This window comes from Salmo trutta, chromosome 1 (assembly GCF_901001165.1).
Source record: "Salmo trutta chromosome 1, fSalTru1.1, whole genome shotgun sequence".
NCBI lineage: Eukaryota > Metazoa > Chordata > Actinopteri > Salmoniformes > Salmonidae > Salmo > Salmo trutta.
This window is the reverse complement of record NC_042957.1, coordinates 22,974,529-23,118,707: the sequence shown is the minus strand read 5'-3', so window position 1 is coordinate 23,118,707 and position 144,179 is coordinate 22,974,529. Positions and strand designations below refer to the sequence as shown.

The following is a 144,179-nucleotide window of genomic DNA, read 5'->3' as shown; positions in this document are numbered from 1 at the left end:
AAAGGAAAGTAATATCGAAATGCGTGTGGGCATTCCTTGTCAAGTTACTACACCTTTTTGGCGACGAGGATAAAACTTTATCAACTTGTACAGGGCGAGTTAGCTAGCTAGCTTAATGAGCGACGGAGAGCAGGTGCCACTGGACGGAAACGCCGACGGGGACAATCAGCAGCAAGTGCAAATCGCTAACGAGGATCAAGGACAGGTTGGCGTTATAATGGCAATGTTTGGGACTATCACTGAGTTTGTGGAAGAGAACGAAGACTGGACGGAATATGTGGAAAGGTTGGGACACTTTTTCTTGGCAAATGGAATCATAGATGAGGCTAAACAGCGCTCTATTCTCTTGAGTGTGTGTGGGGCTAAAACCTACAAGCTAATGAGGAATTTGGCTACACCACGGAGACCGGGAGAAATTCCTTTTGGGGATCTAGTTGCTCTCGTTCAGACTCACCACAATCCAAAGCCTTCAGTGATTGTCCAGAGGTTCAAGTTTAACTGCCATTTTCGGAAAACAGGTCAGTCTGTTGCTAACTTTGTTGCTGAATTACGGGAACTCTCTGAACATTGTGAGTTTGGGGCTATGTTAGAGGACATGCTCCGTGACAGATTAGTCTGTGGCATTAATGAGGACAGCATACAGCGCCGGTTGCTTGGGGAAGCCACACTGACTTTCAAGAGGGCATTGGAACTATCTCAAGGGATGGAGATGGCCGCTAGTAATGTGAAAAATATTCAAAAGGCCAATAGTGAAAGTTGTGCAGTGCATCAGGTGACAAAAGAGGCAGCAGGAAAAAGGGGAAAAGCAGTGGAATGTTTCAGATGTGGAGGGACACATTATGGTAACAACTGTAAGTTCATGGAGACTGTCTGTCACAATTGCAACAAAAAGGGACATTTAGCAAAAAAATGCAGGGGTCCTAGGAGCAAGCCAGAGGGTGGGCGGACTGGGCTGGGCAAGTTCACAGCACCAAAGCCTCAGTCAGCAGCGCACCACCTAGAGAGCACAGAGGAGGAGGACGAGCATTGTTCCTACAACATGTTTAATGTGAGGGAGCCGCGCGCAGAGCCTATTTATGCTACAGTGGAGGTAGATGGAAAGCAGATGAGGATGGAGGTTGACACGGGGGCCTCTGCCTCTGTCATAAGTGAGGAGACCTACAAACAAAAATGGGGCTCAAGACAGGTTTCTGCCCTCACACCGGCAGGGATCAGACTGCGTACGTACACCGGGGAGACCATACCATTGCTTGGGGCTCTAGAAGTGAACATTGCATACAACAGCCAGGAAGCGAGAGCACGGCTCCTGGTGGTGAAAGGGAATGGGCCTAGTTTACTAGGGCGTGACTGGCTAAACAAAATACAACTGAGCTGGGGTGAGATAAAACACACCCGAGTGACTGAGGATGTCATTCAAAAATACCCAGAGATTTTCAAAGAGGAACTGGGCACACTGCAGGGCACTACAGTTAAGCTGTTCGTGGATCCTCAGGCCGAGCCTCGCTTTTTCAAGCCCAGGACAGTGCCTTACGCCATGAAAAAGAAAGTGGAAGATGAGTTGGAGCGGCTGCAGGAAGCAAACGTCATTACTCCCGTTCAGTTCTCCCGCTGGGCAGCTCCTATCGTTCCCGTTCTGAAAAGTGACGGCACGGTGCGTATATGTGGGGACTACAAACTCACCATCAACAGGGCCTCTAAGCTAGACGCTTACCCGCTGCCACGGGTGGAGGACTTGTTCGCGACACTGGCAGGAGGCAAGACGTTCTCAAAGCTTGACATGAGTCACGCCTACCAACAGCTCCTCCTGGACGAGGACTCAAAAGAGTATGTCACAGTCAACACGCACAAAGGCTTGTTCAGGTACAACCGCTTGGTTTTCGGAGTGGCGTCCAGCCCAGCCATTTTCCAGAGGACAATGGACAATCTGCTGCAGGGGATCCCTCATGTAGCAGTGTACCTGGATGACATCCTGGTTACAGGGGAGACGGAGGAGGAGCACCTCCACCATTTGGACCAGGTGTTAAAGAGATTCTCTGAGGCAGGGCTGCGCCTGAAGCGTAGCAAGTGCACATTCCAAGCACAGAGTGTGACATACCTAGGTCACAAGATCACAGCGCAGGGTCTGTGTCCTGTGGAGGACAAAGTCAGGGCAATCAAGGATGCTCCAAACCCCAAGAATGGGTCAGAGCTCAGGTCGTTCCTGGGCATTGTGAACTACTATGGGAAGTTCCTCCCTGAGCTGTCAACAGTGTTGGCTCCACTTTATCAGTTGCTCCACAAAGACTGTAAATGGAAGTGGGGGCCAGCACAAGAGAAAGCTTTCAAGGAAGTGAAAGCACTACTACAATCAGCACAACTTCTGGTTCATTTTGACCAAGACAAAGAGATCATCCTGTCATGTGACGCCTCACCCTATGGCGTCGGGGCAGTACTCTCTCATCAGATGGAGGACGGGTCAGAGAGACCCATTGGATTTGCATCACGTACGCTGACGAGTGCTGAGAAGGGTTATTCACAGTTAGACAAGGAAGGTCTGGCCATAGTCTTTGCTGTGAAACGCTTCCATCAGTACCTCTACGGTAGTCATTTCACCATATGCACTGACCACAAACCACTGATGAGCCTTTTTAGTGAATCAAGATGCATTCCGCCCATGGCTTCAGCAAGGTTACAGCGTTGGGCCCTGACACTGTCGGCTTACCAGTATACGATAGTGTATAGAGCGGGGAAGGACAATGCAAATGCAGACGCGCTCAGCCGTCTCCCGCTACCAGAGATGCCTGCCACAACTGTGGTGCCTCCCGAGACAATTTTCCTAATGGAGAGATTGTCAAACTCACCTGTGAATGCCAATCAGATCAAACAGTGGACAGACCGGGATCCTATCCTGTCCCAAGTGAAAAGATTCCTGATGCAGGGTTGGCCTCCTGTCATAGAGGATGATGGACTAGGACCTTACGCAAAGCGCAAAACGGAGCTGAGTGTGCAGGATGGCTGCATACTCTGGGGGTCCAGAGTGGTTGTTCCACCCCCTGGCCGTGCACAAGTCATGGATGAGGTCCATGAGGCTCACCCGGGTGCCTCCCGGATGAAAAGTTTAGCCAGATCTTACATCTGGTGGCCTAACATGGATCAGGAGGTAGAAGACAAAGTTAAATCATGTTCTGAGTGCCAGATCAACCAGAAGATGGCGCCGCCCGCGCCACTACATCTGTGGGAGTGGCCTGACCACCCATGGTCTAGGCTGCATATAGATTTTGCAGGCCCTTTCATGGGTCACATGTTCCTTGTCATGGTGGACGCACACTCCAAGTGGCTGGAGGCGCACATCATGAGCAACATCACAGCGACCACAACCATCGAAAAGCTTCGGCAGGTGTTTTCAACCCATGGTCTGCCGGACTCTCTGGTGTCCGACAACGCAACAACGTTTACCTGTGATTTGTTCCAAGAATTCATGCGGAGAAACGGGATCCGCCATGTCCGCAGCGCCCCGTTTCACCCGGCCTCAAACGGCTTAGCGGAGCGGGCGGTGCAGACACTGAAAGAGGGGCTCAAAAGGATGACTGGGGGAACCATCACTACTAAGCTCTCTCGGTTCTTGTTCCAGTACCGCATCACGCCACAAACAACAACAGGACAGGCTCCAGCGGTGATGTTAATGGGCAGAAGGCCAAAAGCTCACCTGGATCTACTGCGTCCGAACATCAGAGCACGAGTGGAACGGAAGCAGGAGAAACAAAAAGAGAGACATGACCACCACGCAAGGGAGAGACAGTTAAAACCCAATGACACTGTCTACATCCGCAACTTCACAAGCAGCCAACGCTGGTTGCCAGGTATCATTCTGAGTCAGAGTGGTCCCGTCTCCTTTGTGGTCAAACTGACTGATGGTCGAGTCATGCGCAGACACCAGGACCATCTCCGCCTGCGCTATGACAAAGACAAGACCATGTTTTCAGACGGAACAGCTGTGGGTGGTAGTATACAAGTTGAAATCCCACAGGAAACAGCATCTGAGGAACAGGGGCATTCAGTGGTTCCAGCAGAGGGTGATGGACATTCTCTCACAAACACCCAACCCGCTCCTGTGCCCTCAGACCCAGCTCCACTGGGACATGCCTTACCTGTGTCTCGTAGCACACCAGGAGTACTGCGCAGATCACAGCGTAGTCACAAGCCTCCTGAAAAACTAACTTTGTAGTTGAGACTGAGAGACTCGTGGTGTTAGTGTTTGTTTGGAGCAGCAGACCTAGTTGAAAAGAAATAAGGACTGTCATTTTATTGTTGTTGTTTTGGTTACATTTACCGTAACACCAGCAGAAGTTCTACAGTGTGGTGTAGTAAAGAGAAGAAAACACTAATGTGGTTTACTTGTTAACCTTATGTTTTCCTTACAGGGGGGGGATTTAAATTGAGGGGGGAGAAGTGTTATAGTGTGGACACTATATAAATAATTACATGGTTATTATTGGCATTAACCTTGACCTTTCCCCTTTGATGATGTCATCACCAAGAGTGAGTTCTGTTGCAATGTGATTCTACCACCGGCTGAGTGGGCTATATAGTTCTGTTATATTTGTACCGTTTGTACCTGGCAATACACCTTTAGGTTTGGGTTGAAAGTAAAGGAAAGTAATATCGAAATGCGTGTGGGCATTCCTTGTCAAGTTACTACACTAATGATGGTCATTATGGCCAAACAGTTCTAATTTTGTTTCATCAGACCAGAGGACAATTCTCCAAAAAGTACTATCTTTGTCCCCATGTGCAGTTGCAAACCGTAAGTCTGGCTTTTTTATGGCAGAGACAGAACACGTCTCCTTCCTGAGCGGTATGACAGCTGCATGGTCCCATGGTGTTTTTACTTGTGTACTATTGTTTGTACAGATGAACGTGGTACCTTCAGGTGTTTGGAAATTGCTCCCAAGGATGAAACAGACTTGTGGAGGTCTACAATTTTTTTTGTGAGGTCTTGGCTGATTTCTTTTGATTTTCCCATGATGTCAATCAAAGAGGCATTGAGTTTGAAGGTAGGCCCTGAAATACATCCACAGGTACACCTCCAATTGACTCAAATGTATGTCAATTAGCCTATCAGAAGATTCTAAAGCCATGACATCATTTTCTGGAAGTTTCCAAGCTGTTTAAAGGCACAGTCAACTTAGTGAATGTAAACTTCTGACACACTGGAATTGTTATACAGTGAAATATAAGTGAAATATTCTGTCTGTAAACAATTGTTGTACAAATTACTTGTGTCATGCACGAAGTAGATATCCTAACCTACTTGCCAAAACTATAGTTTGTTAACAAGAAATTTGTGGAGTGGTTGAAAAATGAGTTTTAATGACTCCAATCTAAGTGTATGTAAACTTACGACTTCAACTGTACCCCTCAAAATACCCATCAAGAGAGGCATAGTAAGTAAAGTCAAACTGTGTAGAATTGCAGGATAACGTTCAACAAGTTTTTCGGGGGAGGATCACCTGGAACCTCATCTACTGCTTGTCCCCCCCAAAATCTACATCCCAATTTCTCCCTTCCTACATACTATAGTATCCCTCGATCATGTGTAGTACTTACTGCAGAACATCAAATCAAATCAAATGTATTTATATAGCCCTTCTTAGATCAGCTGATATCTCAAAGTGCTGTAGAGAAACCCAGCCTAAAACCCCAAACAGCAAGCAATGCAGGTGTAGAATAACAGTGGCTAGGAAAAACTCCCTAGAAAGGCCAAAACCTAGGAAAAAACCTAGAGAGGAACCAGGCATTGAGGGGTGGCCAGTCCTCTTCTGGCTGTGCCGGGTGGAGATTATAACAGAACATGGCCAAGATGTTCAAATGTTCATAAATTACCAGCATGGTCAAATAAAAGTAATCACAGTAGTTGTCGAGGGTGCAACAGGTCAGCACCTCAGGAGTAAATGTCAGTTGGCTTTTCATAGCCGATCATTGAGAGTATCTCTACCACTACTGCTGTCTCTAGAGAGTTGAAAACAGCAGGTCTGGGACAGGTAGCACGTCCGGTGAACAGGTCAGGGTCCTATAGCCGCAGGCAGAACAGCTGAAACTGGAGCAGCAGCACGGCCAGGTGGACTGGGGACAGCAAGGAGTCATCATGCCAGGTAGTCCTGAGGCATGGTCCTAGGGCTCAGGTCCTCCGAGAGAGAGAAAGAAAGAAAGAAAGAAAGAAAGAAAGAAAGAAAGAAAGAAAGAAAGAAAGAGAGAATTATAGAGAGCATACTTAAATTCACACAGGACACCGGATAAGACAGGATAAATACTCCAGATATAACAGACTGACCCTAGCCCCCCGACACATAAACTACTGCAGCATAAATACTGGAGGCTGAGACAGGAGGGGTCAGGAGACACTGTGGCCCCATCCGATGATACCCCCAGACAGGGCCAAACAGGCAGGATATAACCACACCCACTTTGCCAAAGCACAGCCCCCACACCACTAGAGGGATATCTTCAACCACCAACTTACCATCCTGAGACAAGGCCAAGTATAGCCCACAAAGATCTCCGCCACGGCACAACCTAAGGGGGGCGCCAACCCAGACAGGAAGACCATGTCAGTTACTCAACCCACTCAAGTGACGCACCCCTCCTAGGGACGGCATGGAAGAGCACCAGTAAGCCAGTGACTCAGCCCCTGTAATAGGGTTAGAGGCAGATCATCCCAGTGGAGAGAGGGGAACCGGCCAGGCAGAGACAGCAAGGGCGGTTCGTTGCTCCAGTGCCTTTCCGTTCACCTTCACACTCCTGGGCCAGACTACACTCAATCATAGAACCTACTGAAGAGATGAGTCTTCAGTAAAGACTTAAAGGTTGAGACCGAGTCTGCGTCTCTCACATGGGTAGGCAGACCATTCCATAAAAATGGAGCTCTATAGGAGAAAGCCCTGCCTCCAGCTGTTTGCTTAGAAATTCTAGGGACAATTAGGAGGCCTGCGTCTTGTGACCGTAGCGTACGTGTAGGTATGTACGGCAGGACCAAATCGGAAAGATAGGTAGGAGCAAGCCCATGTAATGCTTTGTAGGTTAGCAGTAAAACCTTGTTTTACTGAATATTGTAGTGTACTGTAGAATATTATAGTAAATACTACAGTAATGTTTGCAAAAACAGTATAGTCCGCAAAAACAACACACTTTTTTTGTGTGTGTACTTTTTACCCCTTTTCATGATAGCCAATTGGTAGTTACAGACTTGTCCCATGACTGTAACTCCTGTACGGACTGGGGAGAGGCGAAGGTTGAGAGCTATGCCTCCTTCGAAACACAACCCTGCAAGCCGCACTGCTTCTTGACACACTACTCGCTTAACTGGGCCAATTGTGTGCCGACTCATGAGTCTCCCGGTCATGGCCGACTGTGACACATCCTGGGATCAACCCCGTGGCTGTAGTGACACCTCAAGCCCTGCAATTCAGTGCCTTAGAATGCTGCTCCACTCGGGAGGCTAACACTACACTTTTTTAACTATAGTAAATACTGCAGCATTTCATTTGCATATACAGTACCCTGCCTATTCTCCTCCCCCATATCGCAATTGGTGCCACCCATAAGATAGAAACCTACATGCCAAATGTAGTCCATAGAAAAGAGCAGAAGCTCTGAACTAACCATTCAGACCCCAGTCCTACCTACAGTACCTACAAGGGAAAGCCCTCCACTTTTATGTCAAAGATAATAAAACAAAAACACTATAGTAAATACTACAGTAATGTTTTCAGAAACACTATTGTAAGTACTACAATATACTAGGACAGGGCTCCGGGCAGCCGAGCGGAAATGGAGGAAAACTCGCCTCCCTGCGGACCTGGCATCCTTTCACGCCCTCCTCTCTACATTTTCCTCTTCTGTCTCTGCTGCTAAAGCCACTTTCTACCACTCTAAATTCCAAGCATCTGCCTCTAACCCTAGGAAGCTCTTTGCTACCTTCTCCTCCCTCCTGAATCCCCCTCCCCCTCCCCCCCCCTCCTCTCTCTCTGCGGATGACTTCGTCAACCATTTTGAAAAGAAGGCTGATGACATCCGATCCTCGTTTGCTAAGCCAAACGACACCGCTGGTCCTGCTCACACTGCCCTACCCTGTGCTTTGACCTCTTTCTTCCCTCTCTCTCCAGATGAAATCTCGCGTCTCGTGACGGCCGGCCGCCCAACAACCTGCCCACTTGACCCTATCCCCTCCTCTCTTCTCCAGACCATTTCCGGAGACCTTCTCCCCTACCTCACCTCGCTCATCAACTCATCCTTGACCGCTGGCTACGTCCCTTCCGTCTTCAAGAGAGCGAGAGTTGCACCCCTTCTGAAAAAACCTACACTCGATCCCTCCGATATCAACAACTACAGACCAGTATCCCTTCTTTCTTTTCTCTCCAAAACTCTTGAACGTGCCGTCCTTGGCCAGCTCTCCTGCTATCTCTCTCAGAATGACCTTCTTTATCCTAATCAGTCAGGTTTCAAGACTGGGCATTCAACTGAGACTGCTCTTCTCTGTGTCACGGAGGCTCTCCGCACTGCTAAAGCTAACTCTCTCTCCTCTGCTCTCATCCTTCTAGACCTATCTGCTGCCTTTGATACCGTGAACCATCAGATCCTCCTCTCCACCCTCTCCGAGCTGGGCATCTCCGGCGCGGCCCACGCTTGGATTGCGTCCTACCTGACAGGTCGCTCCTACCAGGTGGCGTGGCGAGAATCCGTCTCCGCACCATGTGCTCTCACCACTGGTGTCCCCCAGGGCTCTGTTCTAGGCCCTCTCCTATTCTCACTATACACCAAGTCACTTGGCTCGGTCATATCCTCACATGGTCTCTCCTATCATTGCTACGCAGACGACACACAATTAATCTTCTCCTTTCCCCCTTCTGATAACCAGGTGGCGAATCGCATCTCTGCATGTCTGGCAGACATATCAGTGTGGATGACGGCTCACCACCTCAAGCTGAACCTCGGCAAGACGGAGCTGCTCCTCCTCCCAGGGAAGGACTGCCCGTTCCATGATCTCGCCATCACGGTTGACAACTCCCTTGTGTCCTCCTCCCAGAGTGCTAAGAACCTTGGCGTGACCCTGGACAACACCCTGTCGTTCTCCACTAACATCAAGGCGGTGACCCGATCCTGTAGGTTCATGCTCTACAACATTCGCAGAGTACGACCCTGCCTCACACAGGAAGCGGCGCAGGTCCTAGTCCAGGCACTTGTCATCTCCCGTCTGGATTACTGCAACTCGCTGTTGGCTGGGTTCCCTGCCTGTGCCATTAAACCCCTACAACTCATCCAGAACGCCGCAGCCCGTCTGGTGTTCAACCTTCCCAAGTTCTCTCATGTCACCCCGCTCCTCCGCTCTCTCCACTGGCTTCCAGTTGATGCTCGCATCCGCTACAAGTCCATGCTGCTTGCCTACGGAGCTGTGAGGGGAACGGCACCTCCGTACCTTCAGGCTCTGATCAGGCCCTACACCCAAACAAGGGCACTGCGTTCATCCACCTCTGGCCTGCTCGCCTCCCTACCTCTGAGGAAGCACAGCTCCCGCTCAGCCCAGTCAAAACTGTTCGCTGCTCTTGCACCCCAATGGTGGAACAAGCTCCCTCACGACGCCAGGACAGCGGAGTCAATCACCACCTTCCGGAGACACCTGAAACCCCACCTCTTTAAGGAATACCTGGGATAGGATAAAGTAATCCTTCTACCCCCCCCCCCGAAAGATTTAGATGCACTATTGTAAAGTGGTTGTTCCACTGGATATCTTAAGGTGAATGCACCAATTTGTAAGTCGCTCTGGATAAGAGCGTCTGCTAAATGACTTAAATGTAAATGTAAATGTAAATGTACTACAGTCTGCAAAAACACAGACAGTAAATGGTACAGTATACTACAATACGCGGAATACTGTTTACTGGTTGCCGTGGCGGAGAGGCGGCGCTCTTAGTGGCCGGGGACTTTAATGCAGGGAAACTTAAATCAGTTTTACATCATATCTATCAACATGTTAAATGCGCAACCAGAGGGAAACATTTTTTAGATCACCTGTACTCCACACGCAGAGACGCATACAAAGCTCTCCCTCGCCCTCCATTTGGTAAATCTGACCACAATTCTATCCTCCTGATTCCTGCTTACAAGCAAAAATTAAAGCAGGAAGCACCAGTGACTCGCTCTATAAAAAAGTTGTCAGATGAAGCAGATGATAAACTACAGGACAGTTTTGCTAGCACAGACTGGAACATGTTCTGGGATTCTTCCAATGGCATTGAGGAGTGCACCACATCAGTCAATGGCTTTATTAATAAGTGCATCGAGGACGTCGTCCCCAGAGTGACTGTACGTACATACCCCAACCAGAAGCCATGGATTACAGGCAACATTCGCACTGAGCTAAAGGGTAGAGCTGCCGCTTTCTAGGTGTGGGATTCTAACCCGGAAGCTTATAAGAAATCCTGCTATGCCCTCCGACAAACCATCAAACAGGCAAAGTGCCAAAACAGGGTTAAGTTTGAAACGTACGACATTGGCTCCGACGCTCGTCTTATGTGGCAGGGCTTGCAAACTATTACAGACTACAAAGGGAAGCACAGCTGCGAGCTGCCCAGTGACACGAGCCTACCAGACGAGCTAAACTACTTCTATGCTCGCTTCAAGGCAAGCAACACTGAGGTATGTATGAGAGCAGCAGCTGTTCCGGACGACTGTATGGTCACGCTCTCCCTAGCTGAGTAAGACCTTTAAAGAGTAAGACCTTTAAACAGGTCAACATTCACAAGGCCGACGGATATCATGACGTGTGCTCCGGGCATGTGCTGACTAACTGGCAGTTGTCTTCACTGACATTTTCAACATGTCCCTGATTGAGTCTATAATACCAACATGTTTCAAGCAGACCACCATAGTCCCTGTGCCCACGAACACTAGGCAATCTGCCTAAATGACCTCAGACGCGTAGCACTCACGTCCGTAGCCATGAAGTGCTTTGAAAGGCTGGTAATGGCTCACATTAACACCATTATCCCAGAAACCCTATACCCACTCTAATTTGCATACCGCCCAAACAGATCCACTGATGATGCAATCTCTATTGTACTCCACACTGTCCTTTCCCACCTGGACAAAAGGAACACCATTGTGAGAATGCTATTCATTGACTACAGCTCAGCGTTCAACACCATAGTACCCTCAAAGCTCATCACTAAGCTCAGGATCCTGGGACTAAACACCTCCCTCTGCAATTGGATACTAGACTTCCTGACGGGCAGTCCCCAGGTGGTGAGGGTAGGTAGCAACACATCCGCCACGCTGATCCTCAACACTGGAGCCCCTCAGGGGTGCGTGCTCAGTCCCCTCCTGTACTCCCTGTTCACCCACGACTGCGTGGCCAGGCACAACTCCAACACCATCGTTAAGTTTGCCGACGACACAACAGTGGTAGGCCTGATCACCGACAACGATGAGACAGCCTATAGGGAGGAGGTCAGAGACCTGGCCGGGGATGCCAGAATAATAACCTATGCCTCAACATAAACAAGACAAAGGAGATGATTGTGGACTACAAGAAAAGGAAGACCGAGCACGCCCCCATTTTCATCGACGGGGCTGTAGTGGAGCATGTTGAGAGCTTCAAGATCCTTGGTGTCCATATCACCAACAAACTATCATGGTCCAAACACACCAAGACAGTCGTGACGAGGGCACGACAAAGCCTATTCCCCCTCAGGAAACTAAAAAGAGTTGGCATGGGTCCTCAGATCCTCAAAAGGTTCTACAGCTGCAACATCAAGAGCATCCTGACTGGTTGCATCACTGCCTTGTATGGAACTGCTCGGCTTCCGACCGCAAGGCACTACAGAGGGTAATGCGTACGGCCCAGTACATCACTGGGGCTAAGCTGCTTGCCAACCTGGACCTCTACACCAGGCGGTGTCAGAGGAAGGCCCTAAAAAAAAGACCCAGACACCCCAGTCATAGAATGTTCTCTCTACTACCGCATGGCAAGCGGTACCAGAGCGCCAAGTCTAGGACCAAAAGGCTTCTCAACGGTTTTTACTCCCAAGCCATAAGACTCCTAAACAAGTAATCAAATGGCTACCCGGACTACCCCCCCCCCCCCCACTCCCCTCTTTTACGCTGCTGCTAGTCTCTGTTTACCATATATGCATAATCACGTTAACTATACATTCATAACATACTACTTCAATTAGCCCGACTAACCGGTGCCCCCACACATTGGCTACCCGGACTATCTGCATTGTGTTCCGCCAGCCACCAACCGCCAACCCCTCTTTTACGCTTTCACTACTTTCTGTTTATCATATACGCATAGTCACTTTAACCATACCTACATGTACATACTACCACAATTAGCCCGACTAACTGGTGCCTGTATATAGCCTCGCTACTGCATGTAGCCTCGCTACTGTTAGTTTTCACTGTCTTTTTACTGTTGTTTTTATTTCTTTACAAATCTATTGTTCACCTAATACCTATTTTTTACTTAAAAATCACATTGTTGGTTAGGGCCTGTAAGTAAGCATTTCACTCTAAGGTGTAAACCTGTTGTATTCGGAGCACGTGACAAATAAACTTTGATTTGATTTGATTATCGTATACGGTACTACAGTTTTCTTTAACTAAAGTATTTATACTATAGTTACCTGTAAATACTACAGTATACTACAGTAAAGTCCAAAAAAACACTACAGTAATTACTACAATATTTATACCATAGTATACTATAGTATTCCTTTCATGTGGGAACTGCTCTCCCTTCCCCTGTGTCAAGACCTGTGTATTCATGGGTGTTTTGAAGGAGTATGAGGAGTATCCCTTTCTCCTACCCCTCCTTCATCCCCCTGTTCCACACTCCTCTGCCCTCCCTAATTTCCCCCCTTCACCTCCATCTCTTCTTTTTCCCTGGCTCTCTTTACATCCACCTCCCTGAGTCTCTGCCCTCTCAAACACCCCCCTCCCCACCCATCCCTACTCCCCCCCACCTATCACTCCTCCTCTTCCTCCTCTTCCTCGGTTCTACCGTCTTCCTCTACCTGGTGTAATAGGAGGAGCCTCGGGGGTTTGGTTAATGATCCAACACTCTGGAGCTGTCGAGCAGACGGATAAGGAGAGAAAGGGAGAGGAAGAAAAGGAGAGAGAGCGGGAGAGAGAGAGGGAAAGAGAGAGGGAAAGAGAGAGAGAGGGAGAGAGAGAGAGAGAGAGAGAGAGAGAGAGAGCAGTAAGAGTAGAGGCATATAGCGGGACCTAGGTGAGGTCAGAAAGAGGGGAGTGAGGGAGAGGAAAAATACAGGATTAGGTAAATGTAGTGTGTTTGTCTGTACAAATGAGTGGACTCTGCATGGGGCCTAGGAGCATTTGGATCAAGTTACCCCTTCAGATGGAGACAACCTGATACAGGACCTACAATACTTTACCGTATCAGTGGATTTACGGAGTGCTGGAGGAAGGTCCTGAGCCTCATATGAAGATCCATGTAGGAACTGTAGCAGCTACACAGACTCACGCTCCTTCCTACCCCACCTCTCTACACAGCCTACAGGTGAGTCTGACCGAAGTCTTTTCCCTTGTAGAATCAATGTCTTTGACCCAAAATGAGACCTGAAGGAGCTACATCAGAGCTCAGTTGCAGTAACATGCATTTCATTTTAATGGGCCGAGTTGTGATTGTAGTGACTGGCTTGGGGGCCAGTAGATTTTTATGTGAGGTAATAATTTCTCAATGGTTAACCCAGGTATTGGAGGTCATTATCCCAATCTGTCCCATTTGAGTGTTTTTGTAGAATGGCTGTACTCCTAGAAAGCTATATTATTGACAATTGCCTTACCTTAATTGTCATGGGTAAGAAGAGCCTGAAGTGAAAATCAGCAAGTTGTTTGTTGCAACATGACTGACATGCACTTTACATTTAACCAATTCTATTTAGAAATGAAATAGTTTTGTCTTTAATTACAGAGTGGAAAATGTATTCTCTTTATCTCCTATATTATTGTTAGTTGTTTGCTGGGTGACTTTACAATCTGTAACACCACGCCTAATCTCTGCCCTGTCCAATGTTCAGGGTGAGGGAAAGGTAATTGGGGTCACGTGAAGTGAGGGCGCTAGGCTAACCCTGGCTCAGTTTGTATTGATGTGGATGTGTGTGCTAGGCTAATTGCTAAGCTAACCTTGTGCTTTGTTTGCATGGATGTTAATGTATACTCTGTCAACAGAGACCAAAACAGTTTTTAAATGACCACGAAATCAAAATGGTGAAGCCCCTCACAATCAGTGCTATTGTAAACTGGTCAATGGAAACATCAGTTGGGTAGTATTTCTTCTTCACAGGTGTGTGTGTGTGTGTGTGTGTGTGTGTCCATGCGTGTGTGCGTGCATGTGTGCGTGCGTGTGTGTGCATGTGTGCGTGCGTGTGTGTGCGCGCCTGTATGCTCATGCACATGCAAGCAAGGATCTGTGTCCCCAGGCCCAGTGAGATTATTGACATTGGAGGGGGTTGCTACATGTATATGCACAGACACACACATTCAAGAAAACACCATGAGAGAGTGGATGTGTTTTTAAGACATGCACCAGTTTAAATTCATGCCTGCGCACACACACTAAAGATAGCTTCGATTCCCAAAACAATTGTCTGACCTGTGAGTCTACCAGAGGTACATATATAATAGAGTCACAAAATACTGGCAGGTGGTAGTGACCATCAATAAATAACCAACACGGCTTGGGTTAGTGATAACAGGTTCTATATGAAATGTCTTCCCAGGGTGGTACAGTATTCACAGTGCCCCTAGCTGGCAGCCCATCATTAGTGTCCATTATTCATGATCACAGTGTAGACCTCTCGCTAAGAACTGACTGTGTGCCAATTTAATGACAGATACTGGGCATATTTGTGTGTGCATGCACGTTTTGTGTAGCTTTTATGAGTGTGAATGAATGTGCAAATGTGCTTATATTTCATGTGTATGCTTTCATGTTCATGTGTTTACCTTCCTGTGACTCCTCTCACATGCCTCCACCCCTCCCTTCAGCCATGGAGGGCCAGGTAGAGGAGCTGAGCCAGCAGCTGGAGAAACAGACCCTGATCAACCAGGAGCTGCAGAACCACAACAAGGACCTAGGTACGATCACGACCATGACTACCATGACCTCAAGCATACCTTAGATCAAGACCATATGAACATGATTGACCACAACAAAGACTGTAGCCATGAAATCAACCATGACTTAAAACACATTTTTCCCAACCAATACAATGCTCTCCTGTCACCTCCAGAGAGAAGACTGCAGGAGAAGGAGAAGTTGCTGCAGGACCTTCACAGTCATTACCATGACCTGGGTAAGGGGATTCACATGACTATGGCAACCCCCTGGGTGACGAATGGCAGCCATTTTGTGTCAGATCACTAACCATAGAACATAATGTATATTAACCCTAATTTCCTGTGTGTGGTGTCTATATATCCCAGAGTTCCCTGCTCAGAGGAGCAGTAATGAAGGGGAACCGGAGGTCAGGAAGAGCCGAGCGGCTGTCATGGCCCCTGAGCCAATCCCAGAGGAGCAGCTGGAGATCATGAAGACCAAAGTCAAGAAGACCGTCAGGTGATTGGCTAGGGCTATGCATGATTGGCTAGGGCTATGCATGAGTTATGTGACACCAGTACTGTATGGTGGTGTGATGCCTCCTTCCGCAGTGAGACAAGTCTGATCGTCATGGCCATCCAGAAGAACGACTTCCTGAGTCGCCTTGATGATGAGCAGATCACCATGATGGTGGAGCTCCTGGTGGCCATCGACTTCAAACCAGGAAATGATGTCATCAAGGAGGGTAGTGAAGGAGACAGAATGTACATCGTTGCAGGTATGTGTGAATTTCTCTAAAACATTGCTCGGTGTTGCTACTGTATGTCTGCTTATTATTCCCAATTAAACAATAACCCTCACCCCTCAAACCCCTCACCCCTCAATGTCCCCCTTCTCTCCTCCTTCTCCACATTCAGAGGGTGAGCTCTATGTCAGTCAAGCAGGTCGTAACCTTCGAACCCTGACCTGTGGGGATGTCTTTGGAGAGTTGGCTATTCTGTATAACTGCAAACGCACTGCCACAGTCAAAGGTGAGATGTTATAGAACTTGGCTATTGAGTGGTACACAATAACTAACTACGTGTACCTTCCTACTGTCTGCACTGTGTGTGTGCGCTGAAATTAATATTGCTCGTTGTTATGAATAAATTGTCCGCCTCACTCCCCATCGTAGCTAAGACAGTGGTGAGTCTGTGGTGTATGGAGAGACAGACGTACAGAACCATCATGACCAACAAGTCCAAGAAGAAACGTGAACAGATAATGGGCTTCTTGAAGACGTGAGTTTACACACTTAACCTCATGACTTACATACACTCTCTTGGTCACACACACATGCACACTGCTAATTCTGCTCTTATATGCTTACCTATCAGGTCTCGGACTCTGAACACCCTGAATGACGTTCAGCTCTCTAAGATCATTGACTCCATGGAGGAGGTTTGTGCTCAGCCATTTTACACACCTCTCCCATGCTAGATCGTTTTTCCATTAACATACAAATCCCATATAAAATGTGTTGTTTCTTTCAGGTGAAGTACCAGAACAATGACGTCATTGTGCGTGAGGGTGCAGAGGGCAACACATTCTACATCATCCTTAAAGGAGAGGTACAGTAGCGGGGACATGTTTGGTGGCTACTGTGATCCAAAACACTCTGTCTCTGTACATCCTTTGTTTGATGATCATAGGGAACAACAACTAACTACGCTAGTGGAGGACTGGCGTCTACAATACTCTTACCTGTGCTTACCAACCGATCTGTTTATTGCCAAACTCAACCTTTTGACCCGTCTGTGTCAGTTTAACTTTATTTGCACAGCTCTCTTTTCAATGTCATACTGGTGCTGAATTGCTTATCAAATGAATCTGGCCTTGAGGACAAAAACGAGTGGATGTGGATGTGTCTGCCCTCAGGTCCAGGTGACTAAAAAGGTGAACAGGCAGCAGAAACAGATTCGCAGGATGGGCAAAGGGGAGCATTTCGGGGAATTGGCCCTCATACGGTAACCATGGATACATTAGTACCTACAGTAAAGCTATAAAGAAACTTGCTGTTGTACAATAAAAGGGCCTTGGTGTGCAGTATTAGCTAGTGTGGCTGCTCATTATGTGTGGATCTGTATTTAACCTACAGTGAGATCCAGAGGACTGCAACATGCACTGCTCTGGGCCCTGTTACCTGCTTCTCCATCGATAAGGAGTGAGTCTGAGCAATTCAAATTTGATTTCTTGATCGGTTAGTTTATGGAATGATTGATGGTCTGTTATGTTCCCCCTCCAGGGTGTTTGAGGAGACGATCCCCATTGAACACCTGGAGCTCCATGATGAGTGAGTACAAAGACACTCTAGTCCTTTTAGTTCTATATTTACCACTCTAGTCAAGCAGTCTAACTGTAGTCTGTGGTCCATCATCAGCTCTGAGTTCCTGGAGGAGCCAGATGCTCCAGAGAAGTCCAGTCCTAGTTCCTCTCTGAGGCTGAAGGACCTGATCCCTGTGCTGTACCAGGAGGGGCGCTACCAGGGAGAACCTGTCACCCTCGGAGTGGGAGGATTTGGTCGCGTTGAACTGGTACATGTGTTTGGTGTTGTTGTAGTGTTTGGCTATTTATAGGGATAGTTAGTGGCTGAAACTAACTGATGAAAGTTTACTGTCCCCTTTAAGGTGCTTGAAAGCCAAATTCAAAGTGAAACGTCTCTTTTTAGATCCAAAGTTTATAACTGTTTTTGTTGTTTTTGTTGTTTTCCCCAGGTGACCACGCTGCACCATGGGAAGTACTTTGCCATGAAGCGGGTTAGTAAGAAGCACATTGTTGCTAAGCAACAGGAGGAGCACGTCCTGTTTGAGAAGAGGATCCTCAAAGCCATCCAGAGTGACTTCATCGTCAGGTGACTGTGGGGCTAGGTGGCAGGTACTGTAGCCTAGCGGTTAAGATTGCTCTTTCGAATCCCTGAGCCGGCAACGTGGACAAATCTGCCGTTCTGCCATTGAGCAAGGCAGTTAACCCCCAACAACAACTGCACCGATAATGTTGATTAAGGCAGCCCACTGCACCTCTTTAATTCAGAGGGGTTGGGTTAATGTGGAAGACACATTTCGGTTGAATGCATTCAGTTGTGCAACTGACTAGGTATCCCCTTAACCTTCAACCATCATCATCTACAATAACACTTTAACCCTCTTTGTCCCCTTGTCAATTGATGGTATTCATTAAGACTGTGGGGGTAGATGACCCCTGACCTCTAACCTTTAATGTCCAACCATCATCATCTAAGTTAACATGTTAACCCTCTTTGTCCCCTTATCAATCGATGGTATTCATTAATCACTAAAGTACCAAGGGAGAAGGGAAAACCATCAGACACTGCTGTGGCCCTCAAGGTCCAGGAGGACTGAGGATACTGTACCATATTTAACCCTGTGTTATCTCTCTCTCACTGTTCAGGCTCCATTATGCCTTCAAAGACACTCGCTACATCTACATGATTATGGAGTTCTGTGCAGGAGGGGAGATCTGGACCAAGCTCAAAGAAGTGTGAGGAAAAATTGCTGACTAAGTCTACTTTTAAGTGATCATGCCCGAAAAGCTGGAGTTTTGGAGGATTTATCGGCATGGGTGTTGTTAGGCCCGAGACAAAGTCGAGGGCCGGCCAATATATCCTCCAAACACTGGCTTCAAGGGCATCACTTTTATACAGCGGGTTACCAACATATTCAAATAATGATTGACATATTTTCATTAAAACTTTATTTTGTTTAATTTATTCATACTATTTCATCCTTCCACAAGATATAGTCCCGACACAAATCTATGGTTGCTACACAAACCGGCTCGTCGTTCGTTCTATCGGTTCGGTTGACAGAGACGCGACCCATTCGTTCAGCCTTTTTGATCTATATCTATGGATGCGACCCAGTCGTTCAGTCTGTTTGTTCTATATCTATGGATGCGACCTAGTCATTTGTCCTAAATGTTCCATTGCCATACTGGCTGGCAACGTTGTTATCCCTTGCTTGCTAGCTAGCCAACAACGTCAAACAGTGCATCCAAAATAACAACAGTAGCTGCATTTGTTTAAGCAGTTTTCTAGTGACATTTATTTGGATACATCCATAACAATGAGCTAATGAGGCGTGATTTCACCTGGCATAGAAAATGTGCTCTCTCATCAGGAAACTGTTGTTCAGAGGAGCTAGCCAACAACACCGCTAACAGAATCACTTCAAACTGAAGCTGGAAAGACTGCAAACTAGCTGCCCTTCATTTCGTTTGACCTTTTTTCAATTGACATTTCTTTGCATATATCCATAAATATGATGCCAGCTTATTCATGATTTCGACTGGCTGAGAAACGCTGCCTGCCTGTCTGTCTCGTTCCTTCTCCCGACTCATTACTATGGGACAGCTGGAGATTGAATTTTAATATGGAAACAATGTTGCAAATGTCAGAGAGACAAACAGCAAGGTTTATACAAATCTCCGCTGTTGAAAACGAAATGTTAGTCGAAAAGAAATGTGAGATAATGTCTAGACACTTTTTATAGTGGAAATCAAGTTTATAAATTGCCTGGCTGAGCTGATGAGACAGTGGATTGCGCAGTCAGATGGAAGAGTAAATAGGCATTTTAAAGTCATAGATTTAGCCGGTGGTAACTTGTGGAATAGACACCGTCTGGAATGCGGTTTTAACCAATCAGCATCCAGTATTAGAACCCCCGTGGTATAAATTCAGATATACAAAACTGAGGTTGAAGATTTATCTGCTTTGTCTCTGTGTTTGGCAGTGGTCGCTTCGATGAGCCAATTGCTGTGTTCTGCACTGCCTGTGTAGTAGAGGCCTATGCCTACCTCCATAAGAAGGACATCATGTACAGAGACCTCAAGCCTGAGAATCTGATGCTGGATGCCAAGGGCTACGTCAAACTGGTGGGTGATATGTTAATAATAATATCAGGCTTTCCCTCTTTCATTGCTTCAACTCTTCAATCGCCTGCGATGCTAAAGAGTTCATGCATTCAGATAACTCTCTGTGTGTGTATTCGTGCATGTTTGAATGTGTGTGTTTTTACTTGTAGGTGGACTTTGGTTTTGCTAAGGAGTTAGTTCACGGTGATAAGACCTACTCATTCTGTGGTACTCCTGAGTACATGGCCCCAGAGATCATCCAGAACCAGGGACACGACTTCGCTGCTGACTTCTGGTCCCTGGGCATCCTGGTCTATGAGCTGCTGGTGGGGAGGTACTGTACAGATCAGCACGGAAAGGGTTAAAGCAGCTTGATATTTCAGTAAACAAGAAAGGTGACTGACAGAATTATTTACTGTATAGTGTATAGTACAACATTTACAACAGTTCCAACACCAACAAACACACACCGGATTATCTAAAATACTGTTTTACCAATGGACTGTTTTGCCTTTCAGCCCCCCATTTTCCAGTTCCGAGCCTGCAAAGATCTACCCTAAAATTTTGGATGGGTTGCTCAAGTTCCCCCCTTACATGGGCGAGGGGGCCAAGTCCCTCATCAGTAAACTGTGCAGGTTAGAGATTATGTGTTAGGTGCAGGATATAGTGTGACGTTATAACTCTTTTTCATACTTGTTTTGATTGGTTATTGATGGTTTGTGTTGTGTTGTGGCCCGCAGACCTCGGCCGGGTCAGAGGCTGGGAAACACCAAGAATGGGATCAAAGATGTCCGCCATCACAGGTAACCATGAGGATCCAACCGTCTGGTGTGGGTTTGTTGGTGTTGGAACTGTTGTAAATGTTGTACTATACACTGTACAGTAACTTTTTATGTCAGTCACCTTTCTTTTATGAGGATTCATCCCCCTCTGCTGTATTCCCCTCTAGGTGGTTCAGTAGTATGAATTGGCACAAGCTTCGTGTGGGCCAGGTGGAGGCTCCTACAATCAGACTCATACACAAGGTCAGTCTAGCCTCAGCACACATCTTTAAAAAAAAATCTATGTGAAGCTCAATAGGTAACTCTTTACATTTAAGGTATACTTCTAAGGATTTATAAACGGGTTGATAAGTAGTTTACAAATGGTAAATTATTAGTTTACAGTTTATGTGGTCTATAACGAAGTTCCCCACCACTGCGAGAAAACCTGCTGCGAGAGTTTCTGATGCATCGACATAACACCACAGCACAAGGAGTCAAACCAAATTTCTCTGCAACAGCTGTTGCTTTTTTAGTGAACACAATTTCCGTGCAACAGCTTTTCACACTTTATAAAGATCAAATACAAGTGCAAGGTACGGATTGAGTGGTAAGTAGTTGCCATTTAGTCACTGTGTCATATCCAGTGTCAACATCATTCCCAGACTGCCACTGATCTGAGCTCTTCCCCTTTTCCTCCAGGGTCCATGCTACATCAACTTTGACCGCTTCCCCTTCGACCAGGCTAAGGCCGACGAGGAGTTCTCGGGCTGGGACAAAAACTTCTGACTCCAACCAGAACCAGAACCTGAACCAGAAACAGTCCAAGAGGGTCAGAGTTCAGAGGTCACACCGGGGCTCACTGATAGGTGGATCCAGACCAGATTACTTCTTGGTGACCTCGATGTTCCCGTTACCTTTTACCAGAGCCATAGATACACATGGATAGGTTCTGACTACTTTGTAATAAGGCTCTAATTTCACCATGCTGGCTTCACAGAACCCTCTGGTAAAAGATACTGTACAACACAGAGGTATGAAGTCAAATGTGTGAATAAGAACAGCCACTCATGCTGTCTTAACTTGACATCTTAACTTGACATGTGCTCACTGAAAGCTGTATGTGTGTGTTGTGCCCAAAAGAAAGATGAATAAATATAAATGGCTGGATGTAATGTCTCATGTTGGCCAAAATTCATGAATTTACCCTTGACACTCATTGTACTGTGTAACTCAGGATGGCATTGTCATTGCATTTACTGTGTTAGTGTCTATGCCTTGTAGCATATACTGTCTGTAAAGAATACTAAATGTATGTGTTTCACTTTCAAATAAATATAATGAGCCCTAAATATACATAGAGAACAGGTGTTGTAGTACAACACGTCAACACTAGGGGGCTGAATAGGAAGGAACACTATCTGCTCTCAGCACAGCACAGTGTGTCCTCAATGTCTGAGTCCTGTAATGTAATTTAGAACAGACAGCAGGTTTTGTATGGCGTGATGTACTATGTATTATTCAAACATCATTACAGTGTCTGTTAGATTGACTAAAGCTCTTTTAAAGTCATCAGTCCACTCACGACAAACAACTCTTATCAGGAAGGAAATACAAAACAACAAATCAATCTCCTGGGGCTATGCCTAATCTGTGATGGTGGCCTGAAGTACATCTGTTTTCTATTGGATTAAAAAGGCGCTGAATGATTGATATGATTGGTCCAAGGGCCGTACACATTGTCATTGACAATAATACTATTATGATAAATAATATTTTTGATAAGCTGCCAACGACAGCTTTCAGTGTTTGTTACTATTGTTTTTCCTTTGTGTGTATCTGCCAGGCTGTCATTGTAAATAAGAATTTGTTGTTAACTGACTCGCCTGGTTCAATAAAGGTTAAAGAAATAATAAGCTAGATAAAATAAATCTGTATGGATCCTGACGTTTTGTGAAGAGTATTTTAACGACCGTTTCACATCCTGATAAAGGTATCCCGTGTGGCTTAAATCAACTTAATACGCATATTTCTGTCCTTGTTATATGTCTTACTGACAGTCTGTTTCACCCCAGGGAAACCTGCTTTCCTCACTCACTTTGCTACGGATTTCAACGCACTTATGAATGTGATCCGATTTAGAGGTTTTCTACCACTACTGATTTTGAATTGAAGTCGCAGGGAGGTAGAGCTCTGTTATGGCAGGCTTTTGAGGAGGAGGAAGAAGAAAACAGCATTGTTCCCTTCTGTAAGGCATGGTTTGAAATGTACATCATTGGGACCTGGAGGAAAATTGGGGAGGGTCATGCTTTTTGCATTTCTGTCAGGGTGAGGGTTTACATTTTTTAAATCTAGTCCAGGTGAGGTTCATGTCATTTGTAATTGATGAAATGTCAATATTTCTTAGTGTTTTAGAATTAGTTGCTTATTAGGCTAAACACTGAGTGTAGAAAAAACATTAAGAACACCTGCTCTTTCCATGACATAGACTGACCAGGTGAATCCAGGAGAAAGCTATGATCCCTTATTGATGTCACTTGTTAAATCCACTTAAAATCAATGTAGATAAGGGAGGGGGGGGGGACAGGTTCAAGAATGATTCTTAAGCCTTGAAACAATTGAGACATGGATTGTGTATGTGTGCCATTCAAAGAGTGAATGGACAAGACAAAAGATTGAAGTGCCTTTGAACAGGGTGCACAGGTTTGTGTCAAGAACTGCAATGCTGCTGGGTTTTTCACGCTCAACAGTTTCCAAAGTGTATCAAGAATGGTCAATCACTCAAAGGACATCCAGCCAACTTGACACAACTGTGAGAAGCATTAGAGTCAACATGGGCCAGCATGCCTGTGGAACGCTTTCGACTCCTTGTGGAGTCCATGTCCTGACGAATTGAGGCTGTGCTGAGGGCAAAAGGGGAGGTGCAACTCAATATTAGGAAGGTGTTCTTAATGTTGTGTGTGTATCGATGTGTGCCTGATGCTGCCCCTCATCTCTGATTATCCGCTGAGCGCACAGTATGAAGTGCGCCTATAGTCTATTTAGTTTGGTCTCAATCAAATGATCCATAGCCTATATGGAGTGCATGCTCGAGAGCAAAGTTATATTTCTAAGAAAATGTACATCCTTCCTGAGTCTTTTGCGCTGCCGGGATGGTGTAAATAAATTCTTTCTGATTAGACCTAGTCTCAAAAATGCAATATTGCACTCGCGGACTAGCCTATATGTTCTGTTCAGTTTAAGAAGGAGAGCATGAATATGAGAAGAAGGACCGGAGGTCAACTTTGATAGCTGTTTCTTGCCCATGATGTATTCTTGCCCATGATGTATTCTTGCCCATGATGTATTCTTGCCCATGATGTATTCTTGCCCATGATGTATTCTTGCCCATGATGTATTCTTGCCCATGATGTATTCTTGCCCATGATGTATTCTTGCCCATGATGTATTCTTGCCCATGATGTATTCTTGCCCATGATGTATTCTTGCCCATGATGTATTCTTGCCCATGATGTATTCTTGCCCATGATGTATTCTTGCCCATGATGTATTTATCAGAGGTATTGGCGTCACAATAAGCCAGATTCAAGTAACTTGGTGCTGAAACTTGAAGTGGCACAATCAATCGGAGCAATCATGGTGTTGGCTCCTAACCAATTCTGCTATTTTGTGTGTTTTTTCGCAATGTTTGTAACTTATTTTGTACATAATGTTTCTGTTTCTGCTCTTATAACTAAAACTAGTTTCTGGATATCAGAACAGTGATTACTCACCTCGAACTGCATGAAGATTTTTTCTTTAATGAGTCTGACGCAAAGGATATACTGTTTCTCCCAGACCAGGCCCAAATCCCCGTCATTCACATGAAGAAAAGACGGAGATACAGGGGGCGCAGATCTGGGTGCCTTGTGAGAATTCATCTAGGCCTTCCTCTGACACCAGGCAGTGTCAGAGGAAGGCCCAAAAAATTGTCAAAGACTCTAGTCACCCAAGTCATAGACTGTTCTCTCTACTACCGTATGGCAAGCACTGCTGCTACTCACTGTTTATTATCTATGCATAATCACTTTACCCCTACATACATGTACAAATTACCTCAATTACCTCAACTAACCTGTATCCCCGCACATTGACTTGGTACCAGTACCCGTACCCCCTGTTTATAGCCTCGTTATTGTTATTTCATTGTGTTACTTTTTTTTTTTTTACTTTAGTTTATTTAGTAAATCTTTTCTTAACTATATTTTCTGAAAACTACATTGTTCGTTAAGGGCTTGTAAGTAAGAATTCCTCGGTAATACTGTTGTATTCTGCGCATGTGACAAATAACATTTGTTTTGATTTTAAATGTAGGCCTAACTTTTGAAAGTAACATGCTCAGATTCATAATGACGTCTCAGATTTAATGATTTGCAAACAGGGACAGTTTTGTTGTAAACAAGACTCACTGATTTGGCATTGGAGAAATATGATAAGATGAACGCATAGGCCTATCTCTCTGTCAATTCTTATCCTGTAATTTGTGTGGTATTAAAAAAGATTGTAAAATGAAGTAGAATTTCTTTTTTTTCCTGGATCTTCAAATATGATGATAGATTCATGCAATGCTTTTACTATTAAGGAGATCTCTCCACCCCTACTCTTGTCCACCGTGGTATGCGAACCCACAACCTTCTTGCTCGCAGGCCTGTGCACTATAAAAATATATGCGTTGCCATGTAATGGACAAAGAACAGTTTCTAAAACTGCATATCTAATTCTGGTAGCCATGTTTTCTGCTATCCTCTTTATGTTTTCATTTTGATATATTTAAAATATATTTTTTATTTCAGAGGTCAGACTTTCTCCAGGTAACCCTTATTATAAATAACGTACACTCCCTAAGGTGAAGTGATCCGTAACCTAGAGAGCTCTGGGTTCTGTTTGTCAGGACAGAGGTAGTTTCAGATATCCTCCTTCACTTCAGGGCAGACAAAACCTCTTAAAGTCATGCATTCAACAGACAGTCTGCCTCAGAAGGGCAAGGCTGACAGGGCTGAGGCCCTGACTTCCCAACTGTGGGCCCCTGGAGTAAAGCTTTCTGTGTATAATAATAATAATAATAATAATTTATTCAACTTTTATAGTGCTATTCATTACTCAAAGAATCTCAAAGCGCTTTTAAGCAACACAAAAAGTCAAGCAATTTAGAAAACAACACCAATATCATTCATGAGATGGAAGGTCATGTACCTCTAGCCTTCCCTGTAGCTCAGTTGGTAGAGCATGGTGTTTGCAAAGCCAGGGTTGTGGGTTTGATTCCCACGGGGGGCCAGCACAGAAAAAAAATCAAAAAATGTATGAAATGAAATGTATTCACTACTGTAAGTTGCTCTGGATAAGAGTGTCTGCTAAATGACTAAAATGTAAAAAAATGTAAAAAATGAGGGTCTGTAAAGTGTATGGCTCAAGTGGTCATCGGAGGAGGTGGTTAAAGGGGGAGAGCAAGCAAAGATGGTCAGCTGGAGCAAGTCCAGGGGCAGGCAGCACGGTGTCATCAATGTGTATCAGAGTCCTGATGAAGTTTAAGCTCAGCCATTGCAGTTCATGGACTCTGCAGTTGGTGTAGCTAGATACTGTAGCTACTGCTACCAAAATGAAGAACCCACTTGGGTGAAGCTATGGCAGTCATGTGGTGCCAGAAAGCATACCACATTCCAATAATAATTAAATAGTACACAGATCAAATTCAAATAAAATGTTATTGGTCACATGTGCTGAATACAACAGGTGTAGATTAACAGTGAAATGTTTATGTATGAGCCCAAAAATGCAAAGCTAAAAAAGTAAGACAAATATTTGCTAAGGAAATAGTAACACAATAAAAGCAATAAGGAGTGTACCAGTGCCGAGTCAATGTGCAGGGGTACGAGGTATTGAAGTAATACAGTACGTACATGTGGGCATTGGTAAAAGTGACTAGGCAATCAGGATATATAATAAAGAGAGTAGCAGCAGCAGCGTGTGTGAAAGTATGTCTGTGTGTATGTAGTGTATGTAGTGTATGTAGTGTATGTAGTGTATGTAGCACGTGCGCGTGTGTGTTGGAGTGTCAGTGTAGTATCTAGTGAGTGTGCGTAGAGCCAGTGCAAGGGAGTCTGTTCAAAACAATTAACATAAATAAATAAAGGAGGCCAATGTAAATAGTCTGAGTAGCCATTTGACTAACTGTCCAGCAGTCTTATGGCTTGGTAGAAGCTGTCCAAGTGTCTTTTGGTCCCCTACTCGGTCCCAGAGTAGCCTTGTAACTTAGTCCTCCCTACGATCTTCATCACTGCACACCTCAGCTGTCTTGCTTTCGAGCTTCTCTCCATCCTCAACCTCCAGATACTGGCTGGCATTCAAATCAAAACAATTGCCAGCCAGCTAACATTAGCTAGCTAGCCAAACAAACGACTTGCCAGCCTCAGTCTTGAAACTCTGTGGTAGATTTTGATTATATTAATTAGCTATATTAATTGTTCATTCTTAAAACAGAAAGTTTGTAGGGAAAAATGCCATAAAAATGTATTAATTTTTACAAATATTTACAAAATGTACAGGATAGGTATGCTGCTGTTGCCCCCTTTCCATAAAGGCTAAGTCTGATTTACTGTGAAGTGAATACTGATTCAGCTCTGTCATCCGGCAGCTGCTATGCAAATCAGAACCAGAGGAAGGTTCAGTCAAATAAGTAAAAAAGAAAAAGGTCTATTTGAGTGTAAATCAGCACATAGAGATGTCCCTAGCGAATCATTTGAGGTAGGATAATGGTGTGTGGAGACATAGTTTTGCTTGGAATTCTGGTTGGAACCCTTAGGGAAGCCGTATAAATGTTTTGTGAGCACCCACACTCTGTTTGTAAGGCAGTGCCATAAAATCACTCAAATAGGTCTACAACCCCCTAGATACATTTGTTTACAGATGAGTATGAAAGATATACCCAGTGGTACTCCCACACAACATCCGTACAACACCTCAGCAAATGCTTTTCCCAATTGGGGTTCTTTCACAGTTACCAAAACACTCACTATTCGCTAAAACAGTTTAACTCCTGAGACAGACACAATTCCATTCCATGGGCCCATAGCCACGGGAAATAGGGGTGCTGGGGATGCTGCATGAAATAATTTGGCCAAAATTAGGCTACAGTATATTATATTACTCCTGTCTGAATGTCAGAGAGCATAATGTATAGCATAAAATACTACACCAGAGAGCCTAATTTAGCTACAGAGGATCAATAGCTTCTAAAAAAATGGTTGTGGATTATGTTTATCACAAACACTTACACTGCACTTTGGGCAGCACGTGCACCAAATATAGAACAGCTTGTTGCGTTGTGGCCAGAGATATAATCCATTGAATTTTGGAACCTCTAACCCTGGCACTTTGTCTGTTAAACTAATGTGTACACTAGCAATGGCTGCCAATCCTGACTTGAATGGGAAATGCCATCTATGGATTGATTATATTTCTATGGTTGGTTGTGGCTGTCAGTTTGCCTTTCACAAATTTCAAAATACAATCTTGAGAAAAACGTAGGCCTACTGTTTGGCAAGCAAATGCCTACTGCAGAAAAGAGGAGACTAGTCTGTCTGTAGAAGCTAACAATTTTGAGTGATTCTGAGTGAACAGCACTGATTTTCAAAGTAGCTTATCTTGAGATATTGGCACGAGTGCACCGGCCATCACCGGTGAGCAGCCTATACTTCATCTTCAACACTGGGTGAGTCAGTGTCACTGGAAGGTTTATTTTGTAGCCTACTGTAGCCTAGACTAAATTCAGAAAAAAAACCGTCCCTTTTTCAGGACCCTGTCTTTCAAAGATAATTTGTAAAAATCCAAATAACTTCACAGATCTTAATTGTAAAGGGTTTAAACACTGTTTCCCATGCTTGTTCAATGAACCATAAACAAATAATGAACATGCACCTGTGGAACGGTCATTAAGACAGAGTCAGTAGGCAATTAAGGTCACAGTTATGAAAACGTAGGACACTAAAGAGGCCTTTCTACTGACTCTGAAAAACACCAAAAGAAAGATGCCCAGGGTCCCTGCTCATCTGCATGAACGTGCCTTAGGCATGCTGCAAGGAGGCATGAGGACTGCAGATGTGTCCAGGGCACTAAATTGCAATGTCCGTACTGTGAGACACCTAAGACAGCGCTACAGGGAGACAGGATGGACAGATGATCGTCCTCACAGTGGCAGACCACGTGTAACAACACCTGTACAGGATCGGTAAATCCAAACATTACACCTGTTGGACAGGTACAGAATGGCAACAACAACTGCCCGAGTTACACCAGGAACGCACAATCCCTCCATCAGTGCTCAGACTGTCCGCAAAAGGCTGAGAGAGGCTGGACTGTGGGCTTGTAGAACTGTTGTAAGGTAGGTTCTCAACAGACATCACCAGCAACAACGTCGCCTATGGGCACAAACCCACCATCGCTGGACCAGACAGGACTGGCAAAACGTGCTCTTCACTGGCGAGTCGCGGTTTTGTCTCGCCAGGGGTGATGGTCGGATTCGTGTTTATCGTCGAAGGAATGAGCGTTACACCGAGGCCTGTACTCTGGAGCGGGATCGATTTGGAGGTGGAGGGGCCGTCATGGTCTGGGGCGGTGTGTCACAGCATCATCAGATGAGCATGTTGTCATTGCAGGCAATCTCAACGCTGTGCGTTACAGGGAAGACATCCTCCTCCCTCATGTGGTACCCTTCCTGCAGGCTCATACTGACATGACCCTCCAGCATGACAATGCCACCAGCCATACTGCTTGTTCTGTGCCTGATTTCCTGAAAGACAGGAATGTCATTGTTCTGCCATGGTCAGCAAAGAGCCCGGATCTCAATCCCATTTAGCACGTCTGGGACCTGTTGGATCGGAGGGTGAGGGCTAGGGCCATTCCCCCCAGAAAACTTGCAGGTGCCTTAGTGGAGGAGTGGGGTAACATCTCACAGCAAGAACTGGCAAATCTGGTGCAGTCCATGAGGAGGAGATGCACTGTACTTAATGCAGCTGGTGGCCACACCATATACTGACTTTTACTTTTGATTTTGATTCTCCCTTTGTTCAGGGACACATTATTAAATTTATGTTAGTCACATGTCTGTGGAACTTGTTGAGGTTATGTCTCAGTTGTTGGATCTTGTTATTTTCATACAAATATTTACACATGTTAAGTTTTCTGAAAATAAACGCAGTTGACAGTGAGAGGACGTTTCTTTTTTTGCTGAGTTTATATATAATATATATCAGGGTTTCCGTTAGCAACATTTGGTGCCGAACAAGTGACAGGGAAGATTTACATTTATTGGGTGTTTGAGAAATGTACTGGTCATCCGTATGCATTGGATGCTTAACCCATTAGGGTGTACATCCACGCAGCCAGCGCCATCAAAAAGCAAGGGATATTGGCCAAATTAGGCATATTTACATGTCCTTATAAACAGCCTTTAACAAATGACAAAACACTATTCCTTGTTTTTTGATGTGTAGCATATGCAAAACTTTATAGCCTATTGTTTTATTGGTTTTACTTGCTAAACAATAATTGTCCACCTCACGGTTCAGCTGTCAGAGATTTGAACACTGAATGAATCAGGGCAGTGCAGGCACAGGTGGCAGGTAACCTAGCGTTTAAGAGCATTGGGCCAGTAACTGAAAGATCACTGGTTCAAGTCCCTGAGCCAGCAAGGTGGAACAATCTGCCGTTCTGCCCTTGAGTGAGGCAATTAACCCCCAACAACAACTGCTCACCAGGCAATGATGACGTGGATGTCGATTAAGGCAGCCTTCCCGCACCTCTCTGATTCAGAGGGTTTTGGTTAAATGTGAAAGACACATTTTGGTTGAAAGCATTCAGATGTGCAACTGGTTAGGCATCCCCTTTTCCGAATGTTTAGGCATCCATTTCATAAATTGTATTATTGGACATTACTTAAATAATGGCCAAAGAAAATGTCTCAACAGAATGAAACAAAACACTTGCGAACTGGTTTAGACCTTCACAAAAGTTTTGAACAGACTATATTGCAGCAATTACCAAGAAAGCCTAGTGCCTACCATACCCAACCAATGACAGTAATACGCTAACGATATTTATTTTACAACAGGCCTACTTATAACCAATGTTAAACTAAATATAGAGCAAACAATTAAAAAGACAGATTGAACTGAATATAGTCAACGGAAATGTTTCAAGAGAATGAAACAAAACAAGTTTTGCATATATATAATAATAATAATGATAAAACAAATTGTTATAAATACGAAGAAAAATAAAAAGCCCTCTGAACAGCCTCAATTCGTCAGGGCATGGACTCTGCAAGGTGTCTTAGGTGTTCAACAGGGATGCTGGCCCATGTTGAATCCAATGCTTCCCACAGTTGTGTCAAGTTGGCTGGATGTCCTTTGGCTGGTGGACCATTCTTGCTACACACGGGAAACTGTTGAGTATGAAAAACCTAGCAGCGTAGCAGTTCTTAACACAAACCGGTGCACCTGGGCCCTACTACCATACCCAGGTCAAAGGCACTTAAATATTTTGTCTTGCTCATTCACCCTCTGAATGGCACACATACACAATCAATGTCTCAATTGTCTCAAGGCTTAAAAATCCTTCTTTAACCTGTTTCCTCCCCTTCATCTACACTGATTGAAGTGGATTTAACAAGGGACATCAATAAGGGATCATAGGTTTCACCTGGATTCACCTGTTCAGTCACCTGCTCAATAGAAAGAGCAACTGTTCTTAATGTTTTTATACTCAGTGTAGATGCATTATTTATTATAAAGGACCCCTCCCCCCCTCCCCCCAGCACTCCCAACTCAAACATCATCCCGAGGCTATGCATAGGCCTAGTCTGTATGTCTGTCTGTCTGTCTGTCTGTCTGTCTGTCAGGGGAATATAGCTTCCCTCGCTCGCCTGGTGCTGCAGATACAAAACATTACCCAAGCTCTCAGCCCTAATGAACTGTTTCTATAGCAACCACCGTGCTGTTTCCTGCATCTCTCAGACACAGAGAATTGCTAAAAGGGTCGTTCCACCTCAAAAAATTCCACCACCCTCCCCCCGAGTATTATTTCTTCATCCTATATAATGTATACCCAGTGAATTGGTGATTCCCCCCGTTCAGATAAATTAGTCACTGAAGTTGTCCCATCCTATATCCTGGCTGCCAGTTCCTGATCTTTGATAACATCATGTGAAGAGTTGCTTGAAGCGTGACAAGAATGAGGGATGGAGGAATACAACAGTGCTGAGGCAGAGGGCTCATAGAGAGGTTGGCTGGTTACTATTTTTATCTTAGTGTGGTGAGCTTTCTGGCGCCCAGTTGCCGTGGCTCACCCAAGTGGGTGATTCACAGAGTGGAAGAGGAAAAGTCCAGTGGCTGTATAACTCAGGCTGATTCCCAGACTTGCCCTCTACAAGATCACCAGCAGACTCCATCGCCATCATTTACCATCCTCTGCCCAGCTCCATCCGCTCAAGTCATGAACTGACCCTCTCCATCTGCAGAGGATGTAGCTTTCAAAGACTTGGCCTCTATTGGTTGACCTTCTGTCATGATATTGTGCTTGTTTGTTGTTTTGTTGTTCCAAATTGGATGTTAAATACTATATTTGTTGAATATTATATAAATGCTATAAATTAAAATCGCCAATTTGGCTGTGATCAATTAGCTTAATTTCTCAGAGATCTAATTATATTTCAATAAAATGATCTTGCAGGAATGTTAATCGTAACTGTTTTTAACTACAGAAAGGATTTCAGAAACAATCTGAGTTGGTGGGTGTCATGGCTTGCTGAAATGACATGGAACGACCCAAAAATGAAAAGTCACTTGTGGAAATGTTGGAAGAACAGAGCAGTTAATAAAGATGACATCAAAACACAAACAAGATACTGAATGAACCACATGAATTAACCATGTGGATATGCCCGGAAGACAGAGTTAATTAAAACAATGGCTCCAGTATAGTGCTGTAATGTAGGGGCCACAATGCGGTATAACATCTCATAACATGTATCTGATTCCTAAAATAACACCCCGACACCAGCCCATGTTTTATCTAGCCACCCAGTAGGTGGGCTTGGGCAGAGAGAAGGTCAGAGGACTATTCATCCTCTCAGCATGGGAGGGGACCCCACAGCCCCATGGACAGCACCATGGACACCCTGTCACAGGCAACATAAAGGTCAAACAGTCAAACACACCACTCTTCCCCTGCAGCGGAAGAGTGGCCATGTTCAACGTTACAGTGCCTTCAGAAAGTATTCACACCCCTTGAATTTTTCCACATTTTGTTGTGTTACAGCTTGAATGTAAAATGTATTAAATGTAGATGTTTTGTCACTGGCCTGCACACAATGCCCCATAATATCAAAGTGAAATTATGTTTTAGTATTTTTTAAATATTTTTAATTAAAAATTCAAAGCTGAAATGTCTTGAGTGATAACTATTCAACCCCTTGGTTATGGCAAGCCTAAATAAGTTCAGAAGTAAACATTTTCTTAACAAGTCACATAATAAGTTGCATGGACTCACTCTGTTTCACCATGAAGCCAATGGTGACTTTAAAACAGTAACAGAGTTTAATGGCTGTGATAGGAGAAAACTGAGGATGGATCAACAACATTGTAGTTATTCCACAATACTAACCTAATTTAGAGAGTGAAAAGAAGGAAGGTTGTACAGAACAAAAATATTGCAAAACATGCATCTTGTTTGCAACAAGGCACTAAAGTAATACTGCAAAAAATGTAGCAAAGCAATAAATGTTTTGTCTTGAATATAAAGTCTTATGTTTGGGGCAAACCCAATAAAACACATTACTGAGTACCACTCTTTCAAGCATAGTGGGGGCTGCATTATGTTATGGGTATGCTTGTAATCGCTAAGGACTGGGGAGTTTTTTAGGATATGAAAGAAACGGAATGGAGCTAAGCACAGGCAAAATCCTGGACAAAAACCTGGTTCAGTCTGCTTTCCACCAGACACTACTTTCCAGAATTCACCTTTCAGCAGGACAATAACCTAAAACACAAGGCCACATCTATACTGGAGTTGTTTACCAAGAAGACAGTGAATGTTCCTGATTGGCCGAGTTACAGTTTTGACCTCAATCTACTTGAAAATCTATGGCAAGAACTGAAAATGGTTGTCTAGCAATGATTAACAACCAATTTGAAAGAACTTGAAGAATTTTGAAGAGAATAATGGACAAATGTTGCACAATCCAGGTGTGGAAGGCTCTTAGAGACTTACCCAGAAAGACTCACAGCTCTAATTGCTGCCAAAGGTGACTCTGCAAAGTATTGACAGAGGGGTGTGAATACTAAAGTAAATTAAATATTTCTGTATTTCATTTTCAATAAAATTGCAAAAACTTCTAAAAACCTGTTTTCACTTTGTCATTATGGGGTATTATAAGTAGATGGGTGAAAAAAAAGAAGATTTAATCCATTTTGAATTCAGGCTGTCACACAATAAAAACAGTATGTCAAGCAGTATGAATACTTTCTGAAGGTACTGAGTGTACAAACAATTATGAACACCTTTCTAATTTTGAGTTGCACCCCCCCTCTTTTGCCCTCAGAACAGCATCAATTCATTGGGGCATGAAGTCTACAAGGTGTGGAAAGCGATCCACAGGAATGCTGTCCCATGTTGACTCCAATGCTTCCCACAGTTGTGTCAAGTTGGCTGGATGTCCTTTGGGTGTGAAAAACCCAGCAGCGTTGCAGTTCTTGACACAAACCGGTGCACCTGGCACCTACTACCATACCCCGTTCAAAGGCACTTAAATCTTGTCTTGCCCTGTCGTCCTCTGAATGGCACACACACAATCTATGTCTCCGTTGTCTCAAGGCTTGAAAATCCTTCTTTAACCTGTCTCCTCCCCTTCATCTACACTGATTGAAGTGGATTTAACAAGTGACATCAATAAGGGATCATAGCTTTCACCTGGATTCACCTGGTCAGTCTATGTCATGAAAAGAGCAGGTGTCCTTAATGTTTTGTACACACAGTGTATATGTCTGAGAAAAATGTTGTTAACAAGTCCAAATGTGCCTTTTTGAAGAATTATGTGTTTTGTCCTGTTTCCAGAAAGCTGGTATCACAGTGGTTGTTTGAATAGGGCTCTTTAAGGACACAGTAAATAGGTGTTTAACTATACCACAAGTCTAGTAACACATTTCCAAACCACTAGTTTTTATTGATCTATAAAAAAGTGTGATGTACCTTGCTGCATCAGTTTTACTGTTCCTTTATTGTTGTGTTACTGTTCTTCTCAGCGGTTATTTATTAGATTAGCAGCTTTCAAACTCGGCCTGTGAGATAAAAAATGAATCAAGCCGTGTTTTTCCCCTCCATTTGAGCTGCTGTGACCATTAACTGAATCTTGAGGCTATTGTCTGTAGAGAATGAAAGCAGGGTGACAGTGACAGTCAGAGGTTTTCTCAGAATCAAAAATGTCTCTTCCTCTCGTTTCTTGGAACTTGGAATTTGGTGAAGAACCCTATTGTCTGAGCATCAATGAAGTCACTCTGAAACAGTTTGAGTGGCCTTAAGCTACCTCACAAAGACCATTGATGAGAACATAAAACCTATACTCTCCATTTCATGAGATGCTCTGCTGCTTGTGCTATACATGACTGCATGGTATTGCATTTTCCTAACGAGGCAGTTTGGCAATAGCAAGTGTCACAGTGCTAGCATTTCCCGTACATTGCCTCCTCTGGGTTTGGAAGCAGTGGCTGGGAAATGTTTTAAATCAATGGACAGCATCTCATGACTAAAGGAGGTAAAAGTTAAAGAACCAAATCTAAGTGTCCAATAATGAGCAGAATAATAATGTTTTAAAAGACTTTCAGTGATGTAGAAATCAAATCAAACCTTCCTCCTCTATGCCTCCCCCCCCCACACACACACACACGCACAACCACACACACAGCTCTAGCATCTCTCAATCTAACACCAGCTTGTCTTGACTCGTCCTCAGATGATCCCTGTCTGACTGAGCCTGACACATCCTTTTCAGTCTGATGTGACAGAGTACAAACACATTAAGAACTCAGTCAATCACTCACCCTTCAATCAGTCATTTCAATCAAGTCTAGACAGGAAATAAAGGCTTGGTTCGTGTGTGTGTGCGTGTGTGGATTGTCATGAAGTGAGGTATGTCAAGTATGTAGGTCATTGTAAAATACAGGTAACTGCCAAAAAGAATGGAAACACTTGAGTAATTAAGGGTTCTGGCGGCTCTGTTATGGTGTGGGTGTATTTTCCTGGTATGGTTTAGGTCTACTCAACCCCTTAGAGAGCAAGGTAAACGACAGTAAATACACAGCCATTCTGACTGATCACCTTTTCCTGATAGTGGATGACAATGCCCACTTCCACGGTGCACGAGTGGTCACTGAATGCTTTTTATGAGCATGAAAACGATGTAAACCAATTGCCATGGCCGTCTCAGTCACCGGATCTCAACCCAATTGATCACTTATGGGAGATTCTGGAGTGGCGCCTGAGACAGTGTTTTTCACCACCATCAACAAAATACCAGATGATAGAATTTCTCTTGGAAGAATGTGTTATCCCTCCAAAAGAGTTCCAGACACTTGTAGAATCTATGCATAGGCGCATTGAAGCTGTTGTGGAGGCTCGTGGCGGCCCAACTCCGCATTAAAACACTTTATGTTGGTGTTTCTATTATTCTGGCAGTTGCATATACACTACCATTCAAAAGATTGGGGTCACTTAGAAAGTTCCTTGTTTTTGAATAAAAAGTACATTTTTTGTCCATTAAAATAACATAAAATTGATTACAAATACAGTGTAGACATTGTTAATGTTGTAAATGACTATTGTTGCTGGAAACGGCTGACTTTTTATGGAATATCTAGCCTTCATTTCTCATAACAAGAATAGACTGACGAGTTTCAGAAGAAAGTTCTTTTTTTCTGGCCATTTGTAGCCTGTAATCGAACCCACAAAAGCTGATGCTCCAGATACACAACTAGTCTCATGAAGGCCAGTTTTATTGCTTCTTTAATCAAAACAACAGTTTTCAACTGTGCTAACATAATGGCAAAATGGTTTTCTAATGATCAATTAGCCTTTGAAAATGATAAACTTGGATTAGCTAACACAATGTGCCATTGGAACACAGGAGTGATGGTTGCTGATAATGGGCCTCTGTACACCTATATAGGTATTCCAGCCGTTTCCAGCTACAACAGTCATTTACAACATTAACAATGTCTACACTGTATTTCTGATCAATTTGATGTTATTTTAGTGCATTCGGAAAGTATTCAGACCCCTTGACTTTTTCCACATTTTGTTACGTTACAGCCTTATTCTAAAATAGATTAAATCGTTTTTTCCCCCACGTCAATCTACACACAATACCCCATAATGACAAAGCAAAAACTGTTTTCTATAAAACTGAAATATCACATTTACATAAGTATTCAGACCCTTTACTCAGTACTTTGTTGAACCACCTTTGACAGTGATTACAGCCTTGAGTCTTCTTGGTTATGATGCTACAAGCTTGGCACACTTGTATTTGGGGAGTTTCTCCCATTCTTCTCTACAGATCCTCTCAAGCTCTGTCAGGTTGGATGGGGAGCGTCGCTGCACAGCTATTTTTAGGTCTCCCCAGAGATGTTCGATCGGGTTCAAGCCCAGGCTCTAGCTGGGCCACTCAAGGACATTCAGAAACTTGTCCCGAAGCCACTCCTGCTTTGTCTTGGCTGTGTGCTTAGGGTCGTTGTCCTGTTGGAAAGTAAACCTTCACCCCCAATCTGAGGTCCTGAGCACTCTGAAGCAGGTTTTGTATCAAGGATCTCTCTGTACTTTGCTCTGTTCATGTTTCCCTCAATCCTGACTAGTTTCACAGTCCTTGCCGCTGAAAAACATCCCACAGCATGATGCTGCCACCACCATGCTTCACCATAGGGATGGTGCCATGTTTCCTCCAGACGTGACGCTTGGCATTCAGGCCAAAGAGTTCAATCTTGGTTTCATCAGACCAGAGAATCTTGTTTCTCGTGGTCTGAGATTCTTTAGGTGTCTTTTGGCAAACTCCAAGCGGGCTGTCATGTGCCTTATACTGAGGAGTGGCTTCCGTCTGGCCACTTTACCATAAAGGCCTGATTGGTGGAGTGCTGCAGAGATGGTTGTCCTTCTGGAAGGTTCTCCCATCTACACAGAGGAACTCTGGAGCTCTGTCAGAGAGATCATTGGGTTCTTGGTCACCACCCTGACCAAGGCCCTTCTCCCCCAATTGCTCAGTTTGGCTGGGCGACCAGCTCTAGGAAGAGTCTTGGTGTTTCCAAACTTCTTCCATTTAAGAATGATGGAGGCCACTGTGTTCTTTGGGACCTTCAATGCTGCAGAAATGTTTTGGTACCTTTCCTCAGGCATGTGCCTTGACACAATCCTATCTCGGAGCTCTGACACGCACTGTCAACTGTGGGACCTTATATAGATTGGGTATGATTTGGAAAGTCACACACCTATCATTTGAATTTACCACAGGTGAACTCCAATCAAGTTGTAGAAACATCTCAAGGATAATCAACGGAAACAAGATGCACCTTAGTTCAATTTCGAGTCTCATAGCAAATGGTCTGAATAGTTACAGTATGTACAGTATATAAGGTATTTCTGTTTTTTAATTTTTAATACATTTGTATACTGTACAGTAAGGCAGCTGAGGTTGAGCATCTGTCTGATTAGGCCTGTCTCTGTGGACAGGTCCAGGGCGAACATCTCAAGTTTTCTGCTAATGCAATGTTCTTTTTTTCCACTGTTCTGATGCAATGCTTGGATGATTAGGCTCTGTACACTGTACCTGTGAGGTCACATAGAACATGTTCTCTCGCCTCACACACCTGTGACTCAAACCCAAATCTTTCATTAGATAATAATTACATCCTCTTACTGAGGATTGTCTTCCCCACTCACAATGATATCTGAGGGAGACTTAAAGCTTATAGCAGTTTGGTCAAAGCTACAGTAGGGTCTATGTTCTTCTTCATTTTTAGGCACGGCCATTTTCAGAAAATATTTATACAGAACAAAGGACAACCAGCTGGGGTTAGAATCACAAGCATTAGCTATTGCATTTACAACTGACATTACGTAATGCCATCCAGCAATCTGCAATAACAACCTTTTATGTATTGTATTGTATCTGGTCAAGGTCTAGAGACTGAAAGCTTGGTACAGTATACTGTCAGTCTGTACATTTTATTTGGTCACATTGAGTTCCCTTTTCCTGTTAATTGCATTCTTCTGGCTCTGAGTGTTGCTTTCTGTGCAGGAACAAAGCATTGATCTTGAGAGTACTTCATATAAAAATACTTTAAGGTTGTCGTGGTCTGAAGAATTCACACATAGACATTAACACATGTCATGCTAAATGGAAAAAGTGTCGTACAAACCTCTTATTGGAAGCAAAGGACAGCTGGAAATATATATGCATTTACAAACACTGGAAGTAATAAATAAATTAACATGCAACATGGCGTTATATACACATCCGTTTATTAGAAATAAATGAAAGAACTAACTGTTCTTTTCTCTTGATATACGTTGTAATCATCGAGACAACTTGAATGCTTCCGGGCACACATACATCACAATGTTAGATCATGAGCATGTTTACATTCATAATGACTCCCAATATCCATTTCTATATAAAAGGCTGAGAAAAATTCAAAATGCTTGAGTCTGGACATTGATGCAAACCACAGACGTGATTATGACGTGTCTTTACCCTTGAAAAATGATGTGACACTACCAAGATCCTTCAGGGGGGGTGGAAAATGATTAGTGATGATCACATATACTACACGTATGCACACACACACACACACACACACACACACACACACACACACACACACACACACACACACACACACACACACACACACACACACACACACACACACACACACACACACACACACACACACACACACACACACACACACACACACACACTGAATCCCCCTGTGGGCTGTAGATATGCTTATATAATGTGATGCACTAGTTTTTCTCTGGTGGTGACAGGACTCCTTACAGTGCCTGTCCATCATACAACAGCCCGGGCAGAAGTCGTACGAGTGAACTCCCATGGGCCTCTGCTCTGAGCTGTGTGAGCATTCTCCCTCATAACCACACTGATAATGGACTGTCCCAATACTGATAAATAGCTTTCTACTGTATCCTCGTCTCCTTGTTCGTCATGATCACTTGATTTGATAGGATATGGCAGATTATAGCTATGGGGGAAACCTTTTTGACATCAGGGGTCATGAAGGAAAGCTAAGGAGACAAGGAATATACACCATTTAAGAGTATTAGGACACTTCTTGGAAATAGGACAAACCTGTCATTGGCTGTCTTTCCCCCCCAGTAACACATGATTCCCTTTTATACTGTACTGTACACATAAAATAGTGCCGTAATGGCAATGATGCCTGCTCAGATTTGTACTGTAAATAAACATTTGTTTCTGCAACATGCTCTCACAGTTTCACGTCAGAATTAAACGTTCATCCATGTTACTCAAACGTCAAAATTCAAAGTTGTTCCAAACATCAAATTTCAAAGTGTTTAAAGGTTACGTTTAGGCATTAACTCCGGAATCTTAAAGTTAGGCATTAACTCTGAATGGTTAAGGTAAAGGTTTTGGATAGGTTTAAAACAAAAATCTACAAAACTACTTTCTATCTCTGGATTCTAATATACAACCTTTGGCACTGGAAGCAGATGGATGAAAGAGATTTTTGTTTTAAGCCTATACCAAATCTCAAAAACAACTTTCTATTGCTGGATTCAAACATGCAACCGTTAGCACTAGAGGCAGATGCTTAAACCCATCCGCCATCCCTGTCCATAATGCCCTAGCAAAACCGAAAACTACTTGAAGGTTACAGCCCTCACTGTTGCTCCTAATGCTCGGTTTCCATGTCATCTCCCGAAATCTGCAGACATGGGCTCCCGAGTGGTGCAGCAGTCTAAGGCGCTGCATCTCAGCGCTAGTAGGTGTCACTATAGACACCCTGGTTTGAATCCAGGCTGTATCACAACTGGCTGTGATTGGGAGTCCCATAGGGCGGTGCACAATTGGCCCAGCGTCATCTGGGTTTGGCTGGTGTAAGCCGTCATTGTAAATAAGAGTTTGTTCTTAACTGACTTGCCTAGTTAAATACAGGTTAAATTAAAAAAATGGCTTGGTTTCAAATACTGATTTGTATCACAGGTGACCTGGCTACTTCAAACATTCATACTTTCAGTTAACAACCATTACTCTGTTCAAAACTGAAAGTTAAATGTAAACCTGTTTCTTGATGAAATGGGCATTTGTAAGACACTTTGCTCTGTATTGTATGATGTACATGTGTGATGTTTTGGCAAGATATGACATTAAAAATGTGATTGGAAATAAGAAAGCACAGAATAAATAATACAGTAAGACACATTAAAGTAACAATCCAAGTCATTTTTTCATTGCGTCTCCCCTCATTCAAGTAACAATCCAAGTCATTTTTTCATTGCGTCTCCCCTCAGCCTTATAACACATTGCATAATCAAACCCATAACCATGCCAATAACCACACCCATTACCCACACACCCAATCAAAATAAAAGTGAGTAAAATCATAAAATGGGCCTGATTTGTATAAGAAAATACAATATATGTATGTCCCAAATATATTTCTATTCAACATGGTGAATAGCCCTGTCAGAGGAAAGAACCCGGATTGAACCTTGAGGCTACCAAGCTATTTCCCTAATCTGCCTTCTACATCCACCACCCACTGAGAAGTATTCATCACTATGGAACTCCATGATATAAGCCTTGTCTTCCTCGAGCTTTGCTTAGATAGCATACTGTTATTCACAGGTGGACACAGGAAGAGGTTTTTTTTATGATGAGTATTCTGTTTAACCCCAGAAATAGTGATGTGCAGACCAAGTGAGGGACTTAATGACGAAGCATTAGCCAAAACGTCTGTGTTTAACACCCCCTCTCCCTCCCCCTGCTGCGTTAAGAAAACCAACCAGAGATGGCAAAAGAAGAATCTTTGTACTATGTGTGCAGATCACTTCTGCTTTTGATGGACTTAACATTGAGATAAATACATATCTTACCTTAGTATTTCCACATAAATGGATGAGTTGTTGGGATACAGAGTTACTGAAGGCAACCATAGAGGTGAATGGTTGATATGCTTCTGTAGGACCATTTCTCTCTTTGATAAATAGAGTGTCTACGTTTGTCTATGAGTGGGAGGAGGGGAGGAGAGGGATGAGGAGGAGAAGAGGTGAACAGGAGGAGTAGGAGGAAGAGAGTGACATTCTATCAGGAATGCGCCTGAATGACAAAGTCACCATTGCAGGCAAGGGAACCTGGGACAATAATAGGGACAGAATGGTTGACACACACAGACAGAGGTCAGAAATATCCCAGTCAGTCCAGCTCCAATCGGAAATATGCTTGTATGCTCTGTCTTCTGTTAAATCTCCACTTCAAATGGTCAAAGTTCATATCCTTCCATGCACCTTCTCCTTGTTACTTGATGTGTTGCTGTGTTCTCTAAAAGACGCATAAATAATGTACAAATATTCTCAAGGATTGCTTAAGTAAGAATTAAGACTTGATAATGACCCAGATAGATAAGACTCAGTCCAACATGCACCGGCAATCCAAAACACTGTTCAAAGTGTTCTTCCATTATTTAAGGCACTAGGAATATTCCTTAGGTAAAAAGCTGCATGTCCTTCTTGACGGTAAAAAAAATGATCCAAACATTCTGCTTTAAAACTGTAAGCGGTGTCATTACTGAAAGCAAGGCATCAAATAAATGCTGCCCTAGTAGTCTGAATACATGAACCATACAAAAGTGTCAACTGAAACGAAAAAAAGACACAATCTTGGAAATACATCAACTGCATGCTCTGTAAGGTTGGTGATTATTGTTGCCTCCTGGTGAGAACCTAACACTTGTTGGGTAAAAGGCCTTAGAGAAAGTTTCATCTTGGATGATACAGTGTTGGACAGTGAAGAACCTCTTCATCTGATGCAGACTTCAGAGCCTCTCTGTGTTTTCAGGTGGAGTGGGAGCATTAATGCGTGTGTCTCTCCACAAGCTCCATTAATTAGTGTGTGTGTGTGTGTATTTGTGTGTGATGATCGATCTACTGTAAGTGATGATCGACCAGTGTCTCTCTCCCTCACAGCACTCAATCGATTACTGCACAGCCTAGTGTGTGTATGCATCTCATCACCTTTGACGAACATGTGTGTGTGCATGTGTGTATGTCTGAAAACTCACCTACAGTATGCATGAGATCTCAGCTTGAAGTGTCTATCTGTCTCTCCAACCAGCCTCTTAACCAATGAGCACAAGTGTGAGCATGAACACACAAGCGTGTGTGTGTGTGTGTGTGTGTGTTAGTCTCACTTAATGATCTCCACTGATGACCATAAATGTGTCTCACCTCCATGTCCCTTCCACAACCCCGGTGTCTCATCACTAGAGGCTCTCTATGATGGCTACCTCAGCGTAGTCCGGACTGAGTCCGTTCAGGTAGAGTCCACTGCCATTGCGGGCCAGGGCTCCAGGGACAGGAGTGAGGGAGAGAGCCAGGTTAGGGTAGGCCTCCCTCTCATCCCCTGGCCCCAGATTCACGGACAGCGTCCTCCTGCCCGGGGTCATCTCCTGGGTGATGGGGTTGAGGCCCAGCTCTGAGGACAGTCGACGCTTAATGGAGGCGGCACGCTCAAACTTGTTGGAGATGTCTACGCTCAGGCGCCGCCGTGTCTCCTTGAACTCAGCCGACACGTTTGCCGTCCACTCTGCTGCGTGGATCCGGAACTCCCCTACCTACAGAAAGATAAAGAAAGAAAGAGAGAAAGAGATAGAGAGGGAGGAGACTTTCCCCCAGATTCATCAAGAATTCCTGATGTATTTGACCTATTCAAATACTCTTTATATACACAGTACCTGTCAAAAGTTTGGCCATACCTACTCATTCAAAGGTTTTTCTTCATTTTTACTATTTTCTAGATTGTAGAATAATAGTGAAAACATCAAAATGATGAAATAAAACATATGGAATCAGGTAGTAACCAAAAAAGTGTTAAACAAATCAAAATACATTTTTGATTTTACATTCTTCAAAGTAGCCACCCTTTTCCTTGATGACAGCTTTGCACACTCTTGGCATTCTTTCTTTCACTCTGTGGTCCAACTCATCCCAAATTATCTCAATTGGGTTGAGGTCGGGTGATTGTGGAGGCCAGGTCATCTGATGCAGCACCCCATCACTCCCCTTCTTGGTCAAATAGCCCTTACACAGTGTGTTGGGTCATTATCCTGTTGAAAAACAAATGATAGTCCCACTAAGCACAAACCAGATGGGATGGCGTAGCACCCCCACAACTCCTCCTCCATGCTTCACAGTGGGAACCACACATGCGGTCACAAAGACAACAGCGTTTGGAACCAAAAATCTCAAATTTGGACTCATCAGATCAAAGGACAGATTTCCACCAGTCTAATGTCCATTGCTCATGTTTCTTGGCCCAAGAAAGTCGCTTCTTATTATTGGTGTCCTTTAGTAGTGGTTTCTTTGCAGGAATTTGACCATAAAGGCCTGATTCACGGCGTCTCCTCTGAACAATTGATGTTGAGCTGTGTCTGTTACTTCAACTCTGTGAAGCATTTATTTGAGCTGCAATTTCTGAAGCTGGTACCTCTAATGAACTTATCCTCTGCAGCAGAGGTAACTCTGGGTCTTCCTTTCCTGTGGCAGTCCTCATGAGAGACAGTTTCAGCATAGCGCTTGACGGTTGTTGCGACTGCACTTGAAGAAACTTTAAAAGTTCTTAAAAAAAGTTCTTGACATTTTCTGGATATACTGACCTTCATGTCTTAAAGTAATGATGGACTGTCGTTTCTCTGCTTATTTGAGTGGTTCTTGCCGTAATATGGACTTGGTCTTTTACCAAATAGGGCTATATTCTGTATACTACCTCTACCTTGTCACAACACAACTGATTGGCTCAAATGCATTAAGAAGGAAAGAAATTCCACAAATTAGCAAGGCACACCTGTTAATTGAAATACATTCCAGATGACTACCCCATGAAGCTGTTAGAGAGAATGCCAAGAGTGTGCTAAGCTGTTATCAAGGCAAAGAGTGGCTACTTTGAAGAATCGCAAATATAAAATATATTTTGATGGGTTTAACACTTTTTTGGTCCTACATGATTCCTTATGTGTTATTTCATAGTTTTGATGTCTTCACTATTAATCTACAATGTAGAAAATAGTCAAAATAAAGAAAAACCCTGGAATGAGTAGGTGTGTCCAAACTTTTGACTGGTACTGTATATATATATCACAGGAGGTTGGTGGCACCTTAATTGGGGAGGACGGGCTTGTGGTAATCGCTGGAGCGGAATTAGTCAAATCAAATCAAATGTAATTATTTTACATGTGCCGAATACAACAGGGGTAGACCTAACAGTGAAATGCTTACTTACGAGCCCCTAACCAACAATGTAGTTAAAAAAAATACAGATAAGAATAAGAGATAAAAGTAACAATTAATGAAAGAGCAGCAGTGAAATAACAACAGCGAGACTATATACAGAGGGGGTACCGATACACAGTGAATGTGCGGGGGCACCGGTTATGTGAGGTAGTATGTACATGTAGGTAGAGTTATTAACGTGATTATGCAGAGATGACAACAGAGAGTAGCAGTGGTGTAAAGAGGGGGTGGGGGGGGGGGCTGGGTAGCCATTTGACTAGATTTTCAGGAGTCTTATTGCTTGGGAGTAGAAGCTGTTTAGAAGCATTTTGGACCTAGACGTGGCGCTCCGCTACCACTTGCCGTGCGGTAGCAGAGAGAACAGTCTATGACTAGGGGGGCTGGAGTCTTTGACTCTTTGTAGGGCTCTGACACCGCCTGGTATAGAGGTCCTGGATGGCAGGAAACATGGCCCCAGGGATGTACTGGGCCGTTCGCACTACCCTCCGCTCGGACAGGCAGTGATGCAACCAGTCAGGATGCTCTCGATGGTGCAGCTGTAGAACCTTTTGAGGATCTGAGGATCCATGCCTAATCTTTTCAGTCTCTTGAGGGGGAATAGGTTTTGTCGTGCCCTCTTCACGACTGTCTTGGTGTGGTTGGACCATGATAGTTTGTTGGTGATGTGGACACCAAGGAACTTGAAGCTCACAACCTGCTCCACTGCAGCCCCGTCGATGACAATGGCAATACTCTGTCCTCGTTTTCCTGTAGTCCACAATCATATTCTTTGTCTTGATCACATTGAGGTCTCTGACCTCCTCCCTATAGGCTGTCTTGTCGTTGATAAGGCCTACCACTGTAGTGTCATCGGTAAATTTAAATGATGGTGTTGGAGTGGTACCTGGCCGTGCAGTCATGAGTGAACAGGGAGTACAGGAGGGGACTGAGCATGTACCCCTGAGGGGCCACTGTGTTGAGGATCAGCGTGGCAGATGTGATGTTACCTACCCTTACCACCTGGGGGTGGCCCGTCAGGAAGTCAAGGATCCAGTTGCAGAGGGAGGTGTTTAGTCCCAGGGTCCTTAGCTTATTGATGAGCTTTGAGGGCACTATATTGTTGAACGCTGAGCTGTAGTCAATGAATAGCATTCTCACATAGGTGTTCCTTTTTGTCCAGGTGGGAAAGGGCACTGTGGAGAATGCATCATCTGTGGATCTCTTGGGGTGGTATGCAAATTGGAGTGGGTCTAGGGTTTCCGGGATGATGGTGTTGATGTGAGCCATGACCAGCCTTTCAAGGCACTGCATGGCTACAGATGTGAGTGCTACGGGTCGGTAGTCGTTTAGGCAGTGTCACATCCTGACCAGTAGAGTTGGGTCAGGACGTGGCAGAAAAGGTGTGTATGTTTTGATTGTGTCGTTGATTTTGGCCGTGTGACTTCCAATCAGGCACAGCTGTAGAGGGTTGTGGCTTATTGGGAGTCACACATAAGTTGCCTACGTTTCCTTTGTGTTTCGTGGGTAATTGTTCTTGTCACAGTGGTTGCACCTGACAGGACTGTGTTGGCTGTCAGTTTTCTTGTTTTGTGTAGTTGTAAAGTGTTTGTTTAATTAAATCATGTTGAACACTAACTCCGCCGCATTTTGGTCCATTTCTGAAGACAGCCGTTACAGAATTACCCACCAAACCAGGACCAAGCGGCGGAAGCGGAAGGAGCAGCAGGAGTACAGTGTGATGGACCAATGAACTTGGGAACAAATCCTGGACGGAGAGGGACCATGGACTCAGGCTGGGGATTATCGCCTCCCGCAGTGGGAGATTGAAGCGGCGAGAGCGGAGAGGCGCTATTACGAGGAAAGAGAGCGCAACGAGCGCGAGAGGCAGCCCCAATTATTTTTTTTGGGGGGGGCACACGGGACAGTCGGTGGAGCGGAGGTCGGAACCAGAGCCAGTCGGGCTGACATGGGAGGTGAGCGAGGGGTATGAGGCAGAGACTGTGACGGGGTTAATGGGGAAATTAAGGGAGAGAGAGATGAGAGAGCTGCTAGTGTGGTGCATAAGGCACGGCATTCGCCCTACAGAGCGCGTCGTGGATATGATGTCACCTGAGGCAGCTCTCCATACTTGTCCTGAGGTGCGTGCTGGTTGTCTGGTAAAGACTGTGCCTGCGCCCAGAAACAGGCCTCCTGCATGTCTTCCTAGCCCTGCACGTCCTGTGCCTACGCCCAGAACCAGGCCTCCTGCATGTCTTCCCATCCTGGTCAAACCCGTGCCTCCTCCACGGACCAGTCCTCCAGTGGGTCTCCCTATCCTGGTCAAGCTCGTGTCTCCTCCACGGACCAGTCCTCCAGTGGGTCTCCCTATCCTGGTCAAGCCCGTGTCTCCTCCACGGACCAGTCCTCCAGTGGGTCTCCCTATCCTGGTCAAGCCCGTGTCTCCTCCACGGACCAGTCCTCCAGTGGGTCTCTCTATCCTGGTCAAGCCCGTGCCTCCTCCACAGACCAGTCCTCCAGTGGGCCTCCCCATCCTGGTCAAACCCGTGCCTCCTCCACGGACCAGTCCTCCAGTGGGTCTCTCCACCCTGGTCTCTCCTGTGCCACCTCCTCAAACCAGGCCTCCAGCGGGTCTTCCCAGACTGGTGAGTCCAGGGCCTGCGCCCAGAGCCAGGCCTCCATGTCTCCCCAGCCTGGTGAATCCTGAGCCGGATCTGCCAGAGTGGCCCGTCGTGCCGGATCTGCCAGAGTGGCCCGTCGTGCCGGATCTGCCGGAGTGGCCCGTCGTGCCGGATCTGCCGGAGTGGCCCGTTGTGCCGGATCTGCCGGAGTGGCCCACCGTGCCGGATCTGCTGGAGTGGCCCGCCGTGCCGGATCTGCCGGAGTGGCCCGCCGTGCCGGATCTGCCCGAGTGGCCCGCCTGTCCTCCGGCTCAGCCCGAGTGGCCCGCCTGTCCTCCGGCTCAGCCCAAGTGGCCCGCCTGTCCTCCGGCCCAGCCCGAGAGGCCCGCCTGTCCTCCGGCCCAGCCCGAGTGGCCCGCCTGTCCTCCGGCTCAGCCCGAGTGGCCCGCCTGTCCTCCGGCCCAGCCCGAGTGGCCCGCCTGTCCTCTGGCCCAGCCCGAGTGGTCCGTCTGCCAGGGTCAGCCCGAGTGGCCCGTCTGCCCGGCGCAGCTATCGGCGCCACCAAAGTGGAAGACGCCGAAGCTGGAGCGAGGTTTACGTCCCGCACCTGAGCCACCTCCAGGATAGGTGGGTTGGGGGAGGGAGGGTGTAGCACTGTGCCGTCATTGACGACAGCCACCCTCCCTTCCCTCCCTTTTTGTTTAGGGGATTTTTTTTGGTTTGTAGTCGTTTTGGTTTTTTTTTCTGTGTTTTGTGTAGGTGCATTTCGGTGTATGCACCTTTGAGGGGGAGTACTGTCACGTCCTGACCAGTAGAGTGTCTAGTTGGGTCAGGACGTGGCAGAAAAGGTGTGTGTGTTTTGATTGTGTCGTTGATTTTGGCCGTGTGACTTCCAATCAGGCACAGCTGTAGAGGGTTGTGGCTGATTGGGAGTCACACATAAGTTGCCTACGTTTCCTTTGTGTTTCGTGGGTAATTGTTCTTGTCACAGTGGTTGCACCTGACAGGACTGTGTTGGCTGTCAGTTTTCTTGTTTTGTGTAGTTGTAAAGTGTTTGTTTAATTAAATCATGTTGAACACTAACTCCGCCGCATTTTTGTCCATTTCTGAAGACAGCTATTACAGGCAGGTTACCTTAGTGTTCTTGGGCACAGGGACTATGAGGGTCTGCTTAAAACATGTTGGTATTACAGACTCGGACAGGGACAGGTTGAAAATCTTAGTGAAGACACTTGCCAGTTCTTAAGCGCATGCCCGCAGCACACGTCCTGGTAATCCGTCTGGCCTTGCGGCCTTGTGAATGTTTACCTGTTTAAAGGTCTTACTCACATCGACTGCGGAGAGCGTGATCACACAGTCTTCCGGAACAGCTGGTGCTCTCATGCATGTGTTTAGCTCGTCTGGTAGGCTCATGTCACTGGCCAGCTCTTGGCTGAACACATGATTTGATGCCATTCTATTTGCTCTTGTTATGAGCCGTTTTCACCTCAGCAGCCTCCCCTGATATATATACATCCTTTCGACAAAAGGGACCAATTGCCTTTTCCCCTTTGAATGAAGTTTCTACCCAGAACTATCCATTCACTACACGAGAACGAGCTTTATAAGATGCAATGGGATGCAGGGCATTTTCATGGTTACAGAGAGGAAGAGAAAAGGAGAGTGGGGAAAAATGGAAGAAGGGGGATGAAGTTATTGATTATTTTCATAAAATATAGCATGAATACCTCTAGGGTATTTTCTTATACAATAAGCTGAGATGAGCTGTCTTGGGCTACTGGATCGAAGACGCCCAAGCTAAGATTTGTGAGTCTGCATGTGTGCTCTTCTGCTTCCCTCCCCCTCTTCATCTTTTGTCCACATTTCCATTCCTCCCTCTCTTCCTTCACTACCCACTCTTACCCTCTCATTCTCACTTCTCCGCCACACACTCTCTTGTCCTCTCACTGTCTCCCTCGCTCTCAGTAATAGGTTTTTATGTAAAACTCAGGTCTGCATCATAGGGCTCACACTCACACTCCTAATGATGCAAGTATTCACACGGCAGAGTCACACATATTTCTCCCTTTGTAATGGGATTTACTTTTATATCGGATAATGAATGGAGATTAATATGGAGGAGGTTTGTGCCTGTCAGCGTTCATTTGTGTGTGTGTGTGTGTGTGTGTGTGTCTTACAGACCCTTGCATGTGTGTGTTCTCCTTCATTTACTTAAGCTAAATGAATGAACATGACAGAGCGGTAAGATGTCCCATGATTAATTTGCAGCTGTCCGAAGCACAACACGATTGGAATTCAACTGTATTAATCATCCTTTAAAAATACATGTTACAACTTAATCAGGGAAATCCATCCACGTTTAAAGGGTAAGCTAAGGGGTTGAAGTAGAATTAAGCACACTGCTAGGGAGGAGGGTAGGTGGTTTAGGCATCCTTTATACACTGACTGTATTTCCATTACATACAGGTGAAAGCTATGATCCCTTATTGATGTCACCTGTTAAATCCACTTCAATTAGTGTAGATGAAGGGGAGCAGGCAGGTTAAATAATTATTTATTTATAATTAATTTATCATTATTTAGACATGGATTGTGTATGTGTACCATACAGAGGTTGAATGGGCAAGACAAAAGACTGAAGTGACTTTGAACGGTGTATGGTTGTAGGTGCCAGGTGCACTGGTTTGAGTGTGTCAAGAACTGCAACACTGCTGGGTTTTTCACACTCAACAGTTACCTGTGTGTATCAAGAATGGTCCACCACCCAAATGACATCCAGCCAACTTGACACAACTGTGGGTAGCATTGGAGTCAATATGGGCCAGCATCCCTGTGGAATGTTTTCAACAACTTGTGGTCCAGGGGTAGGCAGCCCCACTTCATGTTTTTGTCCTGGCTCACCAGGTGCGTTGAATCACTGATAAATTAACTCAGTTGGTCATCTGTGGTCCCTAGTTGGACCAAAATCCTGCAGTATCTACGGCACTCGAGGAACAGGGTTACTTGCCACTGTTATAGTCCATGGCCTGACGAATTGAGGCTGTTTTGAGGGCATAAGGAGATGCAACACAATATTAGCAAGGTGTTCCTAATGTTTTGTACACTCAGTGTAAAATGGATAAGAATATATACTGTACATCTGATCTAAAAGGTTGGTTTATTTTGAAGTGATCCGTTTTAGGTGGGTGTTGAATATGCCAGGTCGTGGTCGAATACTCTAGTAAACACTTTGCCTCACCCTGTTTGGGGATTTGATATATGGTCACAACTTGTTGTGCTGTGATTGGGTGAATTCACAGCTACATTCCAGCTAACAATTCTAGGGAGAGAGACCGTTTTTGTAATGTTCCCCTATTGTTTGAGAGTCCAGTTTTCCGTTAGTTAGGGGAACATTGTATGTTAGCAAAAACCTTTGGATGTTTTGGTGTTAAAGTTAGCAGAACATTGCCTTAATGTCAAGCAGAACTTATCTATAACGTGGTTACAATGTTCTCAGAATATACAACATGAATGTTCTAGATGCGTTTTATCAGATGTTGCAAGAACATTCATGTGTCCAGTTTTCTGAGGGTTAGGAGAATATTCCATAAACTTCCCACCAAACATACACAGAATATGGTTGATATGTTATCAGAATGTAAGATAGTAATGTTCTATACACGTTTCAAGAACATTTTTGTGTATCATTTGTCAGGACCCGCCTGATGGTCCCAAAGAAATGTTCTCCACAAAACAGTTTTCATTACACATCACACCTTGTTACTGTTGCCCATCAAGGCCCTGATTGGTGAACCACTGATCCATTCACAACAAGTTTTGCCTGTTGGCAAGGGATACTCATACTGCTTTTAACATAGTGTTTTCAACTTACATATTTGATGCACTTTGAGATACATGATTATATTGTGCATGGTCATTTACACAGTAATTATTCTTCAACATGTCCTCTGGGATTTGAACTCACAACCTCTTGGTGCACAGTATTCAGATCTTGTTGCCATATGTATTCATTATTCAGATCTTGACATATGGAATTGTTTTAAGATGGTCATACTATGGATAATTTAGCTATTTGATTTTGAATTGTAAGACCACTTTACTTATAAAAAAATATCAAAAATGATTTGATAAAATATTGATTTTGGCATTGAATAAAACATTCATAAATGGCAAAAAGGACAGTCAAAAAATAAACAAGAAGAATCAAGGTTTTGAAGTGCCTGTCCTAAAGTACCAGTCAGAAGTACCAGTCCAGGGCTTTCTTTATTTTTACTATTTTCTACATTGTATAGTAGTAAAGACATCAAAACTATGAAATAACACATGTAATCATGTAGGAACCAAAAAAGTGTTAAACAAATAAAAATACATTTGATATTTGATATACTTCAAAGTAGCCACCTTTTGCCTTGACGACAGCTTTGCACACTCTTGGCATTCTCTCAACCAGCTACCACTTTTCACCACAGATGCGGTAGTACAACACTGGCGGATGCGGTGGATTGATACGCAGCCAATGCAAAAACCTCATATCTCTAGCTTAAAGGGACATTTTTTTATGGGAATATTTTTGTTATGTAACTTAGATTGGCGCAACAGTGTCTCAATCGACTCTAGGGGAGTTTTAACATATTTTAATGATACTCCTGAATCACTGATATATGCATGTTTTTTCTTGAGTGTACTTTTAACAAAGCTGAGATTTACTTCAAAGTGCATTCACCCTATTGCTTACACCTATCAAGTTGTTTCAGATCTAGGTTGTTTCAGTGCCTAGGCAGGAGGAGTTAGGTTTTGTTCTTGACAGGGCCTAATTCTTGACAGGGCCTAATTGTTTACAGACAGATTATTTTACTTATAATTCACTGTATTACAATTTCAGTGGGTCAGAAGTTTATATACACTAAGTTGACTGTGCCTTTAAACAGCTTGGAAAATTCCAGAAAATGATGTCATGGCTTTAGAAGCTTCTGATAGGCTAATTTATATAATTTGAGTCAATTGGAGGTGTACCTGTGGATGTACATCAAGGCCTACCTTCAAACTCAGTGCCTCTTTGCTTGACATCATGGGAAAATCAAAAGATATCAGCCAAGACCTCAGGAAAAAAAATTGTTGACCTCCACATGTCTGGTTCATCCTTGGGAGCAATTTCCAAACGCCTGAAGGTACTACGTTCATCTGTACAAACAATAGTACGCAAGTATAAACACCATGGGACCATGCAGCAGTCATACCGCTCAGGAAGGAGACGCGTTCTGTCTCCTAGAGATGAATGTACTTTGGTGCGAAAAGTGCAATTCAATCCCAGAACAACAGCAAAGGACCATGTGAAGATGCTGGAGGAAAAAGGTAAAAAACTACCCATATCCACAGTAAAACAAGTTCTATATTGACATAACCTGAAAGGCCGCTCAGCAAGGAAGAAGCCACTGCTCCAAAACATAAAATAGCCAGACTATGGTTTGCAACTGCACATGGGGACAAAGATCATACCTTTTGGATTAATGTCTTCTGGTCTGATGAAACAAGCTCATTATTGACATGTTAGTGGAATGATAATTACAGAAAATAGCTTATGGTTGTGAGTGTTATGAAATAAATGCAGGGCATTCTACGATAATTTTTTAACTTGGACACTGTCTTGTTGGCCTAACATTACCGAATATGCTAATTTGACTTGGTGCAGGTCATGTTGTTCTTCACATCTCTGGTAAACACACACTATATCAAATAAAATCTACATTTATTTGTCACATGCACAGGATACAGAAGGTGTAAATGGTACAGTGAAATAGTTACTTTCATAGTGGAATCTTTTGTTTAGACTTGAACCATAATTTATAACGCTACTACCATGCATGAATCTGCAGGTAGCGAAAGCTAACCAACTAGGTTCAATGTTAACTAGCTAGCTAACATAGGCTATAACTAGCAACGCAAATGGATTTCTGAGATACGAATAATATTGCTACAGATCATACTAGCTAACAGTACACTTTAACTTGCAATGAAAATGACTTTCTTACAAAATTAGAAACGTATAATATCTGAAAATGTAGCTTGCTAGACTCTCTTACCTGTATACATGGATGAACGTTTCTCCCTCTTTGTCACGGATGCCATTGTTGCCCTTAGTTTGAAGATGTAATCCAGAGACAGGTGTTTTATACAACAGCCTTCTGTGTGTTCTCTTTTCGACTCCATCCACATATTTGCAATCAAACGGCAGAATTTTCTCCATGTCCTTAGCTTTCATACTCTGCTTCCACCGGGCATTCCACTGATTACAAAACTTGGTCAACTTCTTCCGTGACAACAACACTGTTGATCACCGTTTCAGAATAGTCTACAATGTCTGATTCAATGAAAATGTTTAAAAAAAATCTAAAATCAGGGATTTGCTCATCATCTGATATATTGTAATATTATTAGTTACTGTAATTTCCGGACTATAAGCCACTACTTTTTTCCCACGCTTTGAACCTTGCGGCTTAAACAACTAATATATGAATTTTTCCCGATTTCAAATAAAAAATAAAATAAAAAAAACACATTCTGTGACGTGCTCAGTTTTTTTGGCAGCATGAAGCTTTCATTAGACCAATGAAATTGCCAAACAGGTTACGGTCAAACAACTTTTTTGTTTACTGTTTAGATTAAATCGAGCGCGCTCAAACTTCCCATCATTCTGATTACGGTAGTCATTATGTCACCCTCATCATGGCAAAGACACGGAGAAATGCATATGATGCAGCTTTCAAGTTGAAGGCGATTGATCTGGCTGTTGGAAAAGGAAATAGAGCTGCTGCACGGGAGCTTGGTCTGGAGCAATGACTTTCTTGGTAGGCTACTGTTTACTGCAAATTTTTATTTTTTTGTTACAAGCAATGTTTTGTTAAAGCCTATTTATTTTTGTTACAAGCCGTGTTTCGTTAAAGCCTACTTATTTTTGTTACAAGCCGTGTTTCGTTAAAGCCTGTGTAAAGTTCATTTGTTTCAATGTACCGTAGGCACCTGCGGCTTATAGACATGTGCGGCTTATTTATGTTCAAAATAATACTTTTAAAAAAATTCAGTGGGTGCGGCTTATATTCAGGTGCGCTTAATAGTCCGGAAATTATGGTACTTTTTCAAGTATCCCATTTTTTTTTAAGCCTTGTCTCATGCTAACGGAATTCATACTGTAGGCTTTGTTTCCAATTGGCTATCGTAAAGCTGAAAATCAAAGAAACATAGCAGCTCAGTTGTTACCCCTCCCATTAATTTGAGTTAATCGAGGAAAAAGAGCACACCAACTTTAGTCAAATGCAAACTCTGCAAATGGTGCATTGATCTCTTTGTCCAGAAACACTACATCAAACCTGAAAAAGCATCTGGAGGTCGTGCAGAAAGAAACAAAGCTGGTACCTAAAGTTCTAGAAATGCGTGAGAAAAAGGAGAAATCTATACAATTATAATAAACAAATTATATTTCCATATGAACAATCGAAATGTCTGATAAAAGCAATTCCAAACGGCAATAATGACATTAATATATTGCTAAGAATGTGAGAGGAAGACGACTTCCCTAGCAGATCTCGAACCCAGACCAGAAGCACCAATGACGAATGCCCTAACCACTGTCCGAATAAGGGACATCTCTAGCGCATGTCCTTATTGGCCAGTATAGCTAGGCCCTGTCAAGAAACCCTCCGCCCTAGGCACTTGTGTAGAACTGAAACAACTTGATAGGTGTAAGCAATAGAGTAACTGCACTTCGAAGTAAATCTCTGCTCTGTTAAAAGTACACTCAAGAAAATACGTTTGTTATTGATCATAGTGATTCAGGAGTATCATGAAAACAGGTTAATATGCGCACCAACTATACAGAAAGCCCTTCAATTGCTGTAATAAGTAAATCAAATAAATGTTGAGAATAGTCAGATTAACTGATACCTGACATGAACATGGTGGTGTAGCAGGAAGATCAGAGTACCATGAACCAAGAGGTTGTGAGTTCAAATCCCAGGTGAGGACATGTTGAATAATGGTTACTGTATAAATAAACATGCACAATGTAATCAAATATGTAAGTTAAAAGCACTGTGTGTGTGAATATCCCTAACCTTGCCAACAGACAAAGAGCTATGAATGTATCAGGGCCTTGATTGGCTTGGCAACAACACATGATGGGTAAATAATTTTTCTTTGGACACATCAATGTTCCCATGAAACTTGTCTGGAACATTAATATCTTTTGTTCTGAGAAAATTGCAATCATGGTCTGTGTGTGTTTGGTGGGACGTTGACGGAATATACTCCTAACCCACAGAAAACTAGATAATAAAGTGTGTAGATGGAGCCGACATATGGCAGCTCTGCTTCTAGCTCCTAAGCAACTTTGCAGTGTTTTGTTTTTTCATGTGTTATTTTTTATATTATTAGCCCAGATTTCTTTTTGTGTTATTACATACAGCCGGAATTAACTTTTGGATATCAGAGCGGTGGTAACACAAACATTATGACCAGGAATACGACTTTCCTGAATTGGATCCTTCAATTGAACTTATTCCAGAGGCTGCTCCAAAACACCACCGGCGGAGAAGAGGTATTCGAAGTGGACTTCTAGTCCGACTCAGGATGCGTGCCCACCATCCACCCCTTCCGAGTATATTACTGGCTAATGTTCAGTCTCTGGATAATAAAGTAGACGAGCTCAGGGCGAGTATCTCCCTCCAGAGAGATATCAGGGATTGTAACATACTCTGTTTCATGGAAACATGGCTCTCTCGGGATATACTGTATCCGTCCATACAGCCAGCAAACTGGAAACCACATATCCTGAGGCCACATTTATTCTAGCTGGGGAGTTTAACAAAGAAATTTGAGGAAAACGCTACTGAAGTTCTACCAACACATTGACTGTAGTACTCGCGCTGGGAAAACATTGGACCACTGCTACTCAACTTGTAGAAATGTCTACAAGGCCCTCCCCCGCCCCCCCTTCGGCAAATCTGATCACGACTCCATTTTGCTCCTCCCTTCCTATAAGCAGAAACTCAAACAGGAAGTACCTGTGCTAAGGTCTATTCAATGCTGGTCTGACCAATCGAAATCCATGCTTCAAGATTGTATTGATCACACGGACTGGGATATGTTCCATGTAGCCTCTGATAATAACATTGACGAGTACACGGATACGGTGACTGAGTTCTTCAGGAAGTGTATAGGAGATGTTGTACCCACTTTGACTATTAAAACCTACCCAAACCAGAAATCATGGACAGATGGCAGCATTCTCGTAAAACTGAAAGCGCAAACCACCTCATTTAACCATGGCAAGGTGACTGGGAATTTGGCCAAATACAAACAGTGTAGTTATTCCATCTGTAAGGCAATCAAACAGGCAAAACGTAAGTACAGAGACAAAGTGGAGTCGCAATTCTATGGCTCAGACACGAGACGTGTGGCAGGGTCTACAGACAATCATGGACTACAAAGGGAAAATCAGCCACGTCGTGGACACTGACGTCTTGCTTCCGGACAAGCTAAATACCTTCTTCGCCCACTTTCAGGATAACACAGTGCCACTGATGCCTTGGTATATAGCGAGAATAGGAGACGGCCTAGAACTGAGCCATGGGGGACACCAGAGGTGAAAGCACGTGGTGCGGAGACGGATTCTCGCCACGCCACCTGGTAGGAGCAACCTGTCAGGTAGGATGCAATCCAAGAGTGAGCCGCGCCGGAGATGCCCAACTCGGAGAGGGTGGAGAGGAGGATCTGATGGTTCACAGTATCAAAGGCAGCAGATAGGTCTAGAAGGATGAGAGCAGAGGAGAGAGAGTTAGCTTTAGCAGTGTGGAGAGCCTCCGTGACACAGAGAAGAGCGGTCACAGTTGAATGGCCAGTCTTGAAACCTGACTGATTTGGATCAAGAAGGTCATTCTGAGAGAGATAGCAAGAGAGCTGGCCAAGGACGGCACGCTCAAGAGTTTTGGAGAGAAAAGAAAGAAGGGATACTGGTCTGTAGTTGTTGACATCGGAGGGATCGAGTGTAGGTTTTTTGAGAAGGGGTGCAACTCTCGCTCTCTTGAAGACGGAAGGGACGTAGCCAGCGGTCAAGGATGAGTTGATGAGCGAGGTGAGGTAAGGGAGAAGGTCTCCGGAAATGGTCTGGAGAAGAGAGGAGGGGATAGGGTCAAGAGGGCAGGTTGTTGGGCGGCCGGCCGTCACAAGTCGCAAGATTTCATCTGGAGACCACACAACAGTAGTAGGCCTGATTACCAACAAGAGAGAGTGGTGCCGGGAACATAACCTCTCACTCAATGTCAACAAAACAAGGGAGCTGATCGTGGACTTCAGGAAACAGCAGAGGGAGCACGCCCCTATCCACATTGATGGGGCCGCAGTGAAGAAGGTAGAACACTTCAAGTTCCTCTGCGTACACATCACTGATGATCTGAAATGGTCCACCCATACAGACAGTGTGGTGAAGAAGACGCAACAGTGCCTCTTCAACCTCAGGAAGCTGAATTTGGCTTGGTCCCTAAAACCCACAATTTAGAGCATCTTATCGGGCTGTATCACCACCTGGTACGTGAACTGCACCGTCCTCAACTGCAGGGCTCTCCAGAGGGTGGTGCGGTTTGCCCAACACATCACTGGGGACAAACTACCTGTCCTCCAGGACACCTCCAGCACCCGATGTCACAGGAAGGCCAAAAAGATCATCAAGGACATCAACCACCCAAGCCACGGCCTGTTCACCCCGTTATCATCCAGAAGGCAAGGTCAGTACAGGTGCACCAAAGCTGGGACCGAGAGACTGAAAAACAGCTTCTATCTCAAGGCCATCAGACTGTTAAATAGCCATCACTAGCCAGCTTCCACCAGGTTACGCAACCCTGCACCTTAGAGGCTGCTGCCCTATATACATAGAAATCACTGGCCACTTTAATAATGGAACCCTAGACACTTTAATAATGTTTAAATAATGTTTACATACTGCTTTACTCATCTCATGTATATACTGTATTCTATTCTACTGTATTTTAGATCATTGCTCAATCTAATACTGATACATTCTTTTGCTTTTAGATTTGCGTGTATTGTTGTGAATTGTTAGATACTACTGCAATGTTGGAGCATTTAGCTACGCCCACAATAACATTTGCTAAATATGTGTATGTGACCAACAAAATTTGATTTGACACATGAATGTTCCTGCAACATTTACATTTAACGTGTCTAGAACCTTAATAGAGAATGGTGCCGAAGGAGATGGCTGCCGTTTTATAACCCCGTAACCAATTGTGCTATTGTGTATGTTTTTTTGCGTTATTTGCAAATTATTTTGTACATAATGTTTCTGCCACTGTGTCTTATGACCGACAAGAGCTTCTGGATATCAGGACAGCTATTACTCACCCTGTACTGGAGGAATAGTTTTTCTTCAACGAGTCGGACGGGAAGGATTTACTTCAGACACTCAACAAGACCCTAATCCCCGTCATTCACAGGAGAAAGATACGGAGGCATCGTGGACGAAGGTCAGGGTGCCTCGTAAGGATCCGTCGCCGAGAGGGTAATCTACCTTTACCATCGGTCCTATTAGCCAACGTACAATCTATCGATTATAAAATAGACGTACTACGATCACGTACATCCTACCAACGGGACATAAACAACTGTAATATCTTATGTTTCACCGAGTCGTGGCTGAACGATGACATGAATAACATACAGCTGGCTGGTTTAAAGCTTTTTCGGCAGGATAGAACAGCAGCCTCTGGTAAGACAGGGTGACGGTCTATGTGTATTTGTAAACAACAGCTGGTGCACGAAATCTAAGAATGTCTTGAAGTAGCGTATCTCATCATAAGCTGTAGTCCACACTATTTACCAACAGAGTTTTCATCTGTATTTTTCGTAGCTGTCTATGTACCACCACTAACCAATGCTGGAACTAAAACCGCACTCAATGAGCTGTATAAGGCCATAAGCAAACAGGAAAATGTTCATCCAGAGGCCGTGCTCCTAGTTGCCGGAGACTTTAATGCATGAAACTCAAATCCATTTTACCTAATTTCTACCAGCAAAAACTCTAGACCACCTTTACTCCACACACAGAGACACGTACAAAGCTCTCCCTCGCCCTCCATTTGACAAATCTGACCATAATTCCATCCTCCTGATTCCTGCTTACAAGCAAAAACTAAAGCAGGAAGCACCAGTGACTCGGTCAATAAGAAAGTGGTCAGATGAAGCAGATGCTAAGCTACATGACTATTTTCCTAGCACAGACTGGAATATGTTCCGGGATTCCTCCGATGGCATTCAGGGCTACACCACATCAGTCACTGGCTTCATCAATAAGTACATTGATGATGTCGTCCCCACAGTGACTGTACGTACATACCCCAACCAGAAGCCATGGATTACAGGCAACATCTGCACTGAGCTAAAGGGTAGAGCTGCCGCTTTCAAGGAGCGGGACTCTAACCTGGAAGCTTGTAAAAAATCCCACTATGCCCTCCAACGAACCAACAAACAGGCAAAGCATCAATACAGGACTAAGATTGAATCGTACTACAATGGCTCGGATGCTCGTCGGATGTGGCAGGGCTTGCAAACTATTACAGACTACAAGGGGAAGCACAGCCGAGAGCTGCCCAGTGACACGAGCCTACCAGACGAGCTAAACTACATCTATGCTCGCTTCGAGGAAAGTAACACTGAAACATGCATGAGAGCATCAGCTGTTCCAGATGACTGTGTGATCACGCTATCCGTAGCTGATGTGAGTAAGACCTTAAAACAGGTCAACATTCACAAGGCCGCAGGGTCAGACGGATTACCAGGACGTGTACTCCGAGCATGCGCTGACCAACTGGCAAGTGTCTTCACTTACATTTTCAACCTGTCCCTGACTGAGTCTGTAATACCAACATGTTCAAGCAGACCACCATAGTCCCTGTGTGCAAGAACACTAAGGTAACCTGCCTAAAAGACTACCAACCTGTAGCACTCACGTCTGTAGCCATGAAGTGCTTTGAAAGGCTGGTCATGGCTCACATCAACACCAGTATCCCAGAAATCCTAGACACACTCTAATTTGCATACTGCCCCAACAGATCCACAGATGATGCAATCTCTAATGCACTCAACATTGCCCTTTCCCAACCTGGACAAAAGGAACACCTATGTGAGAATGCTATTCATTGACTACAGCTCAGCGTTCAACACTATAGTGCCCTCAAAGCTCATCACTAAGCTAAGGACCCTGGGCCTAAACACCTCCCTCTGCAACTGAATCCTGGACCTCCTGACAGGCCGCCCCTAGGTGGTAAGGGTAGGTAACAACACATCCGCCGCGCTGATCCTCAACACCGGGGCCCCTCGGGAGTGTGTGCTCAGTCCCCTCTTGTACTCCCTGTTCACTCATGACTGCATGGCCAGGCACAACTCCAACACCATCATCAAGTTTGCCGATGACACAGCAGTGGTAGGCCTGATCACCAACAACGATGAGACAGCCTATAGGGAGGAGGTCAGAGACCTGGCTGTGTGGTGCCAGGACAACAACCTCTCTCTCAACGTGATCAAGACAAAGGAGATGATTGTGGACTACAGGAAAAGGAGGACCGAGCACGCCCCCATTCTCATCGACGGGGCTGTAGTGGAGCAGGTTGAGAGCTTCAAGTTCCTTGGTGTCCACATCACCAACAAACTATCATGGTCCAAACCCACTAAGACAGTCGTGAAGAGGACACGACAAAGCATATTCCCCCCTCATGAGACTAAAAGTATTTGGCATGGGTACCCAGATCCTCAAAAGGTTCTACAGTTGCACCATCGAGAGCATCCTGACTGGTTACAGCACTGCCTGGTATGGCAACTGCTCTGCTTCCGACCGCAAGACACTACAGAGGGTAGTGTGTACGGCCCGGTACATCACTGAGGCCAAGCTTCCTGCCATCCAGGACCTCTATACCAGGCGGTGTCAGAGGAAGGCCCTACAAATTGTCTCCAGCCACCCTAGTCATAGACTGTTCTCTCTGCTACCGCACGGCAAGCGGTACCAGAGTGCCAAGTCTAGGTCCAAAAGGCTTCTTAACAGCTTCTACCCCTAAGCCATAAGACTCCTGAACAGCTAATCAAAGGGCTACCCAGACCCCTCTTTTTCGCTGCTGCTACCCTACATACATGTACATATTACCTCAATTACCCTGACTAACTGGTGCCCCTGCACATTGACTCTGTACCGGTACCCCCTGTATATAGCCTCGCTATTGTTATTTTTACTGCTGCGCTTTAATTATTTGTTAATTTTATTTTCTATTTTTTTTCATTATGTCTGTGAAATGACCTAATGAGACTTAAGGGAATGTTCTCTAAAGTTCTGAGAACATTTGTTCTTAGCTGTGATCTTCCCATCTTGGTTCCCTTCCACATTTCAACATGCAGTGATTACCAGTGCACCACAGATACTTATGGTATAGGATGCCTATAGTATAGCTTCTGAAAACATCTATAGGAAGTATCTGTGACTGTGTATTGTGGTTTGGTGCAGTGATTTCCACACACATCACGTACCTCCTCCTTGGTTTTCTTGGAGATGACTCTGAACCAGTCTCCTATCATACTGAGCACAGCAGCAAAGTAGGCTAGACCAATCAGGATCCAGAACCACACCACAGGCTTGTAGTAGTCCAGATACTCTATCTCAGACCCACCTATTGGGAGGAGACAGACACACATTTAATAAAGACTATACAAGCTTTTAATAATATCACACCTCTAGCCAGAGAGCAGAAAGAGAGCGAAGGAGAGAGAGGCTATGTCACACAGAGTATTGATTATTGATCTTCTATTGTGAAGAAGGGTACAGCAATCACGTTTAGTCTCGGTAGATTAAGCACACGTGTGATTTCAAACAAACTCTTTCTAAGACACAGAAGGCGGGAAGAACATACAACATAGTCAGAAAAGACAGCTCTTAAATACCTTTTTCAAGACCTTTTTCACCGGCCACAAAGTCGCCGAAGCCGATGGTGGTGAGGGTGATGACCACAAAGTAGATGGACTCCAGCGTGCTCCAGCCCTCTATGTGTTTAAAGATGACCGCCGGCAACGCCACGAAGAGGACACAGCCAAACAGGATGAAGATCACGGTGGAGATCACCCTGATCTTGGTCTGGCTCACTTTCCACTTTTGAGGGAGAGACTGGGAGGCAGGGTAGAATAGATAAACAAATGAATAAAGAGATGGATAAAGATATTAATAAATAAACATGGCAATGGAACGTGGGAAGACTGCAGAGGTTTGAAAGAGAGCAAGTACCAACAAACAGGGAGGGGGGAAGTGGTGAAGAGGAGGCTATGAATACTAACAAAACAGTTGGATTATAATGGTGCTGCAGTGTGTGTTTGTGTGAGCATATATTTTTTTTGGGGGGGGCATATCTGTATCTACAGTATCTGTTTTTGAATGGCTGTATCTATTATGTCTGCGGGTGTCAGTATTATGCAATTTAATTTCGGCATATTTTCTTTTAAATCAGCAGACGCCAACACTTAAGGTCTAAAAACAATCCTCAAATGAATGATGCATGACATAATTAGGTAAGGAATTTAACATTTGAAAAACATTATAAAAACATCCAGGGCTCTATTTTAACAAACCGAATGCAATTCTTTAAATAGCCTGCCCCATATTTGCTAAATATATTGAACATGTTTTCAGTCCACATTGTTCTTATTGCATTGCTTCAGTATGGAAATGCATAGTTAAACATGGGCTATAGCCTTCACTCTGATATAGGGGCTAGGCCTACTGTCATTTTCAGTCTGGACATAGACATGCCAAATGTAGTCAATAGGCATGATTCAATTCACTAGGCTATAGATGAAAAAAGACAATGTATAATTCTTATCAAATTCTAATAAAATGAAACAACTTGTTTTAAATAGGCTATGTCTAAATACAGTAACAGGCACCATAATTGCTTCCCATGGGCATATAATACAGACAAGGCAACTTAGACTATGGAGGGTTTTATGCACATCGCAAAAGGAGCTGCATGGACAAAAATAATGTCCAATATAAAGAAAAAGCGAGAATGTCTGTTCACTGTTTTGCTGCTCGTGATATTTTAATAAAAGATTGGTTATAGGCTATTGATTAGGCAAAATCGATGCCATAACCAATTGCGTTGCCGCAAAGACCAGCTTTTGGTGAGTCTTTGTCACCGGCGTCGTTAAGGACAGACCAAGGCGCAGCGGGTATAGTGCTCATTCTTACTTGTTTATTTAAAGAGAACACGTAAACAAAGAAAAAACAAATGACAGCAAACAGTTCCGTAAGGTTCACAGACTATAACGGAAAAATAACCACCCACAAAACCCAAAGGAAAACAGCCTGCCTAAGTATGGCTTCCATTCAGAGACAACGAAGACACCTGCCTCTGATTGGAAACCACACTCGGCCAAACCTGGAAAACAAAACATAGAAAATGAAAACTAGAACCAAAATCCCCTAGACCAAAAAAACCCAAAACACACAAAACAAACACCCCCTGCCAGGCCCTGACCAACTACAATGACAAAAGACCCCTTTACTGGTCAGGACGTGACAGTCTTAATATCACCAGTAGCACTGCTTGAAATTGGCACATGTATCTAAGGACACAGCTCAAATATTTCTGCCCTTCCCACCTCAGCGCAAACGAGCTGATATAAGACAGGTAAATTACCATCCCTGGCGCCAGGGTTGGAAAATAGCAAAGCTCTGGCTTTTACATGTCGAAATTGCCAAGGAGCGTGTAAGGCCTTTCTCCAGTCACTTCACAATGACATGAGTCATTTTCTTGTGTTGGCCTTTTTCCTGGAATATATGTTCAGTGTTTTTTGAATGTCACACACTCAGTGGGTTGGCCAATGAGATTTACTGACCTCATGTTCCTTACAGATCAAGTCATGCTGTGCTCCACTGTATGCCATCAGGCTATACATTTTTATTTTATTTTCTAACCTTTATTTAAGTAGGCAAGTCAGTTAAGAACAAATTCTTATTTACAATGATGGCCTACCCCGTCCAAACCCGGACGATGTTGGGCCAATTGTGCGCCACCCTATGGGACTCCCAATCACGGCCGGATGTGATACAGCCTGGAATCGAACCAGGGACTGTAGTGTCGCCTTTTGCATTGAGATGCAATGGAACACTGTGGGCTTACATCAGCAGGCTACATCGCAACACAAACATCACAATCGCCGGACAAAGTTTCATTCAAACCCATAGAAAGACAGGTGTAACAGGGGTATGACAGTCTGTAGCACTAGTAAACCTACTTAATACACTGAAGTGTACACTCCATGATAGAGTCCTTGGCCTTGTCCTTCCCTAGACTGTGGGTTACACAAGAATGAGAACAGGGACCCTGGGACTGAAACTTAAAGAAGGGTCATCCTCAGATCAGCTCATCAGTGATGTGTTCCACTGTGTTTTACAGCGCACAGCAGCTGGAGCCCAGAGAGAGAGAGAGGTCAGAGTCAGGACTGAATCCAGCCTCGGACCCTGACAATAAATATTGATACGGAGGGAATAATGATGATGAATAGACCATAGCCACTTGCCAAGCATAATATATATTTCACAGCTCATTGCCATTTTTAAAACCCCCTAGAGTCGATTGATGTGCCCACGCGTCACATGTGATATAATTCTAAAACATTGAATAGCTCCTGTATTTTTATGAGACTCACTGTTTCTCAGGGGGCAGCTGGTAGTTTAGCAGTTAAGAGCGTTGGGCCAGTAACTGGAAGATCGCTGGTTTGAATCCTAAGCCAACTAGGTGAAGAATCTGTTGATGTGCCCTTGAGCAGGGCACTTAACCCTAGTCGCTCTGGATAAGATCGTATGTCAAGTGTAAAAAATGACTTGCAGTGGCTGTAGCTCAATCCCCTCTTTCTGCATATTCCATAACATGGGCTTGTGAAACAGGATCTGGACAAAGGAATTGTCTGTAAAACTCAAACCATTTAAGCTAGCAACTCATATTACAAATCTTCGAAGAGGAGACTTTCACAAACTCCCATAAGCTTTAGTACGTAGGCGTCCACGTACTAATTTCAAAGATGTCTTCTCACAAAACTGACTGTCCACACCGACAGGTAAGACTTTAAAAAACATTAGAACTCACTTGTTTGCCATTCGACACACACAAGCTTTAGGGGAGTTGTTAGAAGGTGACTCAGTACCACACTGTAAAAACGTCACAAAAGTGAATAGGGTGTAAAAAGTGGCAAATCATAAAACTTAAATTAATAGCCCGGGCGTTAATTTGCTAGAATCACTGAACACCACAGGCGCATATTAGAGACAGGCTTCTATTTGAGCCAGGCATCTATTTCCTTAATGCAAACAGCTTTTGCTGATTTGCATTGTTAATTGTTAAATTCCAACATTCTCTTCCAGCATTTTAATAAATGTCTTAATTTCCTGCACTAATGTGTTATTATTTACACACTGTGTCATGTTCCTTTTGTCTTAGTATGCCTCTATTTTGAAGAAGAAAAAAAACGTGATTATTATAATTATTCTCCACTTTGACTGTTCATTTTCGGTAGTTTTCACTTTTGCCACTAGAGGGCGATCAGACAATATCTGGAGGTCTGTACTCCCGAAGTTATGGACTATTTTTGTGCTTATCAGTTAGCTGTAAGCAGCCAATGGCGAGCAGTTTTTTTACTGAATTATTTAATGTAACAAATCAAACATTAAACTTCGTAAACAATTCATGGTAACCTCGTTAATAATTCATTTAGACTCAGCGTTTATGTGATGAAATGTGGGCCATTGCCCTATTTGAGACTGTGTTCAATTGAAGTTTTACGGTAACCAAAGTGACTTAATATGGGTCTACATTTTTTTATTATATCTCCTAGATATAGGACAGACACTTCAAAACCTTATTCCTTGTGATTTCTTTTTTGACTGTCTGTTTTGCCATTTATGAATGTGTTATTCAATGGGTTTCTATGGGCTATAGCATTCAATATTTTATCAAATAATAAATAAATACATGTTTTCATAACTAAAGGGGTCCTAAAATTCAAATCAAATAGCTAAATGACCCATGGTTAGCTTAGTAGTTATCGCGAACCAAGGGCTTAGACTCACAGTGGCTCTCCTGCTGGATGCTGTACTACCGTACTACTCTGTTGCTCCCTACGGGCAACACTAGCAGAGAAACACAATCAAAGCTCATCTTATAGAGCCTCCAATTAAAGAATTAAAGAGAGCGGTCTATTAGATGGCTACTGTAACTAATAAACAAAGAAGCTATAGGCCCAGCCCGGGGAAAATATAGATTTTCATTTCTGCCTAGCAAGGTAGCAACAAATGAAAAACACTACTAGTCAGTCAATGTAATAATTCCAACAAGGACAGAGAAATCATCAAACAGCCATTGTGGCTGTCTCTGTGAGTTCTGTGTTGGCTGGTGCCTGACTACGGCGTGTTTGATAGCCCAGGTTCACAGCCCAGGTTTACATGCCGCTCCTTGTGGCTGGTTTTGGATTGGTGCGGCTCACTGTACCTCGTTGTGAGTCGTTGTAGGTGGGCAGGGAGGGGAAGATGAATGACTCACTATAAACTGTGCTCTTGTTCCATTTATAGAGAATGTGTCTTCCTGGCTGAGAAATTGTCCTCTCTAATCACACTGTGTGTGTGTGCAGTTAACAGTAAGAGCAGAGTACCTTGGTGATAGGTCTCCTCCAGTGAGGGAAAGACTCTCCTTACTGTCATTAATAATGGCTGTACATGTTTGCTACAGCAACACATCCAAGCTCTTCTTTTGACTCTTGTAGTATTTCTGTTAATATTCAGTCCAGAGTGAGAGATACTACATGTATGGGGAAAAAAACATATCCTCATATGAGCTTGGTCACCACTCAAATAGTCTGTATGGTAAACGTGGTCTCCAGAAGCCATTGTCATGGCAACCTAAATCATGCATTTTTCTTTTATCAGCTCAAAAACACACAGCTCAGTGATGGACAGCGATGGTCAAACTACTTCTGCATTGAAAATCTCCTCATGCACTGGAAATGCTGGTTAGGTAAAAACAAATACTCAACCACTAGTGTGTGTGTGTGGACAAAGAACTCTTATTTTCATGTCATCCAACAAATGTAAATGCCTGGAATATACTAAAACGGCATTGGCACTTGGATTGGAACCGGTGCTATGGTCAGATGACATGTTAATATAACTCTTTGGCCATGCACACCAGTGGTGAGTTTGGCGTTGAAATAAGGATGCATAAGAAGAAAAGAATCCTATACCTACTGTAAAATAGGGTGGTGGATCTTTGATGTTATGGGGCTATTTTGCTTCCACTGGTTCTAAGGCCCTTGTTAAGGTCAACGGCATCAAAAACTTTATCCAGTACCAGGACATTTTTTACAAAAACCTGGTTGCCTCTGCCAATCAACATTTTGCAATGACCATCTCAGTCTCTGGACTTGAACCCCATTGAAAATCTGTGGTTTGAATAGAAGAGGGCAATCGATAAGAGCAGAAAAAGGATATCAAGGGTCTGGAAAGAAGGATTCAAAGATTCTGTATGGAGGAATGGTCAAGATCCCTCCCAATGTGTTCTCCAATCTCATAAAACATTTTAGAAAAAGGCTCATGCTGTTATCCTCGCAAGCTGAGGTATTGAAAGGTATTGAAAACAGGGTGCCAATCATTTTTACATTTGCATCTTTTTGAGAGAAAAAATACTACATAATCTCTTTCTCTGAGCAATTGCATTAGTATAAAATAATGTAATTTTCAAAAAACATTAAGCATACAATATAGCTCAGAATCTGTATTACTTGTTTTACACAATATTTTTTGCTCATCTTTATTAAGGATGCCAATCATTTTGTACCTGACTGTGTGTATGTCCATTATTATGGGTTGTATGCACACAACATATCTTGCAACTGTCACTTGGTTTGGTAAGCTGAGAGATGAGCACAGGGGAATGTAACCACCCTCAAATTCATAGACGGAGCTATGGATGCCAGGACTGAGACACAAACACATATGAAAAATGTCAAACTCACCCCAACTATCTTCTCCACTCTGTTGATGCCTTTCCCAAAGATGGTCCCAAGCTGGTCTCCAACACCAGCCAACAGGAAGCCAAAGAGGGGGATTCCCAGGAGGGCATAGATGATACAGAAGATACGTCCCCCCTCCGTGTGGGGAGCGATGTTCCCAAAGCCTAGAGAGAGGAGAGATCATACACCCACACCCACACACAGGAAGAGGTTAACTAGACCAGGCCCCCCCCCGGGTGCACGTTTTTGTTTTCTGCCCTCACACTACAAAGCTGATTAAAATAATCAAAGCTTGATGATGAGTTGGTTGTTTGAATCAGCTGTGTTTGAATCAGCCAATTATTCTCATTACCAAGACTGAACCAAATGGACAAATTGTTTCTACAGTATATGAAGTATTCCAAGAAACAATTTAAATGAACTATTCAGATCTTGCCGTGTGACCTACTGAGGATTGAATTGAGTGTATTTCAGTTAATTGGTTTCCCTTAACCAAGAGGAGCTACTAATTAATATATTCTATATTTGCTGCTCAGCTGGGGTGAAATTCAGCACACACAGTGATTCTATAGGATAGGCGTGAACAAAAATGGATGAAAATATACACTGAGTGTACAAAACGCTCTGTGACCAGGTGAAGACTGATCAAGTGAATCCAGCTGAAAGCTATGATCCCTTATTGATGTCACTTGTTAAATCCCCTTCAATTAGTGTAGATATAAGGGAGGAGACCGGTTAAATAATTATTTAAGCCTTGAGACAATTGAGACGGATTGTGTATGTGTGCCATTCAGAGGGTGAATGTGCCAGGCGCATCGGTTGGAGTGTGTCAAGAACTGCAACGCTGCTAGGTTTTTCACGCTCAACAGTTTCCCGTGTGTATCAAGAATGGTCCACAACCCAAAGGACAACCAGCCAACTTGACACAACTGTGGGAAGCATTAGAGTCAACATGGGCCGCTTTCCTGTAGAATGCTTCGAAACCTTGTAGAGTCCATGCCCTGACGAATTGAGGCTGTTCTGTGGGCAAAAGTGGGTGCAACTCAATAATAGGAAGGTGTTCCTAATGTTTTGTACACTCAGTGTAAATCTGTCAATTAAGATTCCATTAAAATACCCATTTTAGGGGGACGTCAGGTGATGACGAAACGACAGTCCTGTCTGACTCTTCAATTTTCGGATCAGGAAAATATCTTGAAAGAATCATGAATACCTAATAATCCCAGCATGATTTTTGAGTACTCCAGTGCTTTGACTTAAAAACATCCATGTTTTGACAATAACCCAAATATATATATTGTCTAAATATACAGTAGTTCCTTTACTATCTATTGAAATTCCAATGGCAATTGGATTTAGATTTTGTTACATCCACTGACTGTACATGCAATTGCAACAGGAACTGTGTGATTTAGTATGTGAAGACAAAGCAGATCATGATCATGTCAACTGAGAGCTGCAGCATTAACCAGTCTGAGAGAATGAGTAGAGGGAGTTTTACACTAACTTGCTGAGAGGGGTAGAGAGAGCCTAATCACAAGCCAGTGCCACATCTATAATTCACACACACCCTCCTCTCATTTCTCCTCCAGGAGCTCACACTTCAGACCTGTGCTCAGTGCATTACACACACACACACACACACACACACACACACACACACACACACACACACACACACACACACACCTTTTTTCTCCCCAATTTCATGGTCTCCAATTGGTAGTTACAGTCTTGTCTCACCGTTGCAACTCCAGTACGGACTCAGGAGAGGCAAAGGTCGAGAGCCGTGCGTCCTCCGAAACACAACCCAATCAAGCCGTACTGCTTCTTGACACAATGCCCACTTAACCCGGAAGCCGCACCATTGTGTCAGAGGAAACACCGTACACCTGGCAACGTGTCAGCGTGCACTGCACCCAGCCCACCACAGGAGTCACTGGTGCACGGTGGGACAAGGACATCCCTGCCAGCCAAACCCTTCCCTAACCCGGACGATGCTGGGCAGGATTGGGCACCGCCCCATGGGTCTCCCGGTCGCAGCCGGATGCAACACGTCCTGGACTCGAACCCAGGATCTCTAGTGGCACAGCTAGCACTGTGATGCAGTGTCTTAGACCACTGCACCACTCAGGAGGCCCTACAGGCACACACTTACTTAACCAATTAGGCTGCACTACTGTATTCAGTGTGGTGAATGATCCCCATTGAAAATCCACCTTCTCATTGCAGTAAGAAATGCATTTATCAGGCAAACCCCATTATGATTCCCATTCAAAAAACCCTTGGCACTAAACAAATTGAACACTCATTCACAAATCCCTTCATGTACTACAACAGTGCCATTCAAAATCCCATTGGTCTGAAACAGCTTATAGTAAATACAAAAATCTGAACGACACATTAACACTATCATTCAAAGCATTGAATCACTCTCCTCATTAAATACTGTATGTACAGTCAGTGGATGTAACAAAATCTAAATCCAATTGCCATTGGAATTTCAATAGATAGTAAAGGAACTACTGTATATTTAGACAATATATATATCTTTTTTATTACACCACTTTACATTAAAATGAGTAGATTTCCCAAAAGCCAAACCCCCTTTAAGCTACATGCAACTGAGCCAATTCCATCAGCCAATTCCACCTGTTTAGACTGTAGTCTCCTGAGCCAGGACAGGACAGGAAGGGCCTGCAGGGCAGAGTCTAATGGCTCTGTGGCTTCACTTCCTGACAGACAGTCACATGCCACACACACACACCAATCAGGCCTCATTAATTGCTGCACTCAAACAATCAGAACTCAACAGGACACAACATTAGTCATTACACCCCATGCATGTGGTGAGGAGGATAGATATTGCTTTCAAATTTATATATTGTCTTTAAAAAAAGCACTATTTATTCATTTGCGACAGATGCCAATCAGCACTGTCTGGCATGTTGAATGAAATAACCAATAGACGTGTTGTATCATTGCACTTGCTGACACTTCCTGTTCTCAGCATCAGCAAAATCTCTGGTTAAGATTTCCTCTGTCTTAATGAATCGAGAGAGAGAGAGGTAGAGAGAGAGAATTAGAGAGAGAGAGAGAATTAGAGAGAGAGAGAGAGAGAGAGAGAGAGAGAGAGAGAGAGAGAGAGAGAGAGAGAGAGAGAGAGAGAGAGAGAGAGAGAGAGAGAGAGAGAGAGAGAGAGAGAGAGAGAGAGAGAGAGAGAGAGAGAGAGAGAGAGAGAGAGAAGCCCATTTCCAGGGTCAGTAGCTATTGTCATTACCCAGGAGGGAGGGCTCCTTTCATGGGATGAAAGAGAGGACTACATGGGCAGAGAGTGGAAAGTGGAGGAGAGGAAGTGGGAAGTGGAGGAAAGTGGAGGAGAGGAGGAAATCATGAGAGTTTCTGAAGGAGAAAACCCTTTTAGCACCGGAGATGGCGAGGAAATATGTGAAACATTACTATAGGCTGTCAGTCACTGACTTCTGTATAACTGAAGAGTAACCCTCTGCTCTCTGTATCAAAGACATTTGATGGGAAGTAGTGTAGAGTGTAAAGCTATAATCCTTACCCACTGGGCACACACTGGTTGAATCAATGTTATTTCCACGTCATTACAATTAAATTATGTTTAACCAACGTGGAATAGACGTTGAATTGACATCTGTGCCCAGTGGATAGTTGCTACACTTTTGTTTTATTAATAAATAATTATATATATCCATTAATTCTTAAATAATATAACATATAAATGCCTCGTGAACTTATTTAGTTTTTAATCAGTTGATGATATGGGCGAGAGAAAGAAAGGGGGAATGGGAGAGAGAGAGAAAATGAGAGGGGTAGAAAGCAATAGACATGTCTGACAAGCTAAAGCTGGAAGATTAGAGCATAGCTTACTGTGGGTTTTTAAATGAGGCTTCAGATTTTTAACACTGAATACCATACTTCACCAATTAAAACGTGTTCAGGCCTTAAAGAGGCAGTGTGTGAACTGTGTGTGAGAACTGTGATGACACCTGACAAGACCTCCACCTCCATTATCCACACATACTCCACATCAAGTACAGTGTGTCATCACACATACAGATGTAGGATCTTCATTTGAGCCAGTTTGCTACAGCTGGAAAATAATCCTGCAGCAACAGGAATTGTGAATTATTATGTGGATTATAATAACATTCACATTTTTACAGGTGGTTGATACATTTTTCATAAGGAAAAATCAAATCTGAAATTTCAAAGTGGGAATTAAAAACTTCAGAAGCTTTTTTAAACCTCAATTACACTACACATTTTAAATGTCCAGCATTGCAGGAGAGTTCTCCTGAGTTCTCCTTCAACAGGTTGATAAAATTAAGATCCTACATCTGTACTGTAATAGGTTGTAACGCCCTGGCCATAGAGAGGGGTTTTTGTTCTTTATTTTGGTCAGGCCAGGGTGTTACATTGGGTGGGCGTTCTATGTGCATTTTTCTATGTTGGTTTGTTTCATTGGAAGCCACACGGCCAAAATCAATCAGGCAGAGCTGTAGAGTGTTGTTGCTGATTGGGAGTCACACATGTGCCTGTTTTTCCGTTGGGGTTTTGTAGGTAATTGTTTCTGTTTAGTGTTTTGCACCTGACAGGACTGTTTGGCTGTTGGTTTTCTTGTTTTGTTTTGTATAGTGTTCTTTCTGTTATTAAATTCAATGATGAACACTAACTCCGCTGCGCCTTGGTCTACTCTCTCTCCCGACAGCCGTTACATAGGTTATCATTCATCAAGTCACGTAATAGCAACGTGCTAACGTTAAAGTTTGGACTTGCATAATTTACAAGAAAATACAGTGTATGCAATAACACACATAGCAACTTGTCGTAGCCCCTAGCCCCTCTCAGTGGGACCAGTGGGACTGCAAATGGAGAATAAAAGCTTAATGACATCACTGCTCTAGAAATTAATGCACTTTGAGATGCAGGATCTAAAACGTTATTAAGGTGAGCCGCTTCATTAGCCTTTACAGTGGGAACAGGCTCGTTAGGCTTAATTGAGACACACTTTAACCCCTATGGTTGGCGTGACAACAGATATACCATGGCCTAGTTACTGTAACTGTATACTGAGTCCAGCAAACTCGGTTCAAGATTCAAGAGCGTCTGCTAAATGACTTAAATGTAAATGTTTGTGGGCACCATGTGGATACCAAAAGTTCCATTATTTATGTATCCATTACTTATCTTAAAGTGGATAACTCACCCTCTCGTCTCTCGTGTACAGTACTTGGGGGTACAAGATCTGGGGGAGAAGCAGTGTTAGATACAACACCAGAACAGAACACTGTAATGAACTATTAACCCTTCAACGTTAACTACCTCTCTCATTTACCAGCTCTGTGTCTTAAGGTTGGGCTAAATCCTCTGAGAGCTGTTTGATTTTCACACCATGGAGATGCAGCCTTCACAGGAGAGACAGGCTATAGGAGGACTAAATGAGGGTTCCCAGGAGAAAAGCCCATTGTGATGAATTGCATTGTTTGCCTCTGCCTCACTGACAGATATAGATGGCAAAGACAGAGAAAGAGTGAGAAAACAATACAATCCGGAGTTGTGTCAATTCACTTCCTGGATAGATTGAAATCCAGGCGAAGCCAGAGAACGCCTGATAACCAATTAGACCTCTTCTACCCCCACATCTCCCAAACGAATCATTATAAGGTAAATTAAATCAGAGAGGATTCTGTTCAACCATCTCTAATTGATTCAAAGAAGCAACTGCAGCAGAGAGAAAGAGAAAGAGATATGAGAAGGCTAGTTATAAACATGATTTAACCAAAAGGCTTTAATTGTTATAGCGGAGATGAACTGTGAGCCATTTCATTGTTGGAGAAAGTCTGCCAGTCTAGTCTTTTGTTTCTGGGCAGTGGGATGAAAAAGATAATGGGAGAAAATGAATCACCCAATTGTGTGTTATATTCTTTCTACTGTACCTCTCCTCTATTCAATGAGCTAAGCAATGGCTGCATATCTGCAAAAGCAGCAGTTGGCAGGGAAGATTGTCTAAATGGCTAGACAAAGTGTGACCATTTAATACAAACTAATTGTTAAAGCATTAAAGTGGTGTTATGTCTGTCAAGTTCACAGGAAGTTCCCCTAGTTAAGGACATGTAACATTACCTGTGGATAACCCCTTGAAAACAAAGGCAGTCAAAACAACATCAAAGCAGTTCACAAACATGTGTAAAGAAAGGAGAAAAAACAGCTTGAAAGGACAAAACTGTCCTGCAGATTAAAAAAAACATTCAAACTAGATCAGTTTTAGTTGGAAATCTAGAAGTCTTATGTCAGTGAACACCATTGCCTGGTTCCAACAAACAGCAATCTCAAACATGCCTACACAAGACTTGTGCTGCAGTGAAGGGAGAAGTAGAACTCGTTCTCACATCCCAGATGACTATCATCAAATGTCAGAAAAGCACTGATGGAGGGTACTATAGATCTGATTCTCTCCCACCATTCCTCTTAGTGGGTACACAAACAGCACATTGAAGGTTAATGTTTATGTTGATTGAAAGACGCAAAGACAAGTGCCTAGGAAAAGGTTTGGAACCGAGCCCAGCAGACACACGTTCCAGACAAGCTATCAGACTCTGTGTGTCTGTTTGTGTGTGTCACACTTTTCTCCCTTCTGCAGCTAAGCTCTTACAGCTGAAGCTGACAAGTAAAGTGACGGGAAGAGAGATGCTAAAGCTGTGAAGAGATATAAACATTCAGACTCATACCCACCTCTGGGATTTATGACAATCCCTTAGTATGTATGGTGTTGATTAGAAATTACACTCAGTTAGTACTAAGCACTTCTGTGAACCCCCATTATTCATGAATACACACTAGAATACTCGCGCATCAAAAATTCTTGACCATTCCTACTCTCCCTTCCGGGATGGCTTACAAGGCCCTCCCCCGCCCTCCCTTCGGCAAATCAGATCACGCCTCCATTCTACCTTTCACTTCATATAGGCCTGTTCAACACTGGTCTGACCAATCGGAATCCATGCTTCAAGATTGTTTTGATCACGCGGACTGGGATATGTTCCGGGTTGCCTCTGAGAATAACATATACACTGACACGGTGACTGAGTTCATCAGGAAGTGTATAGAGAATGTTGTTCCCACCGTGTCGATTAAAACCTATCCAAACCACAAACCATGGATAGATGGCAGCATACGCGCAAAACTGAAAGTGTGAACCATTGCATTTAAACACGGCAAGGTGACTGAAAATATGGTTCAGTACAAACAGTCCAGTTACGCCCTCCATAAGGCAATCAAACAGGCAAAACGTCAGAACAGAGACAAAGTGGAGTTGCAATTCTACGGCTCACAGACAAGACGTATGTGGCAGGGACTCCAGACAATCACGTGTTATAAAGGGAAAATCAGCCAAGTCGCGGACACTGACGTCTTTCTACCAGACAAGCTAAACACCTTCTTCATCCACTTTGAGAAAAACACAGTGCCGCCGACGTGGGCGACTGCCACTTCCGAGGACTGTGAGCTCTCGTTCTACGTGGCCGAAGTGAGTAAGAAATTTAAGCGTGTTAACCTTTGCAAAGCTGCCGGCCCAGATGGCATCCCTAGCCGCGTCCTCTGAGCATGCGCAGACCAGCTGGCTGGAGTCTTTACAGACATATTCAATCTCTCCCTATCCCAGTCTGCTGTCCACACTTGCTTCAACATGTCCACAATTGTTCCTGTACCCAAGAAAGTGAAGGTAACTAAACTAAATGACTATCACCCGTAGCACTCACTTCTGTCATGAAGTGCTTTGAGAGGCTAGTTAATTAAAGAAAAAAATAAGCAAACACGTTTGGTGTTCGCCAAAAGGCATGTGGGAGACTCCCCAAACATATGGAAGAAGGTACTCTGGTCAGATGAGACTAAAATTTAGCTTTTTGGCCATCAAGGAAAACGCTATGTCTGGCGCAAACCCAACATCTCTCATCACCCTGAGATACCATCCCCACAGGATGGAAGCATGGTGGTGAAGCATGGTGGTGGCAGCGTCATGCTGTGGGGATGGTTTTCATTGGCAGGGACTGGGAAACTGGTCAGAATTGAAGGAATGATGGATGGCGCTAAATACAGGGAAATTCTTGACGGAAACCTGTTTCAGAGATTTGAGAGTGGGACGGACGTTCACCTTCCAGCAGGACAATGACCCTAAGCATACTGCTAAAGCAACACTCGAGTGGTTTAAGGGGAAACATTTAAATGTCTTGGAATGGCCTAGTCAAAGCCCAGACCTCAATCCAATTGAGAATCTGTGATATGACTTAAAGATTGCTGTACACCAGCGGAACCCATCCAACTTCAAGGAGCTGGAGCAGTTTTGCCTTGAAGAATGGACAAAAATCCCAGTGGCTAGACGTACCAAGCTTATAGAGAGATACCCCAAGAGACTTGCAGCTGTAATAGCTCTACAAAGTATTAACTTTGGTGGGGTGAATAGTTATGCACGCTCAAGTTTTCTGTTTTTTTGTCTTATTTCTTGTTTGTTCCACAATAAAAAATATTTTGCATCTTCAAAGTGGTATACATGTTGTGTAAATCAAATGATATAAACCCCCCAAAAATTTATTTTAATTCCAGGTTGTAAGTCAACAAAGTAGGAAAAATGCCAAGGGGGTGAATACTTTTGCAAGCCACTGTATACAGTAAAAAAAATAATATATATGTGTATATATATATATATATATATATATATATATATATATATATATATATATAAAAAGTAAAATAATGGAATTAAGAAATATAGAAATATTAAGACTAGCAATGTCGGAGCCCGGAGTGTGTATATATATATATACAGTGTATAACTGCACTGTTAGAGCTAGGAACACAAACATTTCATTACACCCGCAATAACATCTGCTAAATATGTGTATGCAACCAATACAATTTTATTTTATTTGGATATTCTGATTGATTTATTATGAAAGTACCACTGCTTTAACAGCCTGGCTGAAAGTTACCAGGGGAAAAAATTATATAGTGTTGACACAGCATTGATAAAATATAAAATATAAGTCTGGCTGATGGTTGATTATGGATCAGAGAGTACTGATTATTGACCAAACTCACCAATAGTGGTGATGACAGTACCAGCGAAGAAAAAGGAGGAGCTTAGGTCCCACAGACTTGTCTGATTGGATGAGTTCGCTGACGGGTTGACGCCTGCTCTGATGGCAGAGATCACTTGCTGAGGAGACAGAGAACAGCGGTTTAGGGTTAAGGGTCACACACATCCTTACACAAACACAAACATTAATATAAACATACTCCACTCAAGTAGGATAATACCTCCTAATGTGTGTGTCTGTGTCTGCGTGCAATCGTGCGTTTGTGTATGTGTACAGTAGAGCACATGTGTTTGCAGGATCTGGTGTGCACGTGTGTGCATGAGTCTGCTCTTATGGTAGATGCACCACATGCTGGGAAACAAGCCTTTTCACTCTGCATTCAATCCCTACCAGAGCCGCCTCTTCCTGCACTCAGACTACGGCCCCGCGGCCGCTAGGGCCGCTAGTGTGTGTGTGTGTGTGTGTGTGTGTGTGTGTGTGTTAGCTGTGACTGGAAACTCCCAGTAGTCTTTGTGCGTGACTGTCCTGTCAGATCCCAGCCTGTTGCATAAGGAATAGAGCAGCAGAGTGTAAACTCACTCAGAACACTAGTCTTGTCTCAGGAGAGACAGAGAGGGAAGTCATCTGATGGAGACAGAACACACACACACACACACACACACACACACACACACACACCGAGAGAAACTTAGGGGATCTAAGGAGGATGTGCTGTCGGGCGAGAAATTGTGGTCATGCATAGGTTCCCCTAAAATCAAAGCTTTCTCAAGCACACTCACATCTCCTTCAGACATCCATAGAGTTTCAGCCAGTGCCTGTGGAGTCAGAGCATGCTTCATCCGCTATAAACCCCCTAAAACAGCTCGAAATGTTAGATGGCGACAATACTCTGTAATCCTAACATATCTCATTAGTGTGTTCAGCCCTGCTCTAACAAACAGGTCTGGACATCCTTGTGTGTGTCAAGGAGGGAAATAACACTGTAACAAACACAGAGGAAACCACAGGGATTAACGAACGCCCAGTCATTGCTAATCCATGGGCATACATGTGTCCCAGAGCAAACATAGAAAGACAAGTGGAGTCTAAACACAGCTCTACTGCTTCCATACCAGTCCCTTTGACTTCTTATGGATGGTGGCAGTATTGAGTAGCTTGGATGACTGACGTGCCCAGAGTAAACGGCCTGCTACTCACGCAAAGAATCTAAGACATGCATATTATTAGTAGATTTGGATAGAAAACACTCTGAGGTTTCTAAAACTGTTTGAATGATGTCTGTGAGTATAACAGAACTCATATGGCAGGCAAAAACCTGAGAAAAAATCCAAACAGGAAGTGATTTGTAGTTTTTCAAGTGATTGCCTATCCAAACTACAGTGTCTGTGGGGTCATTTTGCACTTCCTAAGGCTTTCACTAGATGTCAACAGTCTTTAGAACCTTGTTTGAGGCTTCTACTGTGAAGTAGGGATGAATAAGAGCTCATTGAGTGAGAGGACTGCCAGCAGGGCATGAGCCTCAGCCATGCGCACTCACGTGAGAGGTAGCTCAGTTCCATTGCATTTCTGAAGACAAAGGATTTCTCCGGTTGAAACTTTATTGCGGATTTATGATAAAAACATCCTAAAGATTGATTCTATACATTGTTTGACATGTTTCTACGAACTGTAATGGAATTTTTTGAGTTTTCGTCTGACCTGCTTGTCGTGAATTTGGATTTGTGAACTGAAGGCGCAAAAAAAAGGAGGTATTTGGACATAAAGGATGGACTTTATCGAACAAAACAAACATTTATTGTGGAACTGGGATTTCTGGGAGTGCATTCTGATGAAGATCATCAAAGGTAAGTGAATATTTATAATGCTATTTCTGACTATTGTTGACTCCAACATGGCGGATATATTGTATGGCATGTTTTTGTGTTTGAGCGCCGTACTCAGATTATTGCATGGTGTGCTTTTTCGGTAAAGCTTTTTTGAAATCTGACACAGCGGTTGCATTAAGGAGAAGTTTATCTAAAGTTCCATGCTTAACACTTGTATTTTCATCAACATTTATGATGAGTATTTCTGTAAATTGATGTGGCTCTCTGCAAAATCACCGGAGGTTTGGAGGCAAAACATTACTGAACATAACGCGCCAATGTAAACTGCAATTTTTGGATATAAATATGAACTTTATCGAACAAAACATATACATGTATTGTGTAACATGAAGTCCTATGAGTGTCATCTGATGAAGATCATCAAAGGTTAGTGATTAATTTTATCTCTATTTCTGCTTTTTGTGACTCCTCTCTTTGGCTGGAAAATGGCTGTTTTTTTGTGTATAGGCGCTGACCTAACATAATCATACGGTTTGCTTTCGCCGTAAAGCCTTTTTGAAATCAGACACTGTGGCTGGATTAACAAGAAGTAAAGCTTTAAAATGGTGTATAATACTTGTATGTTTGAGGAATTTTAATTATGAGATTTTTGTTGTTTTGAATTTGGCGCCCTGCACTTTCACTGGCTGTTGTCATATCGATTCCGCTAACGGGATTCAAGCCATAAGATGTTTTAACCAATCAATAACTTAAATAAACATCAATCTGAGCCTCTTGAGAGTTGGAGCCATAAATGCTGCTTTTGTTGGATTAAATGGATTTTGTCATTATGTGTCCTAGAGCGGGTATTCCCAAACTGGGGTACACGCAATGCCGTCGGGGGTACGGCAAATAAAAATGTAATTCACAATTAAAAAAATGTCAATTTATATTTTCCAACGGGGCTATACATTTGGGTGAGGTTTTCTTCTCCCCTGAGTAGCCTCGTTTCACTGCCAAAAATACAATTAAACCATCTAGTGTTCAGAGTAATAACAACACAATGTCAAATACAGGTAGCCTAGTCATATAATTAAAATCCAATCACATTAACCATTACTCATAGGAATTCCACTAACGGTCCGTAGGTAGCAAAACGTAGCTGCTGCTCATGTTGGTATATGTACTGATGGCGCAAAAGCCATGACAGGGAGACATAGTGCAGTGGTAACGCACGTGCAAGCAGCTGCTCCCGACGCCACTTGGGGACACTGCAGCATCCACCGAGAGGCTCTTGCTGCCAAAGGAATGCCTGACAGCTTGAAAGACGTTTTGGACACTACAGTGAAAATGGTTAACTTTGTTAAAGCAATGATATGGACAGCGACCATGTAATGCTTTTACAACATACAGAAGCGCGCTGGTTATCAAGGGACAAAGTATTGACACGGTTTTTCGAATCGAGAGACGAGCTTAAAGTTTTTTCTACTGACCATAATTTTCACTTGTTTGACCACTTGCATGATGACGAGTTTCTCACACGACTGGCCTATCTGGGTGATGTTTTTTTCTTGCCCGAATGATCTGAATCTAGGATTACAGAGACTCTCCACAACTATATTCAATTTTGAGGCTATGATTAAGGAGTTGGAGCTCTTCTCTGTCTGCATTAACAAGGACAACACAAAGGACTTTCCATCATTGTATGATTTTTTTTGTGTGCAAATGAACTCAAGATTACGGACAATGTCAAATTTGATATAGCGAAGCGTTGGATGTGCAATTACACGGGTACTTTCCTGAAACGGATGACACAAACAACAGTCCACTTACCGATATATCTGAACAAGATAGCCTCATCAAAATTGCAACAAGCGGTTCTATGAAAATGTAATTTAATCAGAAGCCACTGCCAGATTTCTGGATTGGGCTGCGCTCAGAGTATCCTGCCTTGGCAAATCTCACTGTTAAGACACTGATGCCCTTTGCGACCACGTACCTGTAAGAGTGGATTCTCGGCACTCACTAGTATGAAAACTAAATACAGGCACAGACTGTGTGTTTAAAATGATTTAAGACTGAGACTCTCTCCAATACAACCCAACATTGCAGAGTTATGCGCATCCTTTCAAGCACACCCTTCTCATTAACCTGTGGTGAGTAATTCACCATTTTCGATGAACAAATAAGGTTTTATATGTAAGATGGTTAAATAAAGAGCAATAATATTGATTATTATTATATTATTATTTGTGCCCTGGTCCTATAAGAGCTCTTTGTCACTTCCCACGAGCCGGGTTGTGACAAAAACTCTCACTCATTCTTATGTTTAATAAATGTATTGTATAGAGTGTGTGGCAGGCTTACAATGATGGCAAAAAACAACATTTGAGAGTGCGCTGACCCTGGTGCTAGAGGGGGTACGCAGCTGGAGGTTGAATGTTTGAAGGGGTACGGGACTATAAAAAGTTTGGGAACCACTGTCCTAGAGTAATGGGACAAGGGCATGATCTTAATAGATTGAGATCCAGCCTCAGTCCCTGAGGGCCCATAAACTCCACCTAAGAAGATCTTAGTCCAATACATAGTATACAGTACATAGCTAGAGTACAGTATAGCCTTATGATAATGTAATATAAAAAATTGCTGAAAGAGTGTCAGATTTAAAAAAGTACTTGAAATATGCTATCTGCCTAAAACCCCTTGCAGATATTATAAGGCTATGAAGGTTTCCGATAACATTGTGGAGAGCAGATGTGGGCTGCGGTCTGCGTGCTGCTGGTGGGAGTAAAACAGAACTAAGGCACTGTCTTGCAGAAAGAGTCATAGCAGACAGACAAAAGAAAGAAAAAGGAGACAATTTGGTGAGCTGGTGGAAATCATTAGGACTTCAGATGAAATGTTTGATCTGATTAAAGTCCTTCACAGGCACATTGGGAGGTTTTTTTTCATCTCCCACATTCTATGATTGCCTGCTTGGAATCATATCACATTCATCTCAAACCTGATCTTATCTGAGATGTGCACTTGAATAAATAAATTAAGGTGACATAACTGCAAAGCAGGCAGGAAGCATGCAGCTAGCCCAGGGACTCTGTGTTACTATTATGTACTGTAGCATTAAAGCCACACACCCCAGCATAGGAAAGAGCACAGAGCACTGTCCATGGTCCTGATCCTGCACAATCAGCACCTACACAGGCTAGGCTGCATGCTAGGCTACACACCACACACAAACACTTTGTAACAGGAGTTTAACCCAATGAGTCTCACTGACTTCTAACCCATTTTAAACATTGTGTGTTTGAGCGACAGACTTATGGGCTGTACCATTGGATTTGTATATTCCTTCTGCATCCATATATATCAGATATTAGTCTGTGTAAGTAATGGGGGCTGAGCTACAGTGGTGTTTGTGAGACAAGGGCAGATCCGGAAAGGGCTCACAAGCTACACAAGAGGTGTTAGAAGCTAAGGGGTTCTTCTACATAGAAGATCATAGGAAATCCCAGGACATAGTATCTATAATACTGTAATAAGCTCACATAGTTGCTGTCTCAAACTCCAAACTCCACACAGTTGTCACTGACTAGCTGGATATTAATTTCCTGGTGAGCAAACAATTTCTGCACTTACAGTATTCACATAAATTAATAAATACATTTTACAATAAATCTCATGAATGCTATTCATGTAAAATCGTTTTGTGTTCTACTTGTAGCCCTGGTTGTCCTGAAAATAAAATGGTAAAACACTTCATTGTGAGGCTAAATATAAGGACTGGACATGCAGATAAATGAAAATCTGATATTTGCCGGGGTCACGGGTGTCTGGACTGAGGTGTGAGAAATGTGTTCCTTTTGCATCCCTTTCATATTTTAAAGTGGAACTGACAGCGTTTTAGCAACATGAAATCTTATTCAAATCTGTTCATATACATCCCCAGGAAGAATATGACACTTTAGTTGTATTTGACATTTTCTGACAAGCGCGCACATAGATGTGGTGATTTTCACGTTTTCATAAATTCTAAGAATGTTTGGTGAATTACGTATACTAAGGCATTTGTGAAAATTCTACAGCAATATATAGTGGGAAATCGGACGTGAGTTTGGACAATTAATAGACACTGCAGTAAATAAAACCTAATAAAAACATCTGTCTTGTCCTGGACCGAATTCTACGCAGACCGATGCGCCATAGCCAATCAGAGCTACAACAGGCCTTTATGCAGACAAGCCATTTGCCATCATTCACCTTGAACTGGACTGTGTGTTTACAGGCAGTAGTAACAGCGTGACTTTAGACCATTAGAACGCATTCGCCAAACGTCACAAAATACACCTGGATGGAATTCTGCAAATATGTAAATACCACGGGAGTCCTCTTACATTTGGGAACTTTACAGTCCTATTGATCAAACAACCATGAAATGGTAGGTTTATCTCTTATGCACATCAACAACAACAAGAGCAACAACTAGCCAGAGCAAGATGAGCTAAAATCTAATGAAGGAACATTAGATAAGCCCTCTCAAACTTTTTCAGCTTGGTGGCAGTCAAAATTGCACTGATAAACAACGGGGAATTGTAGCGTACTCATCCTTCTGCAGCTTGCAGCCAATGCATGCTTGTCCCAACCAAGCACCCAAGCTAACTGGCTAAAGTTGACTAGCTTGCTTACTATAGTATTTTTTTTAATTAACCTTTTGATATGGGAAAACTTGTTTTTTAGTTCAACATGTGCTATTTATGACAGAATGTTAAAATTAGGTGAAATCAGAAGGTTTTTTTCACCAAGTTACGCATCTCTAAAGGCACCGAACTGGTGGAACAACCCAGCTACTACTACCCCAGTGACTTTCAGTAGAGTAGCAACTGGGTTGGTGCAAAGTCAAGGCGCTGTCCACTTCAATTCATCACTGTGAATGAAGGGGAGACAAAATTTTCAATTAAATTCTGGCTAACAAAACCTGTTACTGTTGAATGTGATTAGAGCGGTGTTATAGTGTGATCTTAAAAGAGCTGAGATGGCATATTAATGCAGGGAGGGAGGGCGGGGTTGTGGCATGGTTGATGTAGTGGAGGAGTGGGACCATGTGACAGTTGAGAGATAAGGGAGGATGGTGGTGTGACTACGGTGGGTAGACGTTATCTACACGTTTAGAAAAAAAGAGTTATTTGGTTGTCCCCATAGGAGAACCCTTTTTGGTTCAAGTAAGAACCTTTTTTGTTCCAGGTAGAACTCTTCTGGGTTCCATTTAGCATAGCATCCACTCTGATATGCCTGCTGGCTCCATCTCTCTGGATGTCTGTCTCCTCTCTGTCTCCCAGCAAAGGCATGCAGAGATATTAATGCAGTGTTTTAGCATTCACTTCCAGTTGTTCTCACTCTGACCCTGTGGAATCATACAATGGGGGTAAGAAGAGGCCCACAATGGAATGCTTTTCTGTTGGCATTAACAAATGTGTCTTCCTCCTCGTCGCCGCTATACTGGAATCCCCCCTCGGCCGGGCTTTCAATAACACACACGCTTTTAATTACTCCCTTCGAGGGAATGTCTCTGTTCATTCATCTAGCGAGGTGGAGGGCCAGGGGCTCTGGAACACTGAGAGCTTGGGAAAAGGTGTGAGTGAGAGTGAGAGTGAGAGAGAGTGAGAGTGAGAGTGAGAGTGAGAGTCACGATGTGTGCATGAAAGCAGTGCATATTAAAGAGAGGTGTGTGAAAGTGGAGGGACTATGTGTGTGTGACAGAAAAGAGTGTTTGTGTATTAATAAATCATCCGAGTAGCCAGGTAGTGCCTAGCACTAACCCCACTGAAGGCCCTACTGGAGTGGTGCAACAGCTGACTAATGGCTACTAATGGAAGGAGCCACCATCGCTGCGGAGTTTCCCCTCTTAGGGAGGCTTAGCGAGAGCTAAGTCATGTTCCTTACCTCCTACTCTCCTCATAAAACCATCCTGATCTCGCAAGCTTACATTCTGTTTAGCGAAACAGAATGAAAGCTTGCGAGATCAGGATGGTTCGTACGAGGCTAATTCCCCACCCCCATTCAAGCCTCAAACAGTTTGGCTTCAATAAAGTTCAGTTGAAAGTTATTTTGGTGTCACAAGCCCCAAGCTGTTGTGTTCAGTGTGCTTTAATGCTCCGTCTACAAAACTAAATCTAGCAGGAAACATAGCACAGTCTCAAATATTAATGGCATTATTACTCTATTCAAATGATAGCAGATGTTCATATCAGCAAAGTGTCTATTACCCCAGAGTGATAAGCCATGGTAGCCAGCCAGGTGGGTGCCACGGCATTGGTAGTGGGAGATTTTGTCAATGATCTCTATTATGGATAGACACTAGCAAGTGATCACTTCGGCTAGGGTAAGGCTTTTCCCTCAATCACACTCAATCACACTCCAGCAAAAAAGGAACATAAATTGAAACCATTATCATTCATTACTGTATGTAAAGACTATTTTATTTTTATTTAACTAGGCCAGTCAGTTAAGAACAAATTCTTATTTTTAATGGGTTAACTGCCTTGTCCAGGGGCAGAATGACAGATTTGTACCTTGTCAGCTCAGGGATTTGAACTTGCAACCTTAAGGTTACTAGTCCAACACTCTAACCACTAGGCTACGCTGCCGCCCCACTAGCACATCAGCTAGGGGCATTTTCCCCAGGAAATAATCCAGTGTTTTTCCTACTATTACTTTAGTCTACACAGTAGCTTTGTGGACAGGATGTAGAGTCTGGACCCACCTTGACGAGGTCCTCCAGTTCGGAGGAGTTGACACAGGCGTGCAGCGACAGGAAGTCCAGTTTCTCGGCCAGGATGGCCAGCTTCTGTTGGCTCTCGTGAGGCTGCTCCAGCGCCCGGAACACCAGGGCTCCCACAATGAGGTAGAGCACCACCAGGAAGAAGATGACTGATACCGTCTTCCACCTCATGACGGTGAAGCGCGTGGTGTCGTACTCGTCCTCGGGGGAGTTCAGGACCACCGGCTTGGCAGCCGAGAAGGAGAGGCGGGGCTTGGAGTTGTGAGCGGCAGACTTTGGGTCAAGGAGATCAGGTGGGGCCACTGTAAGAGCGGAATCGTTACCATTGGCTGTTAACTGGGATGTCAATAATCATTGGTCATTGATCAATTTGTTGTGGCCTCTCTTGTAAACCCATCTCTCTAATGAAAAGGTTTACTTCATTTAACTGATAAACTGGTACATGAAAGTTCTGTCACGCCCTGATCTGTTTCACCTGTCCTTGTGCTTGTCTCCACCCCCTCCAGGTGTCGCCCATCTTCCCCACTTATCCTCTATGGATTTATACCTGTGTTTTCTGTCTGTCTGTGCCAGTTTGTCTTGTTTGTCAAGCTTACCAGCGTTTGTCCTGTCAGCCCCTGTCTTTTCCCAGCCTCTCTTTTTCTCATCCTCTTGGTTTTTGACCCTTGCCTGTCCTGACCCTGTACCTGCCCGCCTGACCACTCTGCCTGTCCCTGCCTGCCGTCCGGTACCGTTGCTCCTACTCTGGATTATCAACCCCTGTCTGCCTTGACCTGTCGTTTCCCTGCCCCTGATGTTACAATAAACACTGTTACTTCACACAGTCTGCACTTGGGTCTTACCTTGATACCTGATAAGTTCAATAGTTTGTGTTAAGCCTTAGCTAAAGATGCAACAACAGCATTATTACATTATGGTGATGGACCTAATCATAAAATAAAAGTGATCAGGTAGGCTACTTAAACCATATTTGCAATTGCAAATTGTAATCATCTATGACCTTAGCAGTACTCAGACATGAATGCAGGTGCAGGAGGACATCTCACAAGACAGGTGACGTGAATCACGTAAATTCCGGTTGAGGGACGACTGCTTGTTGTTCGAAGTTCACGACCTTGATAAAAAAATATTTTATGCCCTCCGTTTTTATTTTCTCTCAATTGTTTTAACAATCCTATTAACAAAGTCCGGTTACACACTAGTTTAATTATTGCACTGTCTTACATCAGTTTTTAGAACTTGTAGCTTTTTAGGCTGGGTTACACTCTTTCCTGCATCCTGATCTACTAGACTACCTGTGAGTTGCACCTTAGAACATTTGACCTGTCAACGAAGATAATCCCATTTGTGTTATCGATATCCAGCTAGTACATCAATTGGTATAGCTGCTTTTAGCAATGCTAGTATTTACACACTAGCGTTGCTGGAAATTAGCTTGCAAAAAAAGTAATAGTCTGCCGGAAACCAGAAGTTAAATAAAATTCAGTTTAAACTTGCTCTGTCGATTTTTGTTTTGTTTTGTTCTGTCGATTGTCTGAAGGTTTGGTCATTATGCAGGGGGGAATTAGAGGGAAAAAAAACATCTAATGGAACGTATAATTAAACAAAATGTACAAACTTGTCTGAAGTAGACCCATGCTGTTCCTCAGTGAGGCTAGTTCCTCTCTGCTTACCTCATATCAAAATAAAAGTCCCACACAAGTTCTTGCTTTTTTGTGCAGGTATGGTACACATGCAGGAATTGTATTTTGACATTAGCTAAGCAGAGAGGAAGTGGGTCTACAACAGACCCATGTTTGGAAAGTCTGTTTAATAGAGCTCGCCAGCTTGTAATCCTCATACCCAAAAATGAATAGGGAAAGAATAAGGTTTTGGGATAAACGCCGAAAATAAGGTCTGTGTGTTTTTCAACTTTTACCCTTTTTCTCCCCAATTTCGTGATATCCAATTGGTAGTTACAGTATTTGCTTCTCCCTACAGACTTGGGAGAAGCAAAGGTCGAGAGCCATGCGTCCTCCGAAACACGACCCTGCCAAGCCGCACTGCTTCTTGACACACAGCCGCACCAACGTGTCAAAGGAAACACCATCCAGCTGGCGACTGAAGTCAGCTTGCAGGTGCCCTGCCCGCCACAAGGAGTCACTAGAGCACGATGGGACAAGGAAATCCCGGCCGGCCAAACCCTTCCCCCGGTCACGGCCGGCTGTGACACAGCCTGGGATCGAATCCGGGTCTGTAGTGATGCCTCAAACACTGCAATGCAGTGCCTTAGACTGCTGTGCTACTCTGGAGGCCTGTGCACTTTTTTATTACATAAATACGAACAAAATTCACAAAACGTGACGTTAGCTGATGAAGATTATCTCATAGAACAAAACATAGAAGATCTCCTAAGCCTATGTTTACCACAGACCTTATTTTCGGAATTTATCCAAAAACTACATACATTTTTCCATAGGCTTTGTCCAACCAACCATGGCGGAGTTAATACCAACAAAAAAAACGCCATTAGTATTGCTCTCTATTTATGTTTTATTAGATGTTTTTTCTCAATTTCCCCCCTGCATAAGGTCCAACCCTACAGATAATCAGACAATGAGCAGAGTAAGTTGAAATATAATTGTATTTTAAGGTAGACTCAGCGATATGACATAGATGCAGAAAGTACACAACATAGTGGGTACATTTCTGCAGCAATTAAGAGCGTTGAAGCGCGAGGCTCAACTTCTCCAACGTTTTGGTGACCTGACTACACTGTGAACAGGGTGAAGCAAACCTGTGCCCATGCGCAGATACTGTGTGTGACTGTGTGAGAGTGAAGTCTTGCATCCCATGGTGCTACTCATGGTAACGTCATTTCACTGAGTCTACCTTTAACTTCTAGCTGACTATCTTGTTTTTTGCAAGCTAATTCCTAGCAATGCTAGTGTGTAAATATAAGTGTTGCTACAACTGGTAAGGATTGTTGGTTCTTAAAACTTCTTCAGGATTGGTGCGTCCCCTGCGGGATGGTTGAGCTAACGTAGGCTAATGTGATTAGCATGAGGTTGTACGTAACAAGAACGTTTCCCAGGACATAGACATACCTGATATTGGCTGAAAGCTTAAATTCTTGTTAATCTAACTGCACTGTCCAATTTACAGTAGCTATTACAGTGAACGAATACCATGCTATTGTTTGAGGAGAGTGCACAGTTTTGAACATGAAAAGTTATTAATAAACAAATTAGGCACATTTGGGCAGTCTTGATACAAAAGTTTGAACAGAAATGCAATGGTTCATTGGATCACACAAAAACGTTGCACATACACTGCTGCCATCTAGTGACAATATCTAAATTGCACCTGGGCTGGAATAATACATTATGGCCTTTCTCTTGCATTTCAAAGATGATGGTATAAAAAAAAACTGGTTGGTTTTTTCTTTGTATTATCTTTTACCAGATCTAATGTGTTACATTCTCCTACATTCCTTTCACATTTCCACAAACTTCAGTGTTTCCTTTCAAATGGTACCAAGAAAATGCCTATGCTTGCTTCATGGCTTGAGCTACAGGCAGTTAGATTTGGGTATGTCATTTTAGGCGAAAATTGAAAAAAAGGGGCCGATCCTTAATGACAAACAAATCAATGTTCTAATGGCATTGCTTTGCTATCTAATGACATTGGTTTGCTAGGAGTACATTTTACATTAAATGTTTTGTCATTAGCAGACGCTTTTATCCAGAGTGTCTTACAATGAGTATAATGTCCAGGTTATTTACATCTATGCCATTCCCCATCCCTGAAAGTGGCAACCCTTAATCAAAACATTAACATTCACACCCCCGCACAGTTTCAGTAAAAAGCTGAGGGATGGGGCTGGAGAAATGCAACCACTCTCAAATCTATAGACTATGCTATGGATATAAGGGTTGACCATCCATTATATCAAAATTATAGTTCTAACTATGTTTTTAGGCCATACAGTGGTTGTTTGGATTTAGATTGTTTTCAAACATTTGAGTAAAACAATCTTAGGCCTATATTTTGGGTTCTGACGGGGTATGACAGTTGGACTAGGCTGATGAGGCATGTATACTTTATATTCTTCAAGACTCAAGGAGTATATAATTCATTTATAAGTCCAAAAATGGTTGTAGCAACTAAAGATTGCCCCAATGGAACAATTTACATAAACAAATGCATTTACCATATTATAAAATGAATCAGAAGGACATTACCAAAGATAAACTTGCTCTATTTCTGAAGAAGAAGGATTATCTCTCTGTAATTCGTGACAGAAAAGAACCTAGGCCCACTGTGTTGTCAAAAAATGTAACATTAGAAAGAAAAGCAAAGATTGAAACAAGGGCATCATCTCTATTGTGCATTAAATGTGGTTTCGCCATTATTAACAAATACGCCCATGCATTTTTAATCTCTTGTTAAATTAAACATCCTCAATTTCACACAAGGCAGACAAACCAACAACAAGCGTTACGAGTCTGTATTAATACATAATGACAAGGTTTTTCAAAAGAACAAGGAAAACGTCTCTTGGCGATTGTAGCCTATACTGTAGGCTATTATCTCGGGAATAAGATGAATTGTCGACTTGTCATAATTGTTTCCCACTCATGCATATGGTAGCTTGATGCGTTTAAGATTTTAGAAAAGCACCCAATGACGTCCGTTGTCCACAACTAACTATCCACCTGATGTTTTGAGTTTGAGTCGTTTTTAATCGGTCAACTGTCTCTATTGCATATAGTTAAAATCGAATAGGGCCATTGAATAGAATAATAGGCTACGCATCGAATAACCCAGATTTTCTTACTGTCAAATAATTGTCTGTCAAAACAAAACTACACAATAGAACAACACCAAACACTGGACACGCGAAAGGACACCACCAATTGTTTCACTGTACCTGGGCATGGTCTTTTCCTCCAAAGCAACGGTTTTCTGAATAATATTTAACGATCTGAGAAAGGCACGGTAGACTGGCCAGCTGGTGGGAGTGAGTCACGCAACATGCGATTTGAATACCAGCCCACGGTAGGCTACAGTTGTCTAGCCTAGGCTACTTATCATGCGTCTGAATTTGAAAATGAGTGGGTATCGCACTTACTTCTTCTCTACCAAATGCCCTTTTCTTGCTGTTCCTCATCGGCAGAGATTTCCAAATGTAGGCCTAAATATCTTACTGTTTTAAATTCTCCTCTTTCCCTGTTGAGAGCTTGATGTATCAAGGGTCGCAATTCTCCACATGGTTTTGGGGAGGCGTACTTCCCACATAAAAGTCTTCTTACTCACTCCTCTCGTCTTGGTCCAGTTTATATTCTCCCAATTAAATATTTGTCAGTACGCCGCGTTACCATTTAATGGTGCGCGAAGATGGAGCGTGAAACCATAGCGGGAGATCGGAAAGGAACACATGGTTCCAAGAAATCCGTCCAGTTCTTTCCAGACATTGTGCCCCGGGAAGAACGCAAATGTCCCTTTCAGATTATGTGCTTCCACTGGCGAGCGGCTGCGTGGCAAATGCACTGGATGTGCCAAAGTGAACTAACTCGTGTGGGGTTATAATAAGGACAGGCGCTCACAATTCTAGCGTGCTGGAGTTCGAATCCACGTGAGAACGCACAGACTCAAAGACAGGTTCTTTATCTGAAAAATGTATAGTATGACAGTTATTTTGTGTTCTTCATCCCTTTGAAGAGCTGAATTGCGTCCTCATACTGGTCTTTCTGCCTTGCCTGTATCCTTCTCTGTGGCGTCTACTGTGTCCATCAAAGGCACAAAATACTACAGTATCAGTTAGGGTGTGCTGTGTTGCTCCCTCCTCCTTCAGTAATGCTGGGTAAAAGGTCACATTACTTATTCAACATTGGCTTCTATCTATTCATTGCATGTTCTATGTTATGCAGGGCTAATGTAGGCCAAAGTACATGACTTAATCAGAGGTTCCCACCCTAACATTTCATTTTGATATTCTGTCATATATGTATTTTCTGTTTATGTCTATGGCCAGCTGGTCTTAATGGTAAGTGATGGAGTAAGACAGGTTCACATCTGGGAGGATGTGTGTGTTTCTTAATCATTCTGCACATAACTCAGCTTCACTAACTTCACACACTTTATCTCTCACGGTCTCCAAGAGCCTGCACAGGCATACCTGTCAAAATGTTTTGTTTTGGCATTGTGCTTAAAAAAGAGTCACAGTTATGGTGTTGTCCCCCCAGATATGGTTCTTGGCTTTCTTTCTGGTCTATTTGAAAAACCCTGACTTAGCAAGTATTATATTGTAGTCTATATCAGGTGCATAGGCCTAATCTTGTATGATCTGTTTGGGGAAAATTCACAGATATTGTCTCTGGTTCAATTCAAAATGACTTATTGAAAATCTAATTTGTGCTTAAACTGACAAAATATATAATTGCCCGCTGTCCCCTTCTCCTCAAGAGAAATCCAATAATCAATGCTCTGTGTGACTTGAGCCCTCCTCTCACTCTTCTCCCTTCCCCCTCTATCTTTCTCTCACTCCACATCCTCAAAGCTGACTTGTTTTATTTTTCACCGTACGCAAGGCTTCAAATCGGTCGTTTTCCCCACATATATTCATTAGTCTGCAGGTGTGAATGTTTATGCATTAGTGTTATATTTAGTGAAACCAAATAACTATTTTTCAACACATAATTACCATATTTCCATACTATGATTTTGGACCGTGGGTAGTTGATGTGACCCACGTTCAGGTGTACCAATGCTGGCTACACTCACTAGTCATGTAGGGAGTCTGTGGCCCACTCTAATATGTTCAGATGCACCCGTGCTGCACTACATTTGAAGTATGGATAGCACTCACTCATGAATCAATACTTCTTCTTAACTAAAGGTACTTGGTTTTTAAGTGATCACTGACAATCTCTATCTGAGCTTGGTTTGTGTCTGAATGGATTTGAAAAGCTACAGTATATCTCCTTGTGTCCTCTCCCACGTCATCACAAATACAAATTGACATGACGTGTGATATCACCATGGTTTAAAACCCCTCTAGCCTTCTTAATGCTAGGTGGCCATGAAAGTAAAGGAAACAAGGTAAGGAGTATTGGAACCAATCCTGAGTGCTCCCTAAAACACTTCTGCGAGCAGGCCTTTCTAATCGACCTGGCCGGGGTGTCCTGCAATGACATTGACCTCATCCCGTCAGTAGATGATGCCTGGCTATTCTTTAAAAGTGCCTTCCTCACCATCTTAAATAAGCATGCCCCATTCAAAAAATGTAGAACTAGGAATAGATATAGTCCTTGGTTCACTCCAGACCTGTCTGCCCTTGACCAGCACAAAAACATCCTGTGGCGTTCTGCATTAGCATTGAATAGCCCCCGTGATATGCAACTTTTCAGGGAAGATAGGAACAAATATACACAGGCAGTTAGGAAAGCTAAGGCTAGCTTTTTCAAACAGAAATTTGCATCCTGTAGTACAAACTCAAAAAAGTTCTGGGACACTGTAAAGTCCATGGAGAATAAGAGCACCTCCTCCCAGCTGCCCACTGCTCTGAGGCTAGGAAACACTGTTACCACCGAAATCCACTATAATTGAGAATTTCAATAAGCATTTCTCTACGGCTGGCCATGCTTTCCACCTGGCTACCCCTACCCCGGTCAACTGCCCGGCACCCTCCACAGCAACCCGCCAAAGCCCCACCCTTTCTCCTTCACCCAAATCTAGATAGCTGATGTTCTGAAAGAGTTGCAAAATCTGGACCCCTACAAATCAGCCGGGCTAGACAATCTGGACCCTCTCTTTCTAAAACTATCTGCCGAAATTGTTGCAACCCCTATTACTAGCCTGTTCAACCTCTCTTGCGTATCGTCTGAGATTCCCAAAGAATGGAAAGCTGCCGCGGTCATCCCCCTCTTCATAGGGGTGACACTCTAGACACTAACTGCTACAGACCTATATATCAATCCTACCCTGTCTTTCTAAGGTCTTCGAAAGCCAAGTTAACAAACAGATTACCGACCATTTCGAATCCCACCGTACCTTCTCCGCTATGCAATCTGGTTTCAGAGCTGGTCATGGGTGCACCTCAGCCACGCTCAAGGTCCTAAACGACATCATAACCGCCATCGATAAGATACATTACTGTGCAGCCGTATTCATCGACCTGGCCAAGGCTTTCGACTCTGTCAATCACCACATTCTTATTGGCAGACTCGACAGCCTTGGTTTCTCAAATGACTGCCTCGCCGGGTTTACGAACTACTTCTCTAATAGAGTTCAGTGTGTCAAATCGGAGGACCCGTTGTCCGGACCTCTGGCAGTCTCTATGGGGGTGCCACAGGGTTCAATTCTTGGGCCTACTCTCTTCTCTGTATACATCAATGATGTTGCTCTTGCTGCTGGTGATTCTCTGATCCACCTCTACGCAGACCACACCATTCTGTATACTTCTGGCCCCTCTTTGGACACTGTGTTAACTAACCTCCAGACGAGCTTCAATGCCATACAACTCTCCTTCCGTGGCCTCCAACTGCTCTTAAACGCAAGTAAAACTAAATGCATGCTATTCAATCGATCACTGCCCGCACCTGCCCGCCCGTCCAGCATCACTACTCTGGACGGCTCTGGCTTAGAATACGTGGACAACTACAAATACCTAGGTGTCTGGTTAGACTGTAAACTCTCCTTCCAGACTCACATTAAGCATCTCCAATCCAAAATTAAATCTAGAATCGGCTTCCTATATCGCAACAAAGCATCCTTCACTCATGCTGCCAAACATACCCTCGTAAAACTGACCATCCTACCGATCCTCGACTTCAGCGATGTCATCTATAAAATAGCCTCCAACACTCTACTCAACAAATTGGATGTAGTCTATCACAGTGCCATCCGTTTTGTCACCAAAGCCCCATACACTACCCACCACTGCGACCTGTACACTCTCGTTGGTTGGCCCTCACTTCATACTCGTAGCCAAACCCACTGGCTACAGGTTATCTACAAGTCTCTGCTAGGTAAAGCCCCGCCTTATCTCAGCTCAATGGTCACCATAGCAGCACCCACCCGTAGCACACGCTCCAGCAGGTATATCTCACTGGTCACCCCCAAAGCCAATTCCTCCTTTGGTCGCCTTTCCTTCCAGTTCTCTGCTGCCAATGACTGGAACGAACTGCAAAAATCACTGAAGCTGGAGACTCATATTTCCCTCACTAGCTTTCTGCACCAGCTGTCAGAGCAGCTCACAGATCACTGCACCTGTACATAGCCCATCTGTAAACAGCCCATCTATCTACCTCATCCCCTTACTGTATTTATTTTATTTATCTTGCTCCTTTGCACCCCAGTATCTCTACTTGCACATTCATCTTCTGCACATCTACCTTTCCAGTGTTTAATTGCTATATTGTAATTACTTCGCCACCATGGCCTATTTATTGCCTTATCTCCCTTATCTTACCTCATTTGCACTCACTGTATATATACTTTTTGTTTTCTTTTTTTCTACTGTATTATTGACTGTATGTTTTGTTTATTCCATGTGTAACTGTGTTGTTGTATGTGTCGAATTGCTATGCTTTTCTTGGTCAGGTCGCAGTTGCAAATGAGAACTTGTTCTCAACTAGCCTACCTGGTTAAATAAAGGTGAAATAAAAATAAATTTAAAAAAAGTAATTATCTTACCTTTTATTCATTGTCTTTCCTCAGACAAGCCTAGTGCCATTCAGATGAGCTCTCATATACAGTTGAAGTCAGAAGTTTACATACACTTAGGTTAGAGTCATTAAAACTCGTTTTTCAACCACTCCACAAATTTCTTCTTAACAAACTATAGTTTTGGCAAGTCGGTTAGGACATTTACTTTGTGCATGACACAAGTAATTTTTCCAACAATTGTTTAGAGACAGATTGTTTCACTTATAATTCACTTTATCACAATTCCAGTGGGTCAGAAGTTTGCATACCCTAAGTTGACTGTGCCTTTAAACAGCTTGGAAAATTCCAGAAAATGATGTAATGGCTTTAGAAGCTTCTGTCAGGCTAATTGACATCATTTGAGTCAATTGGGGGTGTACCTGTGGATGTATTTCAAGGCCTACCTTCAAACTCAGTGCCTCTTTGCTTGACATCATAGGAAAATCAAAAGAAATCAGCCAAGACTTCAGAAAAAAAATTGTAGACCTCCACAAGTCTGGTTCATCCTTGGGAGCAATTTCCAAATGCCTGAAGGTAACACGTTCATCTGTACAAACAATAGTACGCAAGTATAAACACCATGGGACCACGCAGCCGTCATACCGCTCAGGAAGGAGACGTGTTCTGTCTCCTAGAGATGAACGTACATTGGTGTGAAAAGTGCAAATCAGAACAACAGCAAAGGACCTTGTGAAGATGCTGGAGGAAACAGGTACAAAAGTATCTATATCCACAGTAAAACGAGTCCTATATCGACATAACCTGAAAGGCCGCTCAGCAAGGACGAAGCCACTTCTCCAAAACCGCCAAAAAAAGGCCAGGCTACGGTTTGCAACTGCACATGGGGACAAAGATCATACTTTTTGGAAAAATGTCCTCTTGTCTGGTGAAACAAAAATAGAACTGTTTGGCCATAATGACCATCATTATGTTTGGAGGAAAGAGGGGGATGCTTGCAAGCCGAAGAACACCATCCCAACCGTGAAGAACGGGGGTGGCAGCATCATGTTTTGGGGTGCTTTGCTGCAGGAGGGACTGGTGCACTTCACAAAATAGATGGCATCATGAGGATGGAAAATTGTGTGGATATATTGAAGCAACATCTCAAGACATCAGTCAGAAGGTTAAAGCTTGGTCGCAAATGGGTCTTCCAAATGGACAATGACCCCAAGCATACTTACAAAGTTGTGGCAAAATGGCATAAGGACAACAAAGTGAAGGTATTGGAGTGGCCATCACAAGCCCTGACCTCAATAGTTTAGAAAATTGTGTGCGAGCAAGGAGGCCTACAAACCTGACTCAGTTACATCAGCTCTGTCAGGAGGAATGGGCCAAAATTCACCCAACTTATTGTGGGAAGCTTGTTGAAGGATACTCAAAATGTTTGACCCAAGTTAAACAATTTAAAGGCAATGCTATCAAATACTAGTTGAGTGTATGTAAACGTCTGACCCACTGGGAATGTGATGAACGAAATAAAAGCTGAAATAAATCATTCTCTCTCCTATTAATCTGACATTTCACATTCTTAAAATAAAGTGGTCATCCTAACTGACCTAAGACAGGGAATTTTTCTAGGATTAAATGTCAGGAATTGTGAAAAACAGAGTTTAAAGGTATTTGGCTAAGGTGTATGTAAACATCCGACTTCAACTGTAGTTAAACAGTCAGACTGTCACAGTCTGCTACAGTACAGTCTGCTGTTTGTCTTTTATGAGCCACACAGCGCTTACCGGCGCTAAGTTCTGAGCTTGGCTTGGAGAGCTGTGTGACTCAGGCTGCTATCTGTACTGTGTTGTCTTATGTGTTGATACTTGTTTGGCTTTGCTTTGGGTCTGTGTTGTAACTGCTCTCTCTCAATACTGCTTTGATGAGTTATCACTAACATTTGTGATTTGACAATGACATTGGCTGTTAATTGTATACATTTAGGCCTTGATTAGATATTGATGTGGATCACTTATTCCTGACTGGCTGTGTTGTGATGTGTCAGACTTAGACCCTGATTCGCTGGGCTATGGCTAATTTGACCCTTATTATGGCCTGTTTTATAGCTGGATTGATGGCCTTTATGGGTTGATGGAAGATTATGGTATCCTGATGGCATCAGCTGGATGAGTTCTAAGGGTCCATTTCAAGGCCTCTCTCTATCCGTCAAATAGGCCATTATGTTCCAGGTCAACTCGATTTATAAAATAGTCACATCTCCTGATAATTGCCTTCAAGCTATTCACAGATAAGTGATCTGATATGAGGAGGATCATGGTATGGTTGTATGTTGAAGGGACATAGAATAAAACAACCTGGTCTCTTGAGTCAGGACAAAGCTTGATCTAAATGGGTATCGTTGTACAAGCATGTGAGTAATAATCAGATTATAGCGTTACTGGCGGCTGCATTAATGCCAGTTATTACTATGGTAATCTATTGTAATATTGCGGAAAAACGGATGGAACGCAGAAGCGCAATGGGCCTTGTGGAGGGGGAATTATCTGGGTCAAGATGACATGACGTGGTTACTACGAGGCGACCTCGTGACCCTCTGAATTCAGTTTGTATGGTGATGTAGGATTTTCACCAACAAATTCAACAGGAAAAGTTCTGCCCCAATTAATTTTCAACAAGTGCACGAGGTGACATGTGCGATTGATTGTGGAAAGGTGAGCGGGGAGTATCCTGGTTGTGGAGTGGAAGAATTTTTGCTCTGCTTTATGCAAATTTAAATTGAATCACCGCCTCTGGTTAAAACCTACTGTAAGGGAAATAATGCACACACAGGCAATCAGTGATGCCATCTTATCAATTTTGTTGCTAGATTTAGCAACTTTTCAGACTACCCTGGAAACTTATTTTTTCAAACAGCACCTAGAAACAAATTTAGCTACTTTTAAAAATGTATTTTAAACTTTTAGCAACTTTTGAAAAGTGACTGAAATGCTAAAATGCACGCATTTTCCATCTAAATGACACAAAACGATTTTCTCTGTCACACACTCAGTCACAACACACAAGCCTGGCTGCAAAAGTGCATTGTGAGTGACGTCAGCAGCAGGTGCTCAGCTCGTGCACAGGCAGCAGCAGGTCAGCAGCAATTTCAGCAAATTTCAAATCATTGTTGGCTGACTGCACCAGCAGTAGTATGCATTCGACGAGACAAACCCAATGAATATAGTTGGTCACGAATGTTTTGACTTGAACAGAACGTACAACATCAATCAACATGTCTCAATCAAAATTATAGAGTCAGAAGTACAGAAAAGAGTGGGAGTCTGTACCTGAATTTAAAGGGTGGCTGAAGCCAGTAACTGGGGATGTTTGTCGGGCATACTGTGCGTACTGCAAATCAGATATGCTGCAAAAATGTATGACATCAAAAAACATTGTGCTACAGCAAAGCATATAAATAAATCAAAACCGTACAACCACGCAATGCAGTCTACATTATCACAGTTGGCTAAGAAAGTGGACAACTGCAGGGTGCACAAGATTTTAAAGCAAGGATGTGCGTTGCCCAATTTGGTATTCATCCACTGTGTGTGTCATTCTTTACAATTGGCTGTCAGTGCAGCATCCAAAGAAACCATCCCTAGGAGTGTTGAGTACTTAATCAGGAAAACCTACAACTGGTTTTCGATTTCCCCAAAACGGTGTGAGGCGTACAAAGCAGTATATGCCACCATTAATTGTGGCCAGAAACCCCTGCAGATCACCAAAGTGTGTGCCACATGTTGGCTATCGATTGAGCCTGCGGTAACTCGTATATTGAGCCAGTGGGAAGAACTGAAACTCCACTTTGAGTTGACCAAGGCCAGTGAGCATTGTTACATGGCGGATGTGCTTCATGCCACGTATATGGACAAGACCAACTATGTCTACCTGACTTTCTTGAAATCAATCCTGTCCGACAAAGTTGCAGTGAAGTCATTTGAGGGAGAGCAAACAGATCCTGTCAAGCTTTTGGACAATCTGGTATACCTCTTAACATCAATTTGCAGCAGAGTAGTCAACCCTATGGCACAAATTGATGTCCTGAAGGATGCCATTGATGGACACCTCAGTCCATCACCATACCTTAAGTACTTTTTCGAGAGCACGGTGTACCAACTCAGTCTTGCGCCAGAGGACGAAAAGGTCATTCAGAAACAGTGCATCAACTACATTGTTGCTTTAAGCAAGGAGCTGCAAGCAAGGCTCCCAGACAACCTAGAAGCCTTGTGAAACCTTGTTCAGTGTTAAGGAAATGCTAAAGCACAATAAAGGCGCCACTGAAATTATTAAAGTAGCTGAGCTACTGGGATACCAGACCCAAACAATTGATAAAATAGTTTCCCAATGGAGACTCAACTGAAAATACAGTTGAGTTTTGGAGTGAAGTGAGTAACTACACTGACTCTTCCGGGTCAAATTCATTTGAAGAACTGTGCAAAGCTGCACTCGCTGCCCTCTCCTTGCCACACTCAAATGCGGCGGTTGAATGGCATTTCAGCCAAATGAGTGTGGTCAAGTCAAAGTTAAGAAATAGAATGTCACTGCACACTCTCAGCTCCATACTCCTGGTGCGGTATGGACTGAAGCTGGCTGGTGATACCTGTTACCAGCATAAACTACCAAGTGAAGTTCTGCAGCAGTTTGGCACTACAGCAGCATACAGCTATAAAGCCGCTCCATCCTCTTCTGCTGGTTCCAGCTCCGTGACAATGCAGTAGGACAGTGAAGATGAAGAGGATTTCCTTAATAATCTATGATTCATCATATTTACAGTACATATGCAAGGAGTGGACTTTCTGGAACTGGCGGAGACACACAGCTGATGGTGGCAGTGTGCACTGCAGTGTGAGCGAGAACAGTGGCAATATCTGGAGGAAACCATTGAGCAGCTAGCCAGCACAACAACCAGGAGAGAGCTGTCTAGCACACACATCATTATTTCAGTTAAGTTGCAAGATGGCCAGTCAATTGGAGTAACGCTATTCTGTATTCTACATAATGATGCAGTTTTACATTATTATGTAATGACGTCATCACGCAATGACATCACAACATATCAAACTGCCTCTCGCAACTTCCCCTGAAAATAAGTTGGCAACACTGACAGTACACCTTAAGAAAGGCTACTTTACATAAGCATATTGATTTTGACAGCATTATAGATTCTTTTTTTAGTGTAGTCATATTTCCATTTAAGTCATTCAGCAGATGTTCTTATCCCAAGTGATTTACAGTAGTGAGTACATATACACTGCTCAAAAAAATAAATGGAACACTTAAACAACACAATGTAACTCCAAGTCAATCACACTTCTGTGAAATCAAACTGTCCACTTAGGAAGCAACACTGATTGACAATAAATTTCACATGCTGTTGTGCAAATGGAATAGACAACAGGTGGAAATTATAGGCAATTAGCAAGACACCCCCAATAAAGGATTGGTTCTGCAGGTGGGGACCACAGACCACTTCTCAGTTCCTATGCTTCCTGGCTGATGCTTTGGTCACTTTTGAATGCTGGCGGTGCTTTCACTCTAGTGGTTGCATGAGACGGAGTCTACAACCCACACAAGTGGCTCAGGTAGTGCAGCTCATCCAGGATGGCACATCAATGCGAGCTGTGGCAAGAAGGTTTGCTGTGTCTGTCAGCGTAGTGTCCAGAGCATGGAGGCGCTACCAGGAGACAGGCCAGTACATCAGGAGACTTGGAGGAGGCCGTAGGAGGGCAACAACCCAGCAGCAGGACCGCTACCTCCGCCTTTGTGCAAGGAGGAGCAGGAGAAGCACTGCCAGAGCCATGCAAAATGACCTCCAGCAGGCCACAAATGTGCATGTGTCTACTCAAACGGTCAGAAACAGACTCCATGAGGGTGGAATGAGGGCCCGATGTCCACAGGTGGGGGTTGTGCTTACAGCCCAACACCGTGCAGGACGTTTGGCATTTGCCAGAGAACACAAAGATTGGAAAATTCGCCACTGGCGCCCTGTGCTCTCCACAGATGAAAGCAGGTTCACAATGAACACGTGACAGATGTGACAGAGTCTGGAGATGCCGTGGAGAACGTTCTGCTGCCTGCAACATCCTCCAGCATGACCGGTTTGGCGGTGGGTCAGTCATGGTGTGGGGTGACATTTCTTTGGGGGGCCGCACAGCCCTCCATGTGCTCGCCAAAGGTAGCCTGACTGCCATTAGGTACCGAGATGAGATCCTCAGACCCCTTGTGAGACCATATGCTGGCCCTGGGTTCCTCCTAATGCAAGACAATGCTAGACCTCATGTGGCTGGAGTGTGTCAGCAGTTCCTGCAAGAGGAAGGCATTGATGCTATGGACTGGCCCGCCCGTTCCCCAGACCTGAATCCAATTGAACACATCTGGGACATCATGTCTCGCTCCATCCACCAACGCCACGTTGCACCACAGACTGTCCAGGAGTTGGCGGATGCTTTAGTCCATGTCTGGGAGGAGATCCCTCAGGAGACCATCCGCCACCTCATCAGGAGCATGCCCAGGCATTTTAGGGAGGTCATACAGGCACGTGGAGGCCACACACGCTACTGAGCCTCATTTTGACTTGTTTTAAGGACATTACATCAAAGTTGGATGAGCTTGTAGTGTGGTTTTCCACTTTAATTTTGAGTGTGACTCCAAATCCAGACCTCCATGGGTTGATAAATTGGATTTCCATTGATTATTTTTGTGTGATTTTGTTGTCAGCACATTCAACTATGTAAAGAAAAAAGTATTTAATAAGATTATTTCTTTCATTCAGATCTAGGATGTGTTGTTTAAGTGTTCCCTTAATTTTTTTGAGCAGTATATTTTATTCCCATACTGGTCCCTCATAGGAACTGAACCCATGACGCTGTCGTTGCAAGCGCCATGCTCTACCAACTGAGCCACAACTATGTGAGTCACAACAAATATAAATTAAGCCAACATACTTAGATGCTAGAGTAGGTTAGCCAATTACAATAAAGAAGCCTGACAACTTTTCAACAATGTTCTTGGAAAGAAGAGCTTTGAAGGCAGAGGTAACTTGGCAGGCTTCTGGTGAAAGGATGGAGAAGATAATAATAAGAAGAGAGAGACTACAGTGCTGGTGTCAGTTTACCATAAGGTATGCAAACTCTAGACTACTTAATGTAAGAACAGAGATGGTACAGGTTTATTGGAGTTTGCACACAAGAAAGCCTGCATACAATTGTGAAGATTACCTCAGCTTCAAATGTCGCCAAACATAATTGAAGTATTTTGCTGAGCTTGCCGTTTCCCTATAAGCTATCCCATGAAGACATATTATTATTATTTTTTAAATCAATAATGTCTACCTGCATATCCTCTACTGAGTATAAAACTATTGCAGTCGTAATATCTAACAGTGCAGTAATATCTAACAAGTAATATCCCTAACAATTTCTCAACGTATACCCAATACACACAAATCTAAGTAAGGAATGGAATTAAGAATATATACATATATGGATGAGCGATGTCAGAGCGGCATGGACTAAGGTACAGTAGAATAATATAGAATACAGCATATAAATATGAGATGAGTAGTGCAAGATGTGTAAACATTATTAAAGTGACTAAGATGCAGTAGAATAGTATAGAATACAGTATATGCTGTACATATGAGATGAGTAATGCAAGATATGTAAACATGATCAAAGTGACTAGTGTTCCGTTACGTAAAGTGGCTAGTGATTTCAAGTCTATGTCTATAGGCAGCAGCCTCTAATGTGCTGGTGGTGGCTGTTTAATAGTCTGATGGCCTTGAGATAAACACTGTTTTTCAGTCTCTCGGTCCCAGCTTTGATGCACCTGTACTGACCTCGCCTTCTGGATGATAGCGGGGCGAACAGGCCGTGGCTTGGGTGGTTGATATCGTTGATAATCTTTTTGGCCTTCCTGTGACATCGGATGCTGTAGGTCTCTTGGAGAGTGAGTAATTTGCCCCTGGTAATGCGTTGGGCAGACCGCACTACCCTCTGGAGAGCCTTGCGGTTGCGGGCGATGCATTTGCCATACCAGGCGGTGATACAGCCCGACAGGATGCTCTCAATTGTGCATCTGTAAAAGTTTGCGAGGGTTTTAGGTGCTAAGACAAATTTCTTCAGCCTCCTGAGGTTGAAGAGGCTCTGTGTGGTGGTCCATTTCAGTCTGTCACTGATGTGTATGCCAAGGAACTTGAAGCTTTCCACCTTCTCAACTGTGGTCCCGTCGATGTGGATAGGGGGGTGCACCCTCTGCTGTTTCCTGAAGTCCACAATCATCTCCTTGTTTTGTGGACGTTGAGTGAGAGGTTATTTTCCTGGCACAACACTCCCAGAGCCCTCACCTCCTCCCTGTAGGCAGTAATCAAGCCTACTACTGTTTTGTCATCTGCAAACTTGATGATTGAGCTGGAGGCATGCTTGGCCACGCAGTTATGGGTGAACAGGGTGTACAAGAGTGGGCTGAGCACGCACCCTTGTGGGGCCCCAGTGTTGAGGATCAGCGAAGTGAAGGTGATGTTTCCTAACTTCACCACCTGGGGGCGACCCGTCAGGAAGTCCAGGACCCAGTTGCACAGGGCGGGGTTCAGACCTACAGTGAGGGAAAAAAGTATTTGATCCCCTGCTGATTTTGTACATTTGCCCACTGTCAAAGAAATTATCAGTCTATCATTTTAATGGTAGGTTTTTTTGAACAGTGAGAGACAGAATAACAACAAAACAATCCAGAAAAACGCATGTCAAAAATATTATAAATTGATTTGCATTTTAATGATGGAAATAAGTATTTGACCCCCTCTCAATCAGAAAGATTTCTGGCTCCCAGGTGTCTTTTATACAGGTAACGAGCTGAGATTGGGAGCACACTCTTAAAGGGAGTGCTCCTAATCTCAGCTTGTTACCTGTATAAAAGACACCTGTCCACAGAAGCAATCAATCAATCAGATTCCAAACTCTCCACCATAGCCAAGACCAAAGAGCTCTCCAAGGATGTCAGGGACAAGATTGTAGACCTACACAAGGCTGGAATGGGCTACAAGACCATCGCCAAGCAGCTTGGTGAGAAGGTGACAACAGTTGGTGCGATTATTCGCAAATGGAAGAAACACAAAAGAACTGTCAATCTCCCTCGGCCTGGGGTTCCATGCAAGATCTCACCTCGTGGAGTTGCAATGATCATGAGAACGGTGAGGAATCAGCCCAGAACTACACGGGAGGATCTTGTCAATGATCTCAAGGCAGCTGGGACCATAGTCACCAAGAAAACAATTGGTAACACACTACGCCGTGAAGGACTGAAATCCTGCAGCGCCCGCAAGGTCCCCCTGCTCAAGAAAGCACATATACATGCCCGTCTGAAGTTTGCCAATGAACATCTGAATGATTCAGAGGTCAACTGGGTGAAAGTGTTGTGGTCAGATGAGACCAAAATGGAGCTCTTGGACATCAACTCAACTCGCCGTGTTTGGTGGAGGAGGAATGCTGCCTATGACCCCAAGAACACCATCTCCACCGTCAAACATGGAGGTGGAAACATTATGCTTTGGGGGTGTTTTTCTGCTAAGGGGACAGGACAACTTCACCGCATCAAAGGGACGATGGACGGGGCCATGTACCGTCAAATCTTGGGTGAGAACCTCCTTCCCTCAGCCAGGGCATTGAAAATGGGTTGTGGATGGGTATTCCAGCATGACAATGACCCAAAACACACAGCCAAGGCAACAAAGGAGTGGCTCAAGAAGAACCACATTAAGGTCCTGGAGTGGCCTAGCCAGTCTCCAGACCTTAATCCCATAGAACATCTGTGGAGGGAGCTGAAGGTTTGAGTTGCCAAACGTCAGCCTCGAAACCTTAATGACTTGGAGAAGATCTGCAAAGAGGAGTGGGACAACATCCCTCCTGAGATGTGTGCAAACCTGGTGGCCAACTACAAGAAACGTCTGACCTCTGTGATTGCCAACAAGGGTTTTGCCACCAAGTACTGTCATGTTTGCAGAGGGGGTCAAATACTTATTTCCCTCATTAAAATGCAAATCATTTTATAACATTTTTGACATGCGTTTTTCTTGATTTTTTTGTTCTTATTCTGTCTCTCACTGTTCAAATAAACCTACCATTAAAATTATAGACTGATCCTTTCTTTGTCAGTGGGCAAAATCAGCAGGGGATCAAATACATTTTTCCCTCACTGTAGGTCACAGCTACATGATGAGCTTGGAGGGTACTATGGTGTTGAATGCTGAGCTATAGTCAATGAACAGCATTGTTCTGGACCCGGGAATATGTGCTGCTCGCAGCGATGCCAAGCAGGTCTGGGCCCACGGCAAGAGCCATCGGATCAGGATATGCTGTCCTACCAGATAGGGCTGGAACTGTTTAAAAGCTAGGCGAACCACCCTGAGCACATTGATGTGTTGGACACTCCATGGGGGGATCCAGCTGCCAGCTGCCTCTGAACATGGCACCTCAACCCGTCAGAGAGGCTTCAGTACACACCAGCTCACTGCAGTGGACTCTGATCAGGCTCACCCCCTTTAACAGAAAGGAGTGGGATAGCCACTACAATAGGGTCCTCAAACATGCACTCATCACCAACAGTTGACGGTGTCTGTGTTATTTTGGGTGCCGGCCTTGGGAGTTATACCATCGCTGGAGTGGCCTGTTGGAGAATGCCCAGTGGAACCAACAGTGAAGCTACCGTCAGTGAGCCGAGTAACTATTGATACTCTAACACTGACATGGAAACAGATGAGGTAGGATAGGATTGTGTTACTGTCACCTGAGGGAGACGTGCCCTCATGAGATTTGAGTCTTTGGATTATCCCGAGATAGATCACCTTCCATGAGTGAGTCAGGTGACTCTTCTCCTCATTTAGGGTAAGGCCCAGGTGTCTGTGGTTCAAGAGGGTCCTTGTGTCCATTGTGGCCTGTTCCCTGGATGGGGCAGACTATCCAATCGTCCAGGCAGTTACTCCTCCAATAGAATGCGACACCACAGCAAAAGGCAAAGGCTGGCAGGCCAGCCGAAATGCTGCAGTAACAGTGCCCTCCATGCAATGTCCGGTTGGATAGGTTCTGGCCCAAAACTCTTTCACCATAGTTAACGAAAACTGATGACGCTTTCGTATTGCCTGCATCTGTGAAAAGTGTCCATTGGCCTAGCACAACACACTGGGGGAAGCCCCTTGTTCACCTGCAACAGCAAGAAGGGCATGTGTGGACAAATGTAATGGTTGGTTAACATGTCTGTCAGACAGTGCCCTTGGCCAGAATGAGGGGTTTGGATGTAGGTTGACACGCCTTCATCGAAACTCACTGGGAAACATTCAGTCAACCAGCGCTTGAACACTAGAAGGCCCTGAGACGATTGAGTACTATAACAGTGGACCAACATCGGAATTCGTAGCCTTCCAGCACTGTATTCAGTGCTCATGGGGACTCCACTTGCCTCTCTCACTTTGGCCTTTGGGCCTGTGAGAAGCTGCCAATGCCAGCGGCAAGCACCTCAGAAAAATAGTCAACCCAGCTACACACTGTGCAAGATCGCAGGGAAACTAGGATAGTCACGGGAAACTAGCATAGTTACTGTATGTAGTCCACTGTAAGTACTGCAACAGAAAAACTATGGTAAACCCAGCTATACATTGTGTGAAAAAACAGTAGTTTAATAGAGCTGTCAGTTTCCAATTAAGGGATAGTTACTGCCTGTACTGTAAAGTACAGTAGTACAACAGAACTAGAGCATACACAGCTACACACTGAAACCCTCAGTGTAATAGAGCTGAGATGTGAGTTTATAAGAGAAACTATGATAGTTACTGTCTGTACTGTAAACACAATACTGTATAATAGTAAAGATTACTACGGACCTACAGTATCAGCCTTTGTCTCATACACTATCCGAATGACGGAGAGGAGACATGAATGGCTGTAACTTTCCCTTGTAGAAAAGTATTCAAGCCAACAGTGTAAACTGCCTGACTGTGAAGGGGCAGTGCATTCTACCTCACACACGTGTATAGCTTATATCTTGCTTTATACGTGTGGGTCGGCTGTAACTCACTTCACGTTTATAGCTTATCTCTTGCTATATACGTGGGGGTGCTGGCTGGCAGGATTTAAGGGAAAGTGTGTTTATAACCGTGCTTAGTCCTGCAATGGACACCTCTTGTTAAGCAAGCTACTTTTCATAGCTTGTTCATCGTGGAACACACAAGAGTCTAGGCAAGATGGTTGCGCCTGTGAGAGATAAAACGTGGTGCGCCTCGCGACAACTAGCTCTCGGGGAGAACCGAAAGCCCGCCGGAGCGAAACATACACAGTCTCCCGATCTTACAGGGTAGACGCGGTCCCTGAACCCAAAGGCTATAACCGGGAGGGTTCTGGTGGACAGACAAGTCACATAGACAACTAAGACAAACCCTCAGCGCCGCAACACTGGTAAACCAAACTGAGTATCACCCAGGTTGGTACACTGTCACAAGTAATCGAAACAAGGACGAAACCGGAACGAGATGGCACAAGCCAAACCGAGTGGGGTGCCAGTAGAGCACCCTGATGGAGAGGCTAGCTAGCGACCCCCTTAAATAGTGGCAGGACTAATCTGAAATTCTTACTCGGCATGTATCCTACCGCATGGAATCAGACCATGTTGGAGTGATCTAATATAGTAACTGCATAACTACTTGAAGGTAATTATCTTTTTTGTAAAAGACGATTACGATTTTTTTGTAAACCAATTTTTGGGTGAAAACACATAGTAGTTTGCTTATCATGTGAAATGTAATGGTACATTTCAGCCGAACTCCAGACCAGCCATTGCATTGACAGCCGCTGTTGCGTTAGCTATCTGGCCTCCGACATTCATCCTAGCTTTAATCCTAGCAGCTTTAGATACAAAGGGAAAACAAATATATTTGCTAGTTAACCATCTGATTGATAGTTTTTATAAATGCCATTAACGTTAGCTAGATAGTTAGCTAAATTTAAACTACTGGGGGAAAGGTAGCTAGTGTAGCTGTTAGCTAGGTTTCTAGAAAATAATTAATAATACCTAACTATAGCTATATTCGCTAGCTATAGTATATTGTAAAGACTTGTTACTGACTTTTGAACACTTGTCAAACTACTTAATTCCACTACCTGTTTATTTACTAATTGGGGACTGAAAAAGTTGAGAAGAAAAATGCCCCTCACAATTTCACTGCAAACAGATTATTAGGCTGTATTGGTTGGGTATCATTTGGCTGATGTGGACATTTACATGAGTTTTTAACTAGCCAATTTACTGACTGACTAGGCTTATTGTTATTCATGTTTTTGTTATTGCATTTCAGGTGGAGAGGGAGTAAGATCATTAGAAAGAAACATGCTGCCAGACCACCACAGGACCCTAGATATATTAGTCAATGCTTATGAATTGTATATTGTATGTGAATTGCCCATTTAGATCAATGATGCTAACAAAATTGTTGGATTGTTCAGCAACATGTGCAGTAAAAGCTAACACGGCTTTGGTGATGAAAGGCATGGGTTCCCAGATCCTCAAAAAGTTCTACAGCTGCACCATCGAGAGCATTCTGACCGGTTGCATCACCGCCTGGTATGGCAACTGCTCGGCATCTGACCATAAGGCGCTACAGAGGATAGTGTGTACGGCCCAGTACATCACTGGAGCCAAGCTTCCTGCCATCCACGACCTCTATACCATCTATGGCTATTTGCATTGCCCCCCCCTTCCCCCTCTTTTACACCGCTGCTACTCTCTGTTGTTATCATCTATGCATAGTCACTTTAATAAATGTACCTACATGTACATATTACCTCTACTAACCGGTGTCCCCGCACATTGACACTGCACCGGTACCCCCCTGTATATAGTCTCGCTATTGTTATTTTACTGCTGCTCTTTAATTACTTGTTACTTTTATTTCTTATTCTTATTTATTTCTTATTCTTATTTTTTAAACTGCATTGTTGGTTAGGGGCTCATAAGTAAGCATTTCACTGTAAGGTGTTGTATTTGGCCCATGTGACTAATACGATTTGAATTGATTTGATCACTGAGGCCAAGCTTCCTGCAATCCAGGACCTATATAATAGGCGGTGTCAGAGGAAAGCCCATGAAATTGTCAGACTCCAGTCACCCAAGTCATAGACTGTTTTCTCTGGTACTGCACGGCAAGCAGAGTGCCAAGTCTAGGACCAAAAGGCTCCTTAACAGCTTCTACCCCCAAGCCATAAGACTGCTGAACAAGTAATCAATGGCCACTGGACTATTACATTGACCCCCCTCCATTTGTTTTGTACACTGCTGCTACTAGCTGTTTATTATCTCTGCATAGTCACTTCACCCCTACCTACATGTACAAATTAACTCTAACCTGTACCCCCACGCACTGACTCGGTGCCGGTACCCCCTGTATATAATCTCATTATCGTTATGTTATTGTGTTCATTTTTATTTGTTTTTACTTTAGTTTATTTGGTAAATATTTTCTTAACTCTTCTTGAACTGGTTAAGGGCTTGTAAGTAAGCATTTCACGGTAAGGTCTACACCTGCTGTATTCGGCGCATGTGACAAATGAAATGTGATTTGTTTTAAAGGTACATAATGAATTTGTCATCTCCCTATAATGCTGTGACAAGGGCCGGGATGGTGACACATCTGCTTCAAGGTGCTTGACTGAATACTGGGGCATTCAGTGGTACCTTCCCCTTGATTACAGCAGAGTCTCCTTATGTCTGTCTTGTAGCCATTTAACATGTACTGTATGAAACTGCTATGAACACAAGAACTGACTTATATTCACTTGTCCCTGGCTGTGTAGACTGGCAGCCCAATTCTGATATTTTTTTCCACTTAATCGTCTTTTGACAAATTACAGATGTTATTGTATCCAATATTTTTCAGAGCTGACCTGATTGGTCAAAATATAATTTAGTGAAAGAAAATCAGAATTGGGTTGCCAGTATAAACGCTGCCTATTTGTCCTATTCTTCAGTCAAGTCTGGGACATATACACTGCTCAAAAAAATAAAGGGAACACTAAAATAACACATCCTAGATCTGAATAAATGAAATAATCTTATTAAATACTTTTTTCTTTACATAGTTGAATGTGCTGACAACAAAATCACACAAAAATAATCAATGGAAATCCAATTTATCAACCCATGGAGGTCTGGATTTGGAGTCACACTCAAAATTAAAGTGGAAAACCACACTACAGGCTGATCCAACTTTGATGTAATGTCCTTAAACAAGTAAAAATAAGGCTCAGTAGTGTGTGTGGCCTCCACGTGCCTGTATGACCTCCCTACAACGCCTGGGCATGCTCCTGATGAGGTGGCGGATGGTCTCCTGAGGGATCTCCTCCCAGACCTGGACTAAAGCATCCGCCAACTCCTGTACAGTCTGTAGTGGCGTTGGTGGATGGAGCGAGACATGATGTCCCAGATGTGCTCAATTGGATTCAGGTCTGGGGAACGGGCGGGCCAGTCCATAGCATCAATGCCTTCCTCTTGCAGGAACTGCTGACACACTCCAGCCACATGAGGTCTAGCATTGTCTTGCATTAGGAGGAACCCAGGGCCAACCGCACCAGCATATGGTCTCACAAGGGGTCTGAGGATCTCATCTCGGTACCTAATGGCAGTCAGGCTACCTCTGGCGAGCACATGGAGGGCTGTGCGGCCCCCCAAAGAAATGTCACCCCACACCATGACTGACCCACCGCCAAACCGGTCATGCTGGAGGATGTTGCAGGCAGCAGAACGTTCTCCACGGCGTCTCCAGACTCTGTCACGTCTGTCACATGTGCTCAGTGTGAACCTGCTTTCATCTGTGAAGAGCACAGGGCGCCAGTGGCAAATTTGCCAATCTTGGTGTTCTCTGGCAAATGCCAAATGTCTTGCACGGTGTTGGGCTGTAAGCACAACCCCCACCTGTGGACGTCGGGCCCTCATACCACCCTCATGGAGTCTGTTTCTGATCGTTTGAGCAGACACATGCACATTTGTGGCCTGCTGAAGGTCATTTTGCAGGGCTCTGGCAGTGCTCCTCCTGCTCCTCCTTGCACAAAGGTGAAGGTAGCGGTCCTGCTGCTGGGTTGTTGCCCTCCTACGGCCTCCTCCACGTCTCCTGATGTACTGGCCTGTCTCCTGGTAGCGCCTTCATGCTCTGGACACTACGCTGACAGACACAGCAAACCTTCTTGCCACAGCTCGCATTGATGTGCCATCCTGGATGAGCTGCACTACCTGAGCCACTTGTGTGGGTTGTAGACTCCGTCTCATGCTACCACTAGAGTGAAAGCACCGCCATCATTCAAAAGTGACCAAAACATCAGCCAGGAAGCATAGGAACTGAGAAGTGGTCTGTGGTCCCCACCTGCAGAACCACTCCTTTATTGGGGGTGTCTTGCTAATTGCCTATAATTTCCACCTGTTGTCTATTCCATTTGCACAACAGCATGTGAAATTTATTGTCAATCAGTCTTGCTTCCTAAGTGGACAGTTTGATTTCACAGAAGTGTGATTGACTTGGAGTTACATTGTGTTGTTTAAGTGTTCCCTTTACTTTTTTGGAGCAGTGTATTTTAGTTGGCACACCTGTGTGAGGTCTTATATACATTAATAAAAATGTATTCACCCTGGATATGAGACTTTCATTGATTTTAAACCTTTTTTTAAGCTCTAAGTGTTGTCTTGATGGAGAAAGTCTGCATTTTGTCAGATGTTTAAGTTACCAGAGTAGTTTGTAACCTACAAACAAATGAACATGAGTAGTTTATACCAAACTTTATTACATCTGGTGAACATCCCCCACATTTGACCATTTAAAGCCTTGATAGTTGCATCCTTCCTCAGGCAACTGTCTGCTGATAGCTGACACCAGTTTCGCAGGTTTTTTGATGTGCTGCCACATCGACATCACGGCCCAGGAGACTCACCTGGGAATAGGGGGATGACACGTTAGTTTTTATAAAAGTCTGGGAGACTTAGAGGGAGGAGAGTCCATGAGTTTGAGTGAGTACAGTAAATCCAATCTACCCAATGGCTCTGGATAATTAAGCAATAAGGCCCGAGTGGGTGTGGTATATGGCCAATATACCATGGCTGAGGGCTGTTCTTATGCACGACGCAACGCGGAGTGCTTCGATACAGCTCTTAGCTGTGGTAAATTGGCAATATACCACAAAACCGAGGTGCCTTATTGCTATTATAAACTGGTTACCAACATAATTAGAGCAGTAAAAATGTTTTGTCATACCCGTGGTATACTGTCTGTCAGCCAATCAGCATTCAGGGCTCAAACCACCTAGTTTATAATATGCTATATTTCATCACACAGACCGCCATAATGAAGGAGGTTTACATAGTGCATAAAGTATATTACCACTAGCAGAGCTTACTTCTCTGTGCTCCGGAGCGATCGCAGGAACTTGGTCTGGAGGCCCTGGAGGTCCTTGGAATATTCTGTCTCTGTAGCACCTGTAGAGAGATGGATAAAGGGACTAAATGCTCTTGAAAGAGAAAGCAAGAGTTGTTGTGCTGTCTGTCAGAAAGGTTGCAAACACTATCAATCAACCAATTAAAAATGATTTTCCCCCACAACAACAGCCTTGTTGGACATGCGTTTCATGCATTCTGGTTTGAAAGAAGCCTTAATCCGTGGTTCAAGTTGTATCTTCATGTCAATAACTTCACTCTCACTCCCTCTGCCCCTAAGCCCTCACCCCTGACCTTCCATTGGCCCCGAGCTTCCGGCAAAAAAACTCAAATTAGTCTCTCTGACAGGGAGTTACTCCAGGAGTAAACAGGTTTATGGGGCATAGGGCTTCTCCACTCCTTATATGAGTGGAGTATTAGCTATACATACAGTACCAGTCAAAAGTTTGGACACACCTACTCATTAAAGGGTTTTTCTTTATTTTTACTATTTTCTACATTGTAGAATAATAGTGAAGACATCAAAACTATGAAAAAACACATATGGAATCATGTGGTACCCAAAAAGGTTTTAAACAAATCAAAATATATTTTATATTTGAGATTCTTCAAAGTATTCACCCTTTTCCTTGATGACAGTTTTGCACACTTTTGGCATTCTCTCAACCAGCTTCACCTGGAATGCTTTTCCAAAAGTCTTGAAGGAGTTCCCACAAGCTGAGCACTTGTTGGCTGCTTTTCCTACACTCTGCGGTCCAACTCATCCCAAACCATCTCAATTTGGTTGAGGTCAGGTGATTGTGGAGGTCATCTAATGAAGCACTCCATCACTCTCCTTCATGGTCAAATAGCCCTTACACAGCCTGGAGGTGTGTTGGGTCATTGTCCTGTTGAAAAACAAATGACAGTCCCACTAAGCGCAAACCAGATGGGATGGCGTATAGCTGCAGAATGCTGTGGTAGCCATGCTGGATAAGTGTGCCTTGAATTCTAAATAAATCACTGACAGTGTCACCAGAAAAACATCCACACACCATCACACCTCCTCCTCCATGCTTTACGGTAGGAACCACACATGCAGAGATCATCCGTTCACCTACTCTGCATCTCAAAAAGACACAGCGATTGGAACCAAAAATCTAACATTTGGACTCATCAGACCAAAAGACAGATTAACACTGGTCTAATGTCCATTGCTCGTGATTCTTGGCCCAATCAAGTCTCTTCTTCTTATTGGTGTCCTTTAGTAGTGGTTTCTTTGCAGCAATTAGACCATGAAGGCCTGATTCACGCAGTCTCCTCTGAACAGTTGATGTGTCTGTTACTTGAACTCTGTGAAGCATTTATTTGGGCTGCAATCTCATGTGCAGTTAACTCTAATGAACGTATAAGGTGAGGTAACTCTGGGTCTTCCTTTCCTGTGGTGGTCCTCACGAGAGCCAGTTTCATCATAACGAGTAATGTTTTTTTGGCTGCACTTGAAGAAACTTTCAAAGTTCTTGAAATTTTCCTGATTGACTGACCTTCATGTCTTAAATGAATGACAGACTGTCGTTTCTCTTTGCTAACCAGCCGTGTCGATGGTTCCCAGTGGGGTGATGACAGTAGCATAATACGATGGTTTGAAAAGAGTAGTGGAATGGTCCCACTTAAGTTCATTTTTCTAGGTACTTTACTTACGACAGCTAATCAGCCATAACAGTGATTGTCCGGGAGGTGACTATATCCTCTCTACCTCGTGTTGAGATTCAGAGTTCAAACCACTTTAAACGTGAGCTGTAGCTCTACATCTCTCTGGTCTAATATGTTAGACCCATCATTTTATACAGTTTGTTCAAAAGGGGCGGTTCCATCAGGCTCACATGCTCTCTGACCTCACTCAAAGGGGTGGTGACTACTTACTGTGCACAGTTATAGAAACAATTTCCTCTTATAGTTTCTAAAATCACATCCATCTCTTAACAAAAACACTTTCATCATTTTTCATATAGTATGTACAATGCAGAGGATGGAAACTTTGTACATGTGGTGTTTATACTTTTCAAGTTACAGTATTTCCGTTATAACATTTTTAATGTCATCATAAAAGAACAACCAAAACGACATTAGTGTTCTTTTAGGTCACTTCTGCCCATTCCCCACGTTCCATGTTAGAAATATTGTTCCAAAAGTTCCTTTTGAATGTGTTAGAGTTTCGGTGGGAAAAGTCATCTTAAAACAAAGCACATTCCTTGGGTGAATTTGGAGAGGGATGTCTGAATGTTCTGTCCTTGATTTACAACAGGGCGTGAGGTGTTAACCCCCACCAGTTCCCTCTTTCTCCCCCTCTGTGGGTGAGAGGGTGTCTGGTTGAAGTTATTTATTGCAAAGCTGATCTGACCTGTTTGGATCCTCAAGGGATAGTCATGACAACAGTCGTAGGTTCTTTACACAGGAGTGTACATGTTTTTATTCCAGCACTTCACTAACACCTCATTCAACTAATTGTGGTCTAAATTGAACAAAAACGTGCACAGTTTAGTCCCCTGTGACAGAAATCACCCATGTCTGTATTATTGAATGAGCTTCCCAGGTTACATGCTTAGCTACAATTCTGCATGATAGAGAATAGCATGTGTGGATCTATTTCTATCTAACTTTGTGAATAAACTCCAAGAACAAGATGATTTTCCTGGTGGCTGGGTGGTTCCCAAGTACTTTGCATCTATCTGGGTGTTAGCAATGTGCTTCAACCTGAGGAAAAGAGCAGAGAGGGGGAAGAAATGAACCACACTGCTCAAATTTCAGTGCTGAGAATGACAACTACCTTAAATGTGCCATCATTTTGTAAACAGTTTTACATACGGTACATTTGGAAAGTATTCAGACCCCTCCCCCCTTTCCACATTTTGTTACATTGCAGCCTTATTCTAAAAGGGATTCAATAAAAAAAATCCTCATCAATCTATACACAATACCCCATAATGAGAAAGCGAAAACAGGTTTTTAGAAGTACATTATTTTCATAAGTATTCAGACCCTTTTCTATGAGACTTGAAATTGAGCTCAGGTCCATCCTGTTTTCATTGATCATCCTTGAGATGTTTCTACAACTTGATTGGAGTCCACCTGTGGTAAATGCTTTGGACATGATTTAGAAAGGCACACACCTGTCTATATAAGTTCCCATAGTGGACAGTGCATGTCAGAGCAAAAACCAATCCATGAGGTCGAAGGAATTGTCCATGGAGCTCCGAGACAGGATTAAGTCGAGGCAGAGTTCTGGGGAAGGGTACCAAAACATTTCTGCAGCATTGAAAGTCCCCAAGAACACAGTGGCCTCCATCAATCTTAAATGGAAGACGTTTGTAACCACCAAGACTCTTCCTAGATCTGGCTGCCCGGCCAAACTGAGCAATTGGGGTAGCAGGGCCTTAGTCAGGGAGGTGACCCTATGGTCACTTTGACAGAGCTCCAGAGTTTCTCTGTGGAGATGGGAGAACCTTCCTGAAGCGCAACCATCTCTGCAGCACTCCACCAATCAGGCCTTTGTGGAAGAGTGGCCAGACAGAAGCCACTCCTAAGTAAAAGGCACATGCCAGCCTGCTTGAAGTTTGCCAAAAGGCACCTAAAGGACACAGACTATGAGAAACAAGATTCTCTGGTCTGATGAAACCAAGATTGAACTCTTTTAGCCTGAATGCCAAGCGTCACATCTGCAGGAAACCTGGCACCATCCCTACGGTGAAGCATGGTGGTGGCAGCATCATGCTGTGGGGATGTTTCTCAGAGGCAAGGACTGTGAGACTAGTCAGGATTGAGGGAAAGATGAACAGAGCAAAGTACAGAGAGATCCTTGATAAAAACCTGCTCCAGAGCGCTCAGGACCTCAGACTGGGGCAAAGGTTCACCTTCCAACAGGACATTGACCCTAAGCATACAGCCAGGACAATGCAGGAGTGGCTTCGGGACAAGTCTCTGAATATCTTGAGTGGCACAGCCAGAGCCCGGGCTTGAACCCAATCAAACATCTCTGGAGAGACCTTTATTTTTAGCTAGCTAGTCTATTTGCAGTGAAAATAAGAGTGGAATTTTTCTTGACAACTTCTTCCGTCACCAATTAATCAATAAACAGGCAGTGGAATAACGTAGTTTCACAAAAAGTGTTCAAAAGTCAATAACAAGTCTTTAAAATGGAGCTAGCAAATGTAGCTATAGTTTTTCTTTTCTAAAAACCTAGCTAACATTAGCTACACTGCATTGATGATGGTGGGAGTTAGCTAGCTACTGTACCTTTCAGTTTCAATTTAGCTAGCTATCGAGCTAACGTTAATGACATTATCAATCAGATGGTTAACTAGCAAATATATATTCATTTTCCCCTTGTATCTAAAGCTGCCTGATAAAGCTAGTCAGTTGAAAGTAAAGCTAGGATGAATGTCTGAAGCCAGATAGCTAATGCAAATGCAGCTGTCAATGCAATGGCTGGTCTGGAGTTTGTCTGAAATGTTCCATCATATTTCACATGATAAGCAAACTACTGGCATGCCTTTTCACCCACAAAAAAATCGATGTACACAGAAAAAAAGAGACGATTACCTTCAAAAATATATATATATTTTTTTTTTAACCTCATCATCTCTTGTCCATGTGGGTAGCTACTTCCTGATGTTTGATTGATGGAATAATCCAGACAATGGTTAAGCGACTATTGTTTTGGCAGAGGGAACCAATTGGTCAGGTGTTAAAGGTCATGCCCCCAGAGCACAAATCAAGATTTTACTTGCAAATCTCTTCCAACAAATGTACAAAAACAGTGACAGAATTCAGAGTGCGAGCACAATCAAAATCTGCAAATGTATTTTTGATTCACAGCAGAATATCCATAGTCCTAAATTCTGAAAATAAATTATGCTTGTATATTTTATTGAATGTATTCAAATATCAAGTTTCAAGTTTGCGATCATTGTTAAATCTTTCACATATCATTATACCAATTTGCGAAATTAAATTAAACATGTGAATCGTCCAACCATGAATCTGAATGTGCAACTATATTCAAAATACAAACTTATGTAGTTCTGTCATCATTATAATAGATTAAAGAAACGATTATAAATGGTTTTGTACACATTTATCGTCCATCTGGAACCAGTTGATGTGATGAATGATGTTTTGCTCATTCTTTTTCCTCATTAAAGCAGCAATCAGTAGTTTAAACATTAACAACGACTCCCCACCCCTGTTTCGGTAAAAATCTGAAGGATGGAGCTGGAGAAATGTAATCACTCTCAAATTCATAGACATAGCTATGTTTTGAGGCTATATAGTGTCTGTTTACATTTACTTGGTTTACAAACATTGGAGTAAAATAAGCTTATATTTTGGGTTCTGATGGGGTATGACAGTTGAACTAAGCTCATGAGGCATTTATAAGTTACGTTATTCAAGAATGAATAGGTACATATCATTCTATTATAAATCCCAAAATGTACGTAACAACTGCATATTGCTCCTTTAATGTATGTGTTTCAGTACCACTACTGTGTGTGAGTGTTTGATGTTCTGAGTGTTCCAGTCACTAGGTTTGAAAGAGAACTTAGTTCAAAAAGAATAATTTCAGCTTCACAGTTGACGGTCTTTTATCTCCTGCTCAGTGCACTGAACACTTGAAAATCTATCTCATCATGAACAACCCACTGAAATAAATGCACACTAGATTGAATGTGTGTACGTATATACTCAATGAACATACACACACGTACACACACAGTGCTGAAAGTGTATATAATTCACATTCTCACACAAGTGCCATCAAATCCCTTTCACATTTTCAAACACATGCCTGTATAGAGTAGATGCATCAATACGCGCAGTGCTTTGGAATTTAAAAGCTAATTTATCAGTTGGTGTAAATGGATGTTGAAGTTTATTGTGCTGTTGTTGTGTTCTGCCTCTTAAACCTCAGCTCTCTTTTTTTTGGAACAGTGTTGTACTTCTACTATATTCTTAATGCTGTTCAAATGAGATTTGGTTAGCTAACATTGTTAAATTAATTAATTAAGTATTTTATAATTAATGAAGGAAAATATATATTTTCTTTAAAGTCTGTTGGGAGCGAGAGATAGTTTGATAAAAAGAAAAGGAAATATGCAATAAGGTCATTATAGAGAGGGAAGAGAATCAATAAACAGACACTACATTTTAAAATTAAGCCAATGTTGGAAGGTTGGTTGGGATTCATCCTTCCACGGCATGAGAATATATCTTTTTTTGCTGCCTTTGCAGCAAGGACTATAAATTGTTGTTTATGCGAATCAGTTTCATCTGAGCGGATCAATATGTCTGGTTCACATGGGAATGTTGTTTCAACAGTTTTGAGAACTGTTTCCCGAAAAGTTAGATTTATTTTAGACCAGTAATGTCAGTAAGAAATATGCTAACATGATTGCCCGCTAGCTCGGTTAAGCTTGCGAGAATCATCTTAATAAGATAGTTAAGAAGTTCGTAAGAAGATATTTGAGGTAAGTAAATCATAAATTCTTAAGAAATGTTTGAGGAATTGCACTTATAAACTATCTTATGAACGTCTTCTTTTTTTCTTAAAGGAGCTTCTAAAGTCTTTGTGTAAGAAGTGTTTTTTGAATCTGGGCACTGAATCACAGCTCAATTTACACTGTGCCAGATTTCACGGAGCGGGGGTGGGGAATTTACACTTGATTGTTGGTAATATAATATTCTCAGTTCTGTCTGACTGTTTGTGTGTGTGCTACTAGCATCAGGGTATTTTGTATTTTTTAGAGTTACATGTATCACCCTATTGTGTTGGCATATGGGTGAGACACGCACCCTGAAATTCTAATACAAATTATCAACCACCTGCCATCAGCACTGCTCCAGACTTCTGTCCCTATCATAACCCTGTTAGGAGTAGCCAAAGCTGGGACACTACAAGGCCTGACCCTGGCCAACCCAGGACAATACCTAAAGGTTATTAGTGTGATGGAAGGAATGCACTGTATTAAATTAACCAACAGTAGTGTAATGTACTTAAGTAAAAATACTTTAAAGTACTACTTAAGTAGTTTTTCGATCTGTACTTTACTATGTATATTTTTGACTATTTATTGTTTCAACTTTTTCTTCACTACAGTCCTAAAGAAACAATGTACTTTTTACTTCATGCATTTTCCCTGACACCCAAAAGCACTCGTTACATTTTGAATGCTTAGCAGGACAGAAAAAGGGTCCAATTCACACACTTATCAAGAGAACATCCCTGGTCATCCCTACTGCCTCTGATCTGACAGACTCACTAAACACAAATGCTTTGTTTGTAAATTATGTCTGAGTGTTGTAGTGTGCCCCTGTAAATTTAAAAATAATAATTGTGCCGTCTGGTTTGTTTAATATAAGGAATTTAAAATTATTTATACTTTTCCTTTGATACTTAATTATATTTTAGCAATTGCATTTAATATTCAAAACCAAATACTTTTAGACTTTTACTGAAGCAGTATTTTACTGAGTGACTTTCACTTGTGTCATTTTCTACTAAGGTAACTTTACTTTTACTCAAGTATGAAAATTGGGTATTTTTTCCAACACTGTGAACCAACTTACCGATTGAATTCCAACCCAACAGACATATTTCAGATGTGTTTTGGAATGTAGACCACAAGTATTGAATAATATGGTTATTCGTGTATCACTTAGAACCTTGAAAGTGTTGAAAGATATAGTGTGTTATTTTCCAGATGCAGCTGTGTATTGATGGCAGAAGCTTATGTCATGTATCATTCAATTTGCTCGGTTTGTTTTTATGCTCATGACTCTGCACTTTCCGTCTCTTCCTGTTGCTGTCTCTGGGATCGTTTTGGAGGCACTGACACATCCTGTTCCTCGGAATATGAGGAAGCTTTCCCTGGGGGGATGTATGTCTGAGGGAGAAGATAACCATGAGACCACCCCTCCTCTTATCCCTCCAGGAAGGGTGAAGGGAGATATCTGGAATAATGATATTCCCTGTGGTGAGCCTTACACATCATCCATTCATCAAACCTGCCATATGTCAATCCCAAGTCAAATGGATGAAACCTTTGCCCTTTTGGTCCATATCTTTAAAGTAAATGAAATTCAATATGGTTTTATTAATCCCTTAAAAGGCAATTTAGAAGGCAATGTCGAAGCTCAAGAGCACATACACTGCATTGGAAAGTATTTAGACCCCTTGACTTTTCTACATTTTGTTACGTTTGTCTGTAGAGCTCCGAGACAGGATTGTGTCGAGGCACAGATATGGGTAAGGGTACCAACATTTTTTTGCAACATTGAAGGTCCCCAAGAACACAGTGGCCTCCATCATTTTTAAATGGAAGAAGTTTGGAACTACCTAGAGCTGAGCAATAGGGGTAGAAGGACCTTGGTCAGGGAAGTGACCAAGAACACGATGGTCACTTTGACAGAGCTCCAGAGTTCCTCTGTGGAGATGGGATAACCTTCCAGAAGGACAACCATCTCTGCAGCACTCCACCAATCAGGCTTTTATGGTAGAGTGGCCAGACAGAAGCCACTCATTAGTAAAAGGCACATGACAACCTGCTTGGAGTGTGCCTCAGAGGCAAGGAGGCAAGGACTGTGAGACTAGTCAAGATTGAGGGAAAGATGAACAGAGCAAAGTACAGAGAGATCCTAAGCACACAGCCAATACAATGCAGGAGTGGCTTCGGGACAAGTCTCTCAAGGTCCTTGAGTGGCCCAGCCAGTACCTGTACTTGAACCCGATCGAACATCTGTGAAGAGACCTGAAAATAGCTGTGCAGTGACGCTCCCTATCCAACCTGACATAACTTGAGAGGATCCGCAGAGAAGAATTGGAGAAACTCCAAAATACAGGTGTAGCGTAATTCCCAAGAAGACTCAACACTGTAATCGCTGCCTAAGGTGCGATTGCAGTGTTTGAATAATTATGTAAAGGTGATATTTCAAATTTGCAGCAATTTCTAAAAACCTGTTTTTGCTTTGTCATTATGGGGCATTGTGTGTAATTGATGAGAGAATAATCTATTTTAGAATAAGGCTGTAATGTAACAAAATGTGGAAAAAGTCAAGGGGTCTGATTACTTTCCAAATGCACTGTATTTTCGAGATACATATGATATATAACTCTGAGTAACCAAAAATGTATAATTAATCAAATCCCACTCCGATACACACACACACACACACACAAACCTGATCGTCAGGTTTTTGAATTAGAAGTTGGACTGTGTTTTTTGTTGACCTTCCAATCTCCCTCCAGATTAGTGCTTCACAAACAGCAGTCAGGAGTTGTGACAGGTTAATCAATACAGGGCTGAAGTGAGAGGAGCACATGAGGGGCTTGGCCTCTCAGATCTAAGTCGAAACCCGACTTTTCAGACTAGACCTAAGAATGCTAAACACTAACAACAACATAAAATAACTAACACTGTCTCTTTTAACTCTTCTTATCAAACAGACACTGGAATTTCTATGGGCAAGAGCTGCAGCAAGCTCTTTAAGAGTGCAATTCAATTCCACAACCTTGTGAAAACCAAAAGACATGAGGTATAGTTTTTCTTTAGGAATTTTTACATAGCCTGTAGCAAATTAACCTGAAAATCTTCATGCTATTTGCTTTATAAGTAGGCTTTAAAAAACAACACAACTCAATACTCACATACCCACAATCCCCTTGGTCAGCTATTTCCCTTTGGAACCTTGCAGCCCATGGCAACCGACAATACTCACTCCAAACATTCATTATTTATTGGCTGACACAGTCCTCATGGAGTTGGTGATGCCATACCCCACTGTCTCACCTGAATACACCTGTCATTAAAGGCGAGCTGTGAGTAGCAGTGTACCTGCTGTCCTGTTTGAATTCAAGTCAGTACAATACCTCAGTTGTTGTATTTTTTCTGTGCTGTCCTTTCAACGTTGAGTATTTGTGTTTGTGTTTGAGTCAGGGCTGGACAGGTCTCATTGTGGATCATTTCCTTCTCCCTTGACAGGAGCAGATGGAGATGATAGTCCAACCCAGAGGTCAGTGGGAACCCATCACTCCGTCTTTCTAAAAACGGTGCCATTAGACTGACTGACAACTCAGTGAAGTGCTTCTGGCTCAGCTAATAATATCTTGTAATTAGAGGGAATATTCAGCACCATTAGTGAATGTACGGCATTTACTTGTAGCATGCACTGCACTATAGGTAGATGAGAGATGAAGGCAACACAAGCCTAATCATTCACATACACATACAATACATGAAATGACTCTAGTGTCACAAGTGCATGACCATATACTGCATTAAGATTGTTCTGATCCCATGTAGTGACGTAAAATCTCTCTGATGTGAAATGTTGCTTTCCAATTTCAACATGAAAGGACACTCATGTCCTTGACACCCAGTTTGACAATCTGTGCACCACTGAAATGCCTACGCTGTTATGCATTCCAGCTTGTGATCTGAAACATGTTACAGTGCCGTACCGTACCGTGAATTCTGCAAAGCTTGAAACGCGATGAAATAATTGTAGCACTTCAAATTGTGTTGTTTTTTTCATGTACACAAACAGGTCACCTATCTATTTGTCCTTTTATATCATCATTCACTTCAAACATTCATTGTTTCACACATCTGTTAGATGAATCAACTGGTGTAGGTGTGTTAGATCTAACATTTCCTCATCACTCACGTCACTATAGCTTGCACGCACAAGCACGGCTGCACGCCAAGCACACACACACAGTGGGAATCAGAGATCCAAATTTGCAGGGAGTCTGTTTATAGGAGTCACACACACACTTCATGTTCTCATGTTCACATAAGGGCTAATTTACCTTGCCCTATTCACACTTCATCTGCTCATGTTCACATAATATCTAATTTACCTTGACCTATTACTTGTGCAATGTTCTACACTGTATGGTTTCATTCTTGGCTCTCTACTCTTTGGTTTACATCTAATCTAGACCAAAATATAAATAATTCTGTGTAGGATTTGCTTCAGCAATGCGGAGATATAAAATACCTGTGTTAATCCAACACATTCTGTTTACGAATCAAATTGCTTTTCACAATAATCATACAATTATCGGTCAGTGCCACTGTTACTAAGGTTACATTGTTTATTCTGGTGCCAATGGAGACCATTTCCAGTGGCTGCACCTAATCCAGTCTAATGCCAAAGTATCACAGAGGTCTGTTAGGGTGAATGGCAAGCAATAACAATGTCTACAGACATATATCTGTGTGTGTGTGTGTGTGTGTGTGTGTGTGTGTGTGTGTGTGTGTGTGTGTGTGTGTGTGTGTGTGTGTGTGTGTGTGTGTGTGTGTGTGTGAGTGAATGCATGTGTGCGTGTGTATTGGGGGTATTGAGTGTGTGTGTGGGTGGATATGTGTGTTGTTGTCCGTGTGTGGGGCTATGGTTGCCAAGAGAGACGGTGGGCAGGTTTGTGTGGGTGTGTAGCTAGTGTTCGTAGATCTAATGATTATGCATAACATTAGCATTATAAAACTGTATACATTACATTACTGCTGTTTAACAATGTTTCAGCATGATCATTAGTTAGTGAAACTCTACGTAATGGTTTTAGTAGGTTGCCGTTTATTGTTATGAATCTTGCCATGGAGGCAGAACTGAGTGATTTGCACTAGATGGGCTTGCTTCCAAGTCAAAATTTGCTATATCGTAAACATTCATGAAATCAAAAATTAGCTTTTTGGTATTAATTTAAGGTTAGGCATTAGGGTTAGCAGTTTGGTTAAGATCAGGTTTAAGGTTAGGTTTAAAATCCAATTTGATGACTTTGTAGCTATGCTAGCTAGTGGCCTCCAGGTCAAGATTCATGATAATAAATGCCAACCTGCCCATACATTACCTAAGTCTGCTCACTCATGTCCCTCTGAGGCCACCGTACAAGTTATGATCTGGTTCACATCCTATGCAAATACTGTTCTTATATCTTTATATAAAGTATCCTCATACCAGTTCCAACAAGACAAAATGGCGCCGGAAGAAATGACAGCAGTTTTACGGGCGCCCAACCAATTGTGCTATTATGTGTTCTTTTTCACCGTATCTTACGGCAAAAAGAGCTTCTGGATATCAGGACAGTGATCACTCACCTCGGATTAGACTAAGATTTTTTTCTCCAACAAGCAAGATGCACAGGACATTCTCCAAACACCCAACAGGGCCAACATCCCCGTTATTTGCAAGAGGAAGCGACGCAGGTACAGAGGACAAAGAGCCGGATGCCTGGTCAGGACCCGGAAAAGGCGAGTAGGAAAGCTGCCGTTACCGTTAATACTACTCGCCAACGTGCAATCATTGGACAATAAACTAGACGAAGTACGATCACGAATATCCTACCAACGGGACATCAAAAACTGTAATATCCTATGGTTCACGGAATCGTGGCTGAATGACGACATGGATATTCAGCTAGCGGGATATACGCTGCACAAGCAAGATAGAACAGCACACTCCGGTAAGACGAGGGGGGGCGGTCTGTGCATATTTGTAAACAACAGCTGGTACACATAATCTAAGGAAGTCTCTAGATTTTGCTCGCCTGAAGTAGAGTATATTGTGATAAATTGCAGGCCATACTACTTGCCTAGAGAATGTTCAGCTATACTTTTCGTGGCTGTTTATTTACCACCACAGGCAGATGCTGGCACTAAGACTGCACTCAGTCAGCTGTATAAGGAAATAAGCAAACAGAAAACCACTCACCCAGAGGTGGAGCTCCTAGTGGCCGGAGACTTTAATGCAGGGAAATTTAAATCAGTTCTACCAAATTTCTATCAACATGTTAAATGTGCAACCAGAGGGAAAACAATTCTATATCACCAGTACTCCACACACAGAGACGCGTACAAAGCTCTCCCTCGCCCTCCATTTGGTAAATCCGTCCACAACTCTATCCTCCTGATTCCTGCTTACAAGCAAAAATTAACTGGCGGGCAGCTCTGGTGACTTACGACTGGCGGGCAGCTCTGGTGACTTACGACTGGCGGGCAGCTCTGGTGACTCTTGACTGGCGGGCAGCTCTGGTGACTGTTGACTGGCGAGGCTGGGCTGACGCACTAGACGCCTGATGCGTGGGGCTGGTACTAGATGTGCCAACCTGGAGACACGCACCTCAGGGCTAGTGCGGGGAGCTGGCCTGGGGCTCCATCCTTGCCCCGTCAAACAGCCCTTGTGCCCCCCAAATTTTTTTTATTGGGGCTGCCTCTCGGGTTCCCTTAGCTCCCTTAACTTGTCCTCCCAGGTCCATCCTTCCTCCTCGTTCTTCCGCTGCTTGGTCCTTTGGTGGTGGGTAGTTCTGTCACAAAAAATGTCGTACTCGTCACAGAAAATGTCGTACTGGAGTGAAGAGGACCAAGGCGCAGCGGGAATGTGAATACTCATACTTTAATAGACTCAAGTAAGGCATCCACAGGAAAACAATAACACGACAGCAACAGTTTGCAGGCTAACAAACGCAGTGCAAAACAACTACCCACAACCCCAAAGAAAAACACACACACCTATATAGGACTTCCAATCAAAGGCAACTCAACACACCTGCCTTCAATTGGAAGTCCCAATCACCAACAAACATTCACACACACAAAACTGCCACGTCCTGACCCCAAAACTAATACAATAGTTCCATCTGCTGGTCAGGACGTGACATAAAGTTATACATTATATAGCTGTCGGCTATATTAGCCACAACTTACCATTCTTTGTGCAGCTTCAAATGTCAAACAAAGTTGGAAATTGTTGCGCCTCCATCTGTAATTTTCTTCCCGCATTTTTTGCAAGTTGCAATCCGTTTTTTGTTGATACAGCGTCGTCTTTATATCCGAAAATAATAATTTTGGGTATCATCTTTCCAAGAGCTCCATCTGAATTCACCCGCTGACGTTCCTATGCACTGCCACACACAACTTTTTCTCAACTGGCACAATTTGATTGGCTGCTGTCTGAAACAAACTGTAATCCGTTAAATGAAGAGTTGATGCGCTGCACACTTTTTTTAATAGCATCATTTTTTATATTTGGGCTTTGGGGAGGGTATCAAGTCAGGTTGAGTCAAAAGGCTCAAGTCCAAGTCAAGTCACGAGTCATTGGTGTTAAAGTCAAAGTCGAGTTGCAGGTCATCATATTTGTAACTCGAGTCTGACTCGAGTCCAAGTCATGTGACTCGAGTCCACACCTCTGCAAAACAGTCACATTAGCCTCCGAGGTGCAACCCATGTCTAGGGCACAAATAAATATTGGATCCAGCTATGGTGGTACTAGCTAACGCATGTCTGACTACAACTAGCAGCAACAAACTGAAACCAACCCAGGGCCATAGCAAAACATGTCAAAGTTGGTTGCTTGAATCTAATCCAATCTGGAGCCAGTCAGTCAACATCTGTAAAACATAGAATTACCTTCCAAACGAGATTACCTTAAATCTCAAGCTATGCTTATAATTGAGGGATGGGAATAATCGTTGACCCTGTTTTTCTGTTAGACAAAGTGCACAGTATGGTGCCAGACTGATCTCCTGGTCATGAATGGATGCCGGGACCTACCAGAAGGAGTAAAGGTGTGTCCAGCAATGTGATTGCAATGGTTTAGTGACCTCCAAATTATTTTCACAGCTTGTCAGGCAAGAATGAAAGTGTGTCATGCGACTCAAGCACCGTTGTGACACGTCCTCTGTTGTTGCCAGAGTCTCCTTCAACTCCAATGAAAATAACACGCCATCATGAGGCCTCTGATAGTGACCCGAGTTACTGCCCTGATGCCACAGACAACTTCATCAACAACGATAGGTAATGTGTTGTATGTGAAAAGTAAAACATTTTATTAAAAATATCAGTCTTGATAAAATAGTAGGTTAATTCCCCAGCCAAGCAGGTACAACTAGTACGGTAATTTTGGTTGTGAAGTGCATAAGCAAAAAGCTTTGTCCTTTCTTTAGAACAAAATGCAATTTACCACTTGGCTGCCTATTATATCACCCTGACACAGGCCCTCCTAGTCAACACCACTTCATAAGATTGCCTGCTGCAGTTGTTCAAGAGATGTCCAGTTTGCAGCCGAACATGCAGCATAGAGAAGACCAGCAAGGAGGCCCTCATCAGCATCATGCAGACATGCCCTCGCTGTGAGCATTCCTATCAATGCAACAGTCAGACACATGTTGGCAAGAATCCGGCCAGCAACCTTCACCTGTCAATGGCTACAGCTTTCACAGACTCTTCATTTGTACAGAAGATAACCCATTTAATTACTTTGATACATTTGATAACCCAATTGTGAAACATAATTTATGTAAACGGACATCATTTGTTGCTTATTTCAACTTTTTAGATGCATATAATATCCAATGTCTATTTAGCTATTTATGAATGTGTTATTCAGTGTGTTTCTATGGGCTATAGTAGTAAAGAACGAATTCAATATTTTATCAAATAATTTTTACATATTTTGGGAGATACCTAAAGGGGTTCTAAAATTCCAAATCAAATAGCTAAATGATCCATGTTATGACCGTCTTAAAACAATTCCCCCCTCCCCCAACGGCTTAGACTTTTAGAGGTTAACTGACAAACTGTATGGTCTAACCTAATTCTTTCTTTTAGAAATCCTAATCATCAAAATATGCATTTAAATTTTGTCCACAGATCTTATCATACCCGCAGAGACCAGAACCAGATTCCCGGACGGGTACACAGGGCATGTGCCGCTGGGCCCCGACCTCCAAGCCCCCTGGAGGTCGTGGTCCCCTAGATAGCATATAAACATGTCATAAGCAATGGCAAAATGTTTAGAAAAGCAGGACATTTGCTTTAAAACTGCACAGTTTTCTCTCATCCTCATGGCAAAATGTGAAGAATAGCATGAGATGAGCTATAAAACAGCAAATTCTTCACTAGAATTGCAGAAAACTATCTCTCAGCTGCATGTCAAAATGTGTAGTATAGCATTATTATAAAACTGCTTTTAGCTGTATCCCCCCAAAAAACGAAATATTGGGGGGTCAGGTGCCCCCTGGAGGTAGATGCCCCGGGGCCCCAAATGCGGTAGTCCGGCCCTGGCGCATATGGTTCCAAATGAAAATACATCCAACCCCAAAATGCTCTCTATGCCCTCAGGGTGCTCCCGGGACCTTTATTCATATGGTCTGGGAGTGCCCTGAGGTATCCCAATTCTGGAGACTAGTCTCCAATACGCTCTCCACAATTCTCGAAACATATTCCCTACTCAATGACACTCCAAATTGGATCTGTCTTTGCAGGAAAATCGATTATGTCTGGCTGGCCTCATGGCAGCCATGAAAATGGTTACCTGTCGATGGAAACCTCCCCATTCACTGTCTAAACATGAACAATTACGGTATTTTATTGACATACAGTAGCTTAATTAGAGCTTTCGGTAGCTATTGGAGTTCTGCGGTGGTTAAGATAAAATCATACCTTTAATTACCTTGAGTACCTGTAGCGGTCCTGTGGGTGGTTGAGCCTGTCCTGTGGGGTGGGTGTGTAGTGGTCCTGTGGGTGGTTGAGCCTGTCCTGTGGGGGTGTAGCGGTCCTGTGGGTGGTTGAGCCTGTCCTGTGGGGGTGTAGCGGTCCTGTGGGTGGTTGAGCCTGTCCTGTGGGGTGGGGGTGTAGTGGTCCTGTGGGTGGTTGAGCCTGTCCTGTGGGGGTGTAGTGGTCCTGTGGGTGGTTAAGCCTGTCCTGTGGGGGTGGGGGTGTAGTGGTCCTGTGGGTGGTTTAGCCTGTCCTGTGGGGGTGGGGGTGTAGTGGTCCTGTGGGTGGTTGAGCCTGTCCTGTGGGGGTGGGGGTGTAGTGGTCCTGTGGGTGGTTGTGCCTGTCCTGTGGGGGTGTAGTGGTCCTGTGGGTGGTTGAACCTCCTGTCCTGTGGGGGTGTAGTGGTCCTGTGGGTGGTTGAGCCTGTCCTGTGGGGGTGTAGTGGTCCTGTGGGTGGTTGAACCTGTCCTGTGGGGGTGTAGTGGTCCTGTGGGTGGTTGAGCCTGTCCTGTGGGGGTGGGTGTGTAGTGGTCCTGTGAGGGGTTGAGCCTGTCCTGTGGGGGTGGGGGTATAGTGGTCCTGTGGTGGGTTGAGCCTGCCCTTGGGGGTGGGGTATAGTGGTCCTGTGGGTGGTTGAGCCTGTCCTGTGGGGGTGTAGTGGTCCTGTGGGTGGTTGAGCCTGTCCTGTGGGCGTGGGTGTGTAGTGGTCCTGTGAGGGGTTGAGCCTGTCCTGTGGGGGAGGAGGTATAGTGGTCCTGTGGGGGGTTGAGCCTGTCCTGTGGGGGTGGGGGTATAGTGGTCCTGTGGGTGGAGGGGTGGGAGGGTGGGGGGGCTACTTAACTTTACACATTCTTGTGGTTCTTCTGCATCTCATTGAATTTGTGTGTGTGGTGGGGAGTCTCGGCTCGGGAGGTAGGGTGGGAGGGTGGGAGGGTAAATGATTAGCATCCTTCTCTTTTCTCTTTTGTTTGTTTAATTTCATGACTGAGTGTGGGCGGGGGAGGGTGGGGGTGACAGAGGGCTAATGTGATTCCTCATTGCTTTCTTTGTACCCCTCGGTCAATATATATTAATACAAATGAAATGAAAATTGTATTAAAAAAGGTGAACAATAATGGCAAGAAGTAATCAACATTTTAAAATGAATAGATTTGGCAGATAGTTTTTAAAAATTATTTTTACCTCCCCACATTATAATTGGAAGTTGAAGTGTATACTTTAACATAGCCTATTAGCTAGAAAGGTAACTCCAAACACTTTTTCGCTAAGAGCAGCTGTTTAGCTGGTTAAACAAAGGTTAGCAATGTGTTGGCAAAAATGTATGTCCATGTCAAGAAAGCTTACCAGCAGCCAGCGGCACTTGCTGCACTGGTTGCCTATTCACAGATGCTTTTTCAAAGCCTTTTTCAGATACTCCAGTAATTGTAATTGGCTCCAATGAGTGAAAGTTGGACAGTAAATTAGTTAATAGACCAATAAGAAAGAGAGTTCCAAACCAATAACAGATAGTTTTCAGTTTCCTCTCCCCACTCAGACCACTGCCAGACTGTCCTAGCTAAATTCTTGCTTGAGAAATTGCTCTTTGCTAAAAAGCTGCTTTTGTTTCTTTTGACCATTGAAAGCAATCACAGTAAGGTACTTAATTGTTAGTCAGAAATTATTTGATATTTAGATTAAAAAAACAGCTGCATTGGACCTTTAAGTTTACTTCAGTTGTTGCCTTAAAGGGCCAGTGTTTGATTTGGAGTGTTTGTCATGTTTGAGTGAGTACTTTTTTTTGGGACATGTTAAGCCTTATTAAAGGGTAATTGCACCCGCTGGCCTCATTTTCTTTGGCTTGCTCCTCAAGAAATGCTGCCAATCATGACAGAAGCCAAACGTGAGTTGGCTTGGGGATGTGGTTTGATGTGGTTTGATGTGGGTGTTTCTTGTGTGTGTCCTTGCCACCACCAAGACACATACATCTGTCAGAACCTTGCCCGCAGCTGCTTCCCCCAACTCAATCACAACAAACAAACCTCCTGCATGTTGAGTTCAATAACTACATGCAGATGTATGGTGAGATGCCGGAGGAAGCTTTGAATAGGTCAGAGTGATATGCCGTGCTTAATTTGAGCCGGATCTTGATGGAACAGCACCTCTCAGATTTGACTTTGTTTGTTCCGGCACCTATTTGTCCAGATCCGGTACCTCTCGCTGCATTATTATTAATTGTTTAACTGTTCGCACTGTAGACTTTCTAATAAAAGCGATAAGCGTTAAATCAAGTTGAACCCTGTTATTACTCCCGACCTACAGAAAGACCATCATGTAATAGCATGGTGATACTTCTGTGTAATCATCCTATCCTGCCACAATGATTCCAGACCTGCTTTCTTATTAGTACATAGAGGTTTTGGGTCGGGCCGGTGGGTAAAGTAACTGATCTTGACACAAGGTCTTGGTAGTGGAAGTCAGCTAGTGAAGAGGTCCCTACGTAATCACGTCACGTAGCCTAGGCTAGTTCTCTCCCTACTGAATTTGAATCGTAGGAAAGTCAAACAAAACATTTATAAGAAAAAGCAACAGATTTTGATGACATTTTTCCAGTCCAAAAATCCAGAGAAAGATGATGAATCGAACCCGGAACGAGCCAAAGAACTGTCAGTGCCGGAGGAGAGGAGTGAGGCAAACTGTTCCTGATGACGATGCTAATCCCGCCAGTTCAGCATCACCACCGGCACCCCTACTAGCTAGTAAGCCTACTAGCGAGGAGTCAGACTCAGCGGGAGAGGGAGACGGGGAGACGGGGAGCTGGGGGGCAGTGCATCCCCCGACGAAGTGCTCGGAGCAGGTGCAATTTGCAGTACAAGAACAAGCAAACGTATAACCCTTGGCTTGACATGCAGAATTCAAAGTTGGGCTTGGGTCTAGAAATGACTGGAGGGATTAAACTAGCAAAAGAGTGGGTGGAATGTACAGTAATTACGTTTTTGTCAATGTGTTCTCGTACCTCAGGGCCCCCGGATACTCCCCCCCCATGCTCACTATGTGTTCCGGGACCTCCTGATTTACAAATTAAGCATTGGTGATATGTGACCAGCTTCAGAAAGCTAGGCGTTTGTCGCAGGTCACTACTTCACATGAGAGGCATTTGAACGAAAACATGGCAAAAATGCATTTTGAACGTAAACATAGCAGAAATGCATTCTGGAACATGTGAACTTTTATGTAGCTTAATAACAAACTTGTATGCCATCTGTAAATACGAATGCAATTTTGAATTATTCCTTTCCTCCTTTCCTTTGTTTGCTGAAGCTTGAAGGCCCACCTGAACTAGCAAAAGTTGTGTCTAGTAAAATTGTAATGCCAAGTGCCAGGTCTCTCTCCATTTAGAGACATCAAAGATGTCTGTCAGTCTGGACTCCATCACATCATCATGCAAGTCTCCAAGGGCTGGCTCCATAGGCACATCTGTGAACACATACACAATCGCTGTTCTATTACCAATCGCAGATAGGATAGGTGACATCTGACAAACAAACATATACTATGTTGAAGTTTGAAAAGGTCAGATTAAACCTACCTAATCCTGGTCTCCCCATCTATGACCTTTGGTGAGCAGGCAAGCGGTGAGGCTGGAGGTAAGGTATTTGCCTGCATCCCATTGATGGGCACGGCAGCGTAGATCAGCTCCTGGCCCCTCATCAAAGATACTAGTTGGTCAAACACAAACACACACACAGAGCACGGATTACATTATAAATGGTGGTTATGATTAGCATGGTGGAACCAACCTGATCGTTGCATTCACCTTTCTACTTCACTTTAGATATCCTGATATGTGTGTGAAGAGAAAAGGTAAACACAGCGATCAGGGTGGTTCCACCAGGTTAGGTTATGAAGCTGAAATGGGACAAACTCAAAACTGTTTTGACCTTTGACCAGGTCAAATGTCACCAACCTGATTCAAGTGTCCTTCCTCCCAGTTCCATTTATTGCAATGCTTACAGTGAGGGCATGTCTGGTGATGCTGATGGTCCCCTTACTGGTCTTCTACATGTTGCATGTTCGGCTGCAAACTGGACATCTCTCAAACAACTGCAGCAGGAAATCCTCATAAACAATATACTTTCTCATCTTATGACGTGGTGTTGACTGGGAGGGCCTGTGTCAGGGTGATACAATAGACAGCCAGGTGGTCAATTGCATTTTGTTCTAAAGAAAGGACAAAGCTTTTTGCTTATGCACTTCACGACCAAAATGACTCTACTAGTTGTATCTGCTTGGCTGGGGAATTAACCTACTTGTTTATCAAACCGGGTATTTTTTTTATACAACTTTTTACATAACACACATTACGGTTGTTGATGAAGCCGTCTGTGTCATCAGGGCAGTAGCTCAGTTCAAGCTAATTCTAGGTCGTTGCTAGTTACAACAGCCACAAAGTCATACATTTTTTAAAGTTATTTTAAACCTAACCATAACCTTAACCACACTGCTAACCTTATGTCTAACCCTAACCTTAAATGAAGACCAAAAAGCAATTTTTAGTTTTTATGGATTTTTATGACATAAACAATTGTGACCTTGTGGTTGTGGTAACTAGTGGAAACCCTAATTCGATGTTTATCAGATGTAGACGGACTGTAACCCTGTATTGGATTAGATTCAGGCCGGGGACGCCATTACGGTCTTTTTCTCCTAGTTCGCTGTATTAGTCAGACTCAGACATGAGTTAGCTACCGCCATAGCTGCATCCATTATTTTGTTTTAATCTAGACAATACAGAATACACTTATATGAGCTACGAACTAAATTGCAAATCCGATTTGTAGGCTAACGTTAGTTAGCTAAAGTTAGCTAGCCCGCCTCGCTACCATTATCAAATGATAACGTTACACAACCAGTAGTATCTAGACAATACACAAACTTGTATGAGTTATGACCTAACTAAGTTGTAATGAGGTATCTAGCTAGCTATACTAACATTAACTAAAACATTAGCTAGCCTGCCTCGTTGGAGGCAGGCTACCTACATAGCCAGCAGTAACGTAATCTAACATCGTTAGCTAAATTATACAGAGAGAAGTAGCAGTGTTAAAATCACTGGGAAGCCAAGCCTTCCCCGCTTTGTTTAATCACAAAACCGGATAGCAACCTCTGTCCAGTGAAGTCCACAAAGCATATTGCATGTACAGTAACATACATGACCTACAGCATGGTCAAGCAAGTAAAAATATCCGACATTTTTGGACCACTAAACAACTAGTATTTTAGAACCACAGAGTTACCGCAAGTCGCAAAGAAAACAGGAGCTGCCATTTCATCAAATCACCTCTGCTTAGTCTAATACAGCGACAACTAAAAGATAACAATTTAGTTCAGTCAACATAAGCTAAATATGATGTGGCTGTCCATGGTTCTGATTTCTGTGTGTGTGCGTGCGTGCGTGTGTGTGTGTGTGTGTGTGGGTAGAAAAACATGTTGACTCACACTACTTGTAGACAAACACCAATGCCATCCTCCTTTCTTTGATGTTGGCGAAACTGTCTATCATTCTGTCATACAGTACGCGCTTTTATTTTTTGTTGTCCTAGGCTACCTGTCTTAGATTCTAGCTTGCTAGCCTAACTTCCATTCATGGGCAACGTTAACTAGTTAACATTAGCCTTCAACATATAGCTACATATTGAACTTCCATCCTCTCAGGCCAGGGGCACAACAATGTATGAATTTATGGTTGGATAAGAATCACCGCTATAATCATTGGCCAGTACGGAGAATTAAGTATAACCACAAGTCCAAATCCCTATCTCCATCCAGGAAAGAGCAAATCTTAACTAGGGAGAACAACAACACAACCAGATGCAACAATTCAAGTTTTTCTGTCAATGACGTATGCTCTCAATTGGATTTGATAGGAGTGAAGCCAAATCCAAGCTGGTTTCCCTTGACACTTTTTTTGCTGACCATTCACAGTTGAGCTCGCTCAGTTCTGCTCAACGCTGATTGGATCATTTTTTTATACATTTTTTTTTCAAGAGAGGCCAGATTCTCGCTGGCTTTCTTTGCCTTCAATGCTATGGGTGGCAACAATGTCATACTCATTTGGACCAGACAGCATCAGATAAATGGCCTAGCCATAGAGAAACAGAGGGGCGCTGTTTCGCTTACTCTGATGCTTTCTCCAATGAGATACATTCAGCCTCTTGCGAATTGAAGGAAAGTTATAAAATACAGAGAGATGAAAGATAAATAATTGAATGTTTTTATATTTTTCTTGGTAAATTTTGGGGGGAAGCCTGGCTTCCCTTGGCATCCATGTATACACAACACTGACAGAGAGGTCATTATATTTCAGTATCTCTGGTTAAACTCAACACCACCGGTCGTTGTCCACCAAGCTAGCGTTACTGGTGCAGATTTGGGGACCGACAAACTCCAAGCACCTATTCCGCGTAGTAGCTAGGGTCCTTCGGCAGGGCATGCAAAGTATAGAACTTTGGCTGTAGAGGCATGATCAATCCGTCTAGGGCTTTTCAGTCTGCCGTCATTGTGGGCGATGAAACAATGGAGTCCCATTCAATGAATGGAAGCGAAGTGGGCGGAGGGGCGATTTGCACGTAGAGCTTGGCAAAAGGGGGTATGATTTGTTGGCATAATTGTAATCCAAACCCAACCTTTATTTACTCGCTGTGACGCACCGAGGTTCCAAATTCCATTTAAGACTAGACTGACTTTATGACCAAAATTATCCTATTTACACTTTGTAGTCAATTTTGGTACTAGAATAAAAATGTTTCTGACGCATATCGATGCCACATAGGCTGTTTTCAAAGGGATTCGTTGTTTTCTAGGAGAAGTCGCTCTTTAAGAGTTTAATAATTTCCCATTTGAGAACTGAATTGCTTCTCCTGACTCTTGGTTACCACTACCACACGTGACACACTCCTCCACCTACGGAGTTGTTACACTTCCTAAAATAAAGCCTAGTTAACACCTAGTTTTTGGCATGTATATTGAGGTACGTGGCTATTCATCACAACCGGTATCTTTATGCAAGGAAACTCATCACACGTGGCTGTAGTTAAGCTCCCCCAAACTACTGCCACTCTCTACGTCCACCACATATTCCTCTCCCCCATCTCAGATCCAGATCCCCTGCGTGACTCAGCGACATGCCAGGATCCTCTGTTTGTCTTTCTCTCTGTAAATAACAGCTCCTTTCTCCTGTAAGTGGGTCATTTTGTGTTTTCCACACACGGCCCAGTAATTGCAATCTGTTCTGCTCCCTTGGCCCATGTATTCACTCGTCAGTCCCTCTTTTAACTTGCCTTGCGTTATATCTCTCTCTCTGGCTAATAGTCCAGAGAGAGAGAGAGAGAGAGAGAGAGAGAGAGAGAGAGAGAGAGAGAGAGAGAGAGAGAGAGAGAGAGAGAGAGAGAGAGAGAGAGAGAGAGAGAGAGAGAGAGAGAGAGAGAGAGAGATATCTTCCATTATACAATGTTTATTTTCCACCCTGCATTACCTTGGTTTAATGGAAATGTGACACAGCCATTTCAGGGAATAGCTGAGAACATTGTGCCTTAGTGGATAATCAAACCCTGGTCTCCCAATTTAACCTTAACACCATCCAACTTACCCAAATTAGACTGAAGCAGTGTCACATATAGTTGAATTGGCTCCTTATTTGAACCAAGATGCAATACAGAGAGCCCCATCCCTCTGTCATTGCCTTACCATTATGTTTCTTTTTCAATATCCAGGGTCCACTTGTAAATACTCAACCCTACTCCTTATTCGAGACAAAATGGATGCCCATTACAGAGCGCTGCTCTCTGCTAAAGGTACAGTACTCACAGTTTCACCCTCACCACGGCACGCACAGTGCAAAACATAACAGCTGGTCAGCACAAACACACTGTCTTGTTCTATTATGTTTTGCAGCTTGTGTGGACTGCTCCCCGCCCAGATCTCTCCTCACCAGTATCAAATGTAAGTGCTTTTGAAATAACCTCTGGGCTGATGTGCCATCTTAAATATACATATATACAGTAAATATACATACTGAATGTAAGTAGGTAGGACTGCAAAGGAGCAAAACAGATGGCAATGTCACACCGGGTTCAAGAGGAGATCAACTTTAGAATTCTCTAAAGTGTATGTCTCCTTTCTCTGCTTCCTCGCCAGAAGTAATTTAGAACCAGCGGAGAAGACATTCTGTCCGATTAGCGTCGTTCTGGTGTGGTGTTCACAACCCTGTCACTAATGTAGCGGTCTCTGCCACTGGCGGAGTCAGTATCTCTCTGAGAGAATGTGGGCTAAAATTGCTCATACGTATATTCCCACAGATGCTACATTGTAGACACTCTCAAGCAGCATTAGCTTGTTGGTAGTTGATTTTAAGAGAGGATCGAGTAGTGATGTCCACATTCAACACACACTTATGAGGGATTCTCTAGAGAATGATGGTATGTACTTTATCTTACACATTTGTTTCACGTTTGTAATTCCTAAGTTTTATGCGGTCAACCATTTGGGAGTGACATCCGCTGAACTGATGTGAGTGCACTTATCCCAAGTATAAGGATTCTTGGGACGCCTTGGCTCATGACATGTTGATTGAGTCATCACTTCAGTATGATTGTGAATAGATTACTTCTATTTGGTATGATAGCTGTCAAATGTAATAATATTGTTGTTGTCTATGCCACAGACTGTGACTGGCAGAGGAGAGAGAAATCCAGACAGAGGACAGGAAACCAGAATGACAACCATGCAAACCCAGCCAATCCCAGCGTACACACAGCTCTCAGGGTGAGACTTGTCTGTCTAGTCCCTTATCTAACACCGGATATGTATGGCCCAGATATCCTCAGACCTGGCTAACAGCTGCTCTTCAAAACAACTTTTCAAATCGTTCACGATGGACCAAGTTGACCGCAGGCATCATGTCTACACCTTGTATTAAATTGTTGTTTTAATCTAAATACATCATCATCTAGATAAATACAATAGTGGTCCCCATGGACCGATCTCCATCACATCCCAATACCCCTTTTCCATGTCCAGTTGAAGTCAGAAGTTTACATACAACTTAGCCAAATATATTTAAACTTAGTTTTTCACAATTCCTGACATTTAATCCTAGTACAAATTCCCTGTCTTAGGTCAGTTAGGATCATCACTTTATTTTAAGAATGTGAAATGTCAGAATAGTAGTAGAGAGAATGATTTATTTCAGCTTTTATTTCTTTCATCACATTCCCAGTGGGTTAGAAGTTTACATACACTCAATTAGTATTTTGTAGCATTACCTTTAAATAGTTTACTTGGGTCAACCCAGTTTTTTTGCCACAACTTTGTAAGTATGCTTGGGGTCATTCTCCATTTGGAAGACCCATTTGCAACCAAGCTTTAACTTCCTGACTGATGTCTTGAGATGTTGCTTCAATATATCCACATCATTTTCCACCCTCATGATGCCATCTATTTTGTGAAGTGTACCAGTCCCTCCTGCAGCAAAGCACCCCCACAACACGATGCTGCCACCCCCGTGCTTCACGGTTGGGATGGTGTTCTTCGGCTTGCAAGCCTCCCCCTCTTTCCTCCAAACATAACAATGGTCATTAAGGCCAAACAGTTATATTTCTGTTTCATCAGACCAGAGGACATTTCTCCAAAAAGTACGATCTTTGTCCCCATGTGCAGTTGCAAACTGTAGTCTGGCTTTTATATGGTGGTTTTGGAGCAGTAGCTTCTTCCTTGCTGAGCGGTCTTTCAGGTTATGTCGATATAGGACTTGTTTTACTGTGAATATAGATACTTTGTACTTGTTTCCTCCAGCATCGTCACAAGGTCCTTTGCTGTTGTTCTGGGATTGATTTGCACTTTTCGCACCAAAGTACATTCATCTCTAGGAGACAGAACGCGTCTCCTTCCTGAGCGGTATGACGGCTGCGTGCTCCCATGGTGTTTATACTTGCGTACTATTGTTTGTACAGATGAACGTGACACCTTCAGGCATTTGGAAATTGCTCCCAAGGATGAACCAGGCTTGTGGAGGTCTAAAATGTTTTTCTGGAGGTCTTGGCTGATTTCTTTTGATTTTCCCATGATGTCAAGCGAAGAGGAACTGCGTTTGAAGGTAGGCCTTGAAATACATCCACAGGTACACCTCCAATTGACTCAAATGATGTCAATTAGTGTCACATGTATCTTCGTCTTCTGACGATATAACGAAATCATCGTCGGAAAAGGATGACCAATACGCAGCAGAGTCGATATATTCCATCTTGAACATTTAATTAAATCAACACGAATACAAAAACAATAAACAAGAAAACGAACGATAAACTGACAGTCTGCAAAGCATAGGCTCAACACAGAACAATCACCCACAAATAACAACCACAAACACACCCTAATATATGGGACTCTCAATCAAAGGCAGATAGACAACACCTGCCTTCAACTGAGAGTCCCAACACCAATCAACACAACATAGAAACACACTCACCAGACTAGACATAGAAATACATAAACATAGACTATAAACCAAAACCCCGGAAATACTAAATCAAACACCCTTTAAACAAACACACCACCCTGAACCACATAAAACAAATACCCTCTGCCACGCCCTGACCAAACTACAAAACAATTAACCTTATATACTGGCCAGGACGTGACAATTAGCCTATCCAAAGCTTCTAAAGCCATAACATAATTATCTGGAATTTTCCAAGCTGTTTAAATGCACAGTCAACTTAGTGTATCTAAACTTCTGACCCACTGGAATTGTGATACAGTGAATTATAAGTGAAATAATCTGCCTGTAAACAATTGTTGGCAAAATTGCTTGTGTCAATCACAAAGTAGATGCCCTAACCGACTTGCCAAAACTATAGTTTGTTAACAGGAAATTTGTGGAGGGATTGAAAAACGAGTTTTATTGACTCCAACCTAAGTGTATGTAAACTTCCGACTTCAACTGTATACACCAAGTCAGAAACATATAATCTCACTGAATGCACTGCCAACAATCCAATCGCGGGATGCATTTTAATATAAATTGTAGGTGTTGCCTACTTGGCGAGGTCTAAACATTTTCAAGAATATAGATCGCCCTTTACCTTTGGGTTCTCTTCGGGGATTAAGCACATCGCCATTTTACATCATTCATCTCATGTCAGTCATCCACCAATCCCTGCAGAGCCCCTTCCAATCTGCTTCATGTGTCCTTCAATCAGTTGGTTGGGATTGAAATTGAGCATAAGGAATGTTTCATATACACTACACAGTACAGAAGATCCCCATATATTGTTGCATATTCTTATGGAGTCTGTGAATGTCACTAGCTTTAAATGTAGACGACTGATGGTTCAAATATGTGAGTCTTAACATTATTACAGATGTGTAACTTAATGACACAAAAATGTGCATTTATATCTCGTTGACGTTTCAGTTACTAGAACTTCATAAGCGAGATACATTTCTGCACACATGTTGCGATTCTCTTTCATTATTCCAATTTGGTTTGCTACCGATTTGCAACAAAACTGGTTGCAAAATCTGAAAAATAATTCCATCGTTGCAGCTGACTGAACAAATCCACTGCCAAAGTAAAAGTAATCAGGTGCTGGAGTTAAAGAAACACAAGTGCATTTAATGAGAATAAGTGAGAAGCATAAAGAGATTGGCTGCTGACTTACTGACATAATGATGAACCTGTAATTGCATTCTCTGTGTGGACTGTGAAATCATCTCATCTCCATATAGTATATATGCTGACTATTCTTTACCCAAAGTCCCCGCACGCAGGCACATGCACACGCACACACACACACACACACACACACACACACACACACACACACACACACACACACACACACACACACACACACACACACACACACACACACACACAAACCCTTTCCAAGTCTCTGAGCACACATCAGTACGCTGAGGTCAACATTAAAACATGCAACAGCATCATTACGTGTCCTGCACAATCATCTCCCTATAGTACAGCAGCGTCTTGAGGTCCCATGCAGACGATGCAGAATGGAAGGGGAAGTGCTCAAAGTTGCAGGTTAAAATTAAAATTAAAGCCGTAAAAGAGCTGCAGTTCTCCCCTCCTCTCTCCTGGTATCATCCTTATTCTTCGTTCTGACCAACAATCTGCTTTCTTCTGTAAGGATCTATGTGTAGCTGGTGCAGAGGAGTCAGGCGCAGGACAGCAGAGATGAGTAAATAAAAGTAACTTTACTCAAAGTCATCAAAATACAAGAGAATTACCAAGCCCACAAATATGGACCACAATACAACAAACAATCACTCACAACCAAACATGGGGAACAGAGGGTTAAATAATAAACAAGTAATTGAGTGAGTGAAACCAGGTGTGAAAGACATAGACAAAACAAATGGAAAATGAAAAGTGGATCGGCAGTGGCTAGAAGGCCGGTGATGTCGACCGCCGAACGCCGTGCGAACAAGGAGAGGGACCGACTTCGGCGGAAGTCGTGACATCTTTTAGAGACCATATCGAGAAGTACCACTGTTAGCTGTGTTGAATCAAATTCCATCACTTGACAGTTTGATAATGCTGTGATTGTGCAGTGGTCTGGTCTTTCTCTCTCACACTTACTCACCTTCTATCCATCTCTCCCTCTCTCTCTATGTCTTCCTGTGGGACTGTTAGCTCATCCACTAGATTGAAGGGATGGAGTGACTCAACTGTGAGAGTCGACTTGATTCTGTTCTGATAACTTGCTTCCTTGATGTCCCTACGCCCTTGCAGATCTGAGAGAATATTTGCCATCATTTTCCTCCCTGAATTACCTTCATTTTTATATATCGGTTGAGAATACATTCTCATTTACAACAATGACTTGCAGCCAGCCACAATAGTCCTTTCAGACATTGTAGGGTTAGAAAGGCTCAGAAAATGTTGTCACCATCATACTGGAATCCAGCCTTAGTAGCCACCTTTACGCTCAGCATGACAAATTGAGTGTGCTATGTAATGACCATACAGTGTTCCGTACGAACAGAGCTGACCAGATGACAGTGACCGTTCTACCATGCACGCGAGTGTTTGACGGTATGATAGGTGACCACGCTGAACACGTTGATTGAGCACGGTTGTGGTTATCGTGCATCGATTTCCACAGATAGCTCCAAGCTACAAACCTTCTGCTGAGTGTGTGTGTGTGTGTGTGTGTGTGTGTGTGTGTGTGTGTGTGTGTGTGTGTGTGTGTGTGTGTGTGTGTGTGTGTGTGTGTATCTTTCTGCCTGTGTATCAGGCCACATAGATGAGGAAGCTGCCACCCCCATAGTGAGGATTATACAGAAAGACTTTAGTTCACTTCAAAGCTCACCCTCGGGTCACCCTTGTTGTGTCCTTTAAAGTGTTACTGTACAGTATACATCATTTCATTTATAGCCTACTATAGAATGAAACCATCATAATTGACAAATGTCTCAGACCAGACAAACCCATGAGAACCTGTCTGACTGTAAGTACTTCACTTTGACCTTCCCCATATAAAACGAGTGGTATGACATACAGTAATGACATAACATGAAACAACACGTAGTGACATTTCAGGTATGAGTTATTCCAGGACAAAGTGACGCTCCTTTTCTCCCTGTAGGCACCCCAGCCTGGCCACCTCACCTCTAGAGACCATCAACAAGCCCAGGGGCCCTACCAGAGCCCAGCTCAAAGGACC

At 43.3% G+C, this 144,179-nt stretch overlaps 4 protein-coding genes across 7 annotated transcripts in view; 3 read left to right on the top strand and 1 right to left on the bottom strand.

Moving 5' to 3' along the window:
* The first annotated feature begins 27 nt into the window (after positions 1-27).
* LOC115189396 (uncharacterized protein K02A2.6-like) lies at positions 28-4,352 on the top strand. Its single transcript, XM_029748022.1, has one exon. It carries the CDS (start codon positions 116-118, stop codon positions 4,202-4,204), a length of 4,089 nt encoding a protein of 1,362 aa, XP_029603882.1. The 5' UTR covers positions 28-115; the 3' UTR covers positions 4,205-4,352.
* Positions 4,353-13,216: 8,864 nt separating this feature from the next.
* On the top strand, positions 13,217-22,716 carry LOC115189308 (cGMP-dependent protein kinase 1). The gene is made up of 21 exons (XM_029747890.1): positions 13,217-13,558; positions 15,049-15,138; positions 15,294-15,356; positions 15,487-15,619; positions 15,712-15,878; positions 16,018-16,131; positions 16,275-16,380; positions 16,477-16,540; positions 16,633-16,710; positions 17,018-17,106; positions 17,238-17,303; positions 17,385-17,432; positions 17,520-17,673; positions 17,854-17,990; positions 18,548-18,637; positions 19,888-20,029; positions 20,179-20,342; positions 20,527-20,643; positions 20,749-20,811; positions 20,958-21,033; positions 21,472-22,716. Exons 2-21 carry the CDS (start codon positions 15,051-15,053, stop codon positions 21,556-21,558), a joined length of 2,046 nt encoding a protein of 681 aa, XP_029603750.1. The 5' UTR covers positions 13,217-13,558; positions 15,049-15,050; the 3' UTR covers positions 21,559-22,716.
* An 18,598-nt stretch (positions 22,717-41,314) lies between these two features.
* On the bottom strand, positions 41,315-92,565 carry LOC115188991 (potassium channel subfamily K member 2). Of its 3 annotated transcripts, none has more exons than XM_029747873.1 (8): positions 91,710-92,565; positions 86,780-87,099; positions 78,219-78,336; positions 74,332-74,370; positions 69,099-69,259; positions 62,985-63,204; positions 62,574-62,713; positions 41,315-43,721 (listed from the first exon to the last, which is right to left on the bottom strand). In XM_029747873.1, the coding sequence occupies exons 2-8, from the start codon at positions 86,966-86,968 to the stop codon at positions 43,371-43,373; spliced, it is 1,218 nt and encodes a 405-aa protein (XP_029603733.1). In that variant the 5' UTR covers positions 86,969-87,099; positions 91,710-92,565; the 3' UTR covers positions 41,315-43,370. The 3 variants fall into 3 exon arrangements, with proteins under 3 accessions (XP_029603733.1, XP_029603703.1, XP_029603723.1); XM_029747843.1 differs by having other exon boundaries at positions 91,911-92,565; XM_029747863.1 differs by lacking the exon at positions 74,332-74,370 and having other exon boundaries at positions 91,911-92,565.
* Positions 92,566-138,773: 46,208 nt separating this feature from the next.
* LOC115188821 (spermatogenesis-associated protein 7 homolog) overlaps positions 138,774-144,179 on the top strand; it is a 32,289-nt gene continuing 26,883 nt past the window's right edge. For both annotated transcript variants that reach the window (XM_029747754.1, XM_029747688.1), the window contains exons 1-3: positions 138,774-138,908; positions 139,154-139,254; positions 144,102-144,179. The exon at positions 144,102-144,179 is cut by the window's right edge and continues 158 nt beyond it. In XM_029747754.1, coding sequence (XP_029603614.1) covers positions 138,884-138,908; positions 139,154-139,254; positions 144,102-144,179 — 204 coding nt within the window. In that variant the 5' untranslated portion in view covers positions 138,774-138,883. The remainder of the gene's footprint in view (positions 138,909-139,153; positions 139,255-144,101) is intronic.

What these genes read in the sequence shown, in the direction of transcription:
- LOC115189396 (XM_029748022.1), top strand. Translation starts at nt 116, where the DNA reads ATGAGCGACGGAGAGCAGGTGCCACTGGACGGAAACGCCGACGGGGAC.
- LOC115189308 (XM_029747890.1), top strand. Translation starts at nt 15,051, where the DNA reads ATGGAGGGCCAGGTAGAGGAGCTGAGCCAGCAGCTGGAGAAACAGACC. An exon ending in CAGAATGTACATCGTTGCAG is followed by an intron (nt 15,879 to 16,017) that starts GTATGTGTGAAT and finishes CTCCACATTCAG; the next exon opens with AGGGTGAGCTCTATGTCAGT. An exon ending in ACATCATCCTTAAAGGAGAG is followed by an intron (nt 16,711 to 17,017) that starts GTACAGTAGCGG and finishes GTCTGCCCTCAG; the next exon opens with GTCCAGGTGACTAAAAAGGT.
- LOC115188991 (XM_029747843.1), bottom strand. An exon ending in GAGTGGAGAAGATAGTTGGG is followed by an intron (nt 63,205 to 69,098) that starts GTGAGTTTGACA and finishes CCTGCCTCCCAG; the next exon opens with TCTCTCCCTCAAAAGTGGAA. An exon ending in TGAAAAAGGTCTTGAAAAAG is followed by an intron (nt 62,714 to 62,984) that starts GTATTTAAGAGC and finishes TCCTCCCAATAG; the next exon opens with GTGGGTCTGAGATAGAGTAT.